The 144,179-nt window shown below is 37.9% G+C and overlaps 1 protein-coding gene across 3 annotated transcripts; it reads left to right on the top strand.

The window, feature by feature from the left end:
* Positions 1-40,023: 40,023 nt before the first annotated feature.
* col13a1 (collagen, type XIII, alpha 1) lies at positions 40,024-142,556 on the top strand. Of its 3 annotated transcripts, XM_084391300.1 has the most exons (43): positions 40,024-40,674; positions 45,551-45,628; positions 90,354-90,380; positions 93,170-93,205; positions 94,752-94,778; positions 96,848-96,898; positions 99,187-99,222; positions 99,690-99,716; positions 100,016-100,042; positions 101,353-101,379; positions 101,507-101,533; positions 101,631-101,657; positions 104,271-104,336; positions 107,259-107,351; positions 107,626-107,667; positions 107,780-107,797; positions 108,284-108,310; positions 108,725-108,769; positions 110,781-110,807; positions 113,769-113,813; positions 118,553-118,597; positions 120,172-120,207; positions 120,294-120,338; positions 121,511-121,588; positions 121,747-121,773; positions 121,894-121,929; positions 122,079-122,135; positions 122,279-122,302; positions 122,953-123,006; positions 123,175-123,219; positions 123,355-123,489; positions 124,167-124,238; positions 124,393-124,437; positions 124,599-124,649; positions 124,853-124,879; positions 125,314-125,400; positions 127,489-127,524; positions 128,508-128,561; positions 128,815-128,868; positions 128,988-129,023; positions 132,184-132,270; positions 135,167-135,205; positions 135,564-137,296. In XM_084391300.1, exons 1-43 carry the CDS (start codon positions 40,390-40,392, stop codon positions 135,564-135,566), a joined length of 2,211 nt encoding a protein of 736 aa, XP_084247426.1. In that variant the 5' UTR covers positions 40,024-40,389; the 3' UTR covers positions 135,567-137,296. The 3 variants fall into 3 exon arrangements, with proteins under 3 accessions (XP_084247426.1, XP_084247427.1, XP_084247428.1); XM_084391301.1 differs by lacking the exons at positions 127,489-127,524; positions 132,184-132,270; positions 135,564-137,296 and adding exons at positions 132,758-132,835; positions 140,820-142,556; XM_084391302.1 differs by lacking the exons at positions 104,271-104,336; positions 113,769-113,813; positions 118,553-118,597; ... (2 more) ...; positions 124,167-124,238; positions 127,489-127,524 and adding an exon at positions 103,692-103,733.
* Positions 142,557-144,179: the final 1,623 nt, after the last annotated feature.

Raw genomic sequence — 144,179 nt, 5'->3', positions numbered from 1 at the left:
AAAAAAAATCAATAAAATGTATTCAGAAATAGAAAGCATGTTCATCATGTAAGATGTGCATTCAAATCATTGGCTGTTTGAATTGAATTTTTAGTTTAGCTTTGAGTAACATGATAGATCTGGGAGGAAAATATCATCACATCATTGAACTAAATATAAGAGGTGAGAATAGCATGAGTTGATAGCAGAACGTACAGAATGGATATGAAATGTAAATGCTCTTAGGTAATAACACTTCCTTATTACGGCAATACCTTTGACATTAAACTGTCATTTTAAAATACTAATGAAATAACAAATGATCTCCATAAAACCATTCGCCCACTGGGCAAACGGAGCGGCATGTCTGCTTCTGTGAGTAAATGTATTCTCTATTCACTAAAGCTTGGGCTTATCTATCATCCATATTACTTGTGCTGACATCCAGAGCCTGCCAGCTGTTTTCACTTTTCCTCAAAAGTAGACCATTTAATGCTTAAGCGTACTGCTCTCTCCTGTGATCTCCTAAATAACCGATGGACACACTCCAAAGTCATCTTCTAGGCTTTTTTAACTGTTAGAAACAGGGCAGCGTACGTCCCACAGCTGATGACAATCATAGCAACACACTCCCGGCAATCAGTATTTATCTTAGATGAGGTGACATGAAGCCTTGGACTCTTCAAACAAAAGCCACCTCGTGACTTTAAGCTTTGGGTAAACCACACAATTACCCCAACATACACTGGCAAAGCTCATTAACTGTGTTTTCAAAAAACAGTTCATGGTGTGCTTTGGGCTTGACCCTGAAGGAAAAGTGCTGTCCTTTAACAATCCCTATTACTCAATGGCGGTTGCTCAATTGGCCCCTGAAGTATATGCGATTTATAATCTACCATCTTTGCTCATAGTCACAGAACGTTTTGAGCCAATCACCTGAGCCGTAAATGCCTCATGAAAAATCACATGACTTAACAATAAGGGTATCCTGCTGACCTGGGGTGAGTTTTAGGCCACTTGATGAAACTGCCTCTGAAAACGTACGTTTATTGATCTTGTGCATCCGTTTTTATGCCTCACAAACTTAATTATTTAGGGCCAGATTTACTAAACAGTGCAAAATTACATGAGAGCACAATTTTCAAAAAAGCGCCGATGGGAGTGGAATCATTTTCATAATGACCAATATTTTCAATATTACTCAAATAAATATTGAGTAATATTAATTAACTACATGTACTAACTATAGAGTTACGGTAAGGGTTAGGTTTAGGGTTAGTTATTTATACTATATATATACTTGTAATTATGCATAATTTACTGTTATTATATAGTAAGTACATGTAGTAACGTGTAGTAACGTGTAATACGTCACCTTAAAACAGTTGTTTTAAATGATAGTAATATATCACAATATTACCATTTGTACTGTATTTTTGATAAATAAATGCAGCCTTGGTGAGTATAAGAAACTTCTTTGAAACATCTTACCAACCTAATCATTTTATTTATTTATTAAGTGTTCATTCCTAAAATTACCATTTAAAACCATTTAAAAATGTTACTAAATGACTAAACTCTCTAGAAAGGTTGAGTGTCAGAGGCTGCTGACATCACTTGACCGGTCACATGATTGATCTGTCCTCCTGAGGAACAGAGGAAGCCAAATCCAGCCTTAGAATTGAATGTCTGTTCCTCTGCAACAACGGATGGAATCCATATTTGAGCATAATCACAGAGGACATTTATCACTATCATATGAAACCAACTGACCTTTGAAAAGCAGAACATCTGCATCTAAATTTAGCTCAAGATGGGTAACAGTAAGGACAGTACTATAGCATTCGGTCACCACACAAAATAACTCATCGCGGTTTCGGTCTCTAGACGCATGTGTCCTTTTACGTGGTTCTGATTAAGCTTTAAATCACGTTGTAATCATAAATTTTCCTCTACAGATTCCAGCAGCATTTCTGCATGACTTGAGTTGAGTATCGATTGAGCAGAGCAGAGCGGACGGGGCAGATAAAACACTATGCTGCATCCTCTCATGTTGTTTCTCAAGTCCTCGTCTGAAAAAGGCATCAGCAGTCTCTCTGAGAGAACTAGAACCCATTCAAGCCCACCGGGACATGCGCAGGGTGCCTTTTCTCACATATCCCACTGTGGGGCGGAGCAGCATTCTTGTGATGTTTTTAGAAACAAAGTAGAAAAGCAGACTGCGTAAAGGATTTGTGTGGAAAAGGAACCCTGCTTATTAACAGTGTCTGTTTATGACGGTCTGCATCAGCGAGAAGGAACTGAAGTTAGGAGATTGACACAGGATCTGTGAGCACAGAACTCACAGAAAGCTCTGAAGAAGTAGAAAGCCTGTCATTGTATGAATAGTTCACCCAAAAATGAAAATGTAGTCATCTCTTATTCACCCTCATGTTGTTCCAAACCTGTATGAGTTTCTTTCTTCTGCTGAACACAAAATAAGGTATTTTAAAGAATGTTGGTAACCAAACAGTTGATGGGCCTCATTGACTTCCATATAATCTTGTTCCAAGTCAATGGCTACCATCAACTGTTTGGTTACCAACATTCTTTAAAATACCTTATTTTGTGTTCAGCAGAAGAAAGAAACTCATACAGGTTTGGAACAACATGAGGGTGAATAAGAGATGACTACATTTTCATTTTTGGGTGAACTATTCCTTTAAATACTTTGACTATTATTATTTTATTATATATATGCATGCATCCCTGCTGAATAAAAGCATTTCTTTCTTAAAAAAAAAAAAAAAAATGTATTCAAGGTGTAAAGAAAATGTTATTACTTTTGCTTAATGTTTCACCAAATTACATTTTTATTAAATTAAATTGAAACTTCTTAAAAATTGTACAAGTTTAAAAGCACATAAGACTAACATGAGTTCATTTCTAAGAACTTGGCACATGTATTTCCTTTTCTTTAACCTGGACATTTATGATACTATATTTTCATTCTAATTTGGCTCCAAAAAGTCTGTGGTTTGGGTGCCTTGTGAAATTCTTGATATGGTCCACAAAACCAGGGTAAGGTATATGCCCTGCGATAATTAGCTGTCAGGTTGAGGTATTCCTGAAAAAAGGAAGTAATTCACAAACCAACAGGGAACGATATGCTGGGCTTTATGAAGAGACATTCTCATTACCGGCCAATCTTTATGGTGAGACAGTCCAATCTAAAGAGCGACTCCTTCTCCCAAAAACCAGCTGTCTGTCTTTTGTTGAGGTTGAGCCTTTTTTCCGCCACAGGGAGTTGGGGAGAGAAACGCGGGATGCTCCCTCCCCTCTTGCCCTGATGGGCTTTGCAGGTTTGGGAATCAGGAGAGAGAGTGAGAGGGATATGTTTGTTGTGTTAGGGGAGAGATAGTTGGACTGGGAAAGTGATCAGGACACATGATAGGGGATGTAATGAAAGCGTCTTCCTTTTGCAATGCATCGTTCTCACTCTCTCTTCCGATCTCTTTCTCTTGTCTCTTGTATGTCACACCTGCTGTGCGTCTCATGTCTCCAGCTCTCTGTCTCATCCCCATTTTCACTTCCTGTGTCTCTTTCCTCCAACACAAGTCCCACCACCAGACACTACTTCAAGGTTTAGTGTGATCTGAGCTCAATTGACAGCATTTGTAGGATAATTAAGTACTATAGAATGTAATTTTGACGCATCCCTCAGTTTTCTAAATCATGGTAAGTTGTGACCTGTTTCGGTTCGATAACTCTGAATGATTCTGTTCCATTAATGATTGTTTTAGTACTTTTAAGGAAAATATATTTGGTAACAAAGAATGCAAAAAGTGGTAACAGTTTAAAATATTACTGTCAAATGATTGGGCCCCATTCGTACGCACATGTGTGTTGGAATAAATCAAGTTTCACCAATAACTTTTGTACTAAAATGTATTTCTGCAAAAACCACCAACTCTGCATGGACTTATAATAGTGTTAAGATGAAATTTTATACATGCCATAAGGTATTTCATCTTAAACGTATTTCTTCATATACAGTGAAAAAGTAAGAAAAGGTGCGATGTAGATTGAGTGAGGTTTGTATGTATAAAATGTAGATATGCATATGTACAGATAGTGTTTGATGGGTCTGTATAAAAGGTGTTGATTGTATTTGAGCTGGTCTTGAGGATGGCACACTTGCTCAGCATACTTTTAAGGCAAGAGAGCATCTTCAGAAAGCCTGTTGGCTGAGAGTGACGAAAAGGCTGTAAAGGAAGCCCATGGTCGCTCATTTAGAATATTTGAAATGAATTAACATTAGAGCGAGATTAAGAACAAATTCATATTTTAAGAATTAGGTCGACATTTTTGTGAGAAGTTCTCCTGTACGTACAAATTCAAAATAATCCATGTAATTAGCAAATTAGACCCAATGTATATCATTAATAAAACTTTTTATTATGAACTAAACTTATTAGTTATTTGTGCGTGTTTGACCTACTAATAAAAACCGGTTTCCTTTCGAGGGAACTTACCGCTGCGTCATTTTGTTGATGCTATGGGAACGCTTTAACGAAACCGGTGTCTGAAGCATGTGTGAAATTACGCCAATCTTATTGGCCACGGCAGTCATATGATGTCACCATGGGTGTGCCAGCATGTTTATAAAAGAGCACCCTCATTAAACATCACCTGCTGCTTTGTCTTCAGAAAGCTGCTTTTTTTTTTGTGAGTGTGGAAATCTCCATGATTGTTTGTCTATTTTCAAACCAAATATGGTTTTCCCTACTGCCTCCCTTAGCCCTGCATACGAGAATTTGGTCAGAATGATGACCTGTGTTGTAGGCTTGATTCTGAGCAGACTCGGCTTTAAGAAGTTAATTCCTCACCGTGTACAGCACAGTCCGGAGGCGATTGTGTAGATCCGATTGGAGATTTCGCATGAGATTGAAAAGGTTCCCCATGCAGATTGTGCTCATGTTCAAGTTGGTCAAGCGAATTTGCCACTCTGACCAACAAAAGGCTGCTTGGGTTCAAAGAGACTTCTGTATGAACTGATTTATACATTGCTATGTTAATTGACAATAGAAACTGTATCTATTTTTTCTGGGAAATTTAAAAAAATTCTGGGTTGTTCGCTGAAGGAACAAGTTGAAATTATTTCTAGTGGTAATCAATATTATGCTGTTGATTGTGCCGCTGCAAATGCTGTTGAATCAATAAAGCTCAACTTAAAGAGAGAACTCTTTTATCGCTGCCTTTAACTGTCAATCAAGGTCCTTCCCTCATTTTGTGTCAGGTAAAAGACAGTGGGATCAGAGAGGATATGGATGTTGGGTCACCGGTGGGTGGGGGTTTATAGCCTTCTCTGCTTACCGGAGGTAAGGCAATGGCACGGCCAATCCCACAGTACATAAAACTGTCACACACCAACTGATGGTGATGAACAGTCACCGCCAACGTGCACATCACTGGACATTAAATAAATCCTTAAAATGAGCATTAGATGGTCTGAGTGTAATATCCTACAAACTATAAAGGGAAGGCCAGAGCTCCTAAAAATAGCTATTACTTTCTTTTTTTTTTTTTATGACCAGTCCAATAAAACCACTATGGCATTTTAATGTGGACTTAATCTAATGAGAATGTGGCCTTGCATTACCTTTGCTCAGAGATTGTTTTAGCCATCCAAGCTAAAATGATTTAGGAAATCATCAAAACACTCTTTATTCTCGTTGACCTGCAATAAAAAGGTTCATGTCTGTTGTAATAATGACTTGAATCTGTAAGCAAATTAAGCTAGCATGTGCTTTTTTAGTTAACAGAACACTTGAGAATAATTAGCTCTGGTGTTGATTCCAAAAGCCCTTTGGCTGATGATGTCACGTCACCATTAAGAACATGTTTATCATGAGATTCCACCATGATCACGGCTCAACTTGCTTATTTCAGTTAGACAGCCTTTTCCCTCATAATGGCTCATTTGACCCATATGTTTAATGGATGTGGAGTACTTTCAAGGATTTTTACTCACGTTGCAGCGTTCTTTTTCGCCCTGCTGGGTCAGTTATGTTTTTCATGCGTGTTCCTGGGTCAAAAGAAATAAAGATGTGTGTGATGGAATGGCAGCTCTGCAGGAAATCTCCATCTCCAGCCTTCACAGCCTCATTGTCCCCCCAGGGGGTAAAGAGGTCCTTCTGAGGGCCAAAGTCCTAGCGCCCTCTATAAGTGCTTCTTAAGCTTCCTGCCATGGCCTGGCTTTGTTCTGCTGTTGTGAGAACAGGGGCTACACACAGAGTGCAGTGCCTGTGAGCATATGTTCTTCTAATTTGCTTTGATAACTGCCAGATGATGAGGCCGGGGCCCCTTTCGAGTCTGTGCCGTGAGGACCAGGATGGGACTTGTCTGGAAAGAGGAACGGTGGGAAGCCTAGAGATCTGTTCCTGGAATGAGGTCCCACTTTCTCTTCCTGTGACATGAAGGCTGTTTCGGTCACTTCCCTGTTAGTGAACCTGCATCTGTTGTAAGAAAGTATCAAGGAACAAAAAAAAAAATGCTGATGCTCTAAAAGATCTAGAATGAATTTGTAAACCAAAAGTTTGGGGTCAGCAAGATTTCATATTTTTTCCTTGAAATTTTGACTTTTTTTCTCAGAATTGTGATATAAACTTGCAATGCAAGTTATAAAGTCAGAAGTGCAAGAATTAGATTAGAATTAATATATAAACTCGCAATTATTAGAATTGTTGAATTGTAGATTATTGCGAGTTTATATCTCTCAATTCTGAGAAAAAGTCTGAACTGTGAGATACAAACTTGCATTTGTCTATTTTTATCCAGCTATTTCCATTTTTGGATGCAATGTACAACAGATTGTGAACAGACAGTGGGTGGTCTGAGAAACGAGACGACACCACAGAACCTGATTTCACCAAGTGCAACATATTTGTTGATCCTGGAACAACATTCCAATCAACCAATCAGATTTGAGGTACAAGTTTACAGTTTATGTCAAGTTTGGGGTTAGGGTTTGGTGCTTCTACATCAGTGTTGTTTACCTACCGTTTCCCTCTGATTTTAGGGATAAGTTATGGGCAGGGTTGGGTTTAGGGGTAGGTAATATTACATTTTCGGACAGGAATGTTACAAGATCAACTTCAGGACGTGTAGTTGACATGATGGAGAAAGAGTATTGATGAACCGAGTTATCAGAGAGATGCAAAACTACTCTTCCTAAAGGCTCACTGAAGTGCCTTGAAATGCGCAGCATTATTCAATGTGTTGACGTCATTTCCACTAAAACAGGAAGACAGGGCGGGACATATTTAACAGCCCCTCCCCTTTTTTAAAATAGCCAATAGTGTTTGGTTTATATAACATCTCGGCCAGAGCCGTTGAGCTCGGTAAAGCCACAGTTTCCTCCTAATCTCCAACCGTTTCTTCTCCTCATCTCATCCATTTAAAATATAGCATTCAGAATTCAAATGGGTCCGATACGTTTTGTGGTCTGCGCCGACTCGCGCATATGATCCGCTCTGTGCTGTCGTGTCTCTGGACCGGAGCAGACTGTGTGCGTGTGTGTGCGCTGCGGCGGTTTGCATGATACTAACGTGAAACCAGACTTCATTTGCCTCAATGGAAAGCATATTTACACTGGCTGAATCCTTCCCTATCCCCTATATAGTGTGAAAATAGTAAATGTGTGAACAAGTGACCGATTTTAGCCGCAGTTTCATCGTCTATTTATTAATTATCTATTATAAATTGCTACAGTGTCTTTAATTTGCTCACAAAATGTGTTTCTTTAGTGTGTTATAGTTACTTCACTGGTCATGAAACTGTTCCTCAGTTGTCCAATATAATCTGCTGGTTTTAAATCTGCACTCTCAAAGGCCTTCCACTCTGCAGAGCTGTTTATTTTATGTATCGTTCCTCTGTGCACTAATGGTATCATTTGTAATGTGGATAGCTGGAGCCGGTGACGTTCTTTTTTGAGAAGTCTGTGGAGTAGAGTGTGTCCATAACTCATGGATCTCTTCACTCTCGCAGCTGTCTGGGCAATTATGTCCTGCACACCCTCACAGACACACAAGAGCGGAGATGAGATGGCACATTTTAGCAATCAGTGACAAGTCTCCACTTTGTAATTTAGTGCTAATGTCTATTTCTGAAATGAGTCAATCGGCTGGAAGGCAAGGTCACGTCATCCAGAGATGAGAAACAGCAGATGATCACTGCGATTTTAAATGATCCGATTAGCTTTGAGCAAATATTATTTTCAAAACAAAAAATTGGACAATTCTGGATAACTATATCATAGTTAATTCAACATCAGATATTGTTTTACTAACATACTTTTATACCTTACCCAGCTAGATTATTTTTAATTAATCTTAACTGTGTTTAGAATATAAATTGAAATGTATTGTATTTTTCATTGCTAATTGTTCTCCTGCCTTTCTTCATGAGCAGAATAACCTCTTGCCAGGGTGTTATTGGTAATGAGTCTTATTTAAGTCGATTTATTTATTAATTCAAGTTTTTTTTTAAAGAAATTGTTACTTTTATTCAGCAAACATGCATTAAACTGTTTAAAAGTGACAGCAAATACATTTCTAAGATGTCTACTTTATTTCAAATAAATGCTGTTCTTTTTAATTTTGTAAGTCAAAGAATCCTGGAATAAAATGTATAATGGTTTCCACAAAAATATTAAGCAGCACAACTGTTTTCAACATTGATATGAAATCTTAAGAATATTCATACGAAATGTTTCTTGAGCAGCAAATCATCATATTAGAATGATTTCTGAAAGATCATGTGACACTGAAGACTGGAGTAATGATGCTGAAAAAAAAAAATCTGCTTTGCATTACAAATCAATTACATTTTAAAAATATTAACATTGAAAAGTTATTTTAATTTGTAATATTTCACAATGGCTGTGTTTACAATATTTTTGATCAAATAAAGGCAACCTTCCTGAGCATAAGAGACTTCCATCAAAAACATCTAAATATCTTATCCTCCACAAACTTCTGAATGGTACTAAATGTTACAAAATTGAAAATTATTTTAAATAATTGCTGAAAGCACAAAAAGTGTCTTGAAATGATAGATAGCCGTTGTATTTTCCACAGAAATGACCCTATAGATGAACCTCCTGCATGTAATCATTTGAAACCATGACCAGGAAGCAATTAGTTACTGTAGGGCTGGAGTTCGGACTGCAGGTCAGCCCGACAGATATTTCCACTAAAGCCCTGTCTCAGGAGTGAAGAGCTGTAGGTTTCGTGCGATGCGGTTTCCGTAGGGTGGAGAAAAACAAAAGATACTATAAATATCCATTGAAAAAGCCACACTAGATAAGCAGCAGTGAAGGAAATCACTTAAAGTGCTATGTGTCACTGCTGCTATGTAATGTCACATGCTTCTGCGCTCCAGAATGGGCTAAACGGTTTTTATTTTTTTTACACCGGAGCCAATAAATCTGTTTTGCCTCGGTAGATTTAAAGCACAAAGCATTAAATATAAAATATTTCAGTAAGCCGAGGTCACAATGTTAAAGACGTAAACGTCGAGCTGAAACTCGGTGAAAAAAAAGTTTCCAACAGTAATTAGACATCAGAAGTAAAAACATAGTATTTTACAGGGCTGAATATAGCTGTCAGCATGGTGATAAAATGTGAAAGATTTCCCTTCTGTTCTGTCCTCACAGGACTTCACTCAGCACTGATCTGGAGGTGGTCAGACAGTAGTGAACCAGGATAACAACAACGGAGTCAGCCAGATCCAGGCTATTAAATGCTCCATCAAATAAGTTTTATTGAGCTGTATTGGGTAAACACTGCATGGAAGAGCAATAATAGTGACAGCTTTCAACCGGTTTTTTTTTGTTTTTTTTTTGAAAAATTTGACTGGTCCTCATGATGGTCCACAGAATATGAAAGTCTAATGTGTTGAGAAGGGGCCAACTAAAAAAAACTTTGGCAAATCACACATTCAATGTCATTATTACCTGACAGATACCACTGAGAGCTGGAGTATCTAATTGTGTGCTCACATTTACTCTTGCTTTAGAAAAATCTAGTTATTTTAATGGAAATCGGTGCAAAGAAGAATTTTGAACTCAATCAAAACTGCAAAAATGTACATACATTTCACTGCATTTTCCAGCTTAAATGAACACTAATAGCAGTGAAACATCACAACTTCATATATTACTGGACTGGTGCAGATGATCAATTGCACTATATTATGTAATATTGAGGATTTTAGACTTGGACTTGTGTCCAAGTGATGATCGGAGGAAGAATCATAAACAATTTGAGATATGCGGACGATACAATCTTGTTGGCCAAACGGGAAGAGGACTTATACATTTTAATTCTGAAAATCAAGAAAGAAAGTGAAAAAAATAAAATAAATGGAGCTGGCTCGACCATCAAAAACCAAAATGAACATTAAGCAGTGCTCGACAGGATAGCGTGGAGAGTTATTGTCCATAAGGTCGCCAAGCATTGGATACAATTGTATGGATAGATCAAATCAAATGTTATGACCTTTTACCATAGTGCATGATTTGTAAAATAGTCAATTTTGTGCTTTTCATCATGTAGGTTTTCTGATGTAGTAAAGTTTCTCAAGAGCTCATATGGTACAGCATTGCACTTTCATTGCTCGGGTACGAGTCCCATGAAACAAAGGCAATGACACTCCCCAAAAGAGCTCAAAACCTGTAGAAAAAAGGTAAAAGTGCATGGCAAAACTCTAGAATAATGGTCCATCATTAATAGGTAACTATGCTGGAAGTAATACAGGACAAATGAGTAATACTACATTGCTAAAAAGGATGGAGATTTGTGGCAAACGGGTCGCCTCCCTCACTTTATCCTCCCTGCAATACAGCCTTAACCTTATTCATGCTCCTTAATAACCTTGAAATACATCATGAGGCTCTTGAATAATTAGAGCTGTGTCAGACGCTTGTGTTTGTTTGGCACTTTGTTATCGGTTCCCACTGGATACAGATCATTTCCACTTGAACCGTTTGAACGCATTTTGTACGCTCTCTCTACAACATCCATCTAGTTAAGATAACACAAACATCCCTTTAGATAGTAAGAGGATAGAAGAGTGTGTTTGGCCTTTTTAAGAGTGTTCATTAATCTGTTCACATCTACCCTCCTCTTCATAGATACTTGATGAACAGAATTCATATTAGTGGAAAACAGAGATGACTGTAATGCTGAATAAATGTTACGGTAATAGCTTAATGCTCAATACTCTCATAATGACCATATCAGGTATCCAAGCCTCGAACTCTTCATGACAAAAGTAATAGACAGTTTTAGTAATGATAGACACAGATGTAAAAAAAAAAAAGAAAAAAAAAGCTGGTTATAAATAATGTCTTCTTTAAAACACACACACACACTCACACACACGTGTTTAGTGTTAAAGGTATGTGCTTTGTATTGACTAAGATAATTATGCATATATAATATAGAATCATTCACATTATGTACTTTTTACATTTGTAATCACATTGTACATTTGTAACCAGATTGATAGGTCTGTCTAAAATGAAAAGTGTTACACTTATCCCTGCTCTCCCCTATGTGTTTTTGCAAGGCCCTTTCTGTCTCCTGTGATCAGTTGTGATGCACCATGTAGTGTAATGCCTGTGGATGAAAATATTGACTTTTTTTGGTTTATTCAGACGAAAACTGAGCCCTGTAGGTGTTATGCTCCAGTGAAAGAGTTTGCCATTTTATGTCTGTAATAGACCTGCATTGATGTAGATAATCCATCTTTATTTATTCACCACTGCTTCCTTTCTGCATACTAACCATGCATGTGCATTGAACTGAACGTGATGCCCTGATTATAGACTGGTATCTGCTGCCTGAGGCTGAGGCCAGATGGTACAGTCTCCATCCAAAATATGTCTGCACTCTGGCTTTGATGTCTTACCCTACCAGTTCAATATGCCAATGATTTCTCAGGAGGGCAGGAAAAGTTGGACTCGACAAATGAGAGAATCACTAAAGCAAGAACACAGGCATGGGCAGTCATTAAAGACTACAGAAGAGCTAATGTTTCCACCATATGCTTTGGATTGTGGCCTTTGAATAAATGGAAAATAATTACAATTTAAATCTTTAATCCATATGAAATGTATCTTATTGCATAAAAGCTTTAATGGCAGATTTAAGGCCAGACGAGCCATTATAAAACCAGCTACTCCAGACAAAATGCTCAGAATTAACAGCACTTGCACCATGTCTAAAGTAAGTGGAGCCTTCAATAGGCCACAATGTCAGGAACATACGCAAACCTCCTTTTGATATGGTGGCGTCTGCAGTCGGTCTTTGAGGAGATTTATCATCGGATGAAAAGGTTTCTGCGTATCGTTTTTGTCGCTTGACCGGGCTACTACACTTGAGTTCGCTTAAACTGGGACAAAGAACTGTGCACTTAAGTTAAATCACAACTACCAATTGGACTGGTGATCTTCCAGAAGGGATAATACATCTGTTACTTTTTTTTTTCCAAAGTCACAAAAACTAGTCCCAGAGACCCTGAAGAGCCCATCAGACTTGGCAAAAGTCAAAGTCACAGTTTGGAAACGAGTTAAAAGCATCAAAGGAAGCAATTAGTCGATGCACAGGCGAGCAATACGAGCAGACAGTAAAAACAGCTGCGGTGGATCTGCAGGGAAACGTTAGTGCTTCTGAAAAGATGAATGCGCTGTAATCTGGGAAGAACGACTCTGTGTCATGCCTGATATGTTTGTTTGAAACTCATCTTTTGTGCGTAAAAGGAAAGGACAGTTTCAGGGCATGTAACAGTACAATATGATGTCAGATTGATGTCTGAATGTCAAGGTTCTTTTGACAGTTGATACTATTAACGATGTTTTAATTTCTTTCTTCAAAGAAAGTGGTATTTCTATCAGCAGGATATCCCCAGAATCAACATGAGTGCCACGGAAACTCCATTGTTTGTCCATTGCTTGTGCAAAACTGGAGATTATATTGTGTTAACCTGCGTCATGTCCAGTATCTCATATGCTTTTTGACCTATTGTGCTTGATCGCTGACTTTCAGGAGATCTGCCCTCTGCAGTCGCTAGCAATTATACAACACTTCATATAGTGGTCATAAAGGGCTGGTTAAATTTTCTTTTTTTAGCCCCGACATTATTTGTATAAGCACTTCATGATAGGCATCACATCCTCCCAAATGTTCCCTATTCAGTTGTGAAGTGGTGTGCATTAGGAAGTACCCCTTGTTTCACCCTGGCCCACCCTCTGCAGATAACATGTTCATCTCTTTGAAATTACAGTAAATTCCATGTCCGTTTTATATGTTAAATTGCAGTCATCACAAACTTTTACATTTTAAAATGTCTACCCAGAATATCTGTAAAAAAAAAAAAATTTTTTAAATTGCTGCTTTAAATTAAGTACAATCAACTTGGATGTTAAAGTCATTTCAACTTAAATTATATTAAACTGACTTAAAAAAAGTTTTTTTTTATGTTACTTATTTTAATGAGTTAAAGCAATGTAAAAACACATGTTGTCATAACTTATTGACCATATAATTTCTTATACAGTGCATCATTCAAAGGTTTGGGGTCAGTAAGATTTTTTTTTATTATTATTATTTGAAAGAAATTAATACTTTTATTCAGCAAGGACATATTTAATTGATCAAAAGTGACAGTAAAGACATTTATCATGTAAAAACAGTCATGTGTTTTTACTGTATTTTTTATTTTATTTTTAAATCCCAAACCTTTGTATGGTATGGTGTCATAATACTAGTTAAAAAAATTTTTACGTAAATTATTAAATACTAAATTATACTCTTCTATTATATTTATCTTAATTTTTTTATATTTTTATAAATATAATGCCATTTTACTTAAAGATTTTGCATATTCAACTGATATAAAGCTTTTAAAATGCTGTTTTCATGTAAAAAATATTTTAATAAAACTAACAATATGCTATAATACATTTATGTATCATAGCTAAATTAAAAAGCAGCTTGTTCTGTGAAATCTTTCTAAAGGCAAAGTTAGAAAATGTCTAAAGGACTTTTAATAATATATCACATAAAAATGACTACAAACTGAAAAATATCAGTGAAATAGCCAGAAAAAATGACTACTTCAGGGATTTTTTTTTTAAATAGCACATGTAAGTCTGCAAAACTGCTATATTTATATGTAATATGAAAATTTTATAGATGACATTTGCTTTGATGGTTTAAGAGGTATTCTCAGAAAACTGCCGCTGGTTATGCCATTTACTAATTCATCAGTGGGACGCCATAGAGTGCTCTCCACTTTAAGATTGCATGCGTTTTACATAACACAATGAGACTGATCACACTGCAATCACATGGAAATGAACCATAGTTTATTTGCCCTGAGGCACGTGTGACTGAAATGACAGCAGCCCCACTAAAGACATTTAACATTTCTCAAAATGTCACTCAGGTCCTGGTTGGAAGGAAGAAAGAGTGAACAACAAAGTGAACAAGCTCTGTTGTCTTTGTTTCAGTATTACCTCTAGTAGATGACAGTGATGAAATTGCTGAAGTTCATGTAACAGTTCACTCATCACTCCAAATGAGATACTTGTCGACTGTCAAGTCGAGTAAGATTAAGATGAAAAGACTTTGAACGAAACTGCCACCCAGCAACTGGTGCATTGGTCATTAATGATAACTCCAGCACCTGTGTCAACAGCCTCTGTGCCTGAGTGTAATGAGCGTCTTTAGTTCAGGCGGCTCTGTCAAGTCAAGTGCAGCATGGCTACAATTACCCGCCATTGAAGTTCATCGAACGGAACAGACGACTCCCCTGTTTATGTTTTTTCTCAAGCAGAGGCCAGTTTAGTTTAATGAAACCGAACAAAAAAACCTGATTTGGTCTCTTTCAGTCACACAATGGGATTGCATAAGTGCCAATAGGATTGCTGACCCATCAGCATGTATAGCAGCTTAGTTGCTGCAAAAATTTGCCATCATTAAAAATCATCATTTAACCATTATGTCATTCCAAACACGTCAAACTTTTGTTCATCTTCACAACACAAGTAAAGATATTTCAATGAAATCTAAAGCTTTCTGTATACCTCCATTGACAGTTACACAATTACCACTGTGACGCTTCAAAAAGTTCGTAAAGAGATCGTAAAACTAATCAATATGAATTGAGTGGTTTAGTCCAAATCTTCTGAAGAGACTGGATCGGAACAGAATTTAGGCTTTTATTCACATGTAAGCATTGATCAGTGAACATAAACAGAAGCTCATTCGTACTTGCTTGACACACGAGAATGAACCTCATTGGTTCTTGCCGAAGCTCAAACGTGCTGCGTAAAGCCTGTTTTATGCTTCTGCGTCGAACTGCCGCCGTAGCTACGTCGTAGGCTGTGTGTAGCGCGCGTACCCTACGGCGTACCCTGACGTGCACCTCTCCAAAAATGTAACAACGCGTCAATTCTACGCGGACACAAGCGCTGTGATTGGTCTGCCAGAACCCCTCCCTCGGGGTTTCACACGCTCCCTAGGTGCGCGTCAACGCGGACAACGACACAGAAGTATAAATTAAAACCAACACGTTGCCTACGGCGTATAGGCTCCGGCGTAGGTCCGACGCAGAAGTATAATGAGGCCTTAACACGAGAATGAACCTCATTGGTTCTCGCACGTCAAGCGAACATGCTTGAGCAGGGGTGTCCAAACTCAGTCCTGGAGGGCCACTGTCCTGCAGAGTTTAGCTCCTTACCCCAATTAAACACACCTGAACCAGATAATCAAGGTCTGATTATCTGGTTCAGGTGTGTTTAATTGGGGTTGGAGCTAAACTCTGCAGGACAGTGGCCCTCCAGGACTGAGTTTGGACACCCCTGAGCTTCCGTTTACCATATCTGATGTTTATCATATCAAGCCCGCTATACCAAACTTTGAACAGCATGCTTGATAAGGAAAATTTTCAACGAATTGTCAAACAAAATGAAACTTGATGTAATATATCCTGAATTATTTTTTCAAAATACTTTTATGACCCTACTGACAAACATTTCTTATTGTTTTTAGCATAAATGTAACAATGCATTTTGAGATTAAAAATAAATAAATGTGTTAAAAAACCCCTAAATTAAGCTAATTAAATTCAAGAAACATTCTCTATCATATCTAACTTTAAACAAAATATTACACAATGCAAAAGTGACACAATAAATGTCATATAAAATGTTTTTGTGCCATTGGAAGTTCTGCTGTGAGCAAATGAGCAAGTTTTTAAGACATTAGATTAGCAGGTATATCCCGAACTGAACTTGTGAACTCTTCTTTGTATCCATGTTTCGACACTTTTCCCCCTGCCCCGATGGTGTACCTATGATAGAGCCTTTGCACTTCCTCTCTGTGTTGATTCGGGCCCCTTCCTGTGCCCTCTGGGGTCCAATAAGTCACTGATTTTGGGGTAGATACTTAATATTTTCTTACCACCCGGTTTCGTCTCTGCCCTAAGCTCTGTTTGGCTCTGTTGTATACTTGCTTGGTTAAGTTGGCTCTCCTTGTGGTTAAAATGAATTAAAGATGAGGTAACCGGAGCTGCACAGTAGCACTGATGCTGCTTAGCTTTGGGAAAATTAAGTCTTTGTGTTCCATTAAAATCTCATTATGTCTTGCCCCTAAACCCCAAACGCATCCCACCCACTTTGCCAAATGGACCCCGTTGTGCACCACACCGAAGGCACTGATGGAATGTGTAAATTCTTTGTTTATTGCCCTGAAAACACTTAACCCTCTTTTTGACCCAGGTTGGGTACCGCATCCATCCCCGAGGACATGCTGAGATTCAATGACCCAACTACTGCTGCAAACTCTAGTGGAGCGTCAGAGCAGTTCAGAGCTCTGACTATTCCATACAGCACTGTTTATCCTAAATAAAATAAATGAATATGTCTCACTTGACCACTGTGACGAAGATCAAACGGGTCAGATAACACATTGTGCTGATCATTTATAAAAATGGCAGCCATTTTGTTCACTTATGATACATTCAGCTTTTCATTTTGCAATTCTGTGTTGTGCAAGACAGTCGTCAGTCATCAGTTTGTCCACACCCTTAAATAAAAGGAGTGTAAAAGCCATCTGGGATTGGGAAAGTCCCTGCATATTGCATGGTTAATCTATTCCCTGTGTTTGGTGTGATGATCCTCTTATGGTGTCTGAGGATGTGGAAAATAAAGAACTTGATAGATCAGTTCAGTAGTCCTGAAATAAATAAATCACATTTTTATGTATTTAATTGATCAGTGAAAGAAGTTCCTTTACTTTAAGAAAGCATGGATCATCAACCTCAGGAGATTGATATTATTAAAAGAAAAAGATCTATTGAATCTATTGACAATTAATTGAATTATGACAAATTATGTTATGTGTGTAACTACCTAATTCTCAAAATAGATCTAACAAATATATTAGTTCTTGCTACCAGTGTTGGGGAAAGTTAAAGTAATGCATTATTTATGATACTACTAATTGTAAATAATTGTGTTCTTTTTTTATGGAAAGCAATGCATTGTTACTTTTGCATTACTTTTTCTCGTCTTGGCTAGGCTTGCTTGTTTCTTTGTTTTTTAATAACAAAAAAGTGCTATTTTTGCCAAATGTGAAGGCCTTTCACACCAAAAGTGAAATGAATAAGCCTCAGGCTGAAGGAAATGCACATTCACTCCTGTACAGTAGAGGCTCAAACAAACCTTTCAGCTGTGCTGCCATTCCGGATTGAAGTAGAATGAATAAGCCTCTTCTTGCAGGAAAAGAAAGTTCAACACTCGTACTTCAGCAAAAAATAGAAAATGAAATACAAATGAAATGTTTAGCTAAAATTAATTTTACTTATTTGTACGGTTGAATTGTATCATCAAAGGTCAGCTGCAAAGTACAAACTTTGTTTATTAAAGTGAGATTAAATACATAAAGTATTTTATGTATATATTTAATTATTGCAGGTTTTCATAATACTCTAAGTTTGTATTTCACTGTTTTTATTTATTTTGAGGAATACTGAATCAGTTTAGTGCAAGTGAGATGAGTAAATGCTCACATTTAGTCTAGAACTACAATAACCATCATGTTCACACAGCGCACACAACACCTCTGCTTCTCTTTTTCTCTCAGCATGGGGACAGGAGAGCTGTCAGTCAATAAATGGGAAAACAAAGTAACTTAAGTTACTTTTTTGAAAGAGTAACTCAGATATTTTGTTGTAAATGTAAAAGTAATGCGTTACTCTACTACACTCTAAAAAATGCTGGGTTGTTTTAACCCAATGTTGGGTCAAATATGGACTAACCCAACGTTGGGTTAAAAAATGCAGTTTAAAAATGGACAAATTGCATTTTGGACAAAATCAAAAATGGACAAAAATGCAATAAAAAAATGGACAAATTGCATTGGTTACATTAAAAATGTAACCCAACGGCTGGGTTTGTCCATTTTTAAATTGCATTTTTAACCCAACGTTGGGTTAGTCCATATTTGACCCAACATTGGGTTAAAACAACCCAGCATTTTTTAGAGTGTAGTTACTTGGGGAAAAAAATAGTTTAATTACATAACTTGCATTATTTTACCTTTGGTACCCTTTACACTGGTCACTAATACTTTTTTTGTCTCTAATGCTTTAAGAAAAAATAATTGGACATCAGATTGTATCATATTCATGGAAGTTGAATATGTTAAATGGCAATTATGCTTCATATCACCATGGCCTTGAATAATACAATGGATACATTTGGAGTACTAAGCAGGTTATCAAATAGGATGCAAAGGAAGAACCGTTTTAGTAAAAGATACTGAAATTAACAATTACTCAAATAAGCCTTGTTTGTTTCCCACGTTCTGGCCAGTTGCAGTACAGAAGTGTGTTTGAAGGATCATTTTTCTTTCTGATGCTAGAAGAGACAGTGGTAGAGTAAAATATGGTAAGATGGGTTGGCAGGAGGGTGTTTTGAGTAATTACTGGACCAGACTTTACAGCAACATCTCTGTGTTGAGGAGGAACTTTATACTGAGAAACACCTTAGAGCAGTAAAGCTCACAGCACCTGGGCTTTAATAGGGAAGTGCTGTTTCAGCTATGAAGTACCCAGCAGGTTGGATTTCTCTGAGCTACAAATTTATGACATTGCCCTTATTTTGCCTCAACACTAAATATAAACAGTGACAGCTGAGGTGGGATAGAGAGAGTGCTTTGAGGAGTTTGTGTGGAATTTGATTTATGCCACATGAAGAAAAACAAAGCCTTTAATTGGGTGTTCTGAGGGCAAAGGAAATTTATAGAGCAGCTGCCTGTTACACAACAGAATAGTGGTTTATTTTCTTTTTTAAAGTCTTGATGGCAGGAGGGTGAAAATACAAACAATCTACACATCTGCTTCTTATATAGCGAAATATGCGATAGAAGTGCTAAGGTACATAGCTGTGTTAGACACACAAGACTCTTTTCCACCATCAAACCAAACGATTCTCTTTGTGAAGCCATTTGTTCCGTGCCGATCCAGGACATAGCGCGGATACGGTTCTTTTTTCTATTGTGTTATGAAATAGTACAGTACATACATATCCTAACTGATGACATACTGTAGGTAAGCATTGGAGCAAAAGGTGCCGCCGAGGATAATAAATCATACAGAGAGGTAAAAGTTTCTAAACTAGTCAAGTCACCTTCATTTATATAGCGCTTTTTACAATACAGATTTTTTCAAAGCAGCTTTACAGTGATAAAAGGAAATGAATGCAACAAAGATTGTTTCGGCTGTACAGCAGCTCTAGAAGAAAGTCATTGTCAAGCTAAAGTATAAGTTTTTCATTTCCTTTGTAAAAATCATTAGTTATTAACTTAGGTGCCACTTACACAACACCGACAGCGGCGTGGAAAGTTGGTTTCAAATTGCAAGTTTTTGAAAACGGGTTTTGAAAAATGATACCGTTATCTCCGTGTAAACTTAAAAAATGTGACCGGTGCACATGTATATTACGTTTTTAGTCTATAGGCATGCGCATTTGAATGCGTATCTGAGCGGGCGTGTAGTCTTTCTTTACAAAGTGACATTGCCAATTACTTGTCTGTCATGCATAATACAGCGTTTTTAGTCGTTTCCGCGGATGCGTGTGAACGGGAATCATTTTGATGACTTACAGAGGAAAAACCCTTTTGTCGTGTCGATGAGGCCTTTGCAGGGGATAGTCTAGTTGACAGTCTCTGCTGACAATTTCGGGCTGGTTGTCGTCATGTTTAGGCGCAGGTCCTTCATCTGATCTGGATACGGCCTGGATCCGGCCTGGATCCGGCCTTGATCCGGCTAAGCATGGTAAATATAAGTGTAGATGCTATTCTTCTTATGATGTAACATGTACAGGTATAGAGAGATACAACCACGATCGGATAAGAGCAATTTATTTGTAACTGTAATGAGCGCTGTCTCAGTATATGATACGGTCTAAATCCTGACTGGAAATTCTCACAGCTACCATTTTCTTCTAAAAAGGAACATAGTTGTGAGGATACTGCCTTTTTTAGTATCTTTGATCATTATAGCTTATAGCAAACTAGCCTGACTACGTCAGACTTCGTACTTCCGCTCAATTTCAGTTCGCTTCTGTACTCAGTCTGAGATAGCGACCTATCTCCCCGTTTTCCTCCGGCCTCAAAACAGCCGGCCAATCAACGAACAGAGGGCGGGCTGAGGGCCGTGACGTAGACGCTGATTGTACCGTGGATGCGTAGATTTACTTCACATAATCTGCAAAAGTCGTTCACAGCCATTTTCACTCCGGTATTTCGCTCGATGGTTTTGTTTTCGCATCATACATGTGTTTACAGTGGAAGTTCGATGCGGCTGAGCCGGCGCATAACACACGTCATAACCAAACGTTATGTGATTGGCTTACGGGTAACCAATGATTTTAAACTTCAGACAAGCGCCCCCCCCACCCCCGTGGGAAAGAAAACGCTTTTCAATTATGCCCTTCCAGACTCTGTCTACGAAGCAAAGCGAAGTAGCAGAGTTTGGTATTACCAGGCTAATAGCAAACTAGCTACAAAGGACATTTATAGACGTAGTATTATGTTTAATATAGCGAAATATTATGTTTTTTTAAAGGAGTTAGCTAGTATAATGTACCTTGCTGAAAAAAGTAATGTATAAAAATATTGTAATCTATACCATTAAACGGTCACATCACTACAGGCATTTCACAACATTTCATGTTTCTTACATTTCTACCTGAGTTAAAGGAATAGTTCACCTAAATATAAAAATTCCGTCATTATTTACTCACCCTCATGTTATTCCAAACATATATGCTGTTATTTTTGGTGTGGAACACAATGACTGTTTATAGTGGCTGTCATGATTCACACAAAAAACACCATAAATGGATTCTAAACTTGGTCCATAAGACTTATTATGCCTTACATTAAAAGTAAAGTGACAACTTTGTGTTAAATTTTAAGTTGTTATTCGTTATATGTTTTAAAGGCACACTATGCAGTTTCCGTTCTTCTCAAACAGCGACCCCTAGAGTTGCTGTGGAGTACTTGTATTTAACGTTACTGTCGTAAATACCACTCATGCAGAGCCGCGCTTTCTTCGTCGTCTCTGCCATGATTCACGTCTGAAATGCATGCTAGTGTCTTCCATAGAGGCTGCATGTTGCAATAGCATGTTGCTATTCCATGCTGTTGATGTACGTGACGTCGTGCCGTAAAGCAAGTCGTGATTCTCGTGAGATTTGTCGGGGCGCCACCTCTCAAACCTGCATTGCTGGTTTTGCCAGTGGCTTTGCTATCGGGATGATTCGCCCTACTACGAGTTCGTTTACCATTGAAATTATTTCGAAGCTGTTATGTTAAGATACAAATCTTGCATAGTGTGCCTTTAAGTTGTTATTCGTTATATGTTTTATGTATTTCAAAAACTCTCCTTGTGTGTTCCATTTAAAAAAAGAAAGTCATACAGGTTTGGAATGACATGAGGGTAAGTAAATTATGACAGAATGTTTGCTTCAAATTGAATGTACTATTTATGTCACAAATCATTACAAGTAACATAAGATAACGTTACGTAATCAGATAACCTTTTTAAGTAACTAGTAAAGTAATGCATTACTATTTAAATTTACAACAAATTACAACATTTCTGAGTTACTTTTTCAAGTAAGTAATGCAACTGACAACTGAAACCTCTCCTGTCTCCATGTTGAGAGAAAGTGCAGATGCGTTGTGTGCACTGTGTCAACATGATGATTATTGTAGTTCTACTAGAAATAGTTATAACAACTCAAAGTGTTGTAGAGGATGACTGTGGTCAGGATGAATGTCTTTATGCTGGTATTTCACTGATCCCCGCCAATCTAATTTGTTTCTTGGGGCGTCTGATTAGGCCTTGAATTGCTGTGATTACAAGTAAAGCTCTCATGTTTTCTCAGCTGACAGTCAGTCGTATCTAGCTGCAGGCTAGCAATTAGACATCCTCTGCCCTCTAATAGTAAAAACATGGCCCAGCATTCAAGAACTGCATTTAACCTGAATTATCTCTCTGTAAAAGGGCATGTTTACTTTATATTGCTTGTAACCTTACATTATAGAGTGCATTGTGTTAATGTAGTGTTTTCTGTTAGCATGATTTATTCATTATAAGGAAAGTGAATTTTTCACTTTTTACATTCAGTGTAAAGCCTTATCCTGTTCTAATGTTGTTGTTTTTTTATGTTAATGTTGCAACTTTCCTTTGTGACAACTAGCCCCAGACTCCTCTATTCCCCTGACTCAGTACTCCTCCTTCCCTGAACTGATGAGCAAAAGCTTAGAATGGGCCATTATCTCAAAACCAGCTGGGAACAAATGTGTCCTTTGTCTCTGCTGCTACAAAAGGTGTGTGAAAGTGACCAGGACATTTGTTTATTTTAACTGCTCTAAAAATCTCCTTTCTCCCCTGAAACACAAACATTGTTGTTCAGTGCCCATTAAGGGATGAGGTGGGTTTGGTATTTGGTTTCTAGAACATTTAATTTTATATTGCCAAAACTGACTTTTCTACATGTGCTTCTTTAAGGCTCATGTATATTGATGTGTGGATATTTATATATCCTCCACTGACTAAAGGGTGACCTCACAGTACCAAATGCAATTTGTGTAACTTTGCATAAGGAAATATATTCTTATGTGCAAATTTGTGGTGTTTTTTTTTCATATCAAATCCTGTGTGAGATCTCTTTACCAAGCCCTGAATCTTTTTATATTATTTTTTTTTTTGGAGGAAAATCTGAGGAATGGATTTAAACACGGTAGCATGAATGCTAACTACACTCTTATTAATTGCTGAAGGAATAAGTGAATGTTAAAATAACAATAATAAAAAATACATAATAAAAAAAACATGCAGGTGGGGGATGTACCCTTGTAAAAAAGAAGTTGCTTGCTTTTGAAATGAGTGCTTATCATGGAAATAATATGATTAGAAAGAATGTAAGTGCAAACTAAATGTAATGTTTTTAGAGACTTAAAGGGATAGTTCACCCCAAAAATGAAAATTCTGTCATCATTTACTCATCCTCATGTCGTTCCAAACCCATAAGACTTTTGTTCATCTTTGGAACAAATGAAGATATTTTAATGAAAGTGAGATATTTCTGTCCCACCATTGACAGCTAACTACCACTTTTGACACTTTAAAAAGTTAATAAAGAGATCGTAAAACTAAACCCTATGAATTGATCGGTTTATATGAAGAACTAATTATTATATTTAGGCTTTTATTCACATTTATCAACTCACACATCAGTTGTGGTAAACGGAAGCTCAAGCATGTTCGCTTGACGTGCGAGAACCAATGATGTTCATTTCTCGTGTTATACGCAGCACGTTTGACCTTCCACAAGAACCAATGAGTTTTGATCTCGCGTGTCAGTCTGCTTCAGTACACCTGCATGTGTATTTTCAAGTGATCCTGAAGAGCTTTGCTGTGTGCGAAATCACCTCCAATGAATCATTCATTTTCCAAAGACTGTACATCTACACTGCAAAAAATCTCAACTCATTGTATTTTGTTTATTTTTTGCATGGGCTTTTGGTTCCCAAAAGTTGAGATATTTTATTTCATAATACTGAAAAAATGCAGGGTCGAGCTGACTAAGACAGTAAAACATTGCTGTTTACAGTGCCATAGAGATTGTGGATCATAAATGAACGGCGCGGAGGAAAGAGCCACTCGTAATACATTGCATCATCATCATCAGAAGTACTTTTGCAGCTCTCAGAGAAAATAAAGTCCCATCAAGATGGTGAGGAAAACAAAAGGGATGCCGTTTCCCTTTATGAATAGATAGACAGATAGCGGTGTAGAGTTACAAAGCTTTCAATGTCCATTCCAGCTGAACTTTGTTCAACTCACAGCTGTCAAGCTCAGAGATGCAGAGAAGTCTTCACTTCAGCTTTGAAATCTATTATCACTCAAACATGTGTCATTTCTTGTGAAAGACACGGCAGGCCCATAGTAAGCCAACACTCCTACACTGGACCCATCTTCTTTCTTTAATGGGGGATACGATCAGTCAGAAGAATGACAGGCTGTCTGCTTCACGTATCATGGAGTTTAATGTTGGAAGTACCGGAAGCATCCATTTCTCTGTCCTCCCCCTCTCCACACCTGTTCAGACTGCTTCCTCTACAGCCAAGATGATCTGAGCAGCAGCAGGTTGATGGAAAGCAGCACGCACACACACACACACACAGCTATGCTAGCTGGAGGTCAGCTAATACATTGCATATGGACAGTGTACAGTGCAGGAAGAGCTTCTCAGTGTCTTCTCTTTTTCTCCTTTCACTGATTGGAAGCCAATGCATTTCACACCTGTTCATTAACATGGCTGTAGAGAAATGTGCCTGGCACATAGCTGAACATTTTACTACACAATGGAAGAGACTATCTTAAGTTTATAATGAGAAAATGTGTATTACAATGTCACTGAATGTAAAAAAAATTCCCTTTCAAGGACAGTCTGTTCACTCGCCGGCCATATTTGCTAAGGCTCCAACAGCTATTTCGGCCATCCAAGACCAAGTCCCATCTATTTGAATGGGGGAATCCTGAAATCTCAAAAAACTGCTTGCCGAACTCACAAGTAAATAACATATTTCAAATCAGCAACAAAATCTAACATGAACTGTCCCATAAATGTTGTTTCTTATGCTCAAATAGCGTTATTTTTCAGGCTAGACCAGCCAATGCACGGTAGCTACAGTGACGCAATGACTTTAGCAATCAGCGATTGGCTCTTTTATTTAGGTGGGACGTATTCCGCCATATTGCGCGTTGCAGTGTCACCTTATTCATAAGTAATAGGAGTTCACCGTCTTTGTTTATCTATAGCCTTTGACATACCTGCGTTTGCCCATGTAAACTCAGCACGGTGTGAAGCGTTGTGAATGTGATGTGGACCGTTGCTGACAGTTTGCTCAAAGTGGTAGTTTGTAGTTAAAATAAGTATTTTTCTCGAACACACCTTTTGTCGTGTTTGATTTGCATGGTTTTTGCATGATTTTCGTCAACTTTGAGGCTCCAATCCACTTTCATGTTAATGGACTCAAAATTTTTTTTTTTTTATACAACAATTTTTATTATACAGACAAAAGTTTACATTAATCATTAAAGAGACGAGCATAAAAGAAAAAACATTGTCTGCACTTTTTTCTTTTTACACATTCCTTAAAAAAAAAAAAAAAAAATAATAAAAAATAAAATCACACAAACAACAGAGTAACCACCATCCCAAACCCCTCCCCCCACCCACCCAGGAGGATTAGAAAATAATCGGTAGTCTCTACAACCAATTATACTAATACTAAAAAAAAAAAAAAAAAAAAAAACAGTAATTGTGTTATCACTTGTATGAAAAACATGCCTAGATGAAAAAAATTAAATAAAACACTTGCTCAACCATTATATAACTAAGTCAGAATCTAGAGAGGATACAGAGTCGTAAAGATTAAAAATAGGGGTCCAAGTTTTATAAAATTGATCAGTTGAGCCCCGAGTCGAATATTTCAATTTTTCAAGTGAAAGGAATGACATCAGATCCTTTAACCAAGAGGTAGTTGGAGGGGGGGTTGGACACTTCCAATGCAACAAGATGCACCTTCTAGCAATAAGAGAAGCAAAAGCGATAACATCTGCTTTCTGTCTCGTAATGGATGACAATTGAGATACACCAAAGATGGCGACTAGGGGACATGGAGATAGAGAAATGTGCAGAGCCCTAGACATGAAGTCAAAAAAAGAAGACCAATAAGAGGCCAGTTTTGGGCAGCTAAAGAAAGTATGGGTGTGATCGGCAGGAGAAAATGAGCATCTGATACAGGAGTCCTCTGTTTCTGGAAACAGTTTATGGAGTTTAGCTTTGGTAAGATGAATTCGATGAAAGACTTTTAGCTGAATCAGACTTAGCCGAGCACATACAGAAGTAGAATTAACTCTAGCAAGGGCCTCAGACCATAGCTCTTCCGAAAACTTAATTTGCAGCTCATTTTCCCAAGTCATCTTTAGGCAGGAGAGAGAGGACGTATTAGATGAGAGTAACATGGTGTAGACAGAGGATATACGACTACCACCTGTAGGGGCCGACAATAAGTTCTCAACCAGAGACTTTTCTGGTAATTGAGGGAAACTAGGGAAGTTAGTCTTAACAAAATTGCGGAGTTGAAAATACCTGAATAAGCCTGTAGTATGCAGGTTAAATTTGGACATAAGATTGGTGAATGTGGCAAAATAATTATCAATAAAAAGATCTGAAAAACAGGCCATACCATTATCTTTCCATCTTTTAAAAGTGTGATCAATAGCTGGTGGTAAAAACAAGTGATTGTTGCAAATAGGACTTAAAACAGATAGTGACTCCAACCGAAAATGTTGTCGAAATTGTTTCCAGATTTTTAAAGTCGATAGCACGATAGGATTACTAATATAATTGGAAGGACGCATGGACAAAGGAGCAAAGACAAGAGCAGGAAGAGAAGAGGAAAGACAAGTAGCAGCTTCTAGAGTACACCAGTTAACCTCCGGCGAATTACACCACAAGAAAATCTTCGAAATATTGGCGGACCAGTAATAATAAAGAAAATTTGGCAGAGCTAAACCTCCATCACGTTTATTTCGTTGCAGGATAATTTTATTCACTTTAGGAGTTTTACCAGCCCAGATAAAAGAGGAGATAATTTTATCTAGGCACTTAAAAAAAGATTTAGGTAGAAAAAGAGGGAGGGACTGGAAGAGGAATAAAAGTCGCGGCAAAACATTCATTTTAATGGTCTCCACTCTCCCAACAAGAGAAAGAGGTAGGCTGTCCCAACGCTTTAAGTCTAGTTTAATTTGATCAACCAAATTCGTAAAGTTATTCTTAAGGAGAGAACCGAAAGAGTGTGAAATGATTACACCTAAATAACGAAACCCTGAAGGTGAAAAATTAAAAGGTAGAGTGCTTTTCTGAATTTTTTTAGCCATGTCATTTATGGGGAAACATTCACTTTTGGTAAAGTTTAATTTGTAACCTGAAAAAGAGCCAAAGGTGTCGAGCAAGTGCATAATCTTGTTAGCGCAGCCAACTGGATCCTGTACATACAGCAACAAGTCGTCAGCATAGAGAGAAACACGATGTTCTGTGCCTCCCCTTTGGATCCCGCGTATAGATGAAGATACTTTTAAGGCGATCGAAAGCGGCTCAATAGCTAAAGCGAAGAGCAGAGGGGACAGAGGGCAACCCTGCCGTGTCCCACGGGAAAGAGGAAAGAATGACGAACTATCAGCATTAGTTTTAACACTTGCAGAGGGAGCCGAATATAGGAGTCGAATCCAAGAGATAATATTGTGCCCAAAGCCAAACTTTTCTAATACAGTAAATAAATAATTCCATTCCACACGGTCAAATGCTTTTTCAGCATCAAGAGAGATTATCATTTCAGAAGTCTTAGACATAGATGGACTAAAAAGTATATTTAGCAATCGCCGGATATTAGATGACATCTGACGTCCCCTAATAAAGCCGGTCTGATCCTCAGAAATAATATCAGGAAGACATGCATCGATGCGCTTTGCCAGCACCTTCGCTAGAATTTTTATGTCAGCATTCAATAAACTAATAGGTCTATAGCTACTACATAAAGTTGGGTCTTTATTTTTTTTTAATAAAAGGGAGATAGATGCTTGATTTAATGAAGCTGGAAGAAAACCTTGCTCAAATGACTCCACATACATATCAAACAGTAAGGGGGCTAACTGCGCTGAGAATTTTTTATAAAAGTCTAAGGGGAAGCCATCCGGCCCTGGAGCCTTGTTACACTGCATGAGACCAATGCAGGTGGTGATTTCATCTAGCCTGAGAGGTAAATCTAAAGTCTCCTCTGTTAATGTATTAATAGTGGGTATATTTAAATTTTGTAGGAAAGACTCCATTAAAGAAGGATCAGAAGGAGGTTGAGAAGAATAAAGACTGGAGTAAAAGGAGGAAAAGACAGAGTTAATTTTTTGAGGGTCAGTAACAAGCTCATTAGAATTGTTATCATAAATCTGTGTGATATAGCGTGAAGCTGACTGATGTTTAAGCTGGGAAGCAAGAAGACGGCCTGCTCTATCCCCATGTTCGTAGTATGTGGCTTTAGTTCTTTTAATTAAATATTCTGCTTTATTTATTGAAAGCAAATCAAATTCAGTTTGTAACTTTGATCGTTTTAACTTAAGATCAGGTTTGGGATCGTTTGAATACTGTCTATCTATCTCTAAGATTGAACGGACAAGCTCTTGTTGCCGAGATTTTCTAGTCTTGGCTAAGTGAGCACTAAAGGAAATGATTCGGCCACGAATAAACGCTTTGAATGTCTCCCATAGAAGGGAAGCAGACACGGTTTCTGATTTGTTCGTCTCAATGAAAAAAACTATATTTTCAGATAAAAATTCACAAAAGTCAGTTCTTGCAAGAAGCCCTACATCAAATTTCCACTGAGGTCGGCTCTTAAAAGCGGGCAAAAAGGAGATATCTAACATATGCGGGGCATGATCGGAAATAACAATGGCAGAGTAATCTGAAGAAATAACCGAAGAAAGTAGGGCTTTATCAAGGAAAAAATAATCAATCCGAGAGTAAACATGGTGTACACTAGAGAAGAAAGAAAATACCTTATCAGAGGGATGAAAAAAGCGCCAGGGATCTATACAGCCTATTTGATTTGTCAGCGAAATTAGAGACCTAGACATAGCAGAGAGAGAAGATGATTTAGTCGCAGATTTATCAAGATTATTATCAATAACACAGTTAAGGTCCCCTCCAAAAATAAGGCGATGAGTGTCAAGATTTGGTATTTTTGAGAAAAGCATAGACATAAAAGTAGGGTTATCCCAATTTGGGGCATATACGTTTACTAACACTACTGGAGTTTGAAAAAGAGTGCCACTGACGATTACAAAGCGTCCTTCAGGATCTGAAAGTACTTGTTCTGCTAGAAACATGACTCTTTTATGTATCAGAATTGCAGTACCTCTTGATTTGCTATTAAAACTAGAATGAAATATTTGGCCCACCCATTGTTTACGAAGTCTGGTGTGATCACATGTACGCAAATGTGTCTCCTGAAGAAACATAATATCAGAGGACAGTGATTTTAGATGGGAAAAAACTCTGGAGCGTTTAATTTGGCCACCCAACCCACGTACATTCCAAGTAGTGAATCTGATATTGTGTCCAACCCCTCCCCCCTTAGAATTAACAGGAGGTTTGTTCATAAAACTGCAGGACATATTAATCTAAATAAAGTGTAAAAAAAAAAAAAAAAAAGAAAGAAAGCTTTTTCTTTTTTTTTCCCCCTCTTCTTCTTTCCCCTTTTTTTCCTTTTTCCTTTTCTTCTTTCAAGCTCAAGCAGGTTAGCATGTGTAAGAGACAACAATAAATGCCAAGTAAGACAAAAAAAATCCTCCATCAAACATAACCCCCGAACATACCCGGAACAGAACAAAAACACAAGTATGTTCAAAAATATCAAAAGAAAATCCCTTCTGATACTCGTCCACTTGGACATGGCGAGTTGCCAGAAAAACGTTATCACAACCGATTGTGTAGTGGAGTTGACTCCAACAAACATAAAGATTTTAACACTAATAAGAGAATTCACTCCTGAAAGAGAATGGACAGGGTGCCGTTCATCAAATGTGCAGAACGAGGGCACATAGCGAAGCTAGCGACTGTAAAATTGACAAGGAAGGATATTTAAAGATTATCTGACTGTCCAGCACTCACACCCCCCCCCCCCCCCCCCCCCCAACATAATATAAAAGAGAAAAAAAAATAATAATAATAATGTAAATTAATTAATAAGTGAAATGAAATGTGCATGTGTATAAATATACATAGGCGACGTACATACATATGCACCCATACACATTGCTCCATGAAGGAGACGAAAAAAAAAAAAAAAGAGAAAAAAAAAACAAGTTTAAGGCATTAGAGAGAGAGAGAGAGAGAGAGAGAGAGAGAGAGAGATGTACTGTATCTCCTTGTCAACGCCGCTCCTCAAAAGTTACTCAGCAAAATTTTGGTGGTAGAATTTTTCTGCTGCCTCAGGAGAGTCAAAATAGTGTTCTGTGTTGTTGTAAGACACGCGTAGTCTGGCCGGGTAAATCATGCCAAAACGAACACCGCGTTTATACAACAGGCCCTTGATGTTGTTGAACGCAGCTCTCCTGTTAGCCACCGAAACGCAAAAGTCCTCATAGAACTTGATTCTGTGACCCTTGAAAGTAATTTCCTTTGACGATTTCGCGAATTTGAGCACAGCCTCCTTCTCCACGTAACGATGAAATCTCACTATAATCGGACGGGGATTTTGACCTGAGCGCGGTTTGGGCCTTAAACTCCGATGGGCGCGATCAAGCTCCGGTGGAGAGGTTAGAGCGTCGCCCGCGACCTCGGTGAATAATTCTGTCATAAACTGTCTGGTGTCCTTTCCCTCAATATCCTCCGGAAGGCCAACCACACGAATATTCTGCCGTTTGTACCGAGAAACGAGATCTTCCACGTTAGCTCTTAAAGCGACATTCTCCTCCGTCACAGACACCAACTTCGACTGAAGGGTAGAGACCTCCCGTTCGAGATGTGTAATCCTGTCGCTGTGGTCGGATAAGCTAGTTTCCATATCAGTGATTGTAGTCGCTTGAGTCGCCAGGGTAGACCCAATAGAAGCAATGGATGAGTGAATTGACTCCAACGACGAATTCAACAGCGCGGTGAGTTCACCAGTCATGTTTCTCCTTAGTTTATCAAGTTCGCTCACCAGTGTGTCAGTCGTTAACGGACTTACGGCGTCGTCCGACATCTTGCCGCTTTCATGCCCAGAATTAGGCGCCTTGGTTTGAGGGTTGATTTTACCACCAGCTCGCGTACCCTTACTCATCAGGAACATGTAATGTTAACAAATGCCAACCGTCGCACTAAAATAGCTAAAAAGCCCCAAATGTAGTGTTATGAGGGAAAAAAAGTGAAATTTTAGTCGGAGCACTAACACCACGCGTCTCTCCACCACATGGCAAAACCGGAAGTCATGGACTCAAAATTTTAAAAGATTTCTCTTTGTGTTCATCTGAAAACAGAAAGTCATAAATATCTTGGAAGGCATGAGGGTGAGTAAATGTATCACTATTGTTGCATTAGAAGAAAAAAAAAAGTCAAACAAAGTGGCATTTCTACACTAAACTAAACGGACAATAATGTCAATAATAGGAGACCGCAGACGGCTGTCGTTCACTATATTGCATTAATAAAAAGCCAGTTAATATAAAGATTTGTAATACAAAGTATTTTTTCAAAAATGAAGTTTTAATAGTATTTTTGTGCTGTGACTGTGGGGGCGGGAACATGTGCACTCTTAGATCGTCTCATTAGCGTTTAATTGCTGAGTAAAACATTAGCCTACAAGCCTCAGAAGGACTAAACTAGGAAGGACGCAGTCTCGGTAGGATGCAGCCTTCCTTTTGAGAAACACCCGATGACTAAATGGGACACCCTACGGTCTCATGGACTTAACGGACATGCGCACACGGCAGCCATTGTTAGTCCACAAGACCGAAAGTGCATATTAAGTGTGCCATTTGGGACAGTAGCTTTTATAAACATGCCTTGGAAGAAAACATTTACTGGTGAGCATCTTGAGACAAAACAATGGCACTGACATAATTTAAGATACGTCAGTCCAAGTTACTTTTAGTTAAAACAGCTCAAACAGGCATTTTAGTTTGGGACTAGGCTTAAGCCTTGTCTGTGAAACCGGGGAATACTGCTCAAAATAAAGTATGAAATGAGAGGAACTGGCTTCATACATCCAAGGCATTTCAAATATGGTTCAGAAAAGTTCAATTAGTTCTGAGAAATGCACAATAACTGCAAGAAAAGGACATGGACTCATGGGGAGGAGCAATGAGGTGAGAGATCGGAGGGAAAAATACAGCTGTGAAAATAGCCCATAGATCACATGTTACCAGACAAATAAGCAGAGTGATTCAAAGGATGCACTTTGACTTAATATAAAGGATACGGAGTGTGAGAGATTTCAGCAGCATTAAACTAACACACTGATCATGTTCAAATGATTTTCACTCCACTGTTTGTTGTCCTTTCTTCATTACACTAACAAGTGCTCCACATCTGCATGTGTACCTGTTTCTAATTTGTTCTTACTCAAACTTTACTAAAACGTGTAGTCTGACATATGAGACAATAGACCTAAATATGGAACATGTTTATTGAACTTTTAGACAAAATATATGCGGCATATTTTAATCCGTATCATATGTGATACATCAGTCTTTTATAGCTGAGCAAAAATATACAATTTGTTGCAGTTGCTGATATTTATATAGCTAAAAAGACTACTTGCATAAAGTGCATATAAATATCAGATGTCACTATATCTCCCAAGTAGATGATATTTAAATGCTTAGTTTTATGATCAAAGCTCTATAGTTTTAATTCTGGCGTGGAAAACAGCATGATAGTATCATATTTGATCTTTTTTAACATGATAGTGTTCATTTTGAAATATTACTAACAACAATACAAAATGCATTCTCAAAACGATCCCCGTTCGCAAGGATTCCTTGTAAACGATTAAAAACACTGTATTATTCATGACGTCACCATTTTCACTGATATCACTTTTTTCCCCCATATGGAGATGATAATGGTATCGTTTTCAAAAACGTGCACTTTGAAACCCGATTACAAAAGTGTGTCGTGTAAACGAACTAACAAAACTAAAAGTTGAAACGTTTTTAGTTGAAACCGGTGTAGTGAAAATGGCCCCTCAGAATTATAATAAAAGGCCTTTTACTTGCTAAAAAAGTATAAACCATAATCAGATGACAGAAGACATGTAGAAGATTGTGTATAATTTTGATCATGTTGATAATTTAGAGGCCTTGGAAATTTGCTAATGCACATATGATACAGTAGGCTTTATAGTGTTAAAGATAGACTTACAGTAAATAGACCCAACAGTACAATTGCAATATAGTGAGAAAACCAGAATGAATATATCTAGCAAAGACTTGAGGTGGAGCACCAGCAAAGGTGAAGAAAGATGAACAGGTTCATTTAAATGGTCTTTAAAGTCACACACTACAATAATATAATAATAGGATCTGATTGAATATGCATATGGCCATTAAAGTGCTTCAAATGAAAAGGAAGCAGTGAATGATGTTTTTTCCACTCGCAGTCTTTTTCTTACAGTGATAGATGTGCCAATGAGCATTTAGTCAAAACCTCCAGATGAGTTTTAAGTCCACCTATTAGTTATGCTGTCGTCTCTCTCTTCTGTTTTGCACAAAAGAAGTTGGCAAATGTTCAGAGCACACTCATTTGTACAGTAGATTAAGAGCAGACTGTATTAGGAATCATTACTTTAGGTCAGCTTGTGCCACAGGCAGACAGGTGCATACATATATTGAGAATAAAATGAACAAAATCCTCTCTCTCCGGCTTACCCTTAAAAGAAAAAAAGATGAAATTACCTGACCATAAGTGCTCTACAGCCTGTAATTTATTTGATGTGGATGTCAGCAATACTTTAATATCCAAAAAGAAAAGAAGTTTGAGGGTGGAGCCGGGGCCTAATTATAGAAGTGTGAGAGAGCCATACAGACTAGAAGGGGCCTGAGGCTTGAGCTAACCACTGTAACCCAGGACCAGCCATCCTTTGCACCTCATGTCACTTAAAAAAAAAGAGGGCAGCTCTGCGTTTTGGCCACTCTTCATTGCCGAGAGGCAAGGGGGAAATGAAACGAAAGAGGCGGGCAGAAAAGCTTGCTCTCATTAACATCTGCACAGGGATTAAGACACTCTTTTAACACGTGCAACCCATAACAGTCCCAACATGTAATAATACAGAGCTGGAAGCCGAGGTAGTAATTTTGATATTTAAGAGCCGCAGCTGTTTGATAGGCTGGTTAGCAGTCATGTGAAAACGCAGAGCAAGGAAGATCAACATGTTTTGCATGATGGTTACTCAGCATCACGAGACGTTCAGAGGAGTCACGAGGAATTTGATTTTCCTTGATCTTTGATAAATATCCGTAGAATTAAAATGAATGGTTGCCTATAGGAGGTGTCAATCTTCTGAAATGACGGGGAAAAAACGCTGTAAAAGTACCACAACGTGATCCAATATGTGACGACACCCGAAAAAGGGACTTTTTCACACAAAGGGACTGACACTCACATTAGCAAAATTTCGCAGGTTCATTGTATCTTGTCAATAGCGTATATGAAGATCACACAGAAGTCACTTTCAAATCAAGTGGCTATCTGTTGGTCAACTCGACGAATCCGTGTCATCAACTTGAACCCGTTGCAAAATCTGCGTGTATGGGGAAATATTTCACCCTCACATGAACTTTCCAAATTGTGTGGATTTCTATTGAAATGACTGGATTTTACCTGTGAAAATTTCCTCAATAATTTTAACTTCTCTTTAAAGGCACAACATCAAAAAGAGAGTGAAAAATGGCCATGAAAAATTTTGGAACAAAAGATTTCACTAACATTATATATATTATAGGAATAAAGCATACCTGAAGACTTATTTTTCCCTTGTAAATATATAGCATCAGAGTCATTAGGTACAGAATATGATTTTTTTAATTATTAAAAAATATGTTAGTTGACCTGAACAACTAATTTTTTAAGGTCGACCATCTGGGCCATTATTTGTGTTTACAAAGAGCTATTCTTAACAGCGTAATATGCGATTACATTTTAATAAGATATCAAATGCATATGTGGTTAGTGAGTCACTGGCCTGAATTTGGAGGCATAAAAACCTTTGAGAATCACTTCCCAAAATATTTATCCTTCAGCACCACACTCTAAAAGATCTCCAGACCACATGATAAATGCACCACAGATCTGATTTCTCAATCATCACCGGGGTGCTCTTGAAGCAGACTGTTTAGTATTAAAGGGTTAGTTCATCCAAAAAATGAAAATTCTGTCAGTAATTACTCACCCTCATGTTGTTCCAACCCCGTAAAACTTTCGTTCATCTTCGGAACACAAATTAAGATATTTTTGATTAAATCTGAGAGCTGTCTCACTCCCTCCATAGGCTTATATGTTATTGAAACTTGCCAGCCCAGAAAAATAGTAAAGACAATTGCAAAGACAAAGCGACTAGAATACTTTTTGTGTGCAAAACCCCCCAAAAAATAAGGACTTTATTCAACTATTCATTTTCTTCTGTCTGGGCCTCTGAGTGAGTTCATGTAGTGTAACAGCGCAGCGCTTCTGGCGTCACGCATCACACACATGACCAGCGTCGGCCAATAGTGAGCCTACGTTCTGACGTACAATCCAGAAGCGCTGCACTGTTATACTACGTGAACTCACTCAGAGGCCCACACAGAAGAAAGTGAATAGTTGAATAAAGTCGGTTATTTTTTGCACACAAAAAGTATTCTCGTCGCTTGATAAACTTAAGGTTGAGCCACTGTAGTCACTTGGACTATTTTAAACATTGTCTTTACTAACTTTCTGGGTTGGCAAGTTTCAAATACAGAGAAGCCTATAGAGGAGTGAGAAAGCTCTCAGATTTCATCAAAAAGATCTTAATTTGTGTTCCGAAGATGAACAAAAGTCTTACTGGGTTGGAACAACATGAGGGTGAGTAATTACTGACAGAATTTTCATTTAAACTAACCTTTTAAGTATTAGTTTAGCTGGCAAACCTGTCTTTAGAAACCTAAATCTTTTTTTCCTGTTCAAACATAAACATGACCTGTTCTATCCATCACAAGAAGGATGGAGAAAAATATTAATGAAACAATATTTCTGTTCTCCTTCAAAAATGTGATAGTGCAACAAATAATTGTAGTACATATGAGAAATCTGGAAAACACATGTCTCCCTTTAGATGGACGTACATTCCTACATTTCTTGTATATGGTAATAAAGTATAAACACAATAAAATGTTCACTCAACAGATCATTACTGCTGGAAAACGTGCAGTAATAGCTTAAATACTGTCACTATAAAAATAAAAATGATATTTTCTTTTTTCTAACAAAGCCTTGGCCTAGAATATTAGATTTGAGACTTGACTAGATTGAGGGTTATAAGTCTTGTGTAGGACAGTATGACGAGAGATTTTAAATGATGTTGGTCTTTCTATGTGCTATCTAAGGTGTTCAGACTGGCTGCTATAGGAAGTTGCTTGGGTGTTCAAGGTGGTTGCTCTAGTGTTGCTATATTGATAGGGCATTGCTAGGTTGTCAGGGTGTTTTGGCTGGTTGCTATGGTGCTGTTATAGATAGAATAATAGATCTACATAAATCTAGGCCAGTGCTAGGGTGTTCTGATTGGTTGCTAGGGCGTTGTTAGGTGTGAGATAGATAAGTTTGAATACTTTGGGATGGGGACTGACATTGAAAACAGAATTTTGTTTCATTTATTTCCTATTATTGAAGAAATGATGCAGAGTTGAGCTGAATTCAAGACTCTAAAATATTCCTCTTTACAGTGCAAGAGAAATTATGGATCATAAATGAAACAGCTGAAGAAAGATTTTGTTGTAATACATTGCATCATCCTCAGAAGTACTTTTGCAGCTCTCACAGAAAATAAAGTCCTAACCAGACGGTGAGGAAAACAAAAGGGATGCTGCATCCATGCACAAATATCCAAACCTCCCAATCTGTTAAGCAAAGATTCATGGATAGATAGACAGAAAGAGACAGACAGACAGACAGACAGACAGACAGACAGACAGACAGACAGACAGACAGACAAATACTGTAGATCGAATACTGTATGGTATATACTGTAGAAGATGGATGGATAGTCGGGCCAAAGTGATCATACTTAAAGTCATCTAAATTTAGAGCAAGAACACACTGAATCTTTAAAGATCGTTCACTGTCAGTGCCCATTCAAGGACATTGAACTCACTGCATGATTACTAAGTAGTTGACCAGAAAATTGTCATGTTCAAATTGTGTCCAGATGCCCTTGCATTATGGTGAACCAGATGAAATGGCACTGCTTTGAGAATGTGCTGGGATGAACTTGAGAGAGAGAGAGAGAACAAAAATGAATAGATGGGGCTTTTCCTCATGCACTGATACACTCTGCAATATTGAGAATTTAACCTGTCTGTTAAAAGGCATTTTCTAAGTTTCCACAATCTGTCACAAATGTATCTGACAGTTTGTGTTCACATTTAGTATTGCTTCAAAATTCAGCAGGGTATGTATAATTGTGCAATACATTGCACAACAATAATAGATCATTTTGAACAGGCAGTCTATCACACTCATGTCCAGATCAATTTTTCATTCCTAAAATCAACTGGCAATTGCATTCAGTTGATTCGGCTCCTTGGACACCCTTCATTTCACGTGTAATGAACCTCTGTGGGGCCATCAGAGCCTCAGATGTGGTTGATAGTGGAAGGACATCTCTTGGTTTGACTAAAATCACAGCTGCACACTGTGGGCCAGGAAATTCTCTATTAGCTTTTTAAAGCTTTCTGTGGGCCTGTGGAAAACGCACTATAATCTAATCTGCCCGTGTGGTTTTGTAAATGTAATTAAAGCAGCCACTGCATGAGGTCGGCGATCTTGATTCTGGAGGTCCAAAGCTCATCTGCTCAGCTAACCACAGGCCCAGTTGCTACAGACAGCAAAACAGCAAACAAATGAAGTAGTAATTATGACTGGCGTGACCTTTAATTTACAGATTAATGAAAATCTATTAAAAGAGGTATTTTGAAACCAATGTAAAAGCCTTTACGGATAAATATATGGCTGGCAAAAAAAACACAAACACACTCTGAGCTGCCAGTTTGACAGAAAGGCAACGCTCACATCCTTGCGCTCAGGAGCAGAATTAGATATCATTCATGCACTCTATCAGCCCTTAGTGCTGAGCCAAACGCTCCCCTGACAGCCAACTCACATGTGTTTTGTGGACAGAGGACAATTCTTCTTTTGTCCTCGTGCATGGACTGCCTTGCTCTGGCTCTTGTTTTAGAAAGCACTATTTTGTGTCTTCTTTCTTGTTTAGCCTAGAAACATTCCTCAAGTTTGCTTTGTCCTTTAGCTGCAGACTTTGATTAGGTGGGAGTCGTGGGACAATTTGTTGTTTGTTTTTCAAATGAAGAGCCCTTCCAACTGACTCCAACTCACTCAGCACAGATTGCGATGAAAGGAGAGACTAATCAAAGAGTTAGTGGTGGAGGTGGTAAAGATTGACGAGGGGGAGGCTAGTTTTTTTTACCTCTTGCTGATAAAGTTTTCTCAAACAGATCAACCAGATTCATTAGGAATTTACAGCCACCTGTCAAGAAGATACAAACTGCTAGAGGAATGTTTTGAAAGGAGGGACTCTTATATTGACATAAACACAAACTCATGAATCTCAGGTCAAAGCAATGATCTATGGCATTTCATTTTACTGTTTTGATGGTCTGACACCATTATAACAGTTGTGTTGGCAATAAACTGGCAGCTTATAGTTACACTATCTAATTCATATTGTGACGCACTGGTTAAAGAGCTGGATTGGTTACCAAAAGGTTGCAGGTTTGAGACTCATAAAGTCAATGAACCATCACTGCAGTGTAACCCCAGGTTGTTCCAAAGGAATTGTCCCTGTAATAAGTGTACGGTAAGTCATTTTGGATAAACGGATGTCTGCTAAAATGACTACTTACTTGTTTCCAAGGCATTCATTAAAAGGAGGGACGGGAAATCAGACATAACTGTTAGCAGTGTTAACCTACTTTGTTCTTTGGCTACAAAAGAAACATTTAGTTCCAAATAAACAGACAATTTTAGATTGTTGATTGACTGATCTCTTAAAGCGATAGTTCACCCAAAAATGATGCCATCATTTACTCTCAAGTTTTTCCAAAAATGAAAAAAGATGTTTTGAAGAATATGTGTAACCAAACAGTTGATGGGCCCCATTGACTTCAATAGTATTTTTTCCCATATTATGGAAGTCAATGGGCCCATCAACTGTCTGGTGACCAACATTCTTCAAAATATCTTCTTTTCAGTAGAAGAAAGAAAATCATATAGGTTTGGAACAACTTGGTTGAGTAAATGATGACAGAATTTCCATTTTTGATGAGCTATCCCTTTTTTTTAAAAAAGAAAGAAAGATTAGATCCACATTAATTTTAAAGCTATATATCCTACTTAACTGTGTCATCAATTGACAAAGTTTAGATATTTACAAGTTAGAGCTATAACAGAGCACCATCTGAGAAATAGATTGTGTGGTTATCATGTCCACTTATACGTGTTGATTCTGTGAGTTCACCTAAAAATATCGTATATCGAGATCAGGATCAAAGCCGGGGTCAGCTCCTCCGTGAATCCCGCCCTACCGTTTAGCCTAAATAAACCGAAAGGAGGGGCTTGTCCGCGACAGAGAAGCGAAGGGTCCCGTGGTGAGCGCTGCAGAGCCGTGTAGTGTGTGTGTGTTTGTGTGTGTGTGTCAGGTTTCATTCTGAGAGAGACTCAGGCGCGCAGCAGTCAGAGAAACCCGTCAAATGGCACGAGCGAAGCACTCGGACTCCCACTAGAGCCGGACCTCACTGAACCAATATCTCCATGCACTTCAATGAGCAGCATGCCTCTGTTGAGGTCGTTTTGAAGACTGATATTTTCACGTGAAAAACGGTTCAATTACCTGGAAGGAAAACTTTAATCAGTTTATTTGAACACGAACCTTCCCAGCCTGATAAAGTGGTGGATAAATATTAAATTGACTGTATAAGCTACGTCTCACAGACATGGAGGACATGAAATCGCTAATATCACCTCAGTCCAGTCAGGAGAGGACCTGCGTTCAGCATCCCTGCCAAAAGCGCATTTTGACGAACTGGAAGGACGTGTGCGCTATCTGCGTGTGTTTGATTTCGTTTGGAGTTTGTGTGTTGCTTTACCTGAGGACGTCAGATCTGCAGTCCAGGGTGCTCAGTTTGGAAAAGGACCGAGATCCCCGTATCTCCAGTTGGATCTCTCTGGAACAGGTGGAGCCCGTCCTGTGGAGTCGACTGGATCAGATATTAGAGGAGGTGAGCGTGACTTTTATTCTTCAGATAACCTATTATTCTGCGGTTTTAATAATATCTAGTCATATTTTATACAAGTTATTTGCATGAGTCATGAAGTGCGAGGGCAGTGAAAGATAAGATACTCACGGTTTCCCACCTTGTGTTGTGTCTTAACGAGAGGTAGAAGTGCGTTACTCAGAAAGTTTGAGTAGAGAGACTTTGTGATTGAAGATGAGGAATATATGTCTGGAATTCAGGTGTGTTAAAATATGAATGTAAAGAAACTGACGAGCTAAGCTCTCAGTCTCCTCGCCCTCGTCTAAGTTTGTTTATTGGTCCTCGTTGTTTACGCACTTTCACTGAGCACTTTCAGTGAGCACTTTCGAGCTCTGAAACAAAAGCGCATGCACATGGATCAAAATAATTATTTTCTGTGCCGTTTTCTTGGGCTTTTGTTTATTTTTGACGAACAAATAGTAAATAAAAAGTTGTTAATACAAAAAATAATTAGGCCTACTAATTTCTAAAACTAACTCTTTACTGACTGTAAAAACAAACAAACTATTTCAACCAATAAATGTCATTCAATGTCTCACATCATGCGTAGGAAATGATTAAATCCTGATTATTAAATTACATTTGTTAGGTGCTGTAGCTTTCCAGATGCCAGTTCAGACTCTTTTACATGGCTAAAATTGTTCACATCCTATTTAACATTGCTGTAGAACAAGTGTCTATAAATAACACAATAATACAGCCAAAATTTCCTTCTGTCATTTTGACACATCCATTAGTATAGCTGTCTTAATAAAAGAACACTGATCTGATCCGGTAGCTGCACCTGTATTTTTCACATCTGAGCCAATCTGTTCAATGATAAGCAAATCTGCTACTGTAAGCAGCAAACTATTATTTGCTGCATGCAAAACCTGCTGAACACATTGTGTCACCATACGACCACCTGTTTTACATCAACAATCAAGCAGTTAGTGCTCTCACCAGCTTCAGCACTGGCTGAGCGCACGTCGTGTGTAAGGATTGAGCTTGAAGTGTTGAGGTGGAGGAAAGTGAGTTATAGCATATACATTTATATATATAATATATATTTAGTGCATTGCCTGCGGCCGTGGTCCCTTCACACTGGCCTCTGGTGGATCATCACCTAGCTGCATGTAAAATATTTGCAGTGTTAAAAGAATCTTGGGTAGAATTTTGCTCGGGGAAAGGCTACCATCTCACTATCTGCGGTTCATAAAATAATAGAGTCTGCAGAGGATGATGCAGGTGAATATTAAGTGTGTTTACAAGACTAAGCAGACTGGTGTAGTAGAGACAGCCAAGTGTGAGTCAATCTGAGGTTGAGTTTGAGTCCAGTTGAGTCATTTACAGATGAATCTCACTGCAATCTTTCAAGAACATGTCAAAGATAGAATGTTTTGCTTTTTCTTTTGCATTATGACATGCCAATTAAGCATATTTAGCTTTTTTTAATCTGTGTAATGCAAAAAAACTGATAAAGAATGACAGTATTATTGTAATAAGAATTTAATGAGAATTATCCTTCAGCATAAGTTCAATTACAACAAGTAAAATTCCCAGATGCATTACAGTACTGAGAGTTTTGCTGGATAATGTGCTTAATTGTAATGAAAAATAGGCTTATGAATAGGCTATAGCCTAGTAATTTAGTTTTGTTTAATACTTATGGGCCTTTGAAAGCATCCAAAGTTTGTTTATCTCAAGGGTGTTTTTATCAAGGGCATATGCTTCTCATAGAGATATTTACTACTGACATTTCAGCATCACCATAAAATTGCATCTATAAGTCTCCATTAAAGGTGAGAAACATATACATTGGAAGTGCCTGTTGAAGTTTAGAAAGGTGCTGATTTCACAATTTATAACAGAATGTGCCAGAATGTCCTTTAGGGGTTTAATCAAGATCTGGTCAGTGGGAAAGTAGCGAAATGAGAGGGAAAGAGAATGAAAGAAATGGAAAGAGAGATAAAGTTAGGCCTCTGGGCATAAAGTCTGTGGGTCTTAGTTGTAATCAGACATTGGAATTGTAAAACGTTTTGTCATCCTTTCAAAATAGATTGTTAAAACCAGATCAAATACTGGGCATCGAGTTACCATTAAAGCTGGGAGGCAGAGAATGTCCCCTCCCTCCTAACTCATCCCTGCAAGCACTGGGGCATCAGCTGTCTCGTGTCATTACTGCAACCTTACCATTTACATCACGTCATCTTAAAGTCCCCATGAAATCAAAATTGAAGTTGTATGGTTTTATATTAGAAAATATAAGCATTCAAAACTTAGTCTCTCACTTCCGCCAATATGGATCAGTGATTTTGATTACATCACTCTGCACTTCAGCTTCTCATGAGATTTTCTGTCCAATCAAATGCTCTAGAATCTAAAGCGTCCCGCCCCCTACATTATAAATAGACACTAAAGCTGCAGCTAAAATCGGTCACTTGTTCACACATTTACTATTTTCTACATGGTGAATGGCACATAGTGCACTATATAGGTGACAGGGAATGATTCAGAATGTAAATATGCTTTCCAATGAGGCGAATGAAGTCTGGTTTCACGTTAGTACAATGCGAACCGCTGCAGCGCACACACACAGTCTGCTCCAGTCCAGAGACACGACAGCACAGAGCGGATCATATGCGCGAGTCGGCGCAGACCACAAAACATATCGGACCCATTTGAATTCTGAACAGAATGCTATATTTTAAAGCAATAATGGATGAGATTAGGAGGAGGAACGGTTAGAGATTAGGAGGAAACTGTGGCTTTACCGAGCTCAACGGCTCTGGTCAAGCTGCGATATAAACCAAACGCTATTGGCTGTTTAAAAAAAGGGGAGGAGCTGTTCACTATGTCCCGCCCTGTCTTCCTGTTTCAGTGGAAATGACGTCAACACATTGAATAATGCTGCGCATTTCAAGGCACTTCAGTGAGCCTTTAAAGTCAGCAAGAAAACTTTGCAAACCATGTTATTTCCATAATTTGATGCTTTTTCAAGTTAAATGGTATTTCATGCGAAAAAATGTAGGACAGGGCTCAATTTTTACAATTGGTAAGTGACTGGATTGTGAAAAGTGGGCATTAGGCTATTCGTGACATCAAAGTGGTTTCAGAGGTGAGCAAGTTGTTACTTTTTGATGAAAGATTAGAAAACCTCCCCCCAAAACAAATCTCTTTGGAATAACATGCACAGATGAATCATGTGCACAATAAGTCCAGAGAGATGGGTATTAAGAAAGTAAATGGGGTCATTGTTGATTTCATGTTGACTTAAAGTACACCTATTTGAGCATAAAGGAACACACCCTAGCAGAATTAAATGCATCAGAAACTTCATGTGCTTCAAAGTGAAAGCTAATAAGTCTCTATCTTTTGATCTTGTTCACTGTGCTTCCACTCAATGCAACTCTTCATGCTAACTTTTCATCACTGGTTATTGTTTTCTCAATGTCACGCTGCATTGCTGTTTATGAGAGCACTTAGCTGTAAGTGAAACAGGGTCTTGGAAGCACTTTCCAATGGTTTGATGCAAAAACATATTTTTTAAAAGAAACCTTTTATGTGGACATAACCTGGGAATGCGGCACTGGAAAATCACGACTTAAAGCTCTGGGAAACTGTTGCGTGTACATTATCCCTGGACATTGCTCCTGTGGAAAAGCCGTTTACGCACAGCACATGGGTCCTTCCAAACTGTAGTGCATTTTCCACGGCTTTCGTGCTTGCAGAACAAACGTCTGTTGGTTAACCCAGCTGTCACATGTACTGTATATTTTCATCTTAACATTCTTCAGGTTTTCCTTTTCTTCTTAACCTCCATTAGTTTATTTTCTGTTTTAGAATATCTGTGGTGCTGCCGAGTTCAGTAGTGTGGAAAAACACTAGTAGTGTCTGAAAGCGGTCTGTGTAAAGACTTCTCCAGCTGGGAAGAGGCTTTGCCAGTATCAACCAAATAAAGCCCTGGAACGATCGTGGATAATATAAACTGGGGCAAGAAAAATGTCCAATAGCGGCCCCAGAATTATTTAGCTTGAGTGTTTCAATGTTAGATGGGGATGGCGTGACCTATAGTACCACATTGTAGACGTTTGACAAGCTTTACAATTCGGTCATAAATGTAGCTGGTCAGTGATTGTTCTACCATGCAGAAAGTGGGTTTGTCTATTTTTGCTGGGGTTTTGTAAGTTTAGGATAAAAATGGATTAGTAGCTCTGTTTAATGTTACTCACTGTTCTCTAAATCCTGTTTATTTATAGTTAATCGTTCACTTTGATACATTTACTACAATACACTGGGGTGTCCGTCTAAAATGTATGAATTGATTGGTTCCAAATGGTGACCTATGGATGGACTCATACATTCTTAATCAAATAACTAATAACACTGCAGCACATGTCGATGTGACGCTTCCAATAGAGCGAATGGCTCCAGAAGCTATGCAGAGAATATAGACATTGCGCCTCTGATGATGGTTAAAGTGACAAATTTATATGTTTAGCTTTTGAGGTCAATTCAAAAATATATTTTCAGAGCGTTTTCTTTTGAATTTGAATCTGATTCAAATGTCATGTAATATAGCTTTTTTTTTTTTTTTAATGCATGCAGCCTTGATGAGGATAAGAGACTTCTTGCAAAACCATTTAAAAATCTTACCGACCCCAAACTTTTGTATATTCTTGTTTAACTCTTGTTTAACTCTTGATTGTGTGGGAAATGTTTCCTTGAAAATTGAAGACCGAAAACAACAAGGGAGACAAACAAACTAACACCAGCTAAACTAACTATTGCATTATACCTTGCATATTACGTGGTTTGTTTCTGCACAGCTGACTTCAGTGTCCTGTCTGTTTATTTCCAGAAACTAGCTGCACGTCTACCGAAGATCCGGGCGGCTCGGGATGCACCTCACGGCTGCCTCTGTCCACCAGGTATGCCTGTTAACCCTATGTGTCCCCAGCACACCCTCCCTGATCTCAACACACCTGGGACACTGTGCTCCACCTGTTACTTCTGATATGCATTTGAATGTGTGTTGCGGTTAAGCATTTTGAGCTTCCCTCTTGCCTGCAGGTATGAAGATATTTTGTTGCCCCGCCGTTAGATAGAGACGTGATCCCCGTCGACTAGATCTCATTTCCCATGTAATGTAAATGAGTGAAAAGAGTCTCCTCTCCCCAACCCTTTGCTGTCCACTTGTGCCCTCGGACTGGCATTGCTATTGTGACAGGTGCAGTCATATTTTCATGTGCTGTTGGCAGTCATTGGCTTCACTTAGTGTTCGAGTGGTTCGTGATGCAAGCCGCAGTGTTGGGATGGCGTCATGTGGGCGTTCTTGAGTGCAGGGAACAGTCAGCAAGGTTCACAGCGTACACTAATAAGTCACATCCATGTGTTTGATAGGACTAGCCTTGTTCAATATTCATAAAATTAGATGAGATATTTTTTTCAGGATTCTTTGATAAATAAAATGTTTAAAAGAACAGCATTTAAAAAAAAAAAAAGAGAAATCTTTTGTAACAATATAAATGTTTTTACTGTCACCTTTGGTCAATGAAATGCATCCTTGCTGAATAAAAGTATTATTATTATAAAAATCTTACTTAACTCATGTGACATTGAAAACTGGAGTAATGGCTGCTGAAAAATCAGTTTTGCCATCATGTGTGTGTGTGTGTGTGTGTGTGTGTGTGTGTGTGTGTGTGTGTGTGTGTGTGTGTGTGTGTGTGTGTGTGTGTGTGTGTGAATTTACACATCTCTGAGAACCAGGCCAGATGGTACAGACATCTCGGTGTTAATGAGGCTAGTCAGTACTAGTCATTGTTGTGTTAACTGAGTGGGAAGTGACTTCAGACAGCGTAGTGAAACCAGTTTAAGATGGACATGTCGTGGACAGGCACTCGTGAGCCAGGTGTGGGGACCGTTTAACAGCAGGCATCCCAGATGATGGTCGTGTTTGTTGTTGTTTGGTCTTTACTGCTGTGCCGTGGGAGAGTGTCTGATCTCGCAATACAGACTGCGCTTTTACTTCATTTCAACCATTTGATGAAAACCAGGCAAAAGATCAGCAGCATTTTTTTTTGTTTAGCTGAAAGCTGAAGTGACTGTAGATATAGTTCAATGAAAGCACAGTTTGTACATTGTGCATGTGTTTTTTATAATGCATGTGTATAAATAATATGTGTATGTAAAGAAGTGTCCACATATATGTGGTTCTCCATGTCGCCAGCTGCCGCTTGTCAATCATTCCAGCGCGCAGTGTTCAGATGGCTTCCATTCCATTGTTTATTTTGAGTGCTCAGCAGTGGGCAATAGTCTGTGACTCCTTCATCAAGCGCACACAGTATGTGTATAGCATTGATGTAATGTTTGAGCTAGAAAAGAGGCATAATAACTTTTCTATTGGCAAAGGTATTGTTTCAATTGTTTGCATAGTTAGCGCCTCCTCTTCCAAGTTCATAAAGAATGCTATGTGTTTGTCGTGTGCAGTTCAGCCCAAGGACAGTGTATGATTATTCTTGGCTCGGCGTGTTTAAGTGAAGATGATGTGTGGTGTGACTATCTTTAAGACTTACCTGGTGGTTTTATTAATTCTCTCTCTTCTCTGAACTGTGATTAGTCTTGAGTCTGTACCTTTTGCAGCACTACTACAATCTCAAAACACCTCGCATATGGGCTTGGGGAATGTTTCAACATATCCAAATGAGTTTATTTTTTCTGGTTTTGCAAATCCCAGGGGGCTGCAGAGGTTAAATTCACTCAGCTCGTGTTTAAAAACCCATTTGGCCCATTCGCATTCACTCAGAAATCCTCCAATATTTGTTTTTATTAACAAAGTCAGAGTCAGTTCATACACACAACTGTTTACCCTCCTGCTCTGCACATTTCAGCACTGAAGCGGTAACAGTGCCCACGTTTCTTACTGTGACGAGAAGTATTTACCTTCTCAGTGTCATCTTTACATTGCAGGGATGAACTAGCCTATGTGGATTATAGGGATGCATAATATTGGGAAAAACGGAAATTGTTATATTTAGTTTTTCTGTGATATACAAAGTTCTGTCATGAAACGTTCAGAAGTAAATCTGCTTGCAATCTGCTGGCAGAGCTAAATCTGCTTGCAATCACATCATTCTCAATAGGGCACAGCTGATCGGTTCCTGCTTTATCAGTAGCCAATGAGCTCACATGCTCAACCTTCAAATACTTGGTCAGCATTTGCAGCGCACTTTCAGAAACCCTCCACCCTTATTTAAGATAATTTATGTATGCTATTAGCATCTCTCACTTACTCACAGCAGAATGTCGTGTATATTGGCAGTAGCAAGTCCTGTACTTGCTCTGCAGCAGCAGATCTATTCTACCAAGACCAAACATATCTACACTGTCATATCCATTACCATGCCAAATGCTCCGAGTTGTCATATTGCAATATGAAACATACAGGACTTTTGAATAGCTATAGTCAAGGCAAAAATTTGTCAGCCACCAGATATAATGTTTTGTATATTTTTTTACTAGTGGGTGCAGGACACTATAGTTCATTTATGTAAGTGAGGATAGCAAAATAAAGTAAACTGTGACATATTATACCCAAATATTCTTCATACAGTGACTACCAGTTAAATTTATACAAAATTTGTACCAAAGATTATTCAGACACTTTGACCTGACCATGTTTTGCTTTTATTTTTTGCTTTAATTGCTAATGCGACCTTTTTACACCATAGACTGAACAAAATTAAGCATTGCTTGGTAATTGGTTGACCTAAATTGCAGCTTGTGATGCAGTGTTGCAGCAGCTCCAGCCAAAGTTATGTGCCAAGTTGCTCTGAAACAAACACAGGATCCCATAAACCCATATAGCATATATATCTGCATATAATTATTTAAACAAATCACAGCTTTTGCGATTAGAAAATGTTATATCGCAATATCGATTTTATTTCTATATATTGTGCAGCCCTACTTATTAGAAAATTTGCCACTGTTTTAACTATGTACTTCACCTAAGCATGCCCATATTCATACTCACAATGCTTTAAGAATGAATGTTCTTATGTTATATCTTTCAGTAATTTTTAAGCTTGATATTTTGAACTTTTATGAGAATCATAGATGCCAACATGGCAGATTGTGTGACATCCTCATTCTTAAAAACATGAACAAATCCATGCAAGCTTAAAGCAAATTTGATCCAGAGAACATTAAATACGGGTTCACTTGAAGTGAGGATAAACGTGACTTTTGCTGAGCACAACATGCTTTGTGTGGTGATTTATTAGCTTCCAAGAGCATGAAACCATTAAAAGAGACATTTAGAAACCAAACACTCAAACAAACCAGTTGAAATTACCATAATACTTTAATAAATATTTAAATACATTTCCATGTTTGATTTTGTTTACTTTTGTACAATAAACTGTTTTTTTTTGTTTTGTTGAGTCACCATTTTGTAAAACCGTTAAGAACTGCTGTTACAGTGTTATAAGTCTATTTTCAGTGTGCATGTTTCTTAGCTGTGCCCCTTTGAACAGATGTGTATATATAAACATCATTATTAAAAAATGACATCTGCGGCTTATCATAGATGTCTGGATGTGTGACAGTTCTGTTAACAGTGACTGATGCATTGTCGCTATTTAGTCATCAGAGAAAACAAGAACGTAGTATGTATACATAAAGACAATGATTTATGGCTCTAAAAATGTTTTTGAAATGGTGTGTTTATCCGCCCTAGTATGGAAGAGTCACAATGACGTGAAAACCAAATGCACGCCGCTCAAGGTGTGAATGAACTGTGTAGACAATTGTGGCATGCTGATGGATATGATGCTCTTTGTTCTTGCAGAGATTTGTAAAAATGATGCCAGAGGTGCTTACTGCCAACAGCTTTGTCAGTGTACAGGAAAACTCCCATGACAGTTAGATTGAATCCAGGCCCAAGCGTCCAGAACGCTCTTGAATCCACACATTGTTTCCCGAGAAGCTGAATGGCACTTTCTTGGATGTAGTTGTAGGAAACCGAGAAAAAGAAAGAGACTGCCGCCCTCTTGGCTTCTATGCATCACACACCCACAATGCTCTTATTTCTGAAAAACCAAAGACGCGATTCCCCAAAGGATTTAGTGTCTTTGTGACTGGATTCCGATCCGCAGGCCAGCATTGGTGGCATTAGTTGTGTCACCAGGGGTCGTAAGGGATTGAGTAAGAGTGCTATCTTTAAATGTGTGCATCACGGACACTGGTTTGACTGCTGGTCGTCAGTTGGATTGTTGTGGCTGTCATGAAGAGCGGGATGAGGGGTTTCATTGCATGCTGATCTGAGGGGATTAATCACGAGTACAACAGGAAGGGTGAGAGGCTTCTAAAGCCTCGAGCTTCACTGCAGGAAGTGACATTTGACAGTTTACCTGGATGGAGTCCGAAGAGAAGCCACATCTAGTGTGTGTAATCGGAGATTGACTCCGGGAACTTTTATGTATGACATATTTGCCATATTTAACATCCTCATCATCCCTAAAAGTACAACACAGCAACACAGCCAAGAGGAAATGTGTATTGCTCATAGGATAATTGAGTTCTCGGTTACACTTCAATTATGTATCATCTCAAATGTTTTCCTGAATATGACTCAATAGAAATAAAAATACACACATTAGGCAACTGTTGACAAACAGCAAGAGTAAATGCGATTGTAGCATAGCTCTGGGTGAATTTGATGAGAAATATTTGAGACTTTTGATTGACAGTTTGAGATGTTGTTGTGATCTCTATTGAAATTCTCAAGTACACTTGTACTTGTACTCTCCATTTGCTCTCCATTTAATCTCATTGCTGTCTAGGAAATTTAAATAAATAAATTAGTTAATTATTAATGTTAATAATAATTAAATAATACATTATAACATTGGTATATAGCATTCACTGTCAATCATTGACAATTTAGGATTGAATCATGCATTTAAATGCAGAGGTCACTCCCAAAACTTTGCATACTTTGTAGCCTGACTTCGTCATACTCATATTCTAGGCAGAATGTGAGTCTGATACTGCTCCATAGGGCTTTGATTATGAGGTGTGTCTTAACCGAACCAGAAAAAAAAACAAACAAACTCTGCACTCAATTGGATAGACCTACAACCAATCAGAGCAACGCAGTGAGCGACGCATAGTTGTCAACAGAGCTCAACTGCACACACGCAGGAAGAAGTAGTAAAGTAATGAGTAAAGTAATAATAAAGCACTCCATGAGTGCGACCAAAGGAGAAACCACAATGACCACAGGGTTTTCATTGCGTCCCATCTTCTTAGCGACCATCGGAGAAATTAAACTTTTGCCGAATCCCGTAGGAAGGACTGCAAACACATATTTCCGATCGACAAATGCCTTGATTGCGGTTCTTTGTTCGTCTTTTAAAATTAATGCGCTGTCGATTTCTTTTACAACAGACGCGATAGCGGAATCTAAACATCTCAATTCTCCTGCTGCAGTCATCTTTGTTGAAAACCAATTCAACCCAAGCGCTCTTTGGTGACGTGGGTGATTACGTAACCGCAGATCATCTGTCCATCATCGATTAAAGCCCGCCCTGGCAATTTGATTGGCTCGGCCTTCTGGGAGCCGAGCATAATTACTCCTCAACGGATCGAGTCCAGACCGAACTTCCCGACCAAAAAATGTTGTGGGCGGGGTTCGGGCCGGCATCCAGGCTACATACTTTGTGTACTTGGTAGGATAATGGTACTTTTGTTGTATTTTAAATGGATCACATAAGCCCCTTTCACACAGCGCATTGAACCCGGGAAATTGCCGGCAAATTGCCGGAACGCCTTCTGTGTGAACGCAAACACGACCCGGGTTTAATGCCGGGATCGATGCCGGGTTGGGGACCTAGTAACATTGCCGTGTTCAGTCCCGGGACGCGCGCTGTGTGAACAAAAGCCGTAATAATGCCGTGTCGTAGTGATGACGCTGAAGCCGGGATCGTTCGCCAGCTGTGAAACGGTACGAAATGCGCAATTTTATGATCGAATCAGAGAAATAAATGCACAAGCGTGGTTTCTCGAGAGAGAAATCGCAGCTCATAAGCAAACTGAAGACGCTGCTGAGACATTACAAGTCACATCGATGTCACGTGTCTTTCCGGGACATACACGGGTTGTGTGTGAACGCGCTCTCTGATTCCGGAAAATCACTGGCAGTGTGAATGAACCAAAATCAAATGAACCCGGGTCAAATCCCGGGTCACTTTATCCGTGTATTTTCCGGAATCTCTGTGTGAAAGGGGCTATACAGATAGCAAACAAAGAGTCACTGAAGCTGTCAATTACTTCAGTTCAGCACAAGCTACCTCTTGCAAAAACTCCCAAATATTAATTTTGAGCTGCATTGAGTGGATTCTGGCTAACTTAAACACCTCAGATTGGTCATTGTGTTTGGCACTCAACAGAAATTCCTGTGATTGGCTACAATGATCAATACTTCAAAAGCACCTTGTAAATAGACTCTTTTGACACTCTTTACAGACCACACACACAAATACACAAGCGTTTGAAAGCAGCCGCTCATCAGCAGGTACAGAATGTCCTCAATACTACCGGAATTGCAGAAAAGCTGAAATTTTCAACGCATTCTCATCCTAGGGTGTCATATACTGACGCTTTTGACATTTCGTCTACATCCAACGCACATGGCACCCTTTAGCGTCAATATGACACACACAGAGCTTTGTTTGGTTATGGGTAGGTTTAGGTCTGGGGTAGGGTTAGGGTTAGACCGCTAGGAGGCGCCTTCTGGCCCATATCTATCTGCGTCTCAAATTGACGCTAAAGGGTGCCATGTGCGTTCGATGTAGACGAAATGTCAAAAGCGTCAGTATATGACGCCCTAGGATGAGAACGGGCTGGAAATGTTTCAATTTCAGTATCGAATTGTTTCGAATTGTTACTTTTGTCAATGCCTGCTGTAACTCCTTATACAACATTTATGTATAGCAGGATTTTGGATCAATGAGATTTCACTGTGGACAGAGCTACCCAAAGAAATAGAAAATTCACAAAATGTCCTACAGCTCATTGGTTGTCCGTCCTGGTACAAAAACTTTGGGATGACTTGTTGCTTTATTGTCACATTTGTTAGTATACACAGTGTTATGTTATTATATTATGGCTGTTGGATATGGCACACATTGTCAGAGTGGTCAGAGCGTCTCCAGAGCTCCCACAGGGACAGGGTGCACACAGCACATGGCATTCTGGGCACTCAGAGAACGCCCAGTGCATTGCCTGATGACAGACCAGTGCAGACCCCCTGGACTGGATCAAAGAGCACTGCGTTGGTAAGAGAGAGAGAAATACACAGAAAGATTAGCGGCGACCTTAAAGTAGCTACGTTTTGCATGCTCCGATTAACCCAGTGCATTAAAACCAGCTGATACTATGACTTGAACAGCACATGAGAAGAAGGAAAGGAAAAACGCTGCAGCAGTTGCAGTTAAAAACACCTTAATGCTCTTGTAAACAAGTGGCTTCTTCTGATCCTCACAGCAGGGTCAGGTGAAAGGGTCGTGCTGCTGGTTATTTGAGGAGATCCAAGTTCACCTTGACATGTCTGCTGACAGGAAGAGGGGCTTGTGGATCTCGTTTCCTCACCCGTGATTACTTTACACTGCAGCTGCCAGAGAGCAGTCTCACTCGGGAGAGGTGTAGTCTGTGAGTCATGACCGACACAGACGAGAGATCTTCAGATGGACAGAGGGAGTGTAAGGGAAGCAGAGAGGATGAGACTATGAGAGAAACAGGGTTGGCCAAAATTCTGAATTGAGACTTCATTTAACTCATTTAACTGTGCTTACGAGGATACTCGACAAAACTGGCATTTTGGCATCATTTTGTGTGTTTTTGTCTGTTCAAGCGCTGTCGTGTGTGTGTCACACAGTCAGGAGATTCTTATCTTATCTTATCAATATAGTCTTATCGCACTTGAATGGTTTAAAAGCATTTGCATGATTAAGAGCATGATCATATATTGTAACTAGCCAAAGGACGATGGGAAAAAGCGTTTGCTGCATTAATTGTGTTAAATATTTTTAACGCGTTAAACTGAAAAAAAAAATCATTGCATGCGTCAACACGTTAATTTTGACAGAGCTACTATATATATATATATATCTGTTTCTGGTCATTAAAAATATGGTCCCACTTTATATTAAGTGTCTAACTACTATGTACTAATATTTAAATGAATCATTTGATACAATGTACTTGTAGGTTACATGTTTTTACATTGTGCTTGTATTTAAAAATTACCAGAATGTAATTACATCTGTAATCAATTTCTTTTTTTTCTTTTTTTTTCTTTTTTTTTTTTTTTTTTTTTTTTGCCCACCTCCACCCCCCCCTCTCCGGAGGACAACTTTATTTTATTTTTATTATAAAATATATTTTTTGCAATATATTTTTTAAGTACATACACAATATATTACCTTCGAATTACATTTATAGTCAGTGCATTAAACTGTTGTCCTAATCAATTTCTGTAATTACACCTGTAATTACACTTTTGACCCTTCCCTTATCACTTAACCCAAACCTTAAACCTAACCGTACCACCACAACTGTCCCTAGTATTACCCGCATCCCACCTCAAGTGTTTTGCAATACAACATGAACACAAAAAGTACATACCTAACAATTGTTGGTAACACTTTTTACTTTCTTGTAGTGATAACAGTTAATTATGCATAATTACGTTCAACTTACCTATTCCTAACCCTATAGTAAGTATTTGTTGTTAATTAATATTACTCAGTACTTAAATGTATAATTACAGTGTAACAAGGACACCTTAAAATAAAGTGTAACCCAATTTTGCAAGTGCGTAGGCGTTTTAATTTTGTTTGATTTAATTCTATTTTTTGCTACCAAAATACAAATTCAGTTAAATTCTAAATGATTCACAACCGGTGAGAAAGAAAGAGCGAGAAATGCTATCAGTCATGAGAGTGAGTAATGTGTCTGTTTTTCACATACCACATCTTGTGCTGGATATTTATTCCTGATGTTCTCACAGAAGATATTCGCATTGTATATTTGATTCTAATCAGTTTGAATCTTGGTCGTACACACATTTGTGGCATGAGGAATCTTCACTCGAAAACAAAGGAAAATGTATGATGAAAATTCAGTGGTTAAATATCTCAGCTAAAATATTCCGTGTTATTCTGGGAATGTTGCTCAAATAAGTAGTTTTAGGAAATGCACGGTCGTTCCCCTGTGGTTTGCCAAAAACGAGCAGCATTATTTTAGTTTCTACAGATGCATGATAGTGAATCTGTGAAGGTGAAATTAAGTGTAATAGAAACCCAACTCCATTATGTCTGTCATAAAAATACAGTTGGAATGTCTATGATAAAACAAAACAAATTTTACATAAAAGCTTGCTTGTCTGGAAATCTTGGAACATTATTTTAGTTATAACAATGTTATAGCCCTCAATTTAAAATCCAGAGAGGAATGAAAATTGTTTCTTAGAACTGGGTTTACATAAAGGCTTAATTATATGCACATAGCTCAATGAGAAAATAAACCAAAAGTGCAAATAATTGACCAAATTTTCATCAGTCACTCTCTGCTTGTTTATCCTGATACATAAGGAATCCAAAGATAGACACTTCAAGACAAACAAACAACAACATACAGCGTGATTGTGTTTTACAAACAATTGTGTCACTGTTGGTTTGCTTGAATGAACTTTAAAGTAAGCACAACATGTTGAAATCTTTGCAGACGTCATCATCACACCAGTCCGCTCTCTCATAGTCTCTGGGGACCAAAAAAAAAAGGAATAATTATTAAGTTATTCAGGCATTAATGTCTCCATTTACTATAAATGAGAGTGCAAATGGTGCATATTTCACTATAGGAAGATCTCTCACAAATATTTTGAACAAGACAGAAATTCATGCAAGTTTTGATTTTCTTTGGACACGAGCCAACAAACACAAACATCTTTCCCACCACGTTTTAAATTCATAGAAATTGTAAGTATTTCTGCAGATGGTGATAAAAAATTAGCAGTAAACTGAACCGATAAAATCTCCCAGCTGAACATATAGGAATGATATCAAATGCTGCACAAACTCGTGGTCACTTCGACTTTTTGGTTTGAAATAGGACCGTTTAGTCACACGCTGGAGGAATAGTTTCATTTTGGAAGCCTGAAGATTCTAAATCTCTCTGCCTCCTAACAGATCATGTGTTTTTGCGTTCCCTGCTGAATTCCACTCATTGCACACACTGTACACTCAGCACTTCACAAGAAGTGTGCTCTGAAAAAGCATTTTAGTTGCAAAATAGTTTTTGACTGTTTAGCAGTAGCCATAATGAATATAATAATATTAATAATATAATATAATTATACCGCTTTATATGTATGGATGCTGGAACCTATCCCAGTGTTTATTATATTATATTATATTATATTATATTATATTATATTATATTATATTATATTATATTATATTATATTATATTATATTATTTCAGATTGGTAAATGCATATTTTTCTTAAAAGGCAAATTTATTGTTCTATAAGGCCAAGGAAAGGAATATACTTATGACGATTTACATGATTTCATTATTCATTTACTATAATTAACATTTATATTTGTGAAATTACATTAAATTATGAATTAAATATCTTTATTTGTTATATCAGGCACTGAGGTCAGAATTGTTGACGAGGGACAGTACTGTTCTTGGAAAATGTGGTTACTGCTACAATTTCCCTTATGATAGATGTTAAATTGAAAATGAATTGAATGGGACTCTTAGCAAAGCCAACACAGCAAAATCAAAACCTAAAGTATATTGCCATTATGTTCCAGATCATTGAAGCACTGCAAAGCAGTAAATTTCATTGTAGGCAGACTTAGTTTTTGCATTCAGTCCAGGAGTCTGATAGTCTAATATCATAAACCAGTGCGGTCTGTGTGCATATGTGTATCAGTGTGTGTGTGTGTGTGTGATCCATGGTCCTGCTCCCCCGAGGCCAAGTGTGTGCTGGCATCATCAGTTGAGGCCCTGCTTGCTGCAGATTTCCTGTGGGCATCAAGGTGCATTCCCTCACTTCTACTCACAGGGAGCTCGCTCACTTCTTGTTAACAGCTCTGGGCAAACGTCCAAAAACAACAGTTTTTATTGAATTTGAAAGGAGAAGAAAAAAATCTCCTATTGGACTATTTTTGTTCCTCAGGCTATTGCCTTAACGGTAGTTGAAATTGTAGTAGCACATTTCTAAAGGTTGTGTGTCACCTTTGAGAGTCTAAGACTAATTAAGTGCTTGAAAGTCTTAGCAGAAGAGGATGTTGCTTCCCGCTCAGAGGCAAATCTCACTCTTTAACTCCTTCAAATATTTCTACGTTTGTTTTACGCTGCATTCAGATAGCATTCACACCTCCATACAACATTCACTCTACTGCTGTGCTCAAAAAGCCTACCATTAATTTGCACAATATAGACCAAATATGACTGAAAATGCTCATAAGTTTCCACAGACATGTTATCAACTTATATTTGTCACTATGCTCACAAGAGCATGATGCATTTGTTTTCTTCTTCAGACATAAATTATTTATTTTTTGACTGACTTTCCACATTGGCTTGGGCATATGCAAATATATGATATTATTTATCAGAATAATATAATAAAAAATAAAAAAGGTTTGGACATTCTTATTTCAGATTACTAGAAACTGGAATTTTGGAGTAATCCGGTTATGCATGTTACGGTGATGATGCATTTGAAATCAAAATATGCACTTGATATCAGACAATTCATGATATACTGTTCAGAAAATGCATGAATTGTGAGAAAGTTTGAGAAAGTTAATTCATGAAGACGTTTGTATTCAGTATAAATGTGATCTGTTAAATTTTGTATGTTTTAAAGCATTAGATGCATGAGGCCCAGGATGGAGATAGAAAAGTGGCATGCATTACATCAACCTTTTTATTTGGTACAGAAGCACAGGCTTAGCTATTGTGTATTTTGCACAGGATCACAGGATTGTGTACACAGGATCTCTCCAGTCAGAAAAAAAAAAAAAAACTACACAGACTCATAAAACATGGCTTTTTTTGGCTTTGTCAGTAATTCTAGTCTTCTTCAGAGTATATTACATGCAAAGTACAGATTTGTTTTCTCCTGCTCTATGGAGCGAATCAGGCAAGTGTTCACCTAGAACAAGTCAGATCCAAATCTGATTTCATCAAGCATCTCACTAACAGAATTTGATCTTCAGTGACGGAGCAGGTTAGAATCTGTGCACCTTCTAATTTAAAGATTGTTGTTACTAGATGTTAATCTCCCTGATCTGGTCTCTGGATTTGAAACATGCCCTATGTGAAAAGGTTAAAAGAAAAGGTAATTTGTTGTCATATGAAAGAAGAATATCTTCATGCTTAATCCTCCAGTTTTTCAAGCATACATGGTCCAAAATAATGAAGAAATCAGCCCTCTTCTGACTAAACCCTTGGCATCAATGCTGCTTTTAAGCTAATAAGGACTAAAACAGATGGCTCAGTATGAAAAGACTCACGTAGATGACTTACCTCTCTCTTTTATGTCCACATCAGGCACTTATTTGGTAAATCGTCCTTGGAGTCATGCTTATGTCATTTCCTCTGAAGTTCTGAATCGCCTTTTCATACGAGACCAGAACTCATTAGATCAGTGACGTGCATATCTGCGTTATTATTGAGAGGCACTAAAAAAGGATTAGGTCACATGAAGGTAGCAATTTTTAGTCATTCATGTAATGGCATGTCAGTTTAATATGAGGTTAATTTGACTTTTACTACTAGCAAATGGATTTCACATTATTCTTAATAGTTAAACTAGAATACAACTATTTAATTGAGGTGTCACCAACTGAATCCAAAAGTACTATGGGATATTATTTACAGTGTCATTAGTTTTGCTGGATAACACTGAATACCAAGAATATATAATTAGGTAATTTGGCATTTTCCAATTCATTATTGAATATTACATTTTCCTTTGTCCCTCAATTCCAACCATGTCAATGTGAATATTTCCTGCTATATTTCTTGTGCTAGTAATCCTAGAATCCTGTTGACGAAATTACGGCAAAGTGACAGGTTTAATGTTGCACTGGTTTAAGGCTGGAGATAACAACAAAAGACTGCTGCTAATTTAGTAAAACAATATCTGTTTCATGCTATAGAAAGCCCTGAAGGCTCACATTGACCTCTGACCTCTCACCCCCCGGGTCAGTGCTGATTACTTATAATCCCTATGAAGTATTTATTGGATTGGACATTGGAGCCTTTTTAATTGTCACCTCGACACAAATCCAACAGTTTTTTGTACTTCTTTTGATTAAATGAACTTTATTTGCCCTGCTTTTTTTTTCTGGACAGTCGCCTTTGTTTCAGTGTTTACAGTGTCCAGCCCCCATCCAGCCCCCCATCCCCCTCCCCAAATCCAAGGAAAGCAATAAGGAACTAATTACGCCCATTAAACAGATAGACAGCATTTCCTTTCCTTTGTTTGTCCTGTCAAGTTTGAGAGCTTTGTCACCTTTTTTCTTTCTATTGTCTTTTACTGTGTTTACCTGAATCAGCCATTTTCTCAATCCCTCTACTCGTCTGTGCTTTGCTTTCATCCCTCCTCATCTCCTCTTGTTTTTTTGTTTTTGTTTTTTGTTTCATCTTTTACAAGCACATATTAAAGAATATTTCTACCCTTAAGTCAAAATGACAGAATCTTAAAAGAAAAACTTTTGGCTTCAATTCTTGTGATTTGCTACAAAGCTACGGTTTTCTTGAAGTTCTTTGATGTTTTAATTAGCATAACCTTAGGACATGGACATTTTATAGGTAGCAGTAAGCAATAAAATGACCCACATATATTTTTTTTATGTGTAACACGACCAATTAGTCATGTCATTTCAGACATTTTTAATAAAGTACAAACACATGTATAGACTCTGTAAAACAAAAGCGAGCACATTTTAAAATAGTTTTAATAGTTTTATTTCTATAAATATAATTAGAAATTTTGGCTTTTACATTTTTTTTTTTTTTTTTTAACTACTGTATATGCTGCCAATGTTAGGTGACTTTATCCTTCCCCATTTAAATCAATATGTAAATTAAGCATACATTTTTAATCTTTAGGCCAGATATTCTAAGCATGTACGCCGACACGCTTGCTTGGCCAACAAATTCTTGAACACAGTACCAAACCTCAGCACTCACTGGTGCGATAGAGTTACTTTCAAATGTCTGTGCCATTAAACCGGATGTGTCATTATTCGGGTTGCTAAATATAAACTTGTTTATGCTCTTGTTGCTTCTGAATGACAGTTATTGACCTAGTGCCCCTTGTGGCAACACTGAAAATACAACTCGCGCTTGACATATAAATTGCTCTCACCCATTTCAGAAGGCTACAATGTGTGAATGGAGCTGCCACTGCTAGAAATGTGTGTGTTCACGTGCTAGAGATGATGACTGCATTTATCTCTGTTTTTCTGAATGTATTGGCTCCAAACAAGCAAAAAAACATTCTCAAAGTCAATTTTCATCTTGGAAGAAGAGCTGTGGGATTCCTGAGTTCTTGGTTTCTTGGATTCGTTGAATTGTAAAGTAGCAAATAATTTAGCCTCGGTGGAGGTTCATCAGTTATATGGAACTACAATCTTTTTTTTTTTTTAAGTGAGTTATTCAAGTATGAATTCAAATACTCCCACAAAGAGTTTTTGTCTTGGAAAGACTTTTTAGAAAGTTCCACAGATGAGTATGAACGACACAAAAATGAGGTATATGTGTTTAACAGGGAGACTGGACGCTGACTTAACTTCCACTCTAACGTCAAAAAGCTCTAGACCTCTGGTTGACTTTCTGGTCAGGGAGATGGGGAAAAGAGCGAGGAAAGCATGAGGAAAAGAAAGTGGGAGAGAGTGAGGGGAAAAAGTTGCCTGATATTTTGGGATACAATTACCTTCAATCAAAGCATTGAGAGGCCTGAGACTGCCACGTGACGTGGTTTGTCCATCCAACATGGATGCTTGTGAATGTGTCTATTTGAGAATCAACACACCGGAGCTCAATTAACAGTTAAACTGCCAGTGAAGCAAAACAGATGCAAGCTCAGCGGAGGGTCGAAATGCGGCCAGAGTGTGATCATTCATTTCACACACCCCTGTTGTTTCTCCATCTCACTGTGCAAATGACTGACACTTATCAATTCCAATAGCCCAGACAGGGACTGAGTTCACAAGCTGTGGAATCAGACGAGCCTCCTGCGCTGTCAACACGCTTTAGGCTTCCCAGAAATCTGCCCGTTTACTCATTTTATAAGACCCTTGGATCTTGCCAACCGGCATGAATTTTAAGAGACTCTGTGGGAAATTACGTAAAATACTCAAGAAGGAAAATAAGACGGCGGCCAAATTGTACAGAAGTTTGCTTTGCTGAAATAAGGGAAAATCTGTTTGTTAATGCTAAACATTTAGGTATGTAATTTGTCAAAGGGCATTTTCTCAGACTCGTTTACGAAATATTTACTTTAGACAAATGAGCTTTTCAACCTCTTCCACAGCCAACAGATGGTTTATCAGTTGCTCTGGAGCGGAGGACCTTAAAGGTGCTTTAAATTTATGTTGTTTATGTTTCAGAGGCTCTTTTCCTAAACAACTAGTACGATAGTGTTGTTTATACTGCCACTTATTGGCGTGGAGGCAACATTGCACAAAAGAACAGGTTTTCAGACACAGCTATTGTTATTGAATTATATTCACAGGGATATTTTTCACCCATTATTCATTTATTCTACAACTTCAAGTGATATCAGATCTCAACTAATGAAATTTTAGCGCCTCCTGTGGCAACACTGAGAATACAACTCATGTAGGGCTGCAACGATTCATCGAGTTACTCGATTTACTCGATTACAAAAATTCCTCGAGGCAAAAACTCTGCCTCGAAGCCTCGTTAAATTCCTATGACGCGCACTATACGCGCAGGGATCTGATTTCACACGGACCGTTGTTCAGTGTTCAGGAAGCACAATAGCGCGTGATACATTTTGAATTTAGTTGGCGCGATGGCGGAGAGTTTGGGATCGCTTCCTTCCAGCGTCGCTGAAACAAGGTAACGATTCTGTCCCCCGCATTTTTTTTAACCCAGCGCCAATATTTCCACCCGTGCCGAAGCCTATACATTGATGTTCGCTGATTTTAATCCCATACTGTATTTGTAGTGATGTCGTGATGCGGTTTGACTAGATATGATGTTTAGCTTTGATGTTTTAAAGTAGTAAATGTATTCATGTTCAACTGCAAGAGAGTATAGCCTAAAAAAGAACCCCTTCACACACACACACGCGCGCGCACCCTCGTCTCTCTCACGCGCCAGTCAGACCAATTGCGGCAATGCATCACATATGCTCAAACTTTTATGTAGCCACGCAACAATAATTTCAGCATGCATTCATTCACTGTATACACCGGGACGTGATGGAGGAACAAATATTGCATTGCAGTCTTTGCGAGACCTTGTTTGTCACGTCTGCCAAATAGTTACAGACAACAACAAAAAATGAAACTCCCCAGCCTGCTTCTCCAATCCACTCGTACTTTTGGGGAAGACATAATCGGCTACCAAAGTAATTGAGCATAGAACATTTTCAATTAACAAAAAAATATAATACTACAAAACGTGCTAATATACTTCAACTAGCCTAAGTGAGAAACAAAATGCTGTTCTTTTTAACATATTTGCAATAAAACATTCCCCTTTTTAAAGCTACACTTATTTTTTTATAAATTGTATACATTGTGTACCTGTTTGGCTTGATATTTTATATTCATTTAATTTATTTTTGTTCTCCGGTGGGTAATTTGCAGAAGGGGCCTTTACTATTTAAGTTTGTATTCATAGTTTTACATGTTATACATGTTTTACAGTATAAAGTTGACTTAACTGTATTGTTATATAATTGTTGGCACTGGCACTTATAAACACTAAATGGGTAAAAAGTACAATAAATAGGCTTAGTTTTGGAGCCAAATGTTGGAGTTGGAGTAAATAGCTCTGTTTTTTTTTTTTTTTTTTTTTTTGAGAAATAAAAGCCAAATGCTTGATTATTTTACAGCCACATCATTTTCGTTATGCATTATTTGTTTTGGTTGTTTAAAAACACACAATTTTTTTTATCCGATTACTCGATTAATCGATCGATAAAGTGCTAGATTAATCGATTACAAAAAGAATCGATAGCTGCAGCCCTAAACTCATGCTTGACCTATAAATTAGATTAGGGTCTATTTCTCACTATTAACCAACGATTAACTATGACTTTTGCCTCAATAAACTCGTAATTACTGCTTAATAGTTAGTAAGGTAGTTGTTAAGTTTAGGTATTGGGTGGATTAAGAGATGTAGAATATGGTCATGCAGAATAAGGCATTACTATGTGCTTTAGAAGTACTAATAAACAGCCAATATCTTAGTAATATGCATGCTAATAAGCAACTAGTTAATAGTGAGAATTTGACCCTAAACTAATGTGTTACCGTATTTTTATTACAGTATGTAACCTTTTCAGTGTGACACAACTCTGGGGTTATTCGCCTCTGGCTTTTCTTCTGGGCAGTTGGTATCTAATTGATTTTCTGGTTATGGTAAGAGCCGTTTAAACTGAAAAGACTTTTATCTCCAGGTTGATTGCGTTCTGTACCTGAGGTCAAAGGTCAGCTGTAGCTCTTCAACAAGCCGCTGTTGTTAAGGCATATCTGATGATGCCCTACTGGGAATGATTTTCCCAGCTGTGAAACAGGAGTGCGAGTGCCCACTTAGTTTGTGTGTTGAGGGAACCGATAGGAGCGATCAAACATGTAGAGGCCAGAGAAACGGGGAGGGTGCAATCATCTACAACTCCTTAGCCATCCTACCTTCCCCCTGCAGAGCCCCAGTTGGTTTGCTCATCTTGCTGTGAAAGCATCCGTTTGATGTCCTCAAGATAAACAGGGTTATTTACAGTGCCGATGGCTTTTACTGAGGGGCCCTTTCTGGGTTGTCAAGCAGAGGTGTGTGTATAAACGTGGGACTGTGTCAGAACCTTGTTCTCAATTGGCTTGGTCAGAGTAGACTAGTCATATATACACGTGATCCATCAACGCTGACCTCAACTTGCCCTGTTGACCACAAGACGCTTTGTAGACTACATTTTCTTTTCATTTATAGAATAATGAAAGGGCCGTGTAATGAGTGGATAGTATTTAGTATGATCTCCCCTTTAATCAGGATGCTCAGCAAATTAGAGCAAACCTCAAATAAGCACCGTAACACAGCCACACACTATGAGCAACCCCTATGACAGGAAAGTGTAGTCAGACTACAAAGTACTACTTACAGTTACGGTTTTCAGAGAGTATACAAATATTCATATAAATCATAGGCACCTGTGTCGTTAACTTAGTTGTTCAAGGTTTTTGAGCTTTTTGATTGGTCTTTGACACCTTTTTTTTTCTCCAACATGATGCTAATGATAGAGACATCCAACATCCTGTTCTGGAAAAATAGACCTTTTAAACTGACAGGTACTGAAAGTGGAACCAGTGATGGCAGAGGTCAGAATAGGGAGCGGATAATGTCCTGACAAAGTACAGTGCAGTTGCTCTAAAAAAGCAGTAGCTGTAATTCAGAAAGAAAACCAAAACTAAATGGTACAAAATGTACAGTGCATTTAGGGTCCAAAATCTTGATTTCGGGGGTTGTCGTAACATTATTAGAATCAAGTTGTAATGTTTTGAGAATAATCTCATAATCTTTTACGCGAAGAAAGCAAACTTTCAAGAATATATTTGCAATATTTTGGTTACTTTTTGAGATTCTTCAGGACTTTATAATAAGACTTTAATCTCATAATGCTACTTTTTCCTTTATTTGCATTAAAACGCCTTTGTAAAAACAACCATTCAACAAAAAAAGTGATAGTAGACAAACACTAAATGTGTTTATTTATTTGTGATTACTTCAATCACTTTATTTCCCCCTTTGTTTGAGATAAAATATGATTAATTAAAATCTATGATTTCTATCTTTAAATCTATCTTTATTTGTTTTATAGTTGACTTTTCACCATTATATGAGAGTCAGCCTATCATGACATATACTCAGTAAATTAAAATATGTACTTAAATCTAGGAATAAAACCAATAAGACCATGTTGCTGTGTTGTTTGTGGTAAGTTAAGTATATCCATTATGTCATCATTCGGCTCCCTAGGCTAAGTCAGGGCCTGCCAGCTGAAACTGAGTGCTTGTAGATAAAATCAAGCATGTTTTCAGGCTCCAAACCTATATTTACTGTACTCCAGCCCAACCAATGCCGCAGGGGAAGAGAAGGGGATTTAAGCTTGGTCTTTCACAGTCACAGATGAGCTAGTGTGGGGATTGTGTTATCAACTAACCAAAGTGCACTATGGTAATCCAGGATTAGAACACAAAGTGACTGTGTGCATGTGTGTTGCGGCTTTCTTTTTATGTGCCAACCCTCTAGATCCCCATGTTTGCCTTCTATCAGTTACAGCTTTAACTCTGGCAGGAACCTGGTAATTGATCTTAATCCAGAACTGAAGGTAAAGATGGAAAAGACTCATAATTTGCTACTCCGCTCAATATTTCACTGTATGCGAAGCTCGCGCTCCTCTCATGCACTGCTCACGCTCACCCGTAAAACGAAGTTCGCTCAAATCCCGTTCTGACATGAAATTTCTCTGTACTATACGTCTTTCTGTTTTTAATGAATTTCTTGAATAAATGTCTCAATTACAAGGCCTATAGATAACACTTATAATATTTGTGGCTTTAAAGCAACATATTGTATAAAGTGGTATAAATAAACACGCTCGTGCAAATATATCTACATCGCTATGGTCCTTGCTGTTTTCTCACCTCTGTCAATTTTGTAGTGTGTTAATTTGTTATTGAGAGGTAAGTCTATTTACATATTCATCTATACGTCATGGAATATTACCACTCCGCTCCTGATCACATGCTCTGCTGTGGACACAGTTCATGAAAAATATGTATTGGTTTTGTTGGTAATATGTTTCGTAGGTAACATTAATGGTTGCTCTTGTGATTTCTGTAGTGGCACCTAATGGAAATGTTGGATGGCAATTCTTTCCTCGTTAATTTTGTACAGGATGAGTTGTTTTTTGTCGCTGGCCATATTAAACATGACAAATCATTTATAGCAGTGTCAGTGTCTCATTGCAACGTCTTAATGCTCTGTTCTTGGAAGGCAGAGAAGCAACTCAGCACCTTTGTCTTTTAACACCTGATGCCATAATTTCGACAGACTGTTGAAAATGTTTGGCTAGGGTTCATGGGTATATGTGACACGAGACACGAGAGATACACAAATGCCTGCAGTTTTATTTCCAGCCATCCTACACACACACACACTCACACACATACACACACAAATAAACTCTCATACACACTTGCCAATTTGTAATGTCAGTGTCAACATTTGCGAATGACCATGTGTTTTCTTTTCTGATGGACGAAGTGATCTTCATGGACTTGAATGAATAGTTCCCCCAAAATTCAGTGTTGATTCATGTTTCAAGCTATACTGTTATTTTTTTTGGAGCACAAATAGAATTGTATTAAAGAAACATTAGCCTACACTTTTGAAAAAACACATCATAAAAGATTCACGAAAATAGAAGCAATGTTTTTTGGGGGGTTTTGCTGTCAATGACATTAATGGGCAATTGAGTGAATAATAAATGTATGTACTTTTAGGTCTTTTTTGTCTTTTTTTGGAGTTTAGCAATCTCTGACTTCTTATTTGAACTAAAGATTCTACAAAAAAAAAAAAAACTTTTGTGTTACACAGAAGAAATTGCATACGGTTTTGTAACAACCGTTTGGGATTTTCATTTTTTGAATCCTTTTATCTTGTAAAGCCTGACATTAAATAATAGTTTTAAACCTAAATTATTTTAAATGCAGCAGTTTATTGAACCTTGAACCTTCATCTAAAAATAAAACCAATTATGCATCAGGCTTTTATGGCTCATACAATATGATAAAAGAGAATATGGTGGGCATACTCGAGAAGAAGAAAAAAACAACATCAGTTCTATTCAGAGGGCCACACTGAGCAAAAATATACAATTTGGCACAGTGGCTAATATTTATATAGCCAAAAAGTAAGATGAAATTCCACAACCTGAAAATGGATGGAATACCACAACCTAAAGGTAGACCGTTTTAGAATTATACTAAAAGGCATTTTACTTGTTAATATAAACTATCAATCAGATGACGAAAAGCATCTAGTAGATTGTGTAAAAAGGTTTTTCAGCAAAGTTTTGATCATTTTGATAATTAAGAGGTCTTAGAAATTTGTGTTTTATAAATTATATAGTGGCTTTACAGAGATAAACATCAAACCACACGCATTTACTCGCCCTGCTAAAATGATGGTGTCAACACACATTTACCTTCTCTCTCTGTCATTCTGCTGTGTTTATAGTCAAGTGACTTCCGAGAGTCTGAACTCTTATTCCTGAAGACTAAACATTGCTGTCTTTGTTAGGAGTTGGTGAATTTGCCGTCATGGCTGACACCTCCACCTCTCGCTGTCTCTGTGTGATTAGTGGTGTGTGTTAAGCAGGATTTCCCCACGTGTGAGGCCCAGACGATGGATTGGGGGAGGACTCCGCTGAGAGCCAGCGGTGGGCCCGTGCGCTTGAGCAGAATATATCGGCGTCCCATCTAACTTGCATTGTGCATGTGAGGTGCTGTAGGTAGAAGGTGCAGAGCAGCCGGTCAGCAGTGCTGGTATTTGGTTCAGAGTTCTGCATCGCTGATCAGAGGGACTGAGAAAAAGAATAGGCCACGATGTGAACAGGGGCCCACATTGTTCGGTGCATAACAGGCCAACAGCAGATGGTGGATGAGCCAATATGGCTCACATACACCCACATGTTGACATGAGTATGCTGGATGTCACATATATATTGTCATGCTGCCTGCAGGAATCCAGAACCTGCAACTGAGCAAGACTTGCCGGGAGCCTTTCGCAGTTAGATGTTTTTATTGGATTACGAGTTTCACACTACGCACTTTCAGTGCTTTGAAGGTTGATTTTTTCCTGGACTTCATTTACTAGGGCTTAAAATAGAGCCATTCATACTCAGGATGTTGTATTTGAATAAAATGTCAGTTCCCATCTGTTCCTTAGTGATGGATTTAAAGGGATATACATTTTAAATTCTGTCATTATTTATTCATGCTCATGTCGTTCCAAACCTCTGAGACTTTCTTCTGTGAAGCACAAAAGGAACGTTCACACCACCCTAATACAAACAATGAAAGTAATTGGGACCTTTGAGCTCCAGAAAAGCACCATGAAAGTATTATTAGCTGATATTTCTAAATTTATTGGTATTGTTTGATATTAAATATTAGATTGTGCATGCTAATTTTTCTGTATTTTACAATTAGGTTATCTCCGATGTCAACACTCACTTAATCTTAAATTTATCTTAGAACAAATAATTGAATACAGTATCATAACATATGCACATTTATCATTCTTAATAAGATAATCTGTGCATCCCTAAGTTTTGGAGCTCTACTTTTGTGTTATGAATAAAAAACAAAAAACAAACATATGGTTTGGATACAACATGAAGGCGAGTAAATAAGGACAGAATTTCTATTTTTGGATGAACTATTCCTTAAATGTAATGCCAAAACCCTGATCTCCTTCAGTAGCATTTAATATAATTTATACCGCAGCCTGAACAAATATACCCAGATATGAATCTAAGAGAACGTTTGTGTTATGTTTCGATCTTTCAGTTACAAATTCTGCATGACAACATCTGTCCCTGGAAACATTTCGTGGCCAACAATACAGGCACAATGTAGCCATTAGGATGGTGGCGAGGTAGTGTGTTACTTGATTTCTGTGAAGAGCTTTCTGACTTCCTTCGCTGGTTGGAATGCCTGGAGGGTAAACATATTGTGGGCCCCCTCGCGAGCTGGCCTATTCCTCTCCACCAAATGTGAGAGCCTCCATATGCTTAACTCTGAGAGGCTCTGGACAAACAAGGCCTGTTCCCTGTATATTTATGTTGTGTTATGGTTTTTTGAGTATGTGCGTACACATTATGTATGTGGAAGAGGTCACAGTGTTTTTCTCTCTGTGATATAGACACCCAAAGCCTCTTAAGCGATAAACTTTGTGTTATAAGGATAGATTAGTTGAGTCAAGAAAGGCCTGTATGCTGATTAAAAACTCAATAGGTTAGTTGGATGAGAGAATTTTCAATCTTTTTAAGAATTTTCATTTAAAAATGTGGCTTTTTGTCTGGATCTATTAATTTATTCAAACAAATTAAGGTAAGATTTTACAATAAAGTGCCATTAATAATGCATTAAATAAAAATTGACTAACAATGAGCAATACATTTGTTTGGTATTTGTTAATCTTTGTTAAAATACTGACAACTATGCATTGTTAGTTCATGTTGGCTCAAGTCCACGAAATAATATTATACAGCTTTTGATTTTAATAGTGTATTAGTAAATGTTGAAATTAACATTAACTAAGATGAATAAATGATTTATAAGCATTTTTCTTTGTTAATTCATGTTAATGAAATAATGCAGTTAACCCTTACATTGTGGTCTGGTCATTTTGACCCGGATATGATTTTATACTGAAAATGCTAGTTACTGTATCACATTGGACTAAAACTTACTGCTTTGCTCACACATGGTATAACATTTTCCCCCAAAAATCTGTGAATGTTTGTGAATTTTTGTTTTGAGAATCGTGTCACACTTGTGGTGTTCCGGGTCAAAAATTACCCGCCTAAAAAAAAACTGCTTATAAATCTCCCGTTATGCTATATTGTCACCAAATATTGGATTCAATCTTTCTGTCACCTTGTTTTCTTTCAATTAGCACTGTTTTTGTATTTCTTTTTGGAGCTGATTTGCCATAGTCCTCATTGATCTGAGCTCATGTATCAAACATTTTTTGAGGTGAATAAGCTTGAGTGAAACTTCTTCATTCATAAACTGCTGTGGATGAGCTCAGATCAATGAGGCCTGCAATCAATCAGTTCCAGAAAGAAATATGTGCTGATTGAAAGAAAAGATTGAATTCAATATCTGGTGACAATATAGCATAATGGAAGATTTATAAGCAATTTAAAAGGTCGGTCATTCCTTTACCAAATTAGGTAAAGGATTTTCAACAAAGCACAGGGGTTAAGTAATGTTAACAAATGGAACTTTATTGTACAGTGTTACCCAAATTAAAATGTAATGTATTATAATGTGCTAAGTTCAGAAAGTTTCTCTAAACATCAGGCAATTTAATCTTTTTAGCTTAGGTCAGGTTGTAATGTGGTGCAATTGTTCCCAAACACGTAATGAGATTTTTTATTTCTGAGAAAAATGTGAAAAACTGTTTGAAAATGAATGATTCACTGGGAGTGTGAACTGGAACACGCTCAACTTGATTGGCTCTTTTGGAATGTTAAATTTCATTCCATCATCTTTACACCCACTACACACTGACGCCCGTGTCTGCAGTAGCTGTTGGCACTGGCACCGGCTCCAGGTCTGGTGGAGAGAGGACGTCCTGGCCAGTTGTACAGGCAGGGATGGTTTATGCCTTCAGTGAGACGGCGTGTTTGGATTTCAGGGTCAGGGTGGCACGCAGTGGTGTAGGGTGACCGCTCGGCCAGCTGGACATTGCTGGAGCTTCCAGTGGGTCTGATGAGCAGATGGACTGAAGGCAGGCTAGAAAGATCAGCGCTGATCCTAGACAGGCAAAGAGAGGAAGATAAACTAGTGGAGGAAAAAAGAAAAAGATGGGGTTCATAGGGTTGAGGTGTGTTTGTGTGTGTTGTTGGAGCACGTTCTGGGAAATGGCAGTGTGTGTGTTCTTGCAGCATGTGACAGGAACTGAGCTGAATCAAGTCTCTCCAAAGCACAGTACATCTCAGACTAAGTACTTCCCCTGCTTGAGATCTCCATGGCAATGTAACATACAGTATGTAAATCAAATAAACACACATGCATATACACACACGAGTTCTCATATCATGCTTGAGTAAAATACGATATTCATCAATTTAATTGGATTTGATGTCTTTTAGCATAAAATCTTCAAGGAATAGTTGAAGCAAAAAAGTTTCTGTCTTCATTTACTCTTCTCATGTTGTTCCAAACCTGTATCCCTTTCTTTCTTCAGTATGGATTTTTTTTTTTTTTTCATGCAAATTCAACAAATGGGTCTGGAATGTTTGGCCTTCACAAAGGACATTAAAGCATTGTAAAATTATCATAAAAGTATTCCAAAAGTAGTCTGAAAATGGCAGTTCACACCAAGAACGGTGAGTATAGTGATAACTATAAAGTTTTAATAATCATTCTAATTCTGTAAGGAAATCCACACCAAAATGCGATAACGACATACCTTTCGGAATAACTTTCAGAACAAGTTTTTTTTTTCCAGCTGATGAATAATGAAAACATTGACAGACAATCAGAATCCCAATGACTTTAAAGAGCGTGACATTTAAAAGTGTCAGAAGACTTAACTGCAGCATGCGCTTTTAATGAACAGAACTTTATTGTCCTTGGGGTGTACAATAATATAGTTACTGTTATAGTTATCTTTATAGTTATCATTCTTGGTTTGAATGGGCCCAAAGACTCATGCACTGTATTCCAAGTTTTTCTAATAGCTTTGTGTAAGAAACAGATTTGTTGAAATTTATGTTGATATATAATCAGTATGGCTAATGCTGCCTTCACGTGCTATCGTAATTATCGTAAACACGAGTTTTCTTATCAGAAATTGGACATGAATTCCTTATTAAGTCGTATTTACCACTGGGAAACTCTGAGATAATTTGGATACCCGAGTTTCCGAGTCTTCAATACGTTTTGTCCATGATTAATATTCTATCTGACAACAAAGTACTTGAATGTGACAAGCTCGTAATCTTCAGAAGTGGAGAGTACGAAATTTCTGATAGCACGTGAAGGCAGCATTAATCTTCCACTAACACATTCATTCCATTGCAGATATGGGTTCATTTGGAGTGTTCACAAACAAAATTCCTGTTTTTTTTCACATATTCTTCAGTCTGGATGAAAGTTTTTGATGTTTGTGACCCAAACAGATTGTGACAGTGCAACCAAGGAGACTGGTTTTGTGCCACTGAATATTATTTTGAGGCGTAATAGAGAAGGGTGTTGAAAAGTTCTCTGTGTCCCCGTCAACAGGCCATAACTTCCGAGCACACCGCAGCAACAATTTACAAGCACGTTGCACATGCCTCAAGTTTGATTATTTGGGTTTTTACTTCAGTTTAGTCTCACTTCAGTTTTTTCCCCAAATGTAAATCGTAGATAATAAATAGGAGTTAGAACACCACACTTACCAGCTTTGGGTTTAGGGAATAGAGGAATGTCGGTATTCCGGTCGCTCCTGACTCATTGGATGCTGCTCCGTGTTTGTGGCGATGCCTGTTTCTCTCATTTGAGTTAGAAACATATAACGGAAACACAATCCTTTGTGATTTCTCCCTTTTATTCCGGTTTATTCTTTGTTCAGGCATGTCATCTTTCACCAAGACTAGGTTTATTTTGATATCCTGTTTTGTTTATAGATTTGTACATATTGCTGATTGGGGAACAAACTTGAGGTTTCTATAAGAGGCGAAGTGGTTTACAGTTGCCCCAAGCCTTTATGTTTTTTTTTTTCATCTGCTGAATGTCTTTTTTTTCTTCTTTTTTTATCACTTTAAAGTACACATACTGTACATTCCCAATTTGGAAAGTACTCCACTTCCTTTCTGGCTCACATGGAATTCAGATCAAGGAAACAAACGTAAATCGGGGAACTAAGCTTATCACAAAAATGCATTTTACCATGGAAAGATACGTTTAGTTTTTTTCCCCCTAGTTCAGAACCGGAAAGCATTATTTTATTAGTTTTGCAGATATAATTACTCTTCCCATTAGAAAAGACTTGAGTTACTTACTTTTTGTTGAACTATCACCAATTTCTAAAATGCAAAATTAATTTGTCTCTCATAAGTTGTCATGTCAAAAAAGTCAGTTTTTGTTTCCTTTTTCATTATTCTGATTGGTTGACACATGAAATAAGTCAGTTAACGCCTTTTGAACATGTCTATGAAGTAATGAAGAGGACTTGGAAATGTTGTAACTAGGTAAATTCCAGTAATTTTCCAGTAATTATGGTTTTACCTGTGGTTTTTACCAGTGGGAAACTGGGACTTCTAGGTATATCTGAGTTGCCAAATTGCCAGAAAACATGTCCTCAGTGTATGGATAGTTATGTCAATTTCATGGCTTTGTTTAAAAAATAAAAAGGACAAGCTTATAGTTCTTAAGTCACCCTTTGCGTTTTGTGTTATGTTAACTACTTAATTATTTGTTTGATACCATGAATAGAAACTCATTGTTTATTATTTATGGTTTAGCTACACTTTAAATATACCTATATTTTATATATTTATTTTCTTCTATGGTTCCATGAAGAATCTTTAATGTCCATGAAAACTTCCCTATTGCACAAAAGGTTATTTATAATAGAAACAGTTTATTAGATCATTCAAATGTTCCTCACACTAAGAAAAAGAACTAAAAGGTTCTTTGCCAAACACAAAATTGTTCGCTGTAAAAACCCTCTGTTGGAACCTTTATTTTTAAAAGTGTACTTCCATAATTTGTTTCCAACATGAATGCATGAGAAGTCTAAATAATGACTGGACAATTTGTATATTTTCCTGGTGCACTTGAAAGCAGCATCATTCCGTGTTTTCTGACTGCATTATTGCTGCTCTCACCAACTCTGCATATCACTTTTATGTAAGTCCTCAGTACCATCACGGGGGTGTATGAAAGGTGCAGTAAGCATTTTTTTTAATTTTTTTAAATGCCATGCATACTACAGTATGTCCCTGATTGCAGCCTTATTTCAGGTATGGTAGAAATATACAGGTCTCTCCTGCCTAGTAACCCGACATTAGCCCTGTTAGCAAAGCCAGTGCATGGGTATTTTAACATGTTTTTAGCTGTGTAATGTTTATTTCAACAGTTCTGCTTTTGTAATCAGCCGACAGGCTGCATTTATTTGATGGCCACTTTTGACACACAAGCCACAGTGTGTTGAGAGCCGCTGGCCAAACGCCAGCCCTGTAACACATATGGTAAAGACATTGAGCTGCTCCCTGTTTATTTCAGAAATGCCACTGAAATCTCCTTGTCAGACTTCTGTTTTAATAACTCTTGGCATGGCATGCCTTTTTACCCTCAGTAACCCAATATCGGCGGACGCCGGCTCTCTGAGCTCTCATCGCACTTCATTTTTTCGCTCTCGGCCACAGCGTGAATAGGAGCGGTAAAACCCTCAGCAATGAGGTCCTATGGGAGTTTAGCAGTCTGCAGTTTTTCGCCTAACCGATGTGACAACGCTCAATAACGGATTTGTCTGCCTCGAGTCTCGGGAGAATACCTGGGGGGAAACCTCCACTTTTTAAGTCCGTCTTTAAATTTATTTTTTAGAATGTGTGGCAAGTTGCAAAGCTATACAGATTGATTGGTGTTTATGAAAGGAAATTGTGCTGTCCTTTTGCAGTCATGAAGTCAACATTAATAAATGTGTTGTTTCTTCATTCTGATGAATTGTGTTTTTTTTCCTTTCAAGCAAGTGTACTTTATTGCAAAGTCAGGTCTTTTTTCAAAACAGACACACCAATCTTGCCCTTTTAACACCATTTTCATATAGTTGTTGCATTCAAAGCTCCCAAAGGTCAAAGGTGGGCTCGCAAGCGTATGCATCGCAATTACAATTGTCAAGGCAAAACCATAAAACATCCATTAAGCTTCCCTCAAGTGTCAGATTTTCTGTTCACCAGTAGTATAGGTGTTGGTTTAACCCTACCCTGATGACCATTTATCTTGCACAAGTAACGTGTTTGTTGCTTTGGAGGATATGGGCTGGGTTGTGCAGAGTGTTCTTCAGAGGCAGAGGCTGAAATGTACAAAAGGGTCATAAGGGTCACTACTTACCATTAACGTGACTTCTTTTACTGCATGGTTTTGTTGAGTGCTTTGTTGTCAATTCACATCTGATTTTTAAGCGATGCAATTCAATTGTAAAATGAGACAAAACGCGGTTCGCTCCCGTAGCAGCGCATTATGGCAATGACATCTCAAGCCCTGTTCAGATGGCAGATACGTAAAAATAGACAGGAATTTTCCAACTTTTGAGTGATTTGTTACTGTTTTGTAGCCTGCATGTTGTCATATTAATTATAATTCAATTGCTTTTTGTTTTGATTCAATTGCACTTTTGATTGATTTTGAAAAAGAGGCTTTATTTATGTATTTATTTCAAAGTTGTTTCCCCCACTTCTGGAGATATAACCATTTTATTGTAAGTGTTTTGCTTTGCTTGGCCACAGTACAAACAAAAAAATTGTAACTGGCAGCGTAAAACAGCCTTTTTAAGACCAGTCAAATCCTACACCAACCAGTTGCATCAGCAGGGGACTAAATATCACAAAAACAACAGGCAGTTATCCAATTATGGCTAGCACTCATTTATCTGTCTTAGAGAAAGCCATGTCATGTTACCTGGTTAATATTTATGATCTAAGCTGTAGGGTGTACTGATTTCAGACTTCAAATTGATTAAACGCGCATTCGAACAATCTTCATTTTGATCCTTAAAATCACAAGATTGATTTTTTACTCAGTGCCAGTGTTGTCCCTGCAATATATCTTTTGAATTCCTGTTTGTTATCAGTCATTTTGCATTTTGGGTTATTTTTAGCTGTGCTGAATAAGCCCAGACAGACAAGACTTTCTCCACTGTTACTACCCACACAGCCTGTCTTCCGAAACTCTTCCTGCTTATTGGGCAGAGATCCAAATTCACACTGGATATTTTCACACCATAAAGGCTGTTTGATGCTTTCTCACGGTTACAGTGAACATCTGACACTCTGCAAACAGCTCTGAGGTTACTGGGTACATTCAGCATTCTCCTGGTTAGTTCAATGCGGGTCAAGATGGATCATAATTTCAAAGAATTGCTTCATAAAGTTGCATATGTGAAAGTTTAAAGTGTGAACACCTTTTTTTTTCTTTAGATTCATTTATTCACATATTCTTCTAGACTGACTGTAACACACACGTCCACACACACGCACACACATTCTTTTCATTTCATAGCACTTTTGCTACTGAAGTATAATGACTTCAGCATCTGCGAAGGCTGGCAGGTGTTAATGCAATTCTCTCTATATAATCTGCATTTTATTTGTAGTAGATAAGTTGACCTCAGGGCCAGTAACAGAGGATTTTTCCAATGGGTGGGGATGAAAAAGTGGAATTCAGTCGCTCTCAATGGCCCTATTGAGATTCTTGACGCTTCAAATCCGTCCTGTTTCTGCTAATGAAGTCAATTGCTTGTCCTGCTGGCTTTGCCTCTGTGATTCATTGAACAGGACCCAACAAAGGTTCAGAGCAAATAAAAGCCAACCATATCTGCTTAAGTGAAATGTCAGTGGATCTCAATTCAGTCCAGCAAATTGGCCAATTAAAGAGGAAATAAAGCAAACTCTATTTAAACCAAATGCCCCTTGCACTTCCTGGCCACACTTTTACTGTGCATCATAGCTCAAAGAAAATCCACCCCTTGATGAATCATCCTACACTACTGCTTGGTTTCTTTTAATCTAGTGATTAAACTAATGAGTGTGGGATTGTAGTATCATTTATATACATTTAGCTTAACCAAAATGGAGAACTAAGTGTGTATTAATTTGAAAATAGACAAAAAAGATGGTGTTCGAAAGCTTAAAACTGCTGCCTTTGGAGGATGCATTCCAAGGTAGGAAGGCCTCAAGGCACATCCGAAATACAATGTTAGCTTTACTTCACAAGGTGTGTTTGGTCAGGGTTGGATCTGAACTCTGCATATAGTTAGATTTCCATGAACAGTATTGGGCATCCCTGGTCTAAATGTATGTTTTTGATCAATGTTTTTCTTTTTCTGATGTCATTGTTATCAAGAGATTAGCATTGTAGTAATTCAACATTTGCTTAGTTATCGCCAAAGCTCTCTCTGTTTTGTCGTAAATCAATAAACCGCTATGCTTCCTCAGAAGTCTGCCTGAATCAGTTTCAAGAGGTATCTTTGTGTGCAAATGCTGCCTGCAAAGTCATTGACTAATAAAGCAGCGAGGCAACAAGTCAGCTGCCTAACCTTTCATTCGCAGCCCAAGACTTTCTTTGGTTATTCATGTTATGCCAGCATATGCTGACCAGTTCAAACCAGCATAAACCAGCTTGGAAATTCATGCTGATCTACACTGGTCTTTTCAGCAGACTAGTCAATAGTAATGCCTCTGTTGGGCGTTTCTCAGATTTCTAATCGTGAATTAATTTCTGTGGGGCCAAATTTCAGTCGATGACTATCTAAATCACCCATTTAGATGGAGAAACAGCCAAAGAAAATTCACTGAAAGATTTATGTGGTGCACTCCAGTTCTCCACTTCACCACCTGGTACAATCGGAGTAGGGAACCTTTCTTCTGCTCAGACCGAAGGAGACGATGTATATTGATGTATATTTTTTCCTCCTGGGAGCAATTTGGGAGAATAATGGTAAATTCAGTGTAATAGTGGTTTTTCTGGCATCATCACAAAAGAGTCTTTGTAGTGATCTCCTGTTAGTGGCTCACCGTAATTATTTAATCCCGGCCGTAATGGCGCACTTTTTCTGCTCTATGGATTGTTGGGGAAAATATTTCTCCACCTAGCCTCATCTTGGCATGAGAATGAACAAGAACTCTGCACCAATTCAGACTTTCTGGGAATTCTACAATTGGCAAGAAGTACGATAGACAGGATGAGGTACACATTGACTTGGCTTAGAACTGTGTGCCCTTAAGAAAGATTTTGCAAGGTTATTTTCCCAGCCTTCTAATGTTGTATGTCTCCTTTCTCGATTTTATAAGCAAAATACTCTGTTGCTGTTGAGCCTATTGTATGCATGTCAGATGGGTTTTTTTTATTGACCGGTAGATGCAAGCGTAGTCAAGTGTTTTCCAAACTCTTTCAGTTGAGAACTGGCTGGTGTGCTTCTGAATTTTGAATCGTGGTATGAGGTTAATACAGCAGGGCCCAGGAGCGCGAATGAAAAACGACTTGTGCTGTGATCCTTTTTCAAACTGTGACTGCAGTTTAACGAGGCAACAAAGCGGCGAGGGATCGTCGTGAATGGGCCAACTGTCATCAGTGGGCAGACGGGAGTAGAAACACTGCCGTTCGGCTCCTGTAACCGGGCCTGCGCTCTTTTTGGAGTGGGAGCTGTTCAATGAGACGTCAGTCATCTGGATTGCACCAGGTTCAGCATGGGTAGGAGCGTGTGATGGACTGTATGCTTCTCTAGGCTTGAAACTTTTGTGGACCTATTGGAACTTGATAGGGCCTTTGTTTAAGGTTTATTGGTTCCCTTAGGATACTGGAGGTGCATAGAGCACCACATCGCTTTTTCAAAGAAGTCAACTAATCTTCTCGGCCTTCTGGAATTGCCACATAACCGTATTTTTATTTGGAGAACAAGAGAACTTATATTTGACAAGGTTATATATAACAGTTGTGAAAAGTCATGAAATGCATGCAGCGATTTTTCCAGATTTCAAAAGGTGTGGCGAAGACTTTGTTCATCTTAGTAGAACAAAAGTGCAAAAGTTCATTTCTTTTCCTCTGACCATCACACAACTGACGCAGAACTAGTTTACTTTTACTAAACTGTAGATTTATCTTTCTTGAATTACTGCTTCCATGATCAATAAGATTTAAGATTTCATAAAAAATAAAAATAAAGTTTACAGTGCATTTTAAAGCGTTTATTGGTGGTTAATGTGACCTGTACATGTCCAGGTACATAAACATCATGAAATAATTCTTAAAATGCATATGTGTAACAACATTATCCATGTTATCCATGTCTGAAAAGGAATCCATGCTTTGTTTGCACAACATTTGCTGTTTTATTCATGTCCCTGTTTCATCCTCTGCTTGGACTTTGCTGTGCTGTGCTTGCAGTTTGGAAGTCTGGAAGCTGAAGCATTCATTCTCGGGCACTATGGCATGTGTACAGGGGCAATCAGAGGACAGAGCATTTGGAGAAATTGGCAGATGATAAGGGGAGTGGAGCTGGCAGTGGATGGGTATTTTAGGTTGTATGGTATTCTTGAGGTTATTCCTGGGTCTATATAACAGTACTCAGATCATCTTATGACAGTATTTCAGCTGGGTTAAGTAAGTGTGCCTAATGTGTTTTAATTGTCTCACAAAAATGCAATTTTTTTTCCTTTTAATTTTGGGGTTAAATGTAATCTGGACGTTTTGAGATTCACAATATGTTTATGGTGCCATAGTGAATATTTTCCATTTCCATACTCTATATAAAAATCGTGATGAGAGCATGCGTGACTTTTAAACCGCAGAAAGCTATTTTTTTTGCAAGCGCCCTCAGTGTGCAATCTGAATGCAGCGTGCCTAAATCTAGCGTGAGAACAGAACAGAGCGTTTTTACTGTTATGGCATGGAAGAAAGCACAGAAACAGGGAAGGTGAATTCAAGGCAGGATAAGGACTTGGCCAAAAAATAAATAAATCAACATCTGTGGTTTTGGAATGTTTTGGATACAGGAAAGATGATCTATATCATCGAGTCAGATAACTTGCAAGACCTGTCAAACTATTGTCAGCAAACCAGAATGGGGCCATTGAAACAGAACACGGTCAAAAACGCGAGGCGCAGGTCTAGAGACGGTTTAACGGCTGAATTTTTACCTTGAGTGTCGTGTTGAACAGCATGTCAACGAGCGAGATGCTGCAAAAGACGTGAACGCAACGGTTAAGGACATCAGTCTAGTGTGTATTTACGTAGAAAATCAATGGCACAGTCCTAACCAGGTAAACAAAAATAAAATCGATAATACAGGTATTTGCGAAATGCACAACATACGAAAAGAGTTCAAAAAGGCATAAAGAAATAACCGACACGTCACATATCATTTATTCAAAGACACGGTGCTTGCAAATATCGTCAATAAAGCCGGCTTCCAAAAAAAATTTGTATACAGACAAGTACAGTATGTGTGTAAGGAAATATTGTTTCCAAATCGTGATTAACATCTTAATCACAATATTGGGGAAAAAATCATGATAGTATTTTTTTGTCCATATTGTACAGCCCAACTATCGATGCAACATTTTGCTGCCACAGAAATCTTACGAAAGGGTTTCCAAAGGTCTATGCAGTACCATTGCAGTTTTTTTAGGGGGAAATGATACCGAACTATTTGGGTCCTCCTCATAGTTTAATATTCAGGGTTCAGTACTATGAAAAGGGGTGGGGCCGGTGACTCGGGTGCCTGCGTGTCAGCATTCAACACAAGATCTTCCTATCACTTTCCAGTCCTCTTGCATAAGGACGGTAACAGGTGGTTGTGATATACGCCTCGATATTAATACTTTAACTGGCATAGCACTGCCTAAACATTTAATGAAAGCATTAAATGTTCCTTGTGTTTATAGTTCGGTGTTGTTTGTTGTGTGTACCACCTCTCGCTCTCTCACACAAACATACTCCCCTAGACATGCATAGTTTTACACCCAGAGTCCTCTAGGCATCATCACATGGGGTATTTTTGACGCCCAGGCTCAATTGGCCTTTGGATGAAGGTTGTCTGTAGAGCAGGAAGTGGACTCAAGTCCAGAATGCGTCAGGAATCAGAACACATGCTTCCACGTGTCTGTGTGCTCGGTTTCGACTTTCACTTTGGGGCTTTAAGGATCTCCACACCCAGTATACAGTCTACCAAAGTGTCCACTCAGTGTCCCACTGCTGGCTGCACAGGCACAGTTTTTGACACGTTATCTGCTTCTTGCTACTGCCGCTTGCCGCGACTCTGTGGTGATTGTATTTTTAGCCCCGTTTTTTGCCTTTAATTATTGCAGCCACGGGGATCTTGGTCCAAAGAATTGTGAAGAAGTTATTACTTACCAACATTATATAATGTTGGTTTAAAACGTTATATAATAAAGTACTGAAATGCAATTCTTAGCTCTACTAGTAAAAATCTGTCAGAAAAAAATCTGCAAAACCTTTAGGGGTGCAACAGTTTGTCACTTGGGTAGTACCCTTAAAAGGACAAGTTTACCTTATCTACCCCTAAATGTGAATTTATCACCTACGAGTTGTAATATGTACACTTAAAGTACTACTGTAAACCTTTTAGGGGTATATTCTGTGAGGTGCAACGTTGTCCCTCTAGGGTACTGTCCCAGTGAAAAGCTGTTGTGCTCCTAAAGGTAAAAAAAAAAATCTGAGACTGTATCAGGGTAAGGCTTTACTATGGTGTAGAGTTATTCCTTTTGAGATTCTAAACTTTGGGACTGATTGTAGGTTGTTTTTCAATCAGGACCTGGTTTGAGGGGAAAGAAAGGCCGTGATGGGGCTCCAGGTAGGTCTTTAGTAATCATATGCCTGTGCCTGCAACTCCATGGATTGCTGTTTTGTATAAGCTCCTACGTATGTGCTTTTAATAGCAAGATAAGCATGAAAACAAGCTTAAAGCATTCAGAGATGCTAGCATTGTACATAATATATTTAGAGATTAATTGAGTCCTAGTGCAAAATTAATAGCAACAGAAACCTTTGGACACAACACTGAAAGGTGTTTGGGGTCACATCCATCAAAATGGTATTTTTATTTCACACAGTTTTTCAGAATATTAGAGCAAAGAACTGCCCGCTTAGAAAGGAAGAGACTGTCTGACTGACATGTATAAAGTCAATCACAGTTTGTTCAACTTTTATTTATTGTTTAGTGTGGGATTATTTGAAATAGAATATTACGCAAAAAGTACTTTTTTATACTTTTATTAGTTAAAGGGTTAACTTTATATCTTATGTACACCCTAAATCTTATGCACATATTGGTATCTTACAGTAGTAATATGTACTACTATGAACATGTTAAGAATAAATAAGGTACAAAGATGTCTTTTTGAGGTTATTGCCTCAATGACAAGCTGTTGTACATTTTTTCCCCCTGAAAGAGGACAGACAATACTGTAAAAATAGCAGAATAAAATGCAAATTCTCAGCACTAATTTTCATTTTGTCCCGCAACAAGTTGCATAAAGCCTGCCAATGAGATGTTTTTGTGTGCAGGACAGTCTGTAGGTGCTCCATTTGAGTCTGCTACTCTGTGACCTATAGATTCCTCTATATTTTTGGCTTATGAAGTGGTTTCATGTAAAGAGTCATGGGATCACATGGGTAAAATGAGAGTGTTTATGATGACAAAGATTGATCTGGAATGTTCAGAGAGCTATTCTTGCGTGACCACACATATATTGTGTGTGTTGTTCACTTGTTCTTTGACATTATTCTTGCTTTTAGGTCTAAAATAGGGCTTGCTGTCTCAGCAGCAGTTTTGATAAATGCAGGTTCTGATTTCTAAGAAAATACAGACTTCTCAAAACAGGAAAGGAAAGAATAATGATGGACCCATAGGAAAGCTTCGTCACCGGTGTGACTGCACCATTACTTAAGGCTGCCATATTTAATGCACCATTCAGACTCACAGTGATCCTTAGAGCTCAGTCCAAATGTAGATGATCTTCTTGTTGAGGAATACAGTAAACAATTGTTTTAAAGGAACTTTTGTTCTCTCTTGCATCCTTTATAAAGTTGTTTTTTTTTCATTATAAAGTCAAATATTCAAACTGTTACTCCCCTAAGTTTCTGGCCACGAAAGAGAGAGAGTTTTCAAACTCTTTAGAGGAACAAAAAGGTTCCTGGATGAAAATCCTGGAACAAACTCTTATGATTCTGGTCAAATAGTTCAATAGTTCTGTAACAAATTGCTTCGACGGACTGATTTCATTCTTGCAGTTGTCTTGACATAAGTTATAAAAGAGAAGTTCTGGGAGATATTAAGTTACATAGACGGAAAAGATTTGTCATCAGCAATTTTGAGTTTGCTCTTCCTTGATAAAGTTTGAAGCTTGAATCATGCTTGAAGCTGTGATTTAGTTTTGCCTTGATTGAAGTTTCTTGGTTAAAGGATGTAAAAGAGGCTGTAAATTCTTCTAATGCATGTGCTTAGAATTTAAGCTTTTATAATACTTAACATTTGGCTATCTAACTCATTTTGATCAAGATGCATCATTGTTTGTTCAAAGCCAAGCTATTCTGCTCATGATTTCTACAGGACTGGAGCAATGTTTGTCACAAAGTTCTACACATCCCTAACCCTTGCGTGTTCATTTATTAACCAATAAAAGTGTAAAACCATAGTTTTATTTAACACATATATTCCCAGAGGTTTTAATCTATCCCGCATTTTACACCAGAATCACTGTGGAAAACTGTTTTTAACCTTTTTTTTGACTAACGATGTTAATGAAATCTATTTCCACTGTGTATTACGCTGCTAGTGTATGATTTAGCATTATTTATGAAGGAGATGAACAGTTTGTGATGTCTGGGTGGGGTTCGCGTGCGCAGAACAGGGGTGTGATTTATCTGTGCCGGCTGTCTTCCAGTGATGTGGTGTATTCTCCCACTCAGTTCTCAGTGGTCTGTTGCTTGGTGGACAGACTGCTCATCCCTGTTCCAGAGACAAGCAGCACTTTCCCACTGAGAGCTTTTCAATCCTGTCATCTACTAAATTATAAACATATTTTTTAACGCTTTATTTAAACGCTGTGACGCGCTTCGTTAAACTACCTGCATGTGAGCTGTTATCTTCCTCCCGAGATCGTCTTACGGTTAGAGAAATCTGAGGCGTTGTTCATCGGAACAGCCAGAACACCCACTTCGGATTCTGGTTGACCTACGAAAATTCAGACTTGCGTGACGTTTTTATTTTCCTGTTCTTTGGGAAATAAAATCAGTCATTGTAAAATGTTTGATGTAATGTGCTCATGGTCCAAACAAGATGAGTGTCTGTTGTTCAAGATTATAAATTATTATTTTTTTCCAGTGTGACTAATCTCTCTTTCTCTCTGTTTTTATTGCAGGTCCTCCTGTAAGTAGACGTTGTCCCTTCATTGACTGGATTGTGGTAATGTGACCCAAACTCTGTGGCTTTCTGTGTATTTGTGTGTGTTTTGAGAGTGAATTTATCTTTCATGCTTTTCCTTATTGTCACTGCTGATGGAGTGCTGATTACACAACTTTTATTTACATAATGGAAACTGTTAATTACGTTTCCTTCCGCCACACATATAAACACCCACACACGCCACACATATAAACACCCACACCCAGAAGAGCTTGTGTTAAAGGTGAAGTGGGCAAGTTTGGGATTTTGAAATAGTTTTTCATTCTGTGGCTCTATATTGTTTTAGGCATTCCAAGCATCCCAACATGGCAACACTGATTCAACCAATAATGTGAATGTAGGGCAGGGTTATCTGTTTGGGCAACCAATGACGTAGAGGTAGAGTGTTCAGGAGACTTATGTGAAAACAATCATAATTTTTTTCAATTTTGTTTGGTGACTCGAGTGCCACAAAAATGACACACTTCTCCATTAAATCGCATGACGTTATCTTGGACATATCAATGTTTTCTTCTGGCTCTTGGACGTTGGGAATTTTGCTAGACACTAATATAGAAGTCTGTTCAACAGTCTGTTCAACTTAATATATCTTTTGAGGGATAATGTTGCTTAATGAGGTTATAGTGAGAAAGAAGGTCAAGAGAAATATATATATAGTAGAGGAGAAAAGAGAGTTGGGCCGTACAAAATTAGGTGCGGTTGGACAGCTGCAGTAAGAGGGAGAAGGTTGAGCTTGAGTGATTAATGAAATAACGGCAGCCACAGGCAAACACTCCTCACAGAAAAGACAAATTACAAATAAGGTCTCTTTAACTGTTTCTACTAGAAAGCAATGAGAGTAAATGAGAAGAAAATTAGACTTCTGCTAAAACCTACTGTTAAAAAGAGTCCAGTAATCTCACATTTTTCCTCTAAAGTTTTAGAAGACATCAATGTCTCAAACTGCTGTCAGATTTGCCAGAATGCATCAGATTCGATTCTCCATAAACTATCCGATAGTTCACCTAAATAAGAAACTCTGTCCCGCTTTATATTAAGTGTCTTTAACTGTTATGTAGTAATATTTAAATGAGTCAGTATATACAATGCCCTTATTGTGTACATGCAGGTATTTTAAAAAATGTATAAGTACAATATAAAAACTTATGTATTTACAGCTGTTATTAATTTATGTATTTACATATTACCCATCCCTTACACCTTAACCTACCCATACCTCCAAACCTGTCCCTAACCTTACCCGTATCCCACCTCAATAGCAGTAAAAGTGTTTTGCATTACAATTTGAACACGAAGGTACTAACCATTTTTTTATGTAACTTATTAGTTAAAGACACCTAATTTAAAGTGTGACCAGAAACTCCCTGTCATAATTTACTCACTGTTGTAACATATTCAATAATCAGTGATGTTCATTATCATTGAACCTCAAATCTGGCATGACATGTCTTCACGAAAAGACCACTTTGTGTGGTATTTTTATGTGATTGTTGGAGCTGGAATGAGCGTGAACCCTCTCCCTTTCACACACTTTTATTTTAGTTTTTGGGGTGAACTGTTCTTTTAAGTCAACTGTTCTTGTGAGCAATAAACTTTCCCTCTGGGTGAGCTACACGTTCCAGGACCCCAAAAAACACACATTAGTATACAAACATTCCAACACCTGCTCGTATAACCCATAAATTGAAGGTAAATTGAAAAGAACTGAAAGGCAGGTGAAAGTACTGTCAAACAATGCACACAGACTTAAACATTAAGTTGATATTTCTACTGTTGTCAAGTAAGAATGTTTAGATATAGTTAGTGAATTCTTTTAATCAAGTCAGTCTTCTTTAAACAAGTTTGGTGATCTATTGGCAATCAGTGTCAGTATGTCTTTAACTACAGTGTTTGTTTTCAGTAAAGGGAGTTTGGCAAGCCTGGTCCCTGATCAATGGCCCTATAGAGGGCCATCCTGTTACACTGACCTATGGAAATTCTTAGAAGAGTATACACTGCAGATTATCCAACAAGAACACTAAGACAACACTCTTACTGATGTGATGGCAACTGTAAACTTCACCAAATTGGCTTTTTCCTGTGCGCTGGAAGTGAATACTAAATGTTTAAATACATAATAGTCTGGGGTTCTTCACAGGTCACCTCACGGGAGCATAGCCCTTTTCCCACTTTTGAAGGCACGGCTGGCCAAACCCAGCCTTAAACAATTAGTAGTGACACGAAACATTTTACATTGACAGAAAGCACCTTCGTTAGTGTGTTGAAAACTCCTGTGGAACGTTGCAATGGTCATGTTAAGCACATGCTGAACATTAGAGGTGAAATACTTGAAAATAGGGGTGGGAATCAGCAGGGACCTTGTGATACAGAATTATGTCTTTTATGCTTAATGTAAATTTTCATTTTGCAATCCTGAAAGGGATAGTTCACCTCAAAGTGAAAAATCTGTCATTAATTACCCACCCTCATGTCGTTCCAAACCAATAAGACTTTCGTTCATCTTTGGATCACAAATGAAGATCTTTTTTGATGAAATCTGAGAGCTTTCTGTCCCTCCATTGACAGCTACGCAACTACCACTTTGATGCTTCAAAAGGTTCATAAAGAGATTGTAAAACTAATCCATATATTAATTGAGTGATTTAGTCCAAATTTTGAGACTTGAGTAATTAATGACAGAATTTTCATTTTTGAGTGAGCTATCCCTTTCATTCACCTGCATTGGACTATATATATATGGATATAACATCGATTATATTCTTAGGTGAGTCTGTTTGTGTTTGTTTAAAAGAATCAAGTATGCATTGACCTCCACAATAATGCGTCCGAAATCACATGCTCTCTGAGTAGGTACTTCTTTTGTACAATTTTGTCAACGCATTCTCATCCTAGGGCGTCATATACTGACGCTTTTGACATTTCGTCTACATCCAACGCACATGGCACCCTTTAGCGTCAATATGACACACACAGAGCTTTGTTCGGTTATGGGTAGGTTTAGGTCTGGGGTAGGGTTAGGGTTAGACCGCTAGGAGGCGCCTTCTGGCCCATATCTATCTGCGTCTTATATTGACGCTAAAGGGTGCCATGTGCGTTGGATGTAGACGAAATGTCAAAAGCGGCAGTATATGACGCCTTGGGATGAGATCGGGCTGAATTTTGTACAACGGTGTCAATGCGTGGCTTCACTGCTTTTACAAATCCTCTCCAGTGGCCTCACAGATCAGTTCTGTGTTCATCAAATGTGCACTTGTAATCTCGGCGGAAGTAGGTCATCTGTGTACTTTTTGCCTACCGTTTTATGAATACTACAAATTCTGACATACTACTCTTTCCTCATACTGATTTGTATCTACTATGTATGTAGTATAGGCATATTCTGACCTAGGTTAGTAAGTCTCTTCAAAAATAATTTTAAAAACTAAATATATTAATTCTTGGCATGATGATATCGAAACAGTATTGTGATGTAAAATATCACAATACTTTATGCTGCTTTGTTTTAAAAGAACAGCATAATTAAATTAGTTTTCCCTGGTGATGTATTTGATGATTTGTCCGCTGAATATCTCTTATCCATGTAATGTTGGGCTCTAGGGAAGCGTTCGCCCCCGTTTTCCTCTGGGGTGCCCCTTCATTTACCCAGCAGCGCTGTGGGCTAAATGAGAGCCACATGTACCCTGCTACCGTGGATCTCAAATGAAGTGTTCTTCCGGTGGGTGACCTCTGACCTCGCCAGACGCTCCTCGGGGCCGGCCTGAGCAGTGCCCAACAGGCCACAGTGGCCTGCTCCCACTCACCACCTGGGTCTGCACCTTAGACCTGCTATGCATACTTCAACACGTTCATATATACACGGCACATGTAAGCCAGCTCACTCGTACGCAGCATAGACCACTATACACACTCCTAATGGCAGCTACATCCAGCAGAGATCTGTTCCTCTCTCTATACACCTCCGCTTATAAACACCTTCCAGCTGCGTCCAGGTCCCATATACCTTACATGTGTGCTTATGACCTTTGAACCTATAGATCCTATTAGTGGTCTTTCATTGTTTCCCACAAACTTCAGCAGTGATACAAATTAGATTTAAAGAGAGCAGGATTTGTAGTCAACGTGTTTGTAGTCAACATTTCAAACTGGATGACCGTGAAGTGTTAGGCCAAACGGAGGGAAAAACTGAAAGAAACTACCGTTTTCACGAAAACCCTGGAGCTGTCAAATAAACGTGTTTTAATGTGTTTCATATACACTATCTTTCAAATGTTTGGGGTCTGTACAATTTTTAAATGTTTCTTATGCTCACCAAGGCTGAATTTATTTGATTAAAAATACAGTAAAAACAGTAATATTGTGAAATATTATTACAATTAAAAAAAAATGTGTTTTTTTTATTATTATTTTAATACATTTAAAATATAATTTATTCCTATGACGCAAAGCTGACTTTTCAGCATCGTTACTCCAGGTTTCAGTGTTACATAATCCTTCAGAAATCATTCTAATATGCCAATTTGATGCTTAAGAAAAATTCTTCTTATCAATGTTCACTTGTGCTCCTTAATATTCTTGTGGAAACTGTGATTTAAAAAAAAAATGCAGAATTATTTGATGAATAGTAAGTTCAAAAGAACAGAATTTATTTGAAATGTTTGTAATGTCACTTTGGATCAATTACATTCATCCTTGTTAAATAAAAGTATTATATTTTCTTTAAAAATCCTAAATATTTAAAAAAAATCTTACTTTGAATGGTACACACACACACACACACACACACACACACACACACACACACACACACAGGTTTCCATGTTTTATGGGGACTTTAATATAGACATAATGGTTTTTATACTGTACAAACAAACTATATATTCACTGAAAACTTTCTGATAGATGCTGTGTGTAACAAAAAAGTAGCTTTTCAATTATATTTCATATCTTTAAATATTCCATAATTCCATAAAACAAACCTGTGTTATTTTTTTTTTTTAACTAAGTTTTCATTTTTAATATTTGAAAGGTGTATGGTCAAATCAAAGTGTACAGACAGAAGACAGTGCCACGGATGTTTTTGTCCGTCTGCAATAGTTTCCTCCCCGGGGCTGAGGCTTGATAGATGGCTTCCCTCTCCACACTGTAGTCCAAGAGGAAAGCCAACACACACACACACACACACACACACACACACACACACACACACACACACACACACACACACACACACTAGTATGCAGTTCCACAGGCTCATGAAATAAACTATAAATGCATCATCATATAATGAAGAGCGTCACGGTAGTCTTAAGAGAAAGGATCTTTCTTTGAATGATCAAACAGCTGTCAGGTTTTTACCACTAAACCTCTGTAATGACAAAATATATATATTTTTTCCACAGAGGAATAGCTCACAGTGAAGGAAGTAAACTTATTTGATTTGATTTAAACCAGAGCGATCTGCTCAATTGACTCTGAAGTCAAGCATGATATAAAGGATTCTCATCTGTGAAACTGTTTTTCATGCATGCTTGGGCCCCTAAATGAACATCTTTTTTAATCAGACATGTGGTACTATTCATTGTTCATTCTAGCACCAAATGCTTATTAAATACACTGAAATGATCTTACTCAAATATCAATCATGATTAGTGATGACATGAACTGAATTGACTTTTACAATGAAGAAAATCTGTATTTTGTCTTCTTTTCCAGTTCTTATACACGCTTAATAAAGATATTTTACAGGGGAAAATTGTGAGATAATTAGACTTATTTTCAGGAAATATTATTATTATTATAATTTTTTTTATACAGACAATATTATATATATTTTTATCTCATTTGTATGTTTTTTAAATGATTCTTTTAAGCATAAACATCACTAAATTTATAATTAGTGATGTTTAAAAAATGCCAGTGGGGTTATAAAAATTAAACTTAATCTAAGATTTATTATTTGAAAAACAGTTTTAAGAATGTGTATTTTTACTGGAAAAAAAAAATAGATTAAAATGATTTTTGTGTGATTTATTTTTAAGTTAAGTTAAAAGCCATTTAATAAAAATAAACATGTTATTATGTTAAAAAAAGATTTCATGGGGTCCAAAGAAAATTATGTTGTAAAAGCATTTGATGGTGTTTGCATTTGTGGAATGCTTCTTTGGAGTGTTTTCCTGCTGCAACCTTTGAGCCTTGCCACAATGAAATTGAATGTTGGATCACAGAGTTCCTCAAAAAAATAGTTTTCATTATTCAATATTGAAATCAACATCATTGTAAAAGCAGACTGAATTTTATTATGGCTTGGCCGGGTGTTGGGTTCTTCTTAATCGGTAATGTTGACTGGTTCTTTCTTTATTCTGTACCCATTTCTCTCACCCCTTTTTCAGGGTCCACCTGGACGAGCAGGCTTTCCGGTAACTGTCTCATAACGTGTCCTATTGTCTGTCGTTCTGTCTTGTTTGGTTTTCTTGCACTTTACCTTTCTAGTGTCTGATTTTTAAGAAGCTGTATCAAAGCAATTCAACCACAAAACGAAAAATACCAAATTATTTATGTTGCATATTCTTGAAAAGCATGTCATATACAGCTTCTTTATTAGGACACACTGAGACCACCTTTAAACCAAGGGACTGAGAATATACAACCAATGTATTACGTTGAGAGTATTTAGCTTATTTTCTTAAATTCTTAATATTGCCAATATACAGTGGAGTGAAAAAGCCTACAGTGTATGACTACATCTAGGAATGTATATGATTTGAATATGACTAAATGTATAAACTGTTTGATCTTGCTTCCACTGAAGTTTAAGATGTTCTTTAGATCATTCTCAAATCATACTGGAAAACAAGAACATCAGGTTGTACATAAATGTGTGCACTCCATTGATATGCTTGTAAAATAATTTGAAATGTAGAAAAAGCATCAAATTAGGAATGACTCCAAAGTAGTGCACTGTGGTCTCAGACTTTTGGACCCCACTGAACATTGCCCTAAACCAGATAAGCTAAGCTAGACTTAATGTACTGAGTGTCTTAGCTTGGCTTCGTGGACGGGTCTCTTTTCCTTCAAGTTAGCATATTGTATTTTATACATGATTGTATTCTCTCTGGCCCTTTGGTGTCTGTCTGGATCCACTCTTCTGAATTTCTGCTGAAATTCTAATATTACTAACCAAAACTCAAACACATCTGTCTTTCATTATAGCATGTTAGAAGAAGTCCATCTTATTGTATGTGAACTCTAGTCCTACCTGCCAATTATAACCTACAAACCCCCATCACTCATGACAGCTCTTCTTGTGAAAATCTTTTTTTTGTGTACGTTTTGTTTAAATTGTTGACAGGTCTGGTCAAAGTGTGAATGTGATCCCTTGCCAAAGCTTTTGATTGATTGCATCGTCAGGAAATGAGATGAAAATTTGTATTTTTGTAGGATGGAAGGTAGGGGTAGGAAGGGGAGAGGGGGCAAGTATTTTACACAAAATGTGTCCATTAGATTAGTACTTCAAAAAAATATTGATATTGGCTTTCACGCTCAGTTGAACTATTAGGGGATACTTGTGGTTTGTATATTTAAGCTTTGCTGCACATTCACATGTATATATGGCTATTTAACACTTCTGATTTGTAGTTAAGGACTTTGGGGCTCATTTGGATAAGTCTGGACTTTGTATTGTACTTCAAGCTACTTCTAATTTAAAGCTCTAGATATATCTATCTACAGTTATTAAATAAGTTATACTTAAATAAGTTATACTTACAGTTCAAAGTTGTACTAATTAATGCCATAAAGCTGTATTAAGTTTATCTCAAATCAGCACCTTGGACAGAGCCAAGATAATTCAGTCAAGTGACTTTCCTCTTGGGACATTCAGCGGCAGGCAGCGAATTAACTCTGAAGGTCCAACTAAATGGACACCTCCAGGAACCTTTATCTTAACAGCTTTAAAACTTTAAAAACTAGGCACCTGCAAAGCTACAGTCCATGTGCTCAGTCATTGTTTGAGCAAATGTTTTGTTGACTTCTGATGAATTATGGAGTCTTAGCCAACTCGCCCCATCGCCCATCCCCCCCTTCCATTACGTGTTACTCGAGTGAGTCGTCAGCAAGCTGTCAACGCTCCCAGCCCTTCTAATACACTGACCTGCAACGTCGGGAATGCAAATAAAAACAGCTGTAGGAATGGACAGCCTTACATAATAAGTCACTTCAACATTGCAGGAGTTTATGGCCATGTTACATAGTGTAAAATGCTGCATAGGCCTACAAATGGTGAATCCTTATGACCGTTTATTATATCAGGATCTCATTTCCCAAATGTTCTAGGGATTTTCTCCATAGTTAAAGAAAGTGGTGGGGTGTATTAGTGTGGATAGTTTTCATAGTTCATAGTTGTTAAACAGATATTTTACCCCAATTTTTTTTTATTCTGTCATTATTTAGGACTCATGGTGTTCTAAACCCGTATGGATTTCAATGGAACTTAAAAGGAGAACATTCTATTGTTGATTCCAATGATCATGATACCTTTATGGTGCTTTTGAATAATTTTTAAAGCTTGATGGCTTCAGTTTCTGTGCATTGTAATTGCATGGAATGAAGCATGGAAATCCACGTTTTTTTTAGTGGAAGAAAGGTAGTCATGCGGGTTTAAAGTGACATACTGATGAATAAATGATGACAAGATTTTCATTTTTAGGTGAACTATTCCTTTAAACCCTTCCAAAAGGAAACTGTCATGCTCCCACACTTTCTCAGTCACTTAATCATCTGTGATATGGTCAGCTAGCAAACATTGTCTAATGCAAGCACTGTGAAATGGCCCTAAAACAAATATTTGCTACATTAACTCCATGCTTTCATTGGGATCATGTAATCACTGATGACGCTTGATGTCTGTCTGCTACACGTTCATTTCAAATTCTTAAGTAGTTAACTTTTTGATTTTGAAGAAGTCTTTGGCATGCGTGCATCATCAGCTTTCAATTTACCAGTAGGTGAATGTTTAGTAATATAGACATTAAGTTGGCGTCACACTGGTCAGCTTAACATTTCCAACTCTTTGTAGCCATACCACTTGAATATGTGGCTGAATGTAATTTAGTCTCTAGCAATAGTGGTAGTAACTGCAGATTGTAGAGATTCAGTCTGTCAGATTTATTGTTCCTGATTTTCCTCTTGACTTTGCATTGACCACTAGGGAGACAAAGGATCAATGGGCATTCCTGGAAGAATGGTGAGTGATTTGATATGCACTAAGCCCAACAAGTTAGTCTGTAGTATATTGCTGTAGTCTTGAATAATTGGTCATCAATGCTCAGTGGCATGCCATTATTTAAAGCTAAACATTTGTAGCTAACTGTACAGCACATTTGCTTTGACACCAGTAATTTATGCCAAAGGCCATACTGATTCCATCAGATCCGATTGGACAATATTAATGTTTGCTTGAATTGCTAAGTATGTCATATACAACATCCAGTATAATTGAATATCACTTCCTAATTTGTTTTGACCTGTTTTAGCTTGCACTGTGAATGTAAGCATTCACAAACTTTCACATGAATTTCTTCCAAATGTTTAATGTAGCTTTTCAGCGCAACTATATGATATAAACCAAAAACTCTATCTTATTTATTCAGCCATAAAATGGTTTCCACTTCATTGCCACCATTGATAGTTAAGGAAATGTCTTACTGAGATGTCTGAAATATGTCCGTCACATTTGAACAAGGGCTGAAGAAAAGAGTTCTTTCTGGCTGCATTTGATGAGAAATTCTCTCTCCTTATTACTCAGTTTGTCTTGGCTGCTCAGTCATGTAAAAATGATTTACTTGTTGAACTTTAAATAGAAAATAGACTTCAAAAAAGTTCTTTTTTTCTTGTCAGTTACACTCTACATGCTGAGAAGGTAAAATGTGCAGCCAAACCTAGAGGAGATCTTGGAAGAAACGTTTTGTGTATATATATATATCCAAAGAGAGACAATATAAATATATTCAAAGCTAGAGAAACAGATTTGAAAACCACAGACAGTTGTGAGCTCTATTTTACCTCCTCATTCATAAGATTTGTGCATTTGGAATTGGCCATTTTTCAGATTAGCACAATGCATGATGTGTCGCAACAGAATTCAGGGTCATCCAAAAACCACATAGTCATATAGATGTCCCCCTGGAGCGTAGCAGCTACTCTTCCTTAAACATTTTGACTAAGAAACCGATAAAACTGCATTGTCCTCAAAGGAGACATTCCAGAATATTGACCCTTGTATGGTTGCATACTCTAAGCTCACCCTAATGCTTTCTCTTGAAAAACAATCCCTACCTAAAAGCAGTCAGCAGCGTTCAGCTCAAACTGTGAGCCCCAAGCCGAGTTTTCCATATTTCACCCAGTGTAAAGCTACATTGTGCTCCTTTAGATTCTCACAGGAAGCGTTTTTTTTTTTTTTTTTCACTCTTCATGACTTATCCTTCCCCCCTCCAACCTCCTCCACTGACCAGTCTGTCTGTGAGAAAAGTTAGCAGCCCCCTCATCTACTATCCATTACTCCCCACAGGCCAGCAGTGTAACACTCCAGTGCTTCCGTTCCCCTGTAGCCTCCACCCCTCAACAACCAAAAATGCTCCAGTACATCAGTGTGTCCCATTCCCCAACCTCCAAACGCTCCGTCTCAGGCTGCTGCATGCCTGTGTCCTCTCAGAACCTTGCTAACCCTGGTTCCTCTCTCTGTCTCTCTCCTCCTCACTGTGCATGTGACTGTGTCTGCTGTGACTGACCAGGGCTTAAAGGGAAACCTGGGGGAGAAGGTAAGTGCAGGACGTCAGCCTGCATGTGCAGAATTGAGACTCTCTCACTGTGGGTGGCTGTGTTGATGCGGGTGGGAGGGGGGAGCGGGGTGGGGTGGGTTGACGACCTGAATCCATTGCACAAAGTGCACAGGTATCGTGATTTATATCAGGAAGGCTTCAGGCTTTATTTTGAAGGGCCTTGGGGGTCACATTCGGAAGACGTTTCCCACAATGCTTGGATTACCTGTTTATTCTTGTAGCACTGTGAAGTTTTAAGACTCCCCAATCTAGACAGAGATGTTTGGAATGAAGCAGCGTGCAATATCCTACCACTTCAGGACACATCCCAAACTATTCAAATGTTGTGTATTCACTAGAGGTCTGTTCGAGTCTGTATTTGGTATGACTGAGCGCTCTAGACTGAATTTAGTACATTGAGCTTCAGTTCCTGTTGTGGCAAATGTGGTTTGAGCCATTCTTAAACCAGTTCCATTTGGCAGCTTCGCTCAGTGTTTGTACAAGCCAGCAGTTCTGTGGCCTCCCTTCATCAAGCTGGAATGATATTGTAATGTCTGAGGCCCGAACAAGCAGTGTGAGGAGAAACATATTCTTCATCCTTCACCATCACAGAAAAGAAGTGAAACTTCCAAAACACTGTGGTTCTAAAGAACTTGGCTGGGAAATAAATAGTGATGTGACCACCGGGCCGACAAGTAGAGAAGCAGACAATATACGACCTTGGAAAGACCCACCACATTTTCATCCAGAATAATCAGTGGGCTTCCCTTGCTGTTTCAGGGGTTTACTTTTATCCCCTCTTTTTAAGTGCGGTCATGTTTTACCTTCCAGCAAGGGTAAGTCTTGACCCAACAAATTTTGGGTGAAGAACTTCACATCATTGGATATCAAAACTAACCCCCTCAAGATAAATGGGCACATTAGCCCTGAAACTGACAGGCTTAGCGTTTCATTCCTCATGCAAATAAATTCAGTTGAATCATAAGTGGTTGCGTTGGAAAGCTCAAGCCAAATGAAAATCAGGCGAATCGGTGATTGATTGGTTGAACTTTGCAAGAACTGCAGAACTTGAGACAATGTATTCTTTAGACAGAAAGGATTACTTGTTGAACGAAATGAAATCTGTGAAGATCGTATCATTCATTAGTAAGACCAATTCTTAAATATCAGCAGAATTTGCTCCTGCTTTGGCTGAATATATTTGGACTCTTTGTCCAGTACCCATTCCTAGCTGCCAAATGCTTGTAATGTAAGCCTGTTCAAAGGGATATCTCTAAATCTTCAGTTGTCCTGTTGCACAGATCTCTGCAAGATTCTGTGGGTAACCATAAACCTTGGGGGCAAAGCTTAGGAGTCCTTTCCTTTTCCACAACCTGAAAATCAGTCTTGTGCGTCACCCCTTTCACTATCTAGTGACCTTTGTAGGTGACTCAAAAAAGTGCTAAAACAAATACTCCTTCGTCCCCTGATAAAGTGGGCATTGAACCAGAAAAATAAAAAATTGTCCACAATTTGATGGATGGCTGAGTCATCAAAGGTGTCTTCCTGATAAAGTTTCACATGAGAGAGCTAATTAGGGAAAGTGCTGGAAACCTGAGAGCTTTCCTGTCTGACCACAGAGCGTAGCGGGATTGCGCTTGGATGTTTGGTGCAGTGCTGCGGACAGGCAGACACCGTGCAAATCACCTAGTTTACGCCAGATAACCAGCCCGCCGGGCCGTCTGCTGTTTGCTCAGCAGTGCTCCCTGACCCTCTCAATTCGCTGTCAAGACGTAAACTACAACTCTGAAATGAGAACCAGGGTCTGCTGACATTTTACTTACAGACCAAAATACAGTGTTCACCTCTGAGCCACATGCAAGCGCTCTCCGTGAGGCGGCTTAGCGAAAGAGTTATGTTAAACAGATGTTATAGGGTTTTTCAGAAAGGGTTATTCTATTCCGCAGATACAATATATTCACTGATACATTTGGCTTTGTGTACTAGGTGTAGTTTAGAGGATATCATTCCTTCTCTTTTCTGTCACTTCCTCTCCTCACTGTCTTTCTACCTCTCTTATCTGTCCTTAGGGAGCGCCAGGAGAGCCAGGTCTGTCTATCATTGGCCCACGAGGACCTCCTGTAAGTGTTTGCTCTGTCACTGCCTAAACTCTTCAACATCTTCCTCTAATGTCAGATCTCCAGAGTAGATACAGGTTATAGGTGAAGATTTTAGCAGCTTTTGGCCTCAATCCTATGATTCCAAGAGTTCTTGGCAAGGGGTTGTTCTATTGTTTTTCTTTCCGCACTTAACTTACAGACCACCCCAAAGTGAGCTCGATAAATTTATGGTCTAGGCTAGATCAGCAGGATCAGCGTCATCTAGCACACTACTGTATGTGGAGAAAATCCAATGAATCTCGTCTAATCAAGACTTGATCTCTAAGGTGCACGAACAGGACAGGAATCCCACTGCAGCTTGTATGGAAGCACTTACACTTCATCAGTGTATTTCGGGGCTGTGACTCCCACGTAATGACGCCCATTTGGAATCTCATCTTCATTAGCAAGAAGGAATGAAAACATCCCAGCCCTTGTCATTATAATCCAGACATTAGACGTGCAGATTGTGCTGTATCTGTTAATGAGTGGTCAGTCATCATGCGAAATGGGGCTTGTCCCCAAACTGGCACTCTTTCCCTTTCTTTGCATTCCATTCAGCAAGACAAAACTGTAATGTTACGCCGTCAGAAGCGCAATTTCCTTGTTGATTATGCCGTGCAAAACTTTGTCCTGTGGTTTCCCCATTCATCCAACACACTCTTATGGCAGGGTCGTCAGACTGTTCAGACATCTGTTTTTCTGCTTGCTGATTATACACTTTTCTATACCTCTGACCCATCACCTCTAATAAGGCGTCAGGAGTGGACATCAGGCATAGAGAACTGGTGACAGGTGAAGTTTCATTGCAGGGCTGCCTCAAAGGGAATGTCTTCAGCAGTTGTTCTGAAAGCATAGGGTTTGTCCTCACCTCCAAAAGGGTCACAGAGGTTGATTTGAGGCAGAAGTGTGGAGAGGCCAGCGGAAATGACTGCTTTTGCCAGGCAGGTAGACCTGATAGGGCGGTAAAAGTTTCTTTCTCACACATAAGTGGAACAGTTATGGAGTAAACGGAGCGATCATTAGATGATGTGTTGAGTTTTCATTACATTTACAATTATTGTCTTAGCTGATCAGGTCAAGGCCAAGGTTTTTGAAAGTTATAAAGATACAACATAAATATGAGCTATTCTAGAATACGCAAAAGAAAAGAAGAAATACTTTTTATTTCTTACTGATAAAAACTGAGGCTTTCAAAACAATGATATCGGTCTTTGGAAGGTCAATTAATTACATTAATTATATATATATATATAGGTAACATTGTTACTTTAAAAACAAATACATTTTTGCAGAATCCCTTTTGTAGATTCCTTAGTAGCACTGGACCCCAGTTTGAAAACCCCTGTCTTATGTGTCTTTGTTTTTGTCATATTTTGTTCAAGGTACACTTTGAAAAATTGTGTCTGTCCTGAAAACGACTGAAAAGTGATATGTAATCTGGGTTTAATTCCAAGATCAGATTGCGGTCAGAAAATTTATGTTGCATCACTCCTGAAGAATGTTATGGATTGCGTCCATAGTGGATTTTTGGTTTAGAGGATTTTTTTTTTTTTTTTTGCTGGACTGGACTTGTATTCAATTGTTTTCTATTACTTTTTGTTACATTTTTGTGCCAACAAAATGAATGTTGTCAGTCCTGTTTTGGGTGATTCCGAGGGGGCACATGCTGCTACTTCCATTATTCCAGACCTTTAGGTTCCCAAGGCAGAGAAAATCAGCCATGTTCCAATAACTACCTGAGACCCAGACACACAATCCCCTTCATTAGCTCCATTCACCTCTTCCTTGTAATTTTCTCTCAGGTTGCTCCAACGCGGTCTTTTTTTTTTTTTTTTGCCAGGCATATTGAATGACTTCCTTTTTTCCCAAGGGCTGCAAAAGTTTATTCAGGAAAGCAAACTTAGTATTGTTCACGGGAGAATGTAGCACTAATGATTACTGACATTTACTTATTCAGAATGTGAGAGCCAATAAGACAAATTAAATAAGGACAACTCTAATGTCTTCCAGTTAGTTCTTTCCAGTGTTGAATTTCAGTCAGTGTCCCACAGTTTTTAGAGCTTTATTTGTCTTTGTCTCCTCATCCCACACAAAGTGCTTCCTACAGAGCAGGAAGGCTCCTGTCCTTCAACCTCAATTACGACACAAGTTTAGAGGAACAATACTCAGTCTCTCAACACAGACCTCCTTTCATCGAGTTCACATAATCCTCATGTTTTTCGTATAGAAAATAACTGCTTATCTTTTTTCTTTCTGTCTCCCCTCAGGGTCAGCCTGGTACTAGAGGATTTCCAGGCTTTCCGGTAAGTGACTTTTGTCTGAAGCCAACTGAACAAACCTCTAGGTTATTTGTGAGTTTATAAAAGCCACCAATTAGCTACTGGTTGCCTTGACCCCTTATTTAATTGATGCACATGGAAATGACTCAAGGAAGTGCGACTAAATGTACAGTAGGCTTGTGCAGCTGTCATATAAGCACTGTAAGGTATATAAATGTCCTAGAACACTTTCTATAGGCTATCTACCTCTTCTGGATATTTAATGCTCTTTTCAGGTGTTTATTACCCTGCATGATCACTGTTCAGCAGGACACATTGTTAAAATACAGTACCCTCAGTGTGTCTAGTTAGTGTTTTACCTTTAGTCTCAAGGCAATATATATATATTTTTTAATAAACATTGTCATATTAGCTAGTCTAGACAAGAGAATTGGAGCTGTTTTTTGCCTTCACAATATCGCCAACCTGCTGTTCTCCCACTTCTTTTCCAGGGCCCCATCGGCTTGGACGGGAAATCCGTAAGTTTCGCTTTAGTCCTTACAAATGTTTAAGTAATTGACACTCATGCAGGTTTGGAACCTCCGAACCCTTGCACGAAATTATTTGGCAGTAATTGATAATTGACGGTCATTTTGGCAATGAAGAGGATAATTATGGTAATAATAATTATGCCAATTATTGTAATAAATTCACTATTGTCGCCATCATGACAGAAATTAATGATGATATGTGTACAAAGAATGAAGTAATTTGTGCTACTTAAAAAGACTAAAGAGAATGGATATTTTGCCTTTGCCTTTTTCCCCCAACCTTACAGGGACAGAATGGTCCAAAAGGTGATATGGTAAGTGTTTTTGTAACCATTTTAACCTACCATTGTTAACTGGCTTGAGAAATGGAGTGCAAAACCAATTTCCTATAAATGTGATCCTAAGAAAACACACCTTGGCTGGAATTAATTGAAGTGTTAAAATACAAATCTAAATACTTTTAGTTTAAAGGGACACACATAATGAGATCTGTCATGGTCACTTTTACTAGTGAAATACCGCTGGAGTAAAAACCATTCGTCATAAAGAGAAATATGTAAAGAAGTAAAACATATCATAAAGAAAAATGTGTCAGTGTCCATAAAACTCACCGCTAGAGCTTTTTGTTTTCAAGATGGCTTGTTACACTGATGTTTATCTAGGCTGTAAGCATGGCCATATAAATTCACAAGAACAACACTCTTGTAGTTTGATTTATGGGTAGAGTGACTGAATGGTGTGTTTGTGTGTGTGTGAGAGAGGAGAGAGAAAGAGATGAGAGACCACATTTCATTCAGTGGGGTTTGTCAAAAGTAACTTTAAGTATTTAGCCGCCTGTGGTATTAAAACAAGGACATTGGGTTGGGTCTGTCCTCTTAAACTGCGACTTGATAAATGTAGTCAACAGTTTTCTTTTTCGTGATGAAAGACAATGGGCAGATAGTTTAGTCTCCCAGACTGTGCGCTTTAAACTATTCCTTATGAAATATAGTACAACCTCTATGTTCCTCCTTTTGTAGCATCGTGAGAAAAGGCAAGCTTAGAAACTATAAAAGAGAAGCACTTTTCCGAAATGACACCTTTATAAGACGGCATCAGAGCTGAACGGCCCCTGCTGAGCTTTTGAACATGCCTCACTGAGCTTTAAAGTAATACATACTTTACACAAATATACCCTAAGATGGATATATTTATATAATTTCATTGATAAGTTTCTTCTCAGAATCTTCACATTTGCTTTTAGCCTTATATGGAAGTATTACAGAAATTGATTTGTTGCTTTTTCTGAATGAAAATTATGACTTGGAATCAATCTAAATGTCATTTCTAAGGCTGTGGGTTACATGTTTTTCAGAGGGCATGCTGAATTGTGGGGCATTGATTTATTAAAAGCAGCCACTGATGCTCTCCATACAAACACACAATGATGCTTCTAATCTAGTTCCATAATTCTTAAAGATGGTGTTTGTTTTGTATTTCCTTTTTCAGCATAAGAAATTAATTTATAAGGAAGTGTTTTGTGCGTTTGTTCATGTTATGACTGAGAGGTTTGGCACTGTTGGTCGTAAACAGGAATAGATAATCCGGTAACACATCCGTATTGTAATTGTGATTATTTCCACAGGGTCCTCGTGGTCCTAAAGGAGTACCAGTAAGTATTTGCTTAAATATATTAATATATCATCATAATTCCACAGGAGTTTTTATGTGGCAGTGGAATGTCATGCATGAATTATGTTGGATGAATTTTTAAGTGTTTTGTTAATTTTATTTTTCAGGGTGAACCTGGTCCAAAAGGAGAGAAGGTAGAGTCATGCGTAAAATGCATTAAAATAGCAGCTAATTTTCTTATAATTTGTGAGGACAACACATGATAGATTTTGTTTTTCTTTTCTATTCTAGGGTGTATGTGGTGACTACACTCACAGGGTGAGTGAATGTTCTATTGAACTTATTGTTTTTGTGATATCATAAACGCTGTGAATGTTTCATTTATGGTTTAAAGGAAGCTACCAAATATACTTCGATGGTTGTCTGGTGTTGAAAAATCCCAAGTATATGTTTTCATTCCAGTTTGTCAAAGTGATTTCTCTCGTTTACCCTTAAAAAGACATGTACAACATGTTTTGCGGTTAATTTAGAGACATTAACATAGAGGGAAAAAGGGAAGGAATAATGGATTGGCAGCTTGGATAGTCTCAGATAGGCAGCACATGAGCACATGCCAAGACAGGGCCTCAAATTTGATCAGCCCTCTCTCGGGGAAATCACAGTTTCTTGTAAACACAGCAATTTTACCAACAGCCTGAATTAGATTTGATAAGACTCTCTGTTAATAGGGGTTTTGGTAACAGCCCTAGCCTATTTAAAAGTAATTTTGGCCTTTTGAAGCTATTTTATCAATTATGTAATCTCAAAAACAACACGCAATATAGAAGCAGAAAAATAGTCTTGGCAGTAGATGTTTCTACTGAATCTGTGTTTTGCTTGAAAAAGAAAGTACAGAAACAGCAGCAGGACACGTACAGTTGATAGATTTGTTTCTAAGAATTTAATTGCTGCTTTATTGTGTAAGTGTAGTCAGTATACCATACAGATATATCACATCAAAACAGTCATTTTTCATGCATGTCAGCCAGGCCACGTGCACTATTTAGAAAGCTGCACATAAGGGAGGTATTTTTGGGTGGTTGTAGTACTATAGGTTATTTGCAGATAGGGTTAAACCCAAAGGTCACTACGCTAGATTGAAAGGATACACTCTTTAGTGATGGAACAAAAAATGGGTATTATCACTTGAATGTGTGTGTGTTTATGTATCCGTATCCATGTCCGTGTATTTGTATGTTGGGCCGTTTTAAGCAGGGGCTCCCAATGAAAACGCTGGCAGCTTTGCGCTCCAGTCAGGCTCTGATGTTGAAGGTTTGTGGACTGTTCGCTGTCCCTCATCCCTAATACCGTGATATGTGGGTTACAGTCCTGCTGCAAAGAGAGACATAGCTGAAAACTGTGCTCTAGTTTATCCACATGCACTGTTGGAGGTGCAGAGAAGTGCCTGTTATTATAACTGATTGAAAACACTATAGGAATTTATAATGACACATTTTATCACACAGCTGTTTTCCTGCTTTTTCTTTGGCCTTCTCAAGGAACTTTTATGGTTGTGGTATATCATTTTAAGGTACACTTTGCAGCTGTAACTTTATATGTCATCGAAAATGCATCCAAATGTTTTTTGGATATGTTAAATGCATAAATACCATGTGTCTTTTATATTTTGATTGGCCTCCTTATGCAGAGTACCTTAACACAGTTAAATTGGTGAAAAACCTTCTGCAGGGAGATAAGGATACTTGAAAACACTTGCCTTCCTTATTTATTTGTATTTTTCTCTTACTTGTAAATTCAGTGAGACAATCAGTGCACTTTTATATATTTGATATTATAGATTGTGTAAATTGCTTTTTCATATATTACGTTTATATATTGGAATATGTACACTACGTTCAGAAGTTAAAGGTCTGTATGATTTTTTTTATTTTTTTTATTTCTCCTTTTGTCCCAAAGTCTGCTTGCCATGGTTCATAATGAACGAATCAACAATAGCGTGAGCGTTCCGCAGTTGTCCAAATTTTGTTCAAATAAACACCGGCTTGGTGAGCGTAAGAGCATACAGACCTGAAACTATTGAACAGTAGTGTATATTCCATGTACATTAAGGTCCAAAACTCTGAGACCTCATTGAAAAAGTTTTTTAATTAGAATTAGAGTGCACAATGTAATAACTTTTGGACTTTTGGAACCATAGATGTACATTTTTATGTGTAATTCACCGAGCAAAAATATGAAATACAGGCAACTCACAAGAAGGCAAGTTGTATAAGGTAATATCAACTGTTAGTGGTATATCTGTAAGTGAATAACTCTTCAATCTGTGCTTTGCAATAATGCTGATCTCAACAGAAACGCCGTATTGTCAACGTCTGTGCTGGAGGACAGGCCACAGTAAGTCTGTTGCGAAACTCTCTTTGTGGCAAGACTGAATCCAGCCTGATCTACACAGCATTGCTGCAGTGTTACAGGTGCCGTCACAGTGGAGATGAAACATTATCATTGATAATGTTTGAAATGTGAATTAATAGGGTTGTCAGTCAACTACAAATGATCAAAATCGAATCAAATGCATAGTTTATAGTCTTTTACCTGCATATTACTAAACATAAATCTTTTATCTTTTATGTTTAATTTGAGATATTCATTTGATAATTGTGAGAATTTTTACATTTATAAATAGCAAACCTACAGTACTCCACTCTGATGGACTTGTGACTGTTCAGTGATGCTGAATCCTTTTGGCTCTGTCTCTCTATCCCCTTGCCTTGCTTTTTCCTTACTGTTCACTTTCTTTTTCATTTGTTTTTCTGTTTTTTTCCCTTCCCCTCCTCTTCTATCTCTGGCCCGTTTCCTTCCTTTGGCCTCCTGATGAACTTGTTGGGCTGGTGGTTTTGTGCACTGTGGCCCACCTGTGCTTTGTGACCTCAGCAGATGTTACCCATCACCGTCCGCAACATGCCCTCAATAAGCCCTCTAATCCTAAAGCGCCTCAAGGTACATCTCTCTCTGCCACCCTCCCACCCCTTCCTTACGGATGCCAACCTCCATCCACCGACTGCCAGCCAGGCCTCTTAGTGCCACCTGTGTTCGAACAAACAGCCGGGGTTGAAATATCTTAGCCAATTGTTTCATTGTCTTGATATGACATAGTCCACTTGAAATACACTTCTTTCCTAAAGTAATGTCCAATTCACAAAATTTATAGGCTTATAAACTCTACCCCACAGCAAGAACTTCTGTCAGGCCCTCTCTGTATTCTATGTCCATCTGTTTTAACTGGACATTATCTCAATAAAATTCTCTAATACATAATGGATTGTCCTTATATGTCTAGTCATATGATAATGTTGGGGTTAAGGATCGTTCAGGTATTTTTGAGCTGATTTTGGATATAAAAGATTAATACAACTACTAGAGAATTTTGCGATGCAATTTAATATTTGAAATTATTCAAATTTGGAGTCTTTTAGTCCAATTTACGATACAGTTCAATTTGTTAACATTAGTTAATGCGTCAGATATCATGAACAATAAAAAAAAAAATTGTAGCATTATATTCCTAATGTATTAAAGGCCACATTTGTCCTGGTTATGGTGTAATTACGCAAATTACTTCTGATTAATATTAATTGATATGCACTTACTGTAGGTTCAGGTTTAGGGTTTGTTTTAGTGTTAGTTTCTTGTAATTATGCATAATTTACTGTTAGTAATATAATAGTAAACACATTTAACATGTATTTAACACATTAAAATAGTGTTCCTATGTTAACTAATGTTAGTTTATGCAAATTGTTAAAAAATGTTTTTTGTACAAGTAGGAATTAACCAAAATTAAAGTATTTTTCTTTATTTCATTTTAGATATTGCGTTAACTAATGTTGACATTATCGTAGAGTGTTATTAACTGACTTTCAGAACATATGCATTTCAAATGAACAGTCTTTTTTAGGAAAAGACCAACAAAATCTTATGACATCAACTTGCACTCATAGGCGTGTCCAATTTGTTTGTCCAATCAGATGCTCTAAAGAAATGTTTACAAAAACACTCGTTAGGCCATTTCATGGGGTGTTTAAAAGTTCAAAATGTATATATTTTATTCTTTGTCAGTCTACAATGACTCATCAGATTCCTTAAGAACAGTAAGCAGGGCTCCAGCCATAATAACAAAACAAACAGAAGTTTACAAAAACATTGACAGTCAAAAGATAACAGAAAAATTAGACCGCTTAGCAGAAAAGTGAGTCTGTTCTAAAAGGCTCTCTGCTTTTACTGCCCACTCCAGGAAGTGCCCCTGGCACAGGTTGACCCCGGTTGGCACCCGTCCTCCATCTTAATTCTACAGGTGTGAAGTCTGTGCACGCCAATTTCGAGTACCATGCTTGGAGACAATGGTACAGACTGTGGAAGACAGAAAGTGTTAGGGAAAGATCTTTGCAGCTGATTGGATTGGGTCTCCGAGTTAGGTCGGGTCTGTGCATTGGATGGAGATCATGGAATGTCTCCATTTAATGGATCCACATCTGGCCTCATAAATCAAATCTCGACAAGTCCTGTCAAGGAATAAATGGATAAAATATGGATCTGAAGCTGATGGATGTGTTTCGGATTTCTTTGAGCTTCAGACTTTGCTACTGAACAGGGACCGTGAAAGGGTTTTCTTTGTCACGGTATCTGCTCTATTTGTGGTTAATCAGTCTTGTACACGGTTGCCAGTATGTAGGAGGTCTTAATTTTCTGTCTATAGTAGCAGACTTGGAAATAAATGCTTTTAATGGAAGGAAAATTATTCAAAGTTCTAACACCAAATGTTCCGTTTGCAGACTAAGCCTCTTTAATGTTGAAAACAGACATTTTGAAAATTAATTACACAGCAGAAATCTTACATAATCAGTTTTCCTCATGGTCTCTTCTCAGGAAGAGTAGGATATTGTTTAGTCGAGTCTTATTTCCTATTTTCACATCCCTCTCACTGTGTAAATACTGGACACTTTCCTGTAGATGATTTTGTTTAGTCTCTTTTTGTATTGAAGGTCTCGTCTTGCTCATAACTGAGAAGTACCGAGATAGTTTTAAAACAGGCAAAAGTGGATCATGTAGAGCAGTGGTTTCCAACTGGTCGGACACCTGGGAAAAGCTATGCTAAATGCATTTGATAAAATAAATAGGCTTAACAACCTTTCAAAGGGAGGAGAAAAATCTTCTCATATTTTTTGTTCTTTGCATAAAAGGCTGTGCGTCCAATCAAACTCACCGGAAAAAAACATGACCCGGACTACATGGAATTTGAGTTCACTTACAGTGAGGATCAAATCTGAAGTTTCAGTTTTAAACAACAAAATATTTTGGGTTGCCACTTCATGTCCAATTCTAAATGGCATCTTTAAAAAAAACTCAGTTGGGAACCACTGATGTAGACCTGACTGAAGAAGTTTTGTAAGGCCACTAGCAAAATTGTAGGGTTTGTTAAGTTTTAGACATTAGTTAATGGTTAGTGGGCCACTAAAGAGGTTCTTAAAAGCATTGTGAAATTTTTTTTATTTACCTAACTTTTTTCCCAAAATTTTCCCCCCACTATTTTCCAAACATGGTACTCTTAAAAACTAGAATAACATCAATCATCTCATCCTGACACTTGACTTTCAACTCAACCTTCAAACCTGGGTTCCTCTCAGTTTCAAATCCATTGTTTCATCATTTAATTATTGTAAATATTTAAAAAAAAGAAAATCACATTTTATAAAAGATTTTGAGTAAATATTCCATCAACAAATTTGCTCATTCTTTAATTTCATATCTCATTATTGTGAATCACTGGATTTGGATCGGAGTGGATCATGCCACAGATGTTATGAATTGTACTTTATATCCAAATGATTTCTTTATCTCAGATGCTAACTTCCTGTCTCTCAGCAGGGCGAGCCTGGAGCACAAGGACCACCGGGACCTCCTGGCCCCCCAGGGCCTTCGGGGACTCCTGGTCTAAATGGTGCTAGTGGGCCCCCGGTAAATCTCACTTTATTTATTTATTTATTTATTTATTTACTTACTTACTTATAACCTGGATAATGTACAGTCAGCTTCTTCTTTTTTTTTGGTTGAAAAATAAACCCCTATGTGTCATGTGTGATGAGGAAACCAGCTTATAAATCATATTATATGATGTTTTACAGAAAGTTTTCTGAGATTGGTAGGTTTAGGGGACAGAATACACAGTTTTTACAGTATAAAAAAAGTGTGTGTGTGTTTTAACTATCTACCTACTCTTTTTTTGGCATAGGGTAAACCCGGAGAACCTGGAAAACCTGGAAAAGATCCAAGGGTGAGTATTCGAATACATGCATTGTCATCCTCACCTTCCCAGCACGGAATCTCAACATCAGAAATCTATATTGCTTCAAACTGAAATGTTGTGTCTTTTTCTTTGATTTTAGATGCTACCGGGGCTGAAGGTAAGCTTGAAAACCACACAGCTGTCCAGCTGCACTGCAATGATAGTATTTTCCACAGGCGAGTCATAAACAGGCTCACATGAAGTTCACACACAGTTCAGCAGCCTACAGGGTGGGTCCGCTCTGTCTTTCCCAGTACAGAAGGGGTGGATACGCCATAATTGATTAACCGTGTTGCTGTTGGATAAGTATGTATTTCCCCTGATGCGTTAATTGCCACTGAGTTTATACTGGGGAATATTAATTGTGCTCCATTTAGAAGCACTAGTCCCTAATAGGAGCGTACTTCAGCTCTCTATAAAGATTGTCTGCCGGCGGTCTATATAAGAGCTGTAACTGGAGGCTTACTCCTTTGGACATGAAGTTCCCAATAAACGAATACCACTCTGCTTATAGCCCCTTTTAAACAAATTCTCGATAAAAGCCACAGAGCAAATAGGTCTTGGATGGATATTTGATTGTTTTTTATTTTTATTATTTTTATAGGGTGAACCCGGTGTACCTGGACATAAGGTGAGTGTGTCCATCAAAGTTCATGAGTAGACATTTATTGTTTGTGTTATCCGAAAAGCCATTTTTTAAATCCCACATCTTAGAACTACAAATTTGGCACTGCTGCTGATTGCTTAAACAAAACGGATCCTCCTTCTCAGAGGAGCCTTCAGGAATTAAGCAGAATGACGTATCAATTAATCATTCGGCAGAGTGATTGAAAACCACTAAGTTGCAGGGCAGAGCCCTGAATGTTAGGCTTATTAATCTCTATGCTAGATGAAAAAATTGAAACTTGGAGAAAGAAGCTTGGCACGTCATGCTAGACCATGGATAAAATATTAGTGGATTAGATAGAACACAATTCATCTGGTCAAACTCTACCATTTTCTTCCTGCCTTTTTTCTCTAACTGATTTTCCCCCTTATCTCTCAGGGTGATCGTGGTGAAGGAGGTCCAAGTGGACCTGAAGGCCCCAAGGTAAGAATCTGTAACCTTTGACTGGTTTAAGCAGCTTAAATAATTAACCTGCTCCACAGGTCACCCATCACTTCTGGGTCAGCCCATTACATAATCCCATACATCAGATTGACAGCCCCCTTCGAGTCTGATTCCTGTTGTTTTGTCAATCAATGTCTTGAAGTTTGGGTGCAGAAAAAGGCGTATTCAAATTACATACTTTATTTAATCAGGCCTCCAACAGAAGAGAGTGGGATTTCACCTAAAAGTGTCATTAGGTGTGACATCAGATACCCAAAACATATAGTTTTGATTAAGCCAGTGGGACGGCACCTTTATTGGTTGAGTTTAAATACCACTGGAGCACTAGAGGATTTAGACAAAGTACCGGCTGATAACAGCATCTGTTTGGGGTTTTACTGTCTTCCCCTTCAGCAGTGTGCTTAACTCTAAAGTCATTGAGTGCATTATCCCTGAGGTAATGAAAGATTGAATTAAGATAGTAGATGGGGCTTAGTGTAATGCCTCCTATGCTTACAAAGACTGGATTTATTTGGACAAAAATATAGTAAAAACAGTAATAGTGTGAAATATATTTACAGTTTAGAATAGCTGTTTTCTATTTTAAAATGTAGTTTATTCCTGTGATGGCAAAGTTGAATTTTCAGTAGCCATTACTTCAGTGTTCAGTGTCACATGGTCCTTTAGAAACATTTATTATTATCAGCAATGCTAAAAAGAGTTTTATTAAGTGCTTCTGAATATTTTATTTGAAACCGTGATACTTTTTTTCCGGTTTCTTAGATAAGAATCTATTTGAAATAAAAGTATTTTGTAACATTACAAATGTCCATACTGTCACTTTTGATTAATTTAATGCGCACTTGCTGAGGATGTAACCATATATTCTAGAGAAAACTATCTTTTGGTCTTTTTTTCTTTCTTGAATACTTTCCTGCACACAATCAATCTTTCCACACTTGTTTCCAGAATAGCACAGAACAGTGGGTCAAACAGCTTAGCCTATGTGAAGTTACAAGTGCATTGATTGACACTTTGTGAGGGATACATGTTGGCACAAAAACCACATATAATTTTTTCCATGTGAAATTGAATTTGCTTTGCTTTGAAACAACCTATATAGTTCGCAATCTTGGATTTGTGTTTCGCTTTTACCCGTGGGAACTCTGGAACAACCTGCATATCGATTCCCATCCAAATCTACCTTAGTGAACTTGAGCTTTCTTCCATCAGCCACATCTTCCAACACACGCACCCAGTCAATATCTAAAGCTAGATTGATAGTAAGCATGTCACACAGTGAGCTTATGGAAAATTCCTCTATTCTAGAGTTAGACTAAAGTAGCTTTGTGTTTGTCACGTTTATGTTCACTTTTTTAAACTTAGCTCAGGTGAAATGTTCTATGCTACAGCAGAGAAGCGGTTAGTTTGCACAACTGCACCACCTTCTGGATACTGGCAAGTGTTGCGCTCAAATAAACTCACAAAACCAAAGATTTATGAAGGCAGGTCAAAACTCACTCCCCTGTGTGCTGAGGTTGTCTCCTGTCAGGCCTCTCGTTTCTATTCAGAAAGGAGACGTCTTTATATTCATCTGTGAGAGAGGCAAAGGGCCAATTCAATGGCTTTACAATTAAAAGGTTCAAATCAGAGGAGACATGTTATCCGGCACATTACCAACGCCATTAATCAACAGCAGACTTTGTCTTCCTCCCACGAGACTTTATTTCTGAAAAATTACGGTCTGTCGCCTTCATGGTTGTTTAGTTGTTTACTCAGCAAAGCCAAACCATACAGCATTGAATAGCACAGAAAAGTTTGTTCAAATAATTCCTCCACTAAACAGGAGACTAAACTGGTTGTTTAGATAAATGATGTCATGGACTGAAACTGTTGTCTTGTTGCTGTTATAGATGTAAATTAGTTGCAAATGAGTTGTTTTGGGCTGAAGAAAAGTTTATTTAGCATTCCATAGCATATTGATCACTTTATTTGCTTTGTGTCTCTTTAGGGAATTAAAGGAGACGAAGGACTGAAGGTAAGAAACACATTTGGTTCTGCTTGCTATTTTTTGTATGTTTTGTATGTAATGTTTGGAAGTTTAAAAGTAATATAATTTTGACGTGTTAAAATATTTACAGCGGTAAGTAACCTATTCGTAGGTTGATCAACTCCATAAAGTGTAAACACTGTGTCTTTATGGTGCTATCAAAATCCGTTTGTTTGATCTCGACCAGCCCAACATGGCAACATTGACTCAACCAATAGCATGGGTTTGGGGGAGGGGCTAACTGTTTGTTTAACCAATGGCAGACCGACTTGCAATTGCGTGTGGTGACACATAATTTGCACACGTCACCTTTACATATTTTGTTGTTCTGTGTATGCAAATCTTATATTTGCATTCAGTTTTGATTATCATGTCATCTTTGTGGTTTATTTGAAGTGGTAACACTTTACAATAAGGTCTACATCAGTTAACATGACCTAGCAGTGAGCAATATTTTTGGCTAAAGCATCTTGAAGGAGCAGTATAGAGTATAGAGAGTAAATCTAAACATCTAAAGATTTATGTTTGTATAACTTGAGGCATTTGCTCCTACCGAAGACATGCATCTGCTGGAGTGGTTACACGGTTTGTCACTGGGGAGGTTCTGGACTGTAAAGAGGAGTGGGACGCATGTAAAGTTTACACCTGCTGATACACAAATAGTCCTTACAGGATACAGCTATCCAGACGGTCTAACTGCTCAATGCTGAATGTTGTCCTCTAAAGCCAGCAGTTATAGACAGCCTCACTGAACTCATCTGTGTAAGATACATGAGAATGTGTTTAACATAAAAATACAAAATGCCTCTGTTTAAATAGATCAAAATAAAATACAAGATACTGTGTGAAAAAATTTATCAAAATAAATATACAGTATTTTGTCATTTGAAAATACGTGTAAATTAGTGAGGTATTCCGTGAAGTTGAAATTTATCGGGACCTATTCTGAATGCGAAGAACATTTTTACAGCTGCTTAGAAACATTTGGTTTCATTTCACCCACCTCTTTCCTTCCCCTAAGTTATTACTTTTTTTTTAAATATATTTTTCAATGATAGCTAGTGAACTCGCCAATCGCCAATTATAGACAAGCTGATGATTAGTTTTCATTTCCTTACTGTTGATGGAGTATCCTATATTACTTAATATGGTGACACTTTACAATAAAGTTCATTAGTTAACGCTAGTTAACTATTTTAGTTTACATGAACTAAGAATGAACAATAATTCTTCAGCATTTATTAACTGATATTAATTTCAACATTTACTAATACGTTATTAAAATCAAAGGTTGCATGTTAAATAATGAACCCTATTGTAAAGTGTTACCCTTAATATTTTAAAGGACATTAAATAATAGTTGACAGCAATTATTGGATTTTTGCAACAAGTAGAATTAAACATCACATTCTCAGCTTCTTGTAACTTTTAGAACTAAAAAATTCAAAGCTATGCTTCTTAAAGGTGCAGTAAGTGATTTCTGAGAAACGCTGTTGAAAGTGAATCGGACTGAGCACCACAACACAAAATCCCGTGCTGCTTCTGACTAGCAAATAGCTTATCGTGTTTTTTTTTTCATCTTTTTTTTCTTAAAGGGATACTCCACTTTTTTCGGAAATATGCTCATTTTACATCTCCCCCAGAGTTAAACAGTTGAGTTTTACCGTTTTAGAATCCATTCAGCCGAACTCCGGGTCTGACGGTACCACTTTTAGCATAGCTTAGCACAGATCATTGATTCTGATGAGTCCAGTAGCATTTCTTTCAAAATGACCAAAGAGTTTCAATATTTTGCCTATTTAAAACTTGACTCTTCTGTAGTTAAACCGAGTACTAATATCGACGGAAAATGAAAAGTTGCGATTTTCTAAGCCTATATGACTAGGAACTACTCTCATTCCGGCGTAATTATCAAGGAACTGTGCGGCTGTACCATGAGTGCAGCAGGCGTAATGATATGACGCAGCGCCTGAAAATAGGTCTAATAGGTTAGACAAACTTAGTCCCGGTCACGTTGGAAGAAGTTACCGAGCTGGGGACTATTTTCAGGCGCTGCGTCATATCATTACGCCTGCTGCACTCATGGTACAGCCACATAGTTCCTTGATTATTACGCTGGAATGAGAGTAGTTCCTAGTCATATAGGCTTAGAAAATCGCAACTTTTCATTTTCCGTCGATCTTAGTACACGGTTTAACTACAGAAGAGTCAAGTTTTAAATAGGAAAAATATTGAAACTCTTTGGTCATTTTGAAAGAAATGCTACTGGACTCATCAGAATCAATGATCTGTGCTAAGCTATGCTAAAAGTGGTACCGTCAGACCCGGAGTTCGGCTGAATGGATTCTAAAACGGTAAAACTCAACTGTTTAACTCTGGGGGAGTTGTAAAATGAGCTTATTTCCGAAAAAAGTGGAGTATCCCTTTAAATATACTGTATGTCCCGTCCCAAACTTCCTGTTTCCTTTAGAAAATACTATACAAGAAAGAAAACTGTGCTCTCTAAACAATTTCATGGGGTGTATTATAAACCCTGTGTTAAGATGAGAGAGCAAGCTGAGGCTTGAGTCCATAGGCCAGACATCTTATGTGAACTCTGTCCCACCAAACTCCTTTACAAGCCTGAGTTTGATGGAATTTTCATTTCCTCTGTACATCCTCTCCTCCCCCCCGACGTCTGTCTCAGGACCACCCTAGAGCCCTATAGTCAAACGTCCTGATGCTCACAGGATCAGAGGCTTACTTTAGATCATCATCCTTATTGATTTATTGTTTCTGGCTTCTTTATTTGGATTGTGCCACTTTCTCATCTCATGGTTTTGTTTGGGATTACACAATCCCATGTCTGCGTATGTTCTCCGGTTGGCCCTTCAGCAGTTTGTGTGTATCTGTGGTGTACAGTTTTTTTTGATCTGCTGAAGATGTTCCCATCTGTGCATTTGTGTATAGGGTGAACAAGGGATGGATGGGCAAACAGGAGAGAAGGGGGAGAAGGTACTCTGAGCCTGAGAAATGTAGTTTGTGTAGTGCATTTAACTTTTGGTGTGTGTATGAAGCAAAAATCGAACTATCATGATATTTGCATGGCATTGCATGATCAGCAATGTTCTCAAACTTCTTGGATATAAACTGCAACACAATATAAGAGACTTGAGATTGAGAACTAAAGTGGACAGGAAGGATTTAGTGAACAACGTCTTCGTTCATTCATTTTCGGGTCTCTTCTAAATGTGCATCCTTATAACTCATCCACCTTCATTGACGTGTGCACCACTTGTAGACACCAGCTTATGTTACTAAAGTGAGGACTCGCAAGGGCTGAGGGCAGGACATATTCTTTGCAACTGAAGCCAGGATGTGCACAAAGACATATGACTCAGTACCGGAGTCATGCTGGGAGACCAGAGGGATTGCACGCTAAGAGGAAAACAGGCCGCTAGCTTCAAGACATTCCCTCCTTCCTTCATCTGATCACCTGTGCATCTGATTTACGGGCTTCTAACCCTGCTGTTTGTGGAGAGTCCCCTGTTACACACAGCTTGATGGACTTAGCACACTTATTTTTTGCTACCTGCCGTTGTCCCTGCCAAACACATGCTGCCATACTCTTCAATTGTTAGGTCTGTTGTCATGACAGTGCTTTGTGTTTCTGTATTGGAGCGGTCTGTTAAAGTAGTATAATCTTTTCATCATCAGACTCAGCAGATGTGCCAGCTGGGGAACTGACAGATGAATAAGCACATCTGCAGCAGTGCTATATTTAGTATTTTTTATACATTTATATACATATACAACTTGATCAGCGCCTCTAATTGAATGCAGAAAGAGTTTTTTTTGCGCGAGTTTGGGATATGATTGAGGTTGCAGGCTTGGGACCGGGCTATTGCTTGTTTGAATATATCATTTAGGGATTTACATGTAGTTGCTATGAATATGAATATGAATGCTATGAACATAACACTGTATGCAACAAATTAATGTAACAAAAACGAACCAGAAAGTGGTACTTGCATGTTTTATTGGACATAGTAGTTCTTATAATTCCGTTATATTCTTTGAAATACCTTGAAATGTAAATAATATGATAGACTATCATTCAAAATGTTTTTTTAAAGAAGCATTTATAATACAGTAAAAGCAGTAACATTGTGAAATATTACTACAATTTAAAGTAAATGATTTCTATTTTAATATCCTGTGATGTTATAGCTGAATTTTCAGCATCATTACTCTAGTCTTCAATGTCACATGTGATGACATGATCCTTCAAAAATCGTTCTGATATGATTATGTCATCATAACATATCATATCGTTCTGATATGCTGATTTGGTGCACAAAAAAAAACATTTATTAGCATGATATTTTTTTTTTTTTTGAGATTCTTTAATGAGCAAAAAGTTCAAAAGAACATCATTCATTTGAAATAGAAATCTTTTGTAACATTATAAATGTATTTACTGACACTTTTGATCAATTGAATGTATCCTTGCTTTATAAAAGTATAAAACAATTTAAGAACTTTTGAACATACCTATGTTTAGTGTATATAAATATAGTACTATGGTAATAAAGTTTTGGACAAACCTATTATACAATTTAAAATAAAATAATTATATTAGTGACCAACATTTTTTGTCAAAACTATTTCTTGTAACTATATTTGAACTTAATATTTGTCTAGATTCCAGCTTTACTCACTATGTTCATTCCCACAACTGACTTCATGAGGTGCATCCTGGGATACTTTGCAAACGGTATCGAAGTAGTTCACATGTGCAACATGATGATGACAGTAAAATGTCTTTTAAATTAAAAAGTTAGTTTCATAAAGAAATTCTTATGTTGGCACAATTTATGTTTGTATAGATAACTCATTTCAAGCATTTTAGCATAATAATGAGAAACAGATTAAAACCAGTGTGTTCAAACTTTGAACTAGTATTATATTAACAATGTGTACCATCACTTTACTATGGTACCGACACAGCTCCATTTTGTTGGGGAAACTGCTGTCTTCCATCAAAAACATCTGTCTTTCTCATTAATAGGCAGTACTAGGTTTTGTGTCGTGAAAGCCAGTGAACATTTATGAGATAAAAAGGAGATAAGCAAACGCTAAATTGACTCCTTTTACTCCTGCAGCCAACAGTGGGTGAGCCTCATCTGTATTAAGTGAGGCTGCTAAAGACCGTCTGCATTTCCCTCCAACTGGAAGAAATGTAACACACATTTACAGAAACAATCAAACGTGCACACACACACAGAGTGAAAGACAGATGTACACCCACGTAACGCGTGTTGTCCCTCTGCCATTACACTCTTATGTCAAGTAGGAATGAGAGATGATGGCGTGACATGAATTTAAAGAACCGCCCAGTGAAGTGGACCTCCAAGATCAAATGAGAGCCGCTTTGTTTCTTTCTCTTTGACATTGGCTCTCAAAACTTCTCAGTTACACGCTCCCCTCCAGACTGAGATTGCTAAAATGGAGAGCCCAAGGGCTATTAAAGCAATAAGTCAGAAGAAGCCATGCATTACAGTGATTTTACAGGGTTTTTAGGCACTACATAATTTAAGTTGTACTGAGCACTTTTTTATTGCTTTAAACATAAATCCAACATAAAACAAGAACATTAAAAAAGAATTGTTCGGCAAAACAGACAGTCCTGTCCCAAACTCAGGCCATTGGCTGGCGTGAGTCTGGCCACACCCAATCAGAATGTTCAATCAGACAGATTGAAATTACGCTTGGTGCTGCTAGTGCCTCAAAAAAATCACACGCTGTGTCTTTAAAAGTCAGAACTGAATTTTTAATAGTTGTTTTTCTCTTCAAACAAGCATCCTTTGTGTCTCAAAGAACTTGAGCAGTTCATGATGCATGTCTATATATAAATGGAAATTATTAGGTTTATTTTGGAAATTCCTTTCACCCGTCTTCCCTTTATACCTCGGGCCAAGAACGTATACCAAGCTCTCGTATTTCATAGGAGCCAAAGCAAGTCATTACTTATTATGAACTGTCCTGAAGGAATCAAGATTGTCAGCAAAGAAGGCAGCCACTTCTTCTCAGTGCTGATGACTGTTCTCTTCACCTTCCCAGAGTGCCCCTCAACTCCAAAGGCTCCGTCCTCATCATTTTTAGCCTGAAGATTAGCACTCCCATAAATCACTTGCAGCCTGTGTCAGTCCACACACTAGCCTCTGCCCCACCAAGTGCTCTTCACTCTAAAATAGAAGCAGACGGGGTAGAATGAGACATGACGATGGGCAGCAGGGCCTAATGGAATGGTGTGACTTGATTGGAAATGAAGAAGATCAAAGAGACTTCCTGTTTTCAGCATGGGTCCAAGAAGTTTCTCTTTCATTAATTAAAGTGATCAACCATCACTACATCGTTCCATTCCCTAAACGGGACGGGTACATGCAGTCGGACTCTTTCATCTACTGCGAGCACGCAAAAACTCTCATACGACTCTCTGCCTTGTCCAAACCCAACCGCCCTTTCTGGTCCCTGATTGGACGGTGTTTATGAAAGCAGCTGAGTATGACAAGCAGTCCTGTCTCAAGCCCAAAAGCACACCAGAGTGCCTTGGATCATTAATACCCTCTCAAAATGCACACGTGGCGTCTGTCTCTCTTGATAACCTGCAACCCTCTCCAAGGTCTGACCACTGCACCTGTCAAAGCGGGTTATGCCAAGCTAGGCTCTGCCATCTGCTCAGACTCACTGGAGTCTTCATGCCATCTTTGACCTCTGCCCTCGACTGACTGTTGTCTGGCCGCCAGTCTTCGAATGTCATGCGTTGTTTTCTGTAGAGGCTTTCTGGACATGTTGTAAAATGCTTCCCTTGTGGCACTACCATGTAATGTCATGATTGAGGACTGACTAATCTACCTGTCTGTTTGTTTGTGTAGGATAAACCTACTAAAGAATCCAGCTTAGTTTCCATACTGGTCAAAACCGGTTTATGCTGATTAGATGTGCTTTGTCTAGCTGGTTGACCAGTGAAGCATTGCTGGTTTACTGTGTTGGGAAAACTTTGCTTTTAAATGCAACACATTACTATGTTGCTTTAATTATTATAGAAAGTAATGGTGTTAATATTGCCTTGCTTTTCCTCACTGTCAGTAAATCTTTTTCCTCCAGTGGAAGTTCTTGGCTTACAGTCATCTTTTACGTTAGAAATACATTGGAAATGTAGTTTTTATATTGGAAATGCTGAATTCCACTGAAACAGCATTTTGAGAACATAAATCTCAAGTAAAGTCACATTTACTCTTGTTCACTGTTGAAATAGTCATTGCGATCGAAATCAGGTATTTTGCTTGAGGACGAAAGATTTCCCAGCACAGATTTGGTCACACGCTTTGACCAACAGAAAGCTGCTTGGTTTGAGAGTGACTTCTGTGTGAGCTGTGCTTCATGCATCGCTAGATTCACTACACTGTTGACAATTGACCAAAACATTACTTAATTAATGTGTATATTTGACACGTTACAAGTCCCTACACTGCTAGCACATAGAGCACAACTTGCAATACAGTGGTGAGCAGATGTGCTGGGCAATTCTGGTTTGTCAGCATGTCTAACCATCTGCTGAAGCAGAAAGTCTTTCAGTGGTGTTTTGCATGTGTTATGAGTGCAATCTTTGGTTTTGGCTTTGGCTTTGGCTTGTGAATGTGCGACTGCTTAAGTATTGAAATGATGAGTAATTGTTGATGATTTTGCAGGGTGAGCTAGGGATGCCTGGAATGCCTGGGAAACAAGGAGTGAAGGTAGTTCACTTCTACTGCAGCCTATATCTAATCCCATTCCCTTTTACCCATGATCCCCAGCCTTTTATAAAGAACTATCCTTTTTTCCCAGAACCTTGCATGCTCTTCCAGAAGCATTCCATTGCTAAAATGCTTCTTTGAGAGCTCAACCATATCTGTTATGATTTTATGTAGAACTGCTTTCACACCAAAAGGCGATTAATAGCTCATTATTACACGGCTCTGTGGAATACTTGATTCTGATTGGTCAATCGTGCCATCCAGCGGTATGTTATTCCCAGATAACAACCACTGAAAACAGATAACGCATGCTCATCCGGGTTACTGAAGTCAGCAGCGCTATATGCTTGCTAGGAATGGTTTTTCTTCAGGGAAGTTTTGCATTTGGTGAGCAAATAAAATTTTAAAACTCAGTCAAATCAATATTTTTTGTGTACAGGTATTTAATTACACCATCCAGTACCGGGGACTCGCTCTCTAGTTTCATACAAACGCATATTGTTTTGTACACTGTTGGATTATAAGATACAAACAGGAGCGATTTTAAAACAGTTTAATCTGAAATAAATATCTCTTATCTCCATATTTACTTATATGGTGAAATGCTGTGTAATAAGTGGTATGACTGTGTACCGTATCTCTTAAAATGGCCGTCTAGTTTGATCTCGCCGCGCTAACAAACTGCTCTCTCTGCAGAAGCTTTGCGTTTAAACACCTAATAAAATATTTCAACTCGGATCAATATTTCGTGTCTAATTATTTACTAACGTGGCAAGTAGCCGTGTAATAAGCGGGATAATGTACATCCAGCCGGTTGTTGTCTCAGAATAAACCCCCTTCAGGCTGATGCAAGACCGCTTCGCGTCGGGGTCTTCATCACCCTGTCGGGGGTTTATTCTGAGATAACAACCGGCTGGATGTACATTATCCCTTATTTATACAGGCACGTCACATATAACCGTCTCACCTTCTGACACTGTAAAGTGGCGTCTGAGACTTGAGGAGGGAGATGGCAGGAGAAAGACGGATGGTGCCACAAGCAGTCAGATCCCCCAGTCACCCTCGACCCCAATGGGTTGAGTGTCCTCATGCAGCCGCAGCTGTGTCTGTAAATCACTGCCTTCATGTCTGCTCATTAGTCTGAGATAACAGACATGAATTAAATAACCGTCACGTGCTCTTTACTGTTAATAATAAACCAATTGTGGGGGGTGGCTCATTGCGGCACTGCTAGTGATCAGCTATTTGCGTGCCTGGAGAGCACAAACTTCAACATACCAATCTAAATATTGATTCCAGCATGTGCTTTGTAATTGCTTCAATAGAGATTATGACATCTGATAGAGATAGACCATTGGGGGTTTACGATAGATGTAAACAGTGTTTGGCTAAATAATTACAGAAAATTATCTTCGGTTGAAATTAAGAATGACTTTTTCAGGCAAAATATATGATGTTGATTCCTTTGTTGATTTTCAAAGGTCAGCATTTGAGGATGTGTTTAGGTCTTTTCTCACTGTTTTCCTTTTCTCTCTTTCTCTGTTTTTCTAATGTTGAAATCTTGAACCCTTCAGGGAGAGCCTGGTTTCCCAGGCGTCCCTGGACGAAAGGTAAAGGACTGGTTTGGTGTGTTAGATCTTTAACACATTTGCTGAGGATATGAAAATCTTAAAGAAATGTTTCTGTCACTATAAAGGGTCAGGCAGGTGTTTCTGGTATCCCTGGAAAACGGGGCTACAAGGTACACCTCAATGCACGCTGTGGCTATGTCTTGCATAAGTGCTTGTTCTGACATTATTGAGGGTGAATTTTACTCACGCTTTTGCAGTTCCAAACCTGAATGACTGTGTGTGTTTTTTTCCCATGGAACACAATTATTCATTTTCAAAGATTTTTGGCCATTCTTTTGAGTTTACTGATATTGTCAAGATTCAAAATGACAAAATAAAGCATCATAAAAGTGACCATACAACTTATGCACCTTATTCCAAAAATGTAAGTGTTATTTTAGTATTATTTATATACTGTGATTGTATTTATTAATATTTTGAATATTAGGTGTTTGTTTGTTTGTTTTTTTATTTTAATTTTGTTGTGTGCCATTTTATTATATGTTTCTATTTAGTGTTAAAGGATTCTCTTTTAAGTTTTACTACTTTAAAGTTCAAGTTTTTCATTATTTTATTTCAGCTTTATTTCAAATACCGAAAACGTTTTAATCTGGAGGGGAGGCCTTTAATGCTATTTCTCAAAAAAAATCACCTTTTTTGTTCCACAGAAAAAAAGAAGCCATGTGGGTTTGGAATAAAAAGAGGCTGAATTAAAATAGCAGCATTTTATTTTTGTATGTTTTATTTTTTGGGTGAATTGCATTGATTTGACTTTAATTGTGCATGCATGTCTGAAAGACATGTGTGAAGTGGTGAGCTGAATGTTTGCACTCAATGGTGTTTGTACACCTGGAATTATTATTTGCGGTCAAACAAGACTTTGTGTTCCATTTATTTTCCATGCACATGCAAATACAAACAATCATTACATCTGCATGGTTTACGGTGTTGCAACAAATGGAAGAAGACAGTTTGTTTTAAAAAATTTAAAAGTTGTGATAAATTAATAAATTAGTGTCTCAACAGATTAGCCCTACAAAAGTGGCCTCATATCCTGTAGCTCATATTTGTTGTGGTGTCTGAAATAATTTAATCTAATGTGACCACACCTTTATCCTCGCTCCCTGTGTTTAAGTACCACATCTGTTGTGAATTAAATATGCTAACTGTAATGCTTCAAAAGCAAATGGGAACAAGATGCTCACACTAGAATGTTTTATACGCCTCCATTAAATAGAGCTGCGCCTTGAATCTTTGAATCAGTCAAGTCATGGTTAACTCCTAAATTTTTATTCATTGCCAGGGAGAAAAAGGCGAGTCTAATGCTGCAGGAACTGGTATTAAAGGAGAACCAGGTACTCCAGGACAAGCTGGACCCAAGGTACATAGCCCTCATTCTCCACCAACTAGCTCCAAGTAGCCTTAGATCTGCTGCTAAATTACTTTCTTTGTGTGGCATGACATGCCCAGTCTACCAAAATCTGCTTACGGTTTAGTAAGAAGTGAATTTCAGGTTCATTATTGCGTGTCTTTTCACAGGGTGAGAAAGGTGATCAAGGCATAAAGGTGAGCAATTGACATTTTATGAGTGCTTGCTCATTGCAACTCTAGATGACCTAGTATCATTGTTATATTAAATACGTCTTTGGAGAACAATAGCACAAATTAATGCATTTTGCCTTGCAGGGTGAAATTGGCCAGGAAGGCCCATCTGGACCAAGGGTGAGTAGAGGCTTACATGTGCACAGTGTAAGGTTTGTCACTGGCACAGAGAATGATGCAAACAGGTCACATGGTTTGTTTATCGTGTGGTTGATATCAGAAGTAATGTTATATATTAATTGATTGATTGTTCTCCCATCACTCAACAGGGACCACCAGGTCCGACCGGAGAGCCAGGAAAAACTTTAATCAACAACAATGAAAATGTATGTCTTTTTTTTTTATGCATACAAATGTTACTTTATTTATAATTTGGTCAATTTGCATATTCCGTTCTCTGCCTTGTTGTAAAAGTTTCAATAGATTAATTTGTAATGTATGAAGGCACTAATTTAATTTTGTTTTTCAGGATATTCGCAATGTGCATTCAGTGGTAAGCATCAATGGCCTTTTCTGTATTTGTTGTGTTGTTAGGAAACTGGATAACATTTTGTTTGAGTATCTGGCCAACAAAAAAACAAAAAAATAGCAGTTTGGATTTAAATAAGCAAATGCTTAAGAGTCTATGATTGGATAATTATAAAAAATGCACCTCTTGATGGAAATAAATGTTGTGATGTTTTTTTTCCATCAAGAGCTGCATACATTTTTGCTCAAGATCTTGTATTGAGAATGCAAGAGACCAACACTCTGTAAAGTCTCCTCCAGCACATCCCAAAGACTTTCAATGAAGTCAAGGTCTGGAATCAGGTGCCAATTCATGTGTGAAAATAATTCTTCAAGTTCCCTCCCAACCATTCCTTATAATTCGAGCCTGATAAATCTTGTCATTGTCATCCTGGAATATGGTCATGAAACGTCTTCCTACATGGTTGTTTTAAGAAATGAAAAGCTACACAGTCCATCAATTAGTGTTAGAAGAACTGTTGCCGAACATATAAGATGCTAGAAACATAATAGTCACTGCAATAATGATCCAGTCATAGACTCTTAAGCATTTTCCCATTTAAATCCTAACAGCAACTTTTTTTGTGGCCGGTCGGTGTATAAACAGAGAACAAGCATCTATTTTTGTCATTTTAGGGCGCTCCTGGTCTACCTGGGCCTCCAGGGCTTCCTGGGACCCCCGGTTTGAAGGTAGCTGATCAACTTCTCTCATTCTTAACTCTTTTATCCTTAATTTAAAACATTGGGAGAATTTCATACTAAATTCTGGTTAGATTTGAGGAAGTATTTTAAGAAACAACATATCACTGTACTCCACCCTGTTCTTTTGCATTATACATCCCTTTGTTTTTTCCTCAGGGTGACGTTGGACTTCCAGGTCCCCCTGGTCTTGATGGGGAAAAGGTAAATAATAATTAACATTTACAATAAATTAAACCTATTTTAAGCCACTAATCTGTGAGTAGTCCTTTGGTGGATGTATTTACTCAGCTCTTGATCCTTTCTAATGCTGAGTGATTGCACCTGTTTACTTCTTAGGGTCCAAGAGGAAAGCCAGGAGAACAGGGACCCATCGGCCCTCCTGGACTAGAGGGACCACGGGGAGAAGGAGGAGTCATGGGCTTCCCTGGCCCAAAAGGAGACAAGGGAGACATGGGCCCCTCAGGATCACCTGTGAGTGACTGCACCAGATTTCCCATCACAAGTAGTCTGTCTGACTACACCTGAGCTGTTGAATAATCACAAGGGTCTTGTGCCCTTTAACCCCTGCATGAAACAATATTCTGATATTACGCAACGCATCATAATATTCAAATGATGTAGACATCATGTACACTCATTAAACAGATTGCCATTACCAAATTAAGCCAATATTTGTTTTTCTAGAAATTTCAATTAATAAAAATAAATAAATAGGCAACTCAGTAAAACGACAGCATCTTCGATATTTCCAGAAGACAATGTATTTGTATTTGTGTGTTTGGAATATTCTGAATTGCAAGAACATTGGAATATTCCAATAATTGTGGAGCATGTAAACATCTTTTCCAAATTAAAGGCTTAACCAGAAAATAGACCTTAATCAGAAAACGATTTGCATGTAAATTTGGTTTTGTTTCTTTGAGCAAGTGGGATCATCCTGAGTGCTTTTGAATTTTGAAATAGTTTGTGGTGAGTGGGCAGCATTGCATCCTTAAAAGCCTACAATTTACTAACAATTAGTCCTATCTCTTGGATGTTATGAGTTCAAAGGTCTCTTGGTTGTGGCCTTTGTTTTTAAGGATGTCCCCCCAAACTTGACTTTTCTATATATTTTAATTGCTATTTCACATTCTTTCCTCATTCTGTAGGGTTTAGATGGCCCTACTGGAGAAAAAGGGGTTTCAGGGCCCCCTGGCCATATTGGATTGCCAGGCCCAATGGTATGCAATGGTGCCCCTCAATCAAACGTCATTGTTGAAAAGACATCACATGACTTTGGGGTGCAGTGTATTTCATCATGCCAGTTTTAATTCTGTTGAATGAATGGTAAAGTTGAGTATTCCTTCTCCTTTTGCTTTTTCATAACGTCTTCAGGGTCAGAAAGGTGAACTTGGAGAGAAAGGAGATAAAGCAGAGCTGGTATGTTCCACATTTTTTAGCATTTGATTTGCACATTTTGGGGGTTTTAATGGGGTTTCAATAGATATTAGCTTAGCCTATTAGCTTATAACTATTTCAAAGTTAGGAAATATTTAGAATTAAATATCTTAATGGTTACTCTCCTATCTGTGTTGTTTTAGGTCTATGGGCCTGCTGGGCCTCCAGGACCTGCAGGGCCAGTTGGGCCAATGGTGAGGGCATTGTCTACTCCATAAAAGCTTATGATAACAGCAGACATATTATAGATGGATATGTTGGCCAAAGGAGCATCAGTGCATTTTTTTTTTTTTTTTCTCATTTGATGGTACATTTATAAAGAGGAACTCATTTTTTACAGCTCAAAATGTTTGAGTTTTAATGCTGATATATCATGTTTATTTTTTGTGCTTATCAGGGAACTCCAGGTTTGTCAGGACCAAAGGTAAGTATCCCAGCCCAAGTCACTATAAATTCCAGTTTAACTAACTTCAAGGAATAGTTCACCCAAAAATAAAAATCCTGCCATCATTTACTCACCCTCAAGTTGTTTTAACCCTGTATGAGTTTCTTTCTTCTGCTGAACACAAAAGAAGATATTTTGAAGAATATGGGTAACCAAACAGTTGATGGGCCCCATTGACTTCCATAGTATGAAAAAATGGGGGGCCCAATTGGGGCCCAATTTTTGGTTACCCATATTCTTCAAAATATCTTATTTTGTGAAAGAAAGTCATACAGATTTTTAGCAACTTGAGGGTTGAGTAAATGATGACAGAATTTTCATTTTTGGGTGAACTATCCCTTTAAATTGAATAGTTATGTGCCTTGCCATATGTTAAACAAGACATTAAATCTTTTATGTTCTTTCTGGGTCAGGGAGAGCCAGGAATAGGCTTGAGAGGAGAGAAGGGATCACCTGGACAAAAAGGAGATAAAGGAGACAGGGGCCATCTTGGACTCCCTGTAAGTACATTTCTGATTCTTATAATCTAGTGTTTAATGCTTTGCATGCTTTGGAAGATAAAAGAGCTGTCCGATTCATCAAATCAATACTTATGATGAATAAATGAGTACGTCATATCAGTGATACCAGTGAGTAATTAATTTGATAATATTCATGCAATCTTGTCAGCTGAACCAATATATTTTTGTCTTTCCTGAGTGCAGCATTAGTGGAAAAGCATGTTTTGTGTAAGGTTTGTGCTTTAGACCCGTTAATGCAAATATCATTGTGCTGATATGTCATGTGTCTCTGTAACTAGATGTCATGGTTCATGGCTAAGTGTCACATTGCATGATGAATCAGTGCATCTCAACATTTGGCAATCATATATACAAGTGCCATCATGTAATCGTCTTGTCACATTGTTTTATACACATTGTAATAGATTACCAACGAGTTCCTGATGGTTTCATCATATTACTGTAACTGACTGACTTTCAAAATGCTCTATGTGGTTGTTTATAAAATGTTTCCTCTCTGTTCGTTAAATAGCATGCTATAGGTTATGTTACTGTGAATTTCAGGGGTCTTTTCCTGACTTCTGGTGTATATCTGTGGTGTCAAAGTCATTGATAAACTTGTTCTAGTCACATCATCAATGGCACAGTAACTCCTTTTAAACAAATAAGAGAAAGTGTTGAAAATGTCTAGAAAATCTTTAGAATGCACTGCACAAAAAAAGTTTTTTTCTTTTCTGCTAATTTTATCTAAGCATAAATCTCACAATGTTGATTCTTAAGAAAAGCAAAAACATGTTACCAATGTGGGAAGAAAATTAGAAATTAGAGCCTTATGCAAGTACATTTTACGTAATGAAAATTGTTTACAGATTTTTACTGGAAAACAAGATAAAATTCTGCTTAAGAATATGAAAAAACAATGAACCAAAGCTTTTTGTGTTGTGGAAGGGCTAATATTACCCAGTGTGCTCCTCTGTTCCATAACATAGTGAGCTGCCAACCTACAGTAGGCATAATTTCAAGGCATCGTAGGTACACTAAACACTTGGCTGCACCAATAACCTTAGATTTTTTTGTTAGCGTAGCAAAATGCTATCATCAAAATAACTTAAAAGGGTCATGAACTGGATTGTTTTATTATTTTATAATGTTGCCTGGGGTGCCCTTATAATGTTAGTATGATTTTTACATCAAAAATCATCATAATTTAGAAATAAAAGGCATTTTTCCTAGCCTGATTTTAGCCTCTGATTTGAACGCTCTGTTTTAAGGGGCGTGTCTGCTTTTGAAAATTAGATTTCTCAGTTCATCACCCCTTTAATAAAACTAAAATAACTTATAAAGATATAGTTCTAAAATCGTCCTAAATATAAAAGAATAGCAGAGTCCATACAACAACTTTGACGGCACAGAGAAAAGATATCGTTGAAATCTATTCCAGAACAATATTTTCCCGCTGATTTAACATTGACAGCCAATCAGAATCCATCCTGCGTCTGCTAATGTTATAGATATCTTTATAGTTATCGTTCTCGGTGTGAACAAGCCTTTAGCTTCAGGTCAACTCTCCTATGCAGAGATTGGAGCGCTATCTATTTGTGTTGCCGCCTATGTATAGTGTTCCAATTCAGTCACTTATGAGGTTGCGCTTCACTTTAACATGCCACCTTAGAAGGTAGTAGACGGCAGTGCAGCTTACTAGGTTTTGGAATCGAACAACTATTTACAAGTATTATTTTTAGTTTTAGCATCTCTTCTGGAATTTAAAACCCACCTGTTGTTATTTTATCACCTTTCATAGAGCTGAAAGGAATGATTGAAAACAGCATGCTGTATTAAGGGCCGGTTTAAGTCGCGTTCACTAGCAGTCACTCTATAAGAAGCTAAAGTCACATTGAAAGGAGTTACTGCCCGTCTCTTACATGTCATCTTCAACATGTCACCCCTCCATCAAAACTAGTGTTGTTTTTATGTGGCACACAAGTCACTGCTTCACTCACCCACCCTCTCCTCCCCCCACACTTCTCCCCTCCCTCTCCACCACCTCCATCTCTCCTCTCGCTCTGTAACTCTTTACACACTGTCCAGGGGGCTCATGGTTTAGACGGCAGGCCTGGTCCAGTGGTGAGTGGCGCAAGACCCGTTCCCATCATCCACCCCTCTATTTCCATCCTTCCCTCTCTCTTTTCCCCCTCCGCAGTCTGCCTGCTTCACTCTTTCTGTCTGTCTGCCTCTGCTTGAGCCGTTGCTTGCTTGTCTTTTCTGTGTTGTCTAATGGTCAAGGCCTTGTTTAGATCTCTACTGAGGTTGCATCGGCATGAGTATGACTTTGATTTGACTTTGTCCCTAAGCCTGTTTGGCTGTTGCCTCTTGCTGTTTCCAGAGGTACCGCGCTCAGTTTATTTCTCAACCTGTCAACACGCGAGTGAGTGAAGGGGAGCATGACCAAACACTTATAAACATCTCGCCCGCTCTCTCACTCTGAAACGCACTTTCTCTTTCTTTGAAAAGTACGTACTTAGTGCTCTACCAGTGAATAATCCCTTTGCATTTCATGCCGTCGCAGCCCTCTTTACCTATATATATATATGTACTCGAACATGCCTGACCTCTGTTGACCTTTCAAAGGCTTAATTCCCTTCAAGCTTCAGAGCTTTATTTCATTCCAAGACAAGCTTTGACCTTGTAATGTCATACCAGGAGAGAGCATGATGGGATGCGGCTGCATGAACAATGATTACAGTATGGCATACGACTGTACAAATGGCTGAGAAGCAAGTCTCCCGAAAAAGCAAGATGTCTAACAGCCCTTCTCTTGAATCCTCTCCAAGTCATGAGAGGAAAATGGAAGATGGATTCGCTGTTATTTACTTGTGTGTCTGTTTATTTCCCTTTAGATCAACAAACTTTGGAGTTTTTTCGAGTTTGGACCTCAGATGACTGTTTTCAAACATACATAAAGAGTTTAAAATAGCTTTTATTCAACTCTGAGAAGTTTGTTGATCTATTGGTGCTCAACACTGACTAGTTTCTCTCCCTTTCTGACCTCGTCACCGAACACCATCCCCTCTGTTGAAGCTCACGCATGTCACTTTCTTTGTTCAAAGGGTCTTATAGGACCAGCGGGAGTGTCTGGGCCTGCAGGACCAAAAGGAGAAATGGTTAGTGCTCCCATCCTCATGACAATTGACCAAATGAAATATTTTTGAATGTACATCACAATTAATTGCATTATTAGTACTTAGGCGATGAATAACTCATGATCAGTTGTTGAATTATTACATATGCACATGCAAGGTAGTTAATTCAACATCCCCTCGTCCAACCTATCAAAAACATTCACTGATTGTATAAGATGTAAAGTCCAATGTAATGCAGTTCAATATAATGTCTATGCGTTTTTTTACTGTACAGGGGGAAAAGGGCGATATGGGAGTAGCAGGACCAATTGGGCCTCAAGGCATCCCAGTAAGTGCTGTACCAGAGCACAATTTAACATTTTAAATATTGTAACGTTTCCAAACCACATATAAGTGCATTCAAATGAAAAATAGACCATCATTAATGTCTCTCCCCCTTTCATTCAGGGTTTAGTAGGACCACCGGGATTAAAAGGAAATCGGGTAAGATTATAAATGCTTTCTTGATCGTAGTTTGTTTGCAGAATATGTTATTGTGACTTTGAAGGACAATAACATGAGTCCACTTTCTTAAAATAAAGGGATGGACGATATTTCTAAACCAGCATGAATCTGCCAAACTTTTAAGCATTAGCTACTGTTCATTAGTAAATAACGGTGGCTATTTAATTTGTCATTATCAGTTATTATGCAGTATTTAGCCGGGCTCAGACTCGGGCTCAGACTCAACGCAATTGTGCGTTATAAAGTTAGAATTGAAAGTCTGAATCGCAATTCTGACTTTATAACGCGCAATTTTGTCTGAGTCCGAGTCTTAGTTGTTTTCGCAATTTATATCTCCTAATTCTGACTTTTATAAGCAGAATTGCGAGTTCATACCTCACAATTCTGACTTTATAACTCGCAATTGTGTGTCACAAAAGGCAGAATTATGAGATAAAAAGTCATAATTACCTTTTTTATTTTTTATTCTGTGGCAGAAACAAGCCTCCATAGAGCCCGGCTTTATCAATTGTATTTGTTATGGAGGTTTTTTCAAAGACACAAGCAGAAGCATGCTGGGTGTAAGAAATTAGAATGGCTACTGCTCACTGCTAGAAAATATGTGTATATTATATACAGTGGGGTCTAAAAGTCTGTGAAAATAAAAAATCTAAAATGAACAAACCTGGAAATAAACGTCTTAGAATTTTGACAAATTTAAAACACAAAAACGTTATGACAAATAATGAGGAAAAATGTACATTTCTGCACTATTTTTCAGTCATTATCGATCAGATGTCCTTGCTCCCTTTGAATCACAAGATGCTCTGTGAATCTTTCTCAAATCATTTTGAATTGAGCATCAGATTTTATACGCACACACACACACATAAATATTTATTCAATTCTAAGTCAAATTGATATGTTAATCTTTCTATTTTATAAAATGTATTAAATATACAAAAATGCTCAACAGTCTTTTGGATGCCACTGTATATGTTAATTATTCATGATAGAATTGTTTAAACATATAATCTCCAGAACTGTTTATTTGTCAGTCCTTTATATAAATATATTTGCAATTTATATATTTGAATTATTTATTTGCAGTATATTTAAAACATATTTGTGCATGATTAATGCAAAAACTGACCTATGATATAAAATGCTAAATTTGAGTTTAAATTAAGAGTTATTATTATAAAAAGTAGTACACGTGAATTGACCATTGCTTTTCTGTGCTTTTCCTGTGCTTTCATCCTCCTAGACTGTATGCCTGTCTCCTATTAACACTAATTTCCTCAGTTAATGACTGAATGTCTCCCACCTTGAAAGTCAGGACATGTCAGTGCTCCTCCCAGCATCCTCCACTGGTTTCACTGGTTTTGATAAATCTGTCAGCATGCTGCTGCTCAGCTCAGTGGGAAGGTGTTGTGGAGGACCCTTGGACACGGTGCTGTTTTTACTCTTGTCCTTTCCTTGTCTTCCTCTCTTTTTTCCACAGGTCTTCCTATCCCCTTTTCCTCCCCCCGCACCCTAGCCTGTGTCCGTGGCTCTTTTTGCCGAGTCGGGCCGGGTCGTCCTCTCTGTCCCCCTCTCACTCCCTGGCCTCCTCCTGCATCCTAATGTCGTAGCCTGGGTTAATACTCCTCCTCTTCCTCACCTCCTATACTTTTGTTCATATCCTTGACTTACCTCCCTACCAACCTGCATTGATTTTCTCCCAATTATGCTAATGCACAGAGTTCTTATTGTTCCACGAAAGCCACATCTGGATCTATTTTGAAAAGGCACATAACCAAGCAATGTGGGAAATGGCATTATGTCGGTGTAGAGCTCATTCTGACATCCTGATGAGAGTATTTAGGACTCCTGATGTGAGCCAAAAGTTCAGAAACAGTCTTAAGGAATCAGTATTTGTCAAACAGGATTAGAAAATGAGCTCCATGTTGATTCATAATGTAATTTTTCCTTCCTCCATTAAGTGTTAGAATAACTATCATGATGAGGGCTGTTCGGAATGTTAGAACTCTGTATTAAAGCATAGAAAGATCCCATTTATATAGCTTAAATGTAATAGTTTCCTCCAAAGAACCCTTAAACTTTGCGTGCAGCCTTGAAGATAAATCATGAAACACTCTAAAAAGCAAAGCTGGTCTTAATTAGTATAGAATAGGGATGTTGATTAAACCGTTTTAGTGCCTCGTCAGCTTTTGTACATTAGCCTTTGTAATTTAATTTCATTGTTCTATATGGAATCAATCACAGATTGTCTACTTATTAGAGCCAACATTTATTAGCTGCCAAGAATAAGGAATAAAAAAATATTCCCTTCAAAGGTTTAGATGTAGGGATCAAAAATGATGTTCAGTCATCATCATTACCCATTACCTTTATTCAGCAAGGACACATTGAATTGATCAAACGTACCAGTAAAGAAACATTTATAATGTTACAAAAGAGTTCATTCTATTTCATTTTTTTAAATGCTGTTCTTTTTCATGGTTTCCACAAAAATATTAAGCAACACAACTGCTTTCAACAGTTGATAATAAATGTTTCATGTTTTCTGAAGGATCATGTGACACTGAAGACTGGAGAAATGATGCTGAAAATTCAGCTTCGCATCACAGCATTGAATTGCATTTCAAAATTTAGTATATTAATAAAATACAAAAATGTTATTTTAAATTCTAATAATATTTCACAGTATTACTATTTTTACTGTATTTTTTGATCAAATGAATGCGCCTTGGTTGGGCGTACGAGACTTCTTTTAAAAACATTAAATCATCTTACTGACCCCAAACTTTTGAATGGGAGTGTATATGTAATTGAGACTTAAAAATTTGGCTCCAAAGAGCATGACCTTTTCAAAATTTTTTAAAATATTTAGTAAATGTGCATTCAGTATTTTTTACACAAAGTTAGTAATACTTCAAAAAAATATTTTTAAATCCCACACTAACCACACTGGCTGACCTCCTTAACCCCTCCACTTACCCTCCTTAAATGATCCCAATACTCATTGTAGCTCAGTTCAAAAGCACATCTACTTTTAGAGTGTCTTGTAGTTATTCTTAGTGATGGTGCTTTTCTTACAAGTACTGCTAGTAGACTAGGAGGTCTGACTTTTTTCCGAATGCACTGTTGTTTGCAGGGGGAGAGGGGCAAGAAAGGCAACAGGGGGGCCAAAGGGGATAAGGGAGACCAAGGAGCCCCAGGATTAGATGCCCCGTGTCCGTTGGTATGTCTTTCGTTCAACGTGCAGCACCAAGGCAAAAGGAGACTTCACGAAAGCCACGTCTCCTTATGTCTTTGTGTAATAAACACTAACAACTGCCCAGAAGAGTTCTGGTCCAAGTCTTAGAATTACAATGTATATGCATATAAAGAGACTTTGTGCTCATATATTTCTCATACATTACATAAGAACTATTGTAGATAGGGATTTGAATTAAACATGACTAGGCACCAGAACTCTTAATGGGATTTTTGCTTTTCAGGATTAGGGCTGACAGGAATTTGGTTCTGATGAACACAGTGGGATGGAGCCACTATTCAATAAATCATAGTTGAACTATGTGGAGTTTACATCCCTGTGGATGTGGTGAACAAATTCCTGTCAGTCTCAGGTCCGGTGTGCTCCGGACCAATCAGACGCTGGAACACAGCGGCCATTGTGGGGGTGTGGCTGGACGACAGGATGTTTATTTGATTGATTTCATAAACAGGGTTTCCGAGGCTTTAAAGGGGAGAAAGGTGAACCGGGGCTGCCAGGCCTGGACGGGCTAGATGCCCCGTGCGCTGTGGTATGCTGCTGTCTATCCCTTTCCTTGTTCCGCATGCTTCCTGCTGTCCTGAAGCGAATGCTGCAGCGTAGCCCGTTCGGAATGAAGAACAAATGAAGAATAGAACAGGAAAAAAAGCTTGCATTAATATCTTTAACTCTGTTAAATCTACAAACTTTCAAGGGGTCATGAATTCAGAAATACATTTTTCCTTGATCTTATGACAAGTCATTGTACTATAAAAATATCCTGTAAACTTCTGTAAACTGAAACCAAGCTCCCAAAACGACACTACACTATACACTACTCAGTTTGAGGTACATTATGAGATGTTGCAACTGTAATTCCTCACCATCAGCATTAACAAGTGCATGTCCATCAACAAACCGATTATTTTACTTGTAATTATTTTTTTACCGAGTATTTTTCTAATTTATTGAAGTGAACATGTGTAAACTGTATCAATAACAGTGCATACATTAGCCGAGCTCTAGCGTGAATGACTGATGGAACATAAACGTTGGTAAAACAAATCTTGCTCCATGCTTAATCTTTCCTCAAAGTAGTGAGAACGACAGACAGTCTGCATTAATAGACACAGTTTTAGGTAATCGTGGCCCACAACTGATTAGCAGAAGTATTTCAGTAAGACAGTGATAACGTGAGTTAGCCAGTTAGCAGGAGACTAACACACTATAAAACTCAAAACTAAGTATTTTAAACACCATCTTTCAAGAGCAGGCGGTTTGTGAATCCTGCATTGAACCCTGAGATTTGAGAAGCAGTCGTCAGTGAAGTAACACAGCAAAAGTTTAGGATTATACTGCTGTGATATCGTGGTAAAGATGAATTTTAACCACTGGTTCTTCACATGCTCGTCCTTGGGCAGAAAGCTTTACCTTCACATTGTGTAGAGCACAGCGTCTTCTAGACATGATGCTATCCAGTATCCACAGGAATCAGCTGCTGGTTTGAGGTTCAAGTTTTCCCTGGTGTCTGCACACGCAATAAGTGGACGGGCAATATGCTAATGTTTCGTATTGACGTCACAACGTCAAGACTCGTTTGAAAAAACGATTCATTTCATTGACTCAGAGTCGACTCTTACTTTTGAAAGACAATAACTTTATATTGCACTTTCAAATTTAAAACTTTGCAGGATGTTTTCATTCACTTAGAGCTCTGTTAAACAATACATGAAAGGTCATTTTCAAAAATCCATAAAGGGGGCACTTTAATATGCAAACCGGTTCCTCAATCATAGCAGTGGGCATCTACTTCAAAGTCTTGAATGCGGCATGCCCATCAAAACTGAGTGTTTCAAAGAGAAGGTAAAAACAGGATGGAAAATAGCTTATGAAAATCTTGCTAACATTATAAGTGAACCTCAAAGAACATTAAAATTTTATGAAAAAATGCAGTTCATGACCCCTTTAATTATGAACCATTTTTTAAAATCTGTTTCAGGAAAAAACTACATTTATTATATTATTAAAATAATAAAAATCTAACCGTTTGTTTTCACCAATAGGTTTTTGTGTTAATTTAACACTTGCTTCATTTGATTTCTGTAAAATATACATATTGAGACTACTTGTAAAATAAAATGGTTGCTACTTAATCAGTTTTTTTTTAATGTTTAACATGAATGCATGCATTGTTTTATTTTTTTATTTATCTCTGAATCCAATTTTCTTACACTAACCTGCATATAAACAAAATAACATTCACCACGTCTGTTTTCATCCGGTAAAATGGAGCACCCTGGATCACCACAAATATCTGCATGAAAGAAAGTGTTCAATAGAAATGCCTTGTTGCAAAAAGCAGGTATCTTGACTGCTCATTATTTTTTACATATACATATGATTTACCCGATTGAATTCTTAAGAATGGAAACCCTTTGGTTTGAAATACATCATCTTTGCATATATAGATAGCTATATTATTATTATTATAGTATTATATATTTATGGTTATAGTTTTGAATGTTGCTTTATAAGTGTTTATGTTTGTGTGAATGGATACTTGATTGATTGATTGATTGATGGATTGATGGCTTGATTGATTGATTGATTGATTGATTGATTGAGTGAGTGAGTGAGTGAGTGAGTGAGTGAGTGAGTGAGTGAGTGAGTGAGTGAGTGAGTGAGTGAGTGAGTGAGTGAGTGAGTGAGTGAGTGAGTGAGTGAGTGAGTGATTGATTGATTGATGGATGAGTGGAAATGTATGTTTCAAAAGTGCTACTGAAATGGTTATGCATACTGTATGTGCACGGATACTGTTATGTTTCCTATCTCAAGAAAATGAAATGATTTTTACTATATTCTTCACCTCTCCTCTTTGTTTTAGGGCGATGATGGTCTGCCAGTACCAGGGTGTTGGAATAAAGTGAGTTCTCTTGACTGATCATATTAACATTTTGCTTTTGAAATAATTGCGTCCATGCCATCCTTACTATGATATAACTCGTGCAATGAATTCATGATATGGAGGTATAGATTTAAAGTTACTATATTAACTGTCATCTACAATCCGTTTGTAATCATAATTTAATGCAAATTGGTTTATCATTTTCAATCTGCTGCAATATAGTACTTTTGTGTTGTTTCGAATCTGATTTGAGCTTTATTAGTGATTACACTCTTTTCTTTCAATACAACATCCGATAGGAAACAATCTATGCCTCCATTTGCTTGAAAGATGTGTGCTTTGAAAATAACATGTGCTTTTGCCTCTTGTCTTGCAGTGATGTTAATTCCTGAATGCCATGTGTGATTGTAAATAGAATATTTATTTTTGTACTTTTTTTTTTTGTTGCCATTGATCTGTTATAAGGATGGAAAATACAGCAAACCATAAAAATATTGGCAGGACTTTTGTACAGATGTTTATTTTTATTACTGGTAATGTTTTTTTTTTTATGTAATGGACTTTATACTGTACCTATGCATTATGTCAAAATGTTTTGATCAAGGAAGAAATATACTGTGGCAGCATATGCATGATATTTGTGCATTATGTTAACTGATACGTGCCTATTAACTTATTGTATCATGGTGTTTTAATGTGTTGTGTCGGACCACGCTGCACTGATTAGTGGGGCTGGAGTTACAAATTGGCCTTGTGTGTAAGAGGAAACCCTTTGCTCTGAGAATAACATGGACATGTTCACACCAAACCTAATGATCTTACACTGTAACTGCATATGTTTACTGACAATTAAAATGACTTATTTCAAAGTCCATTCTACATGCAGTATAATTATCAAGTCAGTAGTTTCAGTGCATAAATTATAAACATTTGCACTGCACGACTTATTTAGTGAGCATTTCAAACTGTTTTGACTCCATATTCACCTGCCAAATATATTATTGCAAAAACTGAATTAGTCAACTGCTTCATGTAAGGAAAATAATGTAATCTTCATGCAGTGCTTTGCCCCCATGGGCTTTATGTAAATATGCCAGAATCTTGCCCTTTCAGCAGTTATTTTCTGTTTCTATTTCTATTCTTATCTCTGACAATTTAATAATAGAGAGAAATTCAATTTTTTAAAATTTATCTCATGTATTGCTGCTCACTGTCAAGCACATCTTTGTGTTTGCTAATAAACATCTACACTACTGTTCAAAACCTTGGGGTCAGTAAAATATATATATATACTGTATATATTTAAAAGAAAATGCTTCTGTTCAGCATGGATAAATACATTTAAGCAAATGTGACACTAAAAACTTCTACATTCATTGTTGCAAAAACTTTCTATTCATCAAAGAATTCTGCAGCAAATCAGAATGATTTCTGAAGGATCATGTGACACTGAAGACTGGAGTAATGATGCTGAAAAGTCAGCTTTGCCACCACAGGAATAAATGAATTTAAAAATATATATATATCAACAGAAAAGAGACGTTTTAAATTTGTAAAAATATTTCACAATATTACTATTTTTACAGATTTTTTTTATTTTAAAAATTCAGCATCTTTGAGTTTTTTTGGAGTAAAAAAATCTTACCGACCCTAAAATTTAAAACAGTAGTGTATGTCCCGTTTTACCTCAACTATCGAGTACAAATGAAGAATAAAAGTTAGTATTATAAACTTGCAATTTCCATTATAATATGTTGATTCCCAAGACACATCAGGGTCATAGAAAAAGGCCCTTAGCTTAAATGGTTTTGTTTTGTGTTCATTCAGTGTTGAAGTCATTGAATTGTGTAGGACTGCTGCTGCTTACATTGACAAGCTGTTCGGGATCCATTTTGCCTGTTAATATGGAGTTAAGCATGGTTTGTAATCATCAGTGTCTATAAACTCTTTATTCGTCTGTAATACCTCATACTACTAACATGTGCCTTAATGCTTTTACTCTGCCAAAGTAGTTTTGAGACATATCAACCGTAATGTAAAAGAAGCTATGCTGTCAACATGAGGAATATAAGACAATAAATGGCTGTAAAAAAAGTTCAGCCAAAACGTTTCCTAACGTCTTTTTTTAACTGTTTGTTTGCATAGTGGTGACATGTTGAAAAATTAACACGCTCGGGATGTTCACATGCTGCAGGTTTGCTTGTTACCGTGATTTGCATCTGACTGAAGTGTGAAAACTGCATCAGTAGGTTATACAATTATTCTCAGTGTTGGGGAAAGTTACTTTTAAAATTAATGCATTACAATAATGCGTTTCTCCCTTGAAACGTAACTAATTGTGTTATAGTTACTTTTTATGGAAAGTAATGTGTCGTGTTACTTTTTATCATCTGGGATGGGCTTGCTTGTTTGTTTTTAATGACCAAAAAAAAAAAGTTCTGTTTTTGGCAAATGTGAAGGCCTTTCACACCAAAAGTAAAATGAATAGCCTAAGCCTCAGGCTGAAGGAAATGCACATTCACTCCTGTACAGTAGAGGGCGCAGCTCAAACAAACCTTTCAGCTGTGCTGCCATTCTAGCTTGCAGTAGAATAGGACGCAGGAGAAGAAACTCCAAAGCTGCGTCAGAGGACGGCTGTGTCCAAATTCAGGGTCTGCATCCTCCTGAGGATCCTTCCTACCCGGTTGAAGGAGGAGGGGTCCTCCGACGACCGCAAAACCCGGAAGTCGGTGTTTGTGAATTTGGACAGCCTACCCTTCTTTCAGTTCCCTCCCTTACCCGTTGCTCATATCCTGTCGCCTAGCAACCGTGACAGCGCTAAGCAAGAAGCGGGAAAATGGACAAACAAAGAGTTATTCTCCTCATTTTAATTCTTTTGGAAGAAATAAAGCAATATTTTTTTGAAAAGCCAGTTTTTAAAAAACTTACATCGAAAAGCATACTCCTCTCCCACTCCGCTACCGCTCGCTTCGTCCGCCATTACGCTCTGCCGAAAAGAATTATGGGATAGGTAGGACGGGAAAGGATCCACCACACCCATCCTTCCAATTCGGGGAAAAGGAGGACGTATTTGTGGGCCGCATTTGAAGGATCCTACGAATTTGGACAGCCTTCGTCGCGGCGCTGTGACGTAACATCCTTCAAATGAGTACTCCGAAGGATGTAGACCCTGAATTTGGACACAGCCAATGTCTAATAAGGCGAGAAGTTTCACTCTCAGTACACTTCCGGCTTCTGAACTGGTTGCAGTTCCACTCTTGTTCCATATGAGGGCGCTCACATGACGAGTGCAGAATGAATGGAGGTCTATGGCAGTATACCCATCAAAATCCACTTTTCTCAGGATATAATTTTTTGTCTAGTAATTTGAATATTGTATTCGAAAGGAGAGGCAAAGAAATTACACATTGCTGGGTGTTCGATTTTTTAGAGTCACTTATTTGCTTTAAAAAGTATTTTAAAGTGTCAATGACGTCATACACATCGTACGACCAGAGATACTGCTTTACAGCAATCCTTCAGTCACTTTGGTGCTTTCGCGCTCTGCACTTTCTTTTCTCTCGAGGCATCGACAACACAGCTGACACAGGTAAATACACGTGCTAGACGAGTTTTTGTTTTGTTTATTTCTGGTCCCACTTCGGATGCCACGATGCCATCAAGCGGTATCTCTGGCCGTAATCAGTCCTTCACTGACCAATCAGCGTTCATTAGCAGAATGCTAGCGTGTAATGGGCAACAACAACTCAACCTGTAAGAAATCGAAAGGACATAAGTACTCGTTCATTCAACTTTCGACCTATAACCCATGTTGAACTTGCAAAACCTATCGAATCTGAGATTTCTCAACGGCAATCGGGTGAAAGAGACAAATTTAGCCGTCTAGCCCCATAGACTCCCATTCATTCTACACTCATGGGCGATCGCCCCCAGTGGAACTCTGGTGGAACTACAACCAAAATTCGGTAAAATAGGACTTAATAGGGAGTGGGCAGGCTCTCCGTAGACGGGCTCTGGCTGCGTCCAAAATCGCATAGGCCTACTGAGTATGTACTACATTTGAATTTGAACTTATTTCACAAACATTTTAAGTATGTTCTAAATAGTGTGAATGTAATCTGGACGTACTACATTCGCCATGTTGTCATTATCATGTGACCTGCCAGCGTCAGTTACATCGCTTCACTGCCACTCATAAATCCTCTCCCGTGGCCTCATGGGATAGTAAAGTGTCCATCGAATGCACACTTCAGAATATCGCTGGAAGTAGGTCATCCAGGGACTTTTCGCCCACTGTTTTTCGCATACTATATAGGGAAGTATTTGATTTTGGACGCAGCGCAAGGCTGTATCTGAAATCGCATACTCTCTTGAGCAGGTACTTATTTCGAATAAGTAATTACTTCACGGCCGCTAAAAATGTACATTCTGAGTGTGTGTAGTATGAATGTAATATGGACATACTAAATTTGCCATATTGTCATTATCATGTGACCTACCACATAACCTACCACTTACGTAGCTTCACTGCCACTCATAAATCCTCTCCCGTGGCCTCATGGGATAGTAAAGTGTCCATCGTATGCACACTTCAGAATATCGCTGGAAGTAGGTCATCCAGGGACTTTTCGCCCACTGTTTTTCGCATACTATACAGGGAAGTATTTGATTTTGGACGCAGCGCAAGGCTGTATCTGAAATAGCATACTCTCTTGAGCATGCAGGTACTTATTTTGAATAAGTAATTACTTCACGGCCGCTAAAAATTTACATTCTATATATGAGTGTGTGTAGTATGAATGTAATATGGACATACTAAATTTGCTATATTGTCATTATCATGTGACCTACCACATAACCTACCACTTATGGGAGCCTGTGCTCATGGGATAGTAAAGTGTCCATCGTATGCACACTTCTCGCCGGAAGTACTAGGTCATCCGGAGACTTTTTGCCTACTCTTTTATGAGTACTGTGAATTCGGACATACTTCTTTTGTCACATTTTTCGCCTACTATATAGTATAGGGAAATATGTGATTTCGGATGCAGCCCAACACTCACTTCAGCAATAAATAAATAAAACGAAACGTTTTAGTAAAGTCATTTTTGTTTATTCGTGCAGTTGAATTGGATCATCGATGATCAGCAGCAAAGACATTGATTAATAAAGTGAGATTAAATACATAAAGTAATCTAACATGTAATTATTGCAGGTTGGCTTAATATTCTGTGTTTGCATTTCACTGTTTTTATTAATTTTGAGGAGTACTGAAATCTGTTTTTGTGAGATGAGTAAATGCTTACATTTAGTCTAGTAAACTACAGTAACCATCATGCACTTACTCCTGATTTCTCTCAACATGGGGACAGGAGAGCTGTCAGTCAATAAATGGGAAAACAAAGTAACTTGCTTATTTGAAAAAGTAACTCCGATATCTTGTAGTAAATGTATAAGTAGGCTAATACTTTGCTTGGAAAAGTAATCTGATAACATAACTTGCTTTTCTTGTAATGCGTTACCCCCAACACTGGTTATTCTACATGCATGTTGCCTGAAGCGTTCTCCATCTCCAAGTCAGGAGTAAAGTGTGTGTCAGTGCATTACAAATGTGTGTTTCTTTTATTAAAAGGGTCAGAATCCGTTCCAGCTAGCCAAGAAGTAATCCAGCGGTGAGATTCACGTGGTTCTGGTTTGATTTCCTTCATAAGCAACACAAAAACTTGAAGAGGTTTTGGACGATCTTTGAGTTTGGGCTGCTCTTTGGTGGCTGTTTGAAGGATTTTGTTTCCTGTATAACCGTCCTGTAGTTCTGGAAGGCCCCAGAGGGCGGCAGATATGAACAGACTAAACTGAACTACAGAGAAGACGATAATTCAGAAGTAGCCTGTCATTTCTCCAAGTTTTACACTCTTTTTCTTTCTCTTTTATATTATTCACTATGTGAAAGAAACATTTTAGCACATTTTGTTCCTTTTTAATGACAATGTTATGTACAATTATTAATGTTTGTGAGCAGAGGATTCAGCGCAGCTCATTGAACATGCAGATGTGGTGTTATTGTGTTTCCAGACAAACCAAAGAAAGAAAAATCTTTGATGATTCCTTATTCAAACTATCACTGCCTTCTACTAAGAGTTGTCGGTAGAATATAACCTCACACTTCACTCATAGTACATATTTACACTATACGTTTTATTTAACATGTTGTGCTTGAACAGCACAGTGATCAACCTTTAAAAAATGAGAATAAAATCACTTATACAGCTAAAACCAAAAAGTGAACATGAAGGACTATCACTGTAACTGAAATGCTATGTACCAACTTTCACCATAAACCTGCTAAAAGGTATTTAGCAAAAACAGTATTTACATTTTTTTTTTAAACTAGTTGCAACAAGGGCATTTGATGGTGTTGCAACATGCATGTACATTTCACTGCTGTAAACATAAATGTCAATGCTGACTTGATCTGTATATTTTGCAAACTCTTTGAAATGAAAATAACTGAGCGCAGTTTGTTTGGGTACTTGTACAGAACGGCTGTAATTTTAAGAATGTATGAGGCAGCTAATGCAAGAAATAATTAACCAGCAGTGACGCATTGGCCGTTTAATTTATTGTTTGGTTCACAACATGTGACCTTCAGATAAACTATTTGTTTATGTGAAGTTGTATGGCTGCGAATAATTAGAGTAAACATCTTGAACTATTTTTGGTTGTCCAGTATATGCAAGTTATTGTTATCAAATTCACAGAATATGGAGTACTGCTAGGGATGACAATATCGCTGCAACCATGGTGGGGTTTGTAAGGGAAAATATACTAAAGTCCTAACAATAATTATGAAAAATAAAAAAATGTACCAGCAGCTATTTTTAAAGTAAATGCAAGCATTCCTTACGTTATATTTTGACACCTGTTTCAGTCAAAAATTGGTTGTATATAAACCCATTGTATAGTTTCATTAAATCTTCTATTCTGACAAGTTTTAATCGTTTAAGAAGATGTTATAACATATAACTCATTTAAGGCTAAAAAACACCTATTTTCTTATCAGTATATAGGCCATTGTTTTCATGGTCACTATTAGAGGATAAGTCAGTTGGGCCTAAGTGAGAAATAACAATTCATTTTAAAATATGTCTATTTGTAATATTGTTCTTGGATTATAAATGACAGAGGTCTACTTGTATTTGATTTTGAAGACATTGTGTGATATATATGTGTAAAAATGAACATTTCATAATGATACACTCAAAAATAAAGGTTCTTCAATGGGTTTATTGGACACATTTTCGCTGTATAAGGTTCTTGATTCGACTATGTCAGTGTTTCTCAACTTGTGTGGATCGAGGAGTGTGTAGTCAAAGAAACAACGAAAAAAAAAAAAAACTAAATTCTAAATGTTTTTCTGATGCGAGACTTTTATTTTGAAAGACGTGGGTGAACGCAAATGAGATGTTGTCAGGCTATGTCAGTGTCATTATTCTAACATTATTTTCGTAGTTTGTCATCAAATAAAAAGTCTCTCGCCTCACAAAAACGAATTTTCCTGTTCTGTTAGACTTTGTGCTGTGCTCGAGACTCGCAATCGTTAAGAAAAAGTTGTTTTAAGTAGCCTATCAGGCTGTAAATCATGCTGGTTTATGGCATCAGCCAGTAAAGCCCTTCTAATTGTAACCTTTATTTTTAAGTGTTCACAGCTGTATGTTTAAAACCATGTATTTCTATGTGTTTTTCCCTTAGTTATAATATGATATTGGTTGCAAATAGGCCTACTAATCATTCTGTTCTGACGTAAAATAATCTATAATGCTCAAAATAGGAATGAATCAGATCTTATGCAATCTGTATTAAAATAGCATTAGGGGCATGCCATGTTATGAAGTGGTTTTCATGTTATTGTGCACAAGGCTTCTTTTTGTTTTTTTGTATAATTTTGCACATTGAAGTGTGTGTGACTTTTTTTCCATGTCTTGAACGAGAATATAATGTTTGTACTGTATAAATCATGTCTTTTTTATTTCCCTGTTGACAAATGTTTTGATCTCATGTTGTCCGACTTTGTACAGTGTACTCTTCAAATAATGTGTCACTCCGATATTACTATCTTGACTAAATTCAAATTTGTGACAGCATTTTTAAAATGCTTTATAATCAGTTATTTCCCAAATTATAGGCTTATATTGACCTTTAATGAGGAGTACACTTTCAAAACGGCTGTCAAGCCCATAGGAACATTAACCAAACTTGCCAGTTGCAGTTTTGAACGCCAGTTTATTCTTGGATCATTCTGATGTCCACATCACACACTGCCCATATTTGAGCACTGTTGTCTTTGTTCACCTGCTGCTCACAGATTTCTTTCTTTAGATCATTTACAAGTGTGTTTCATACCGAGAACAAATCTTCTGACAGTTTGTGTGATATCTTTGATACTGTTGTTGTTGTTGTGTGTAATTGAACATGGATAAGAGGGCATTTATTACAGTGCTTTTACAGGAAGTGCAAATGCAAGATGAATTGCAACCACTTGCATGGTTATTATGCGCCTACTTGTATACATTTACATTTAAAGTGTCAATCTGACTAACATGTTACAGTCTGTTTGACTAAAGATTGGCTTTAGGGTTATGTTTATCTTTTCCTTCCATTTCCCTTCATTGAATTGTTTAAAATCATGCATTGAATGAATATGTAAAATGTTATTATTGCTGATTCAATATATGCTTTTGGAGACGCCGTTATTATTATTTAAAGTTTTGTCAAGTTCTTTTTTTCATAATGACTTTCTTTTTTTAAGATAGGCTATATCTAGCTTTTTGTTTATTTTTCAAAAAGACATCAGAACTGTATTATCCATGCAGTGAAATAAAGGAAATGGAATAATGCAAATGCACCGACTGAACTGTTCTGTTTGGGAAACAAATGCTGGTTTTAAAGAAATTACAAAAACAGAGTTAAAGGTATAGTTCACCAAAAAAAAAAA

Source organism: Rutilus rutilus, assembly GCF_951802725.1.
Source record: "Rutilus rutilus genome assembly, chromosome: 20".
NCBI lineage: Eukaryota > Metazoa > Chordata > Actinopteri > Cypriniformes > Leuciscidae > Rutilus > Rutilus rutilus.
This window is presented reverse-complemented; position numbering and strand designations above follow the sequence as displayed.

What these genes read in the sequence shown, in the direction of transcription:
- col13a1 (XM_084391300.1), top strand. Translation starts at nt 40,390, where the DNA reads ATGGAGGACATGAAATCGCTAATATCACCTCAGTCCAGTCAGGAGAGG. An exon ending in AAGGAGACGAAGGACTGAAG is followed by an intron (nt 110,808 to 113,768) that starts GTAAGAAACACA and finishes ATTTGTGTATAG; the next exon opens with GGTGAACAAGGGATGGATGG. An exon ending in CTGGTCTTGATGGGGAAAAG is followed by an intron (nt 123,220 to 123,354) that starts GTAAATAATAAT and finishes TTTACTTCTTAG; the next exon opens with GGTCCAAGAGGAAAGCCAGG.